The 144,179-nt window shown below is 43.1% G+C and overlaps 2 protein-coding genes and 1 long non-coding RNA gene across 5 annotated transcripts; 1 reads left to right on the top strand and 2 right to left on the bottom strand.

Moving 5' to 3' along the window:
• Positions 1 to 42,773: 42,773 nt before the first annotated feature.
• On the top strand, positions 42,774 to 87,322 carry STMN2 (stathmin 2). Of its 2 annotated transcripts, none has more exons than XM_019725595.2 (5): positions 42,774 to 43,091; positions 63,700 to 63,795; positions 66,211 to 66,383; positions 77,470 to 77,661; positions 86,277 to 87,322. In XM_019725595.2, the coding sequence occupies exons 1-5, from the start codon at positions 43,073 to 43,075 to the stop codon at positions 86,334 to 86,336; spliced, it is 540 nt and encodes a 179-aa protein (XP_019581154.1). In that variant the 5' UTR covers positions 42,774 to 43,072; the 3' UTR covers positions 86,337 to 87,322. The 2 variants fall into 2 exon arrangements, with proteins under 2 accessions (XP_019581154.1, XP_074174687.1); XM_074318586.1 differs by lacking the exon at positions 42,774 to 43,091 and adding an exon at positions 43,184 to 43,307.
• Positions 83,687 to 125,130, bottom strand: LOC141568477 (uncharacterized). The gene is made up of 7 exons (XR_012491622.1): positions 124,369 to 125,130; positions 123,410 to 123,514; positions 114,380 to 114,515; positions 106,623 to 106,730; positions 101,922 to 102,127; positions 101,302 to 101,349; positions 83,687 to 83,757 (listed from the first exon to the last, which is right to left on the bottom strand). It is a non-coding gene; the product is annotated as an uncharacterized LOC141568477 (long non-coding RNA).
• A 2,406-nt stretch (positions 125,131 to 127,536) lies between these two features.
• Positions 127,537 to 131,598, bottom strand: HEY1 (hes related family bHLH transcription factor with YRPW motif 1). Of its 2 annotated transcripts, none has more exons than XM_019725523.2 (5): positions 131,096 to 131,598; positions 130,753 to 130,828; positions 130,546 to 130,629; positions 130,190 to 130,271; positions 127,537 to 129,282 (listed from the first exon to the last, which is right to left on the bottom strand). In XM_019725523.2, the coding sequence occupies exons 1-5, from the start codon at positions 131,182 to 131,184 to the stop codon at positions 128,696 to 128,698; spliced, it is 918 nt and encodes a 305-aa protein (XP_019581082.1). In that variant the 5' UTR covers positions 131,185 to 131,598; the 3' UTR covers positions 127,537 to 128,695. The 2 variants fall into 2 exon arrangements, with proteins under 2 accessions (XP_019581082.1, XP_074175364.1); XM_074319263.1 differs by having other exon boundaries at positions 130,534 to 130,629; positions 131,096 to 131,316.
• Positions 131,599 to 144,179: the final 12,581 nt, after the last annotated feature.

Raw genomic sequence — 144,179 nt, 5'->3', positions numbered from 1 at the left:
GCCAGTGTGGCTGTGAGCTGCTGGATGCTGCTGAATAATGGACGCGTACAGGGGCACTGCACCTTTCTCTCCACATCATGTGTTTAAAATTACCCATCCTGTACTGCTATCACTCCGAGAAATGGGATGGAGGCTCCTCGAAAAATTAATAATAGAATCACCATATGGTCCAGCAATCCCACTTCTAGATGTTTATCCCAAAGAACTGAAATCAGGGCCTTGAAGAGATACCTGCAGCCACACGTTCATGCAGCCTTCTTCACAACAGCCAAGATGTGGAAACAACCAGAGTGTCCACCAATGGATGAATGGATAAAGAAAATGTGGTACATACATACAATAGACATGTATTATTCAACCTTAAAAAAAGAAGGAAATCCTGCCCTGTGTGACAACATGGATGAACCCGGAAGGCATTATGGTAAGTGAAATAAGCCAGTCACAGAAGGACAAATACTGCTGATTCCACTACACAAAGAATCTAACACAGACAAAGTCAGAGAAACACAGAGCAGAACGGTGATTACCAGGGGCGGGGCAGGGGCCTGACTGGGGAGCAGCTGCTCTGTTACGCAAATGAATGAATGCGTTATAGAGATCTGTTGGGCCTGTCGTGAACGATACTGCTTTGTGCACTTAACATGAGATTCACCCTCTTAAAATTTTAAGTGTTCAAACCACAATTTTTTTTTTACAAGAGGCAAATTATTCATAATAAAACAATTTTTAAAGTACATACAAATCCTGGATCCACCATTTATTTGCTAAGCAAATAAGTCACTTCCACATTTTGAGCCCCCATTTTCTCCTATGTAAAAGGCATCTAACAATAAGTTTCATAGATTAGCTTGCCATCTCTACTTTTGGACCTTGATAATGGTTAACTGAAAAGAGAAAGGTGTTTTGAAATCAGAGGAGACCCCCTTTAAAACTCTGCAATTATTTGATGACACTAGGCAAGTCCTTAACTTTTCTGAGCCTCACTTCCTTCCATGTAAAATGGGGATCACCCCAGCACCACGCCATTGTCATGACAACGGCCAAACCCGCACTGTATAAACACTGCTTTCTCTCCTCTGTGAAGACATTTTGATTCCCAGCTGGAAATAATTACTCACTGTCCTGACCTATTTACTTTGATTATTTTTGCACCAATAATCTTCCTTGAATTATTATTTAACATGTATTTATGACAAGTCTCTGGGCCCCCTGAAAACAGAGACCACTCCTATCCTCCACCTCATAGAAGGCATACTGCTCACAGAGGAAGATCAACACATTCTGATGAACTGAAAAATCCCTTAAACAGATTAGATGTTACCTCCACAAACTGTTTAATCTCCTGAAACCACTGACACTGAATGTGGTTGCCATATATTACTTTCATTATTTTTAAAATGCACATAGGATTTCTGGGAAAATTTCACACTGTTTCCTGGACAAATCCTAAATGTGTTAGATAAAAAGCAGAGTAAGATATGCAGTGCAGTGACCTGGGTGACTTGTTGACATGCGACAAGCTACAGGATAACTGTTAGCTCCAGGCTCGTCAGTTCCTACATGCAATACAAGTATGTCCCAGATTCTTCAGGAGAAAATTGTTTCTAGCATAAAGTTTCAGCTTCATTCTCAAAATTGTGCAGCTGTGAAGAACCATCCAGCACGTGTCCAAGCCCCAATGACGAGCAGTGACAGTGGAGTGATGGGGTGTTATACAGGTGCCATTCACCTTAAATCAGGAAAAATGAATGCAGTCCCCAGAAGACAATGACTCCAGAAGACCCGATTTGAGGGGACAAACCCACCTTACATGTAGTGAGATGTTCCCCCTTGAGAGTAAAACTCAATTCCAGCATTCTAACAACGTGGTGACAGCATAGTTTTTACTTCTGAGAATTGTAAAGCCTTTTTCTCATAAAACCTGAAGAAAGTCAAAAGAAGTTCAAGGAAAGCGTCTGAATGTGCTCACCTGGTATCACAGCTCAGTGGGACAGCCGGCTGGGAACTGTGAAGTTGAGCTGTGCACTCTTCCCAGAATATTCGCTGAACCTTCCGGGAAGCTGGGGGTTGCACAGGTCTCTGTGGTGAAACTCACTCCCCAGTGGTCTCCCCTATGTCAACAAGCAAACACTAGAGTGCAGTGCAGAGTAAAGGGAGGGTTTCCCTCTCATTAAAAAGAAGCTCATGGTCTCTAATTTCCAAGTCCATCAAACAGTCTTTTAAAAATACATGAGCTATGCAGGCACTTATAGGATCTGTATCCCACCCCACCCCCAAAAAAGAAGATGAAAGCAAGCTCAGTTTATACCTCACAAAGTAAGAAATCTGAAAGGAGGTCATCGCAGTATCATTAGTTCACCATCAAGTGAGCGTTCATAGTTTACAAGAAAAGCACTGCACCAAAATCCTTCAACTCTCTACCCAGTTGGGTAGGTCAAAACATTTGACGCCAAAACTCACAGTTCTACTGACATTCTAGGTTTACATCAAATATTTTATGTATTGTGCTATGGGGATTTTATTGCACTTCCTAGAAAATTTCATGCTTAAAAGGGGATATGGAACAATTTTAATATAGCCCATAGAGTCTTCTTCAATTTACACTATTAGGTTCTGAAGTTAAGTTAAAATAGGCTGAGGCTTTGCGTCACTGAAACTTCATTTCTATTATTTCCATGGCTTGAGATGGGGAGGGAAGTGGAGAATAAACCTGTCAGAGGACAAGGGATAAGTCCGTTGAGGTGACAATGCGGCCATAATCAGAAAAACTGATGTAAGAGAGAATCTGAACATATGGAGGCAAACGTTTAAAAGAGGCTGCATGGATTACAAGTAGTTGATTTCTCCTTAAAAAAAAAAAAAAATCTGTTAAAAGTCAAGATAAAGTTCTTTACCCATGAAACTGAAATCACAATTCCTACCATTCTCACCACAGAAAATTTCTGTGACATTAAAAAAAACGAACATATGGAGGAGGGGAGAGACTTCGTCAAAAGCGAAGGAACATGAAACTGTAAGAGACACCATACTGGTCCCTCCATACACCACAGGCCAACGCGGGGATGCTTCCAGGGGCCAAGCATTTATAATCCAACCAGAATCCAGAAGCGAGTGCGATCACAGCAAGCGGGCCTACGAGCTAACCGGGCGTGCTGCGTGCGAGACACTGACCGCTGCACTGACCCCTGACCACAGCCACACTGGTGTTTGGAGTCACCGGCAATTCAGAAGCAGTGTTCGGTGCTGCCCAAAGGTCTGCATATTTTTCCCTCTCGCACAGTCATTCGAGCAAATGTATTCAGTCTTGAAGATAGAGTCACAGTTTATACCTACGGCAATGCTGCAGGGTTCTTCCTCAAGAGAACATTCCCTACAGTCAAGAAGCTCTGGGTCTCTGAACAGGTTTAGGTCCAGAAACCTATGAAAGCACACGACCCTCCGTAAGCATTTCCTTGCCAGTCCTGGAGGGTTTTCCGTTGTTCCTCAGTGTTCCTATAGACTTCCCAGCTACTTCATTCCTGGGAACACCAGGATCGAGCCCCTTGATTTGTCAGCCATGAAATTTCTCTTGTTGTTAAGAGAGTCACTTGGCCACTTTCAGAAATTCATATAATTAGAATCATACAACATAACTATGATATGACGAGAAAATATATTTGTGTTTCTGTACATTTGAAGCTTTCTGAACAAATTTTGCTGCAACTTGGTACCTGGGATAAGAGTAAGTCATTTAGTAGTCAGTAATACTGTAATAACTATGCATGGTATAGCTGGGTAGTACACTTAGCAGGGGAATCACTTGGTGAGCTATACAAATATCTAACCACTATGCTACACACCTGAAACTAATATAATGTTAAATGCCAACTATAATTGAAAAAAATAAAATTTTAATTAAAAAAAGTTAACTCCTTTAGTAAGACTAAGAGTTAGTCACTCTACAGTAATTTGTACCTGTATAGCTAGAAATATTGGCCCTACTCCAGAGCTATGGGTCTACGTTTCAAAAGGGATGAAACGCAGATCTATGGAGTCTCTGGGTTCTGTTATTTTTCTTCAAAAGAATAATGGTCGGTTGGCTCCCTGGTTGGTTGGTTGGTTGGTCTGTTTTAGAAGACAGCTTAGCTGGACTAAAGCTCCCCAAGTCGGTCTTCCCTTTTATGGGTGGAAGCTCAAATTCTTAGCTGGGTTGCTTGGCGTCCACCCAGACATCCGTAGTTCAGAGGTAAGCCAGAGACTCGAGACGAGTTTATATGCTAAATGTTAGTCCTCAGCTCCCTGGCTCTCCTTTTTCTGAGACTGAAATCCCCTTTACTTTCTGCTTTACTTTCTTTCTGTGTCTGCTGTGGTCAATCCAAACCCTACCTTCTGGCTGTGCAAACCAGTAAGACCACATTTCTACCCGAGTTTCAGCCATCCTGCACGACGGTCACAGGCGTCTGCACTGAAGCGCTGCACTAGCGACATTTCCTTCTTCAGTTGTTTTACATAATCAGACAATTAAGTTCACGAACTCATCCTTGAGAAAGTGCTACATACGTCATGGCTAAATATCACTACGATCACCTTCGAAGTACTCCCCTTGGGAAGCTATGCACTGACGCCAGCGCCTAGTCCACCTTCAAAGCAATTTTGGAACCCTTTTTCTGGAATGGCCATCAGAGCTGTCGACGTAATATCCTTGATGTCCTGAACGTCATCAAAATGTCTTCCTTTCAATATTTCCTTTATCTTTGGGTAAAGAAAGAAGTCACTGGGGGCCAGATCAGGTGAGTAGGGAGGGTGTTCCAATACAGTTATTTGTTTACTGGCTAAAAACTCCCTCACAGACAGTGCCCTGTGAGCTGGTGCATTGTCGTGATGCAAGAGCCATAATTGTCAGAACTTGTATACTTGTAAGTGTTTATAACTATTATCTGTAGGACGATGGGCCCAGTAGGAACCACTCTGCTATTCCTGGATATGAAACTTTCTTCTCCAAGCTGAGTTTTCACAAGGCTCAGAAAAAAAACAGCATATGTCAAATCTATTTTTCATTATCACTTATGTGGCAGATTGTGTTTTCCTAAATGACTGCAACAATATCTCCCCCATCCGTCTTGTTTTTTCCAAAGTGACTTTAGTACTCCTTCCACCAAGAACTGTCATCTGTGCCCCCATCCCCTTGAATCTGAGTAGGGGCTTGTGCCCTCTCTGACCAACAGAGTCCAGTGCAAGCGATGCTACGTAACTTCAAGGCTAGGTCTTTACAAGGACACACATCCACGTGCCTTCCTCCTCTTGGGATGCGAGTGCTGTGGGAGTGAGCCAGCCAAGAACCAGCACCCAGCACCAAACAAGTGAATGATGAGCCTTGGGAGGATCCAGATCCCAGCCTGACGACTTCAGCTGAGCCCTGACATCACACAACAGAGACGAGCTGCTCTCATTGCGCCCTCTCCAAATCACTGACCCATAGAATTCAGGGTTGATTTGGCCACTAGGTTTTGGGGTGACTTTTTACACAGAAATAAATGACCACAACAACTGAGATGTTAGGATTACCCAGCTATGACACCAATGGTTCCCAGTTTTATCTGGATTGGTATGGAAGCTTAAAGAGATGCCCCCTTTCTCTCTTAAAATTCTGTCCTAAAGTTGCAAGTTAAGAAAATCAAGTTTCCCAAATAGAAGAGGACTGCTCTTGAGTGAAATGTGTGCTTTCATTAGGACGGATCTCCTACCCCTTAGAAAATTTAAAAGACTACTCAATGATTTGGGTCTAAATTCTTTGTCTCCAAGAATCATTAATTTAACTTTTGGTGTCTTTTGGAGTTAATTATATAGCTTCCTGGAACCTCCTACATGCAAGGTCAACCTTTCTCTACACAAGCCAGCAATACTTTAATTTTAAATAGGAAACTAATGTTCTTAATACAAATCCAATAAAGAAATCCTACCCACCTTTGTCAACTAATAAAGTGTGTATTAGGTAAATCACTGCAAATAATAATAATAAAGGATAATTGCAGAGCTCCATACCCAGCGGGATAAAACATCTAAGTTACAGTGATAAATGTGTTTTATGGAGGAAACAATTTAAGAATGGATTCAGCATCAAGGGGAATTATGTAGAATCTATTATATAATGTAGCTTGATGTTTTGAAAGATAAAACTTTCATGCTACATTGTTCGTGAGTTGTCTGTATTTTGTTCAAAAATCATTGATATACATGAGCTTTTCAAAGGCAAACATGGTTTAACAACCTATCATATATAATTACAAAAGAAAACGAGAGATGTAGTCAAGATAATGGGATGTCAGCAGCACTACGGTTATGGTCAAACGCATTCCTCACTAATGACACCACAAATTGGGACAATCCTTTTGGAGAGCCATTTGGCAATGCCTATCAAGAGGAATAAAAGTGCTCAGATCTGATGACTCACTGATTCCACTGCTGGGAATATTTCCTACAAAACTGCATTAAAAGCATTAAAAAAGCTATAAGTGTGAAGGCTTTTATTTCATAAATACTTTAGACTCACAAAAAAATGGCAACAATCTAAATGATGAACAATTAGGGAGTGGATTTTAAAATCCAATGGACTTTGATACAGTTATTAAAAATAATAACTTTAAAGGCCATGTAGCACCATGGAAAATATGCTCATTTTGTGATGTAACATTGTGAAAAAAGAATAATGCAAATAGAAAATGCTACTGTACATAGTAAAAATACAGACACACACACACACACACATACACAAGTACTGGAGGGGAAAACATAAAAATGTGTTGATTTTTAGGAGTTGTGAACATCTCCAGTTAATTTTAACTTTTCAAATTTTGATGCCCTTTAATTTGGAAATAATACTGAGTGTACAATAAGTGATAATAGACCCATAGTCCTTAAAATATTGCTGCTATTTATTTAGAGCTCCGTTATCTCTGAGAGCACCAATAAAAATTATGCTAGCCATTCTGACAGGTGAGGGGTGGTGTCTCACTGAGGTTATGATTGGCATTTCCCTGATGGTTAGTGATGCTGAGCCCCTTTTCATGTACCTGTTGTATGCCTATTTGTATGTCTTCTTTGGAAAAAATGTCTCTTCATTTCTTCTGCCCACTTTTTTAATCAGGTTGTTTGTTTTGTTAATGATTTGTATGCGGTTCCTTATATATTTTGGCTATTAACCCTTTATTAGTTAAGTGATTTGCAAATATGTTATCCCTTTTCATAAACTGCCTGTTCATTTTGTTGATTGTTTCTTTTGCTCTGTAGAAGACTTCTAGTGTGATACAGTATATGTTTGAATGGCTATTATCAAAAAGACAAGAGTTAAGTGTTGGCGAGGATGTGGAGAAAAGGGAACCCTTGTGCACTGTTGGTGGGAATGTAAATTGGTACAACCATTATGGAAAACAGTATGAGGTTCCTCCAAAAATTAAAAATAGAACTACCTAATGACCCAGCCACCCCTGCTGAATATATATCCAAAGGAAATGAAAACAGGATATTGAAAAGATACCTGCACTCCCGTGTTTTTCCACATTATTCACAATAACCGAGGTATGGAAACCTCAGTGTCTGTCAGTGGATGAATGGATAAAGAAGGTGTGGTACAGACATACAGTGGGATGTTATTCAGCCATGAGAAAGGAGGACAACCTGCCGTTTATGACACCAATAGGATATCAGGCTGAACGAAGCAAGTCAGACAGAGAAAGACAAGCACGGCATCAGGTCACAGATATGTGGAAACTAAAGAGCCAACCTCATAAAAACAGAGAGCAGAATGGTGGTGACCAGGGCCTGGGGGTGAGGGAACTGGGGAGATGTTGGCCAAAGGGTACCATCTTCCAGTCAGAAGATGAGTAAGTTCTGGGGATCCGAGGTACAATGTAGTGATTATAATTAAGAGTGTTGTACTATATACCTGAAAATTGCCAAGACAGAAGATCTTAAATGTTCTCACCACAAGAAAGAAATGGTAATTATATGACGTGATGGAGGTATTAGCTGCAATGGCAAGCATATTGCAATATATAAGTGGATCAAATCAACACACTGCGTATCTTAAACTTACACAATGTTATGTATCAATTTTAACTCAATAAACTTGAAAAAAAATTAAAAATTATGCTGGAACTCATACACAGCTGCGTAGGGAGTTAACTGTTTAGTGATCAAGAAACGACCTGAAGCTAAATGTTTTCAGGAAAGTTTCCTGAAACCTTCTCTTCCCACTCAATAGATAATGCATATGTATACACAGCATTCTCTGCCCTCATTTAAGCCCGAGGATTTGGGTAGACTATCCTAGTGAATGAAAAATATTGTACCACAGACTTCACTCTGTGGCACATTTTCCAAGTTTTCTACATGTTTCAGATTCTGTATTTTGGTTGAACATAGCACTGACTAATAGTGCCCTTTTTTGAGAGCAGATTTATAAGAAGAGGTAAAGACAGATGAGGCTTGGAGTTAAGAGTATGGGACCCACCAAGTTGAGCAAATATTTAATAAGACGATGACTAAGTCTCACCTGCTTGATAATTTTGTTTGCCATGGGCCTCCTGATGGTCCCTGTAGTACACAGTTGTTAAACCGCAGTACATTTAAGAATAGCTTCAGGTCTGGGGTTTTTCAATAAATGTGTACACCCAGGCCACACGCCCAAGGACAATACTTGAACTTGTCTAGCCAGTGGGCACAGGAATCTGTACTGTAACAAGGTTCCAAAGTGATTCTGATGCTGGTGGTCCCAAGACCACAGCTGGGAAGTTTTGGTACAGAATTTAACTGGATGTGTCTGGTTCTCCCTGATGGTCCTCATCGGACCAAAAAAGAATGATATGCCTTTTTGTTTAATTTCATTCCTTTGTGTCAAATGGAGGAGAACACAGAAAAACAAACACCATTTTAGGAGAGCAGGATGTGCAATGGAACATCACGAATTGCAAAATGTTCTATGTAACGGACGCCTTCAGCACACTCCAAAATTATCTAGAGAATACAACGGGAATGTCCCTGGCAAGCTTCCGGAGGGATTTTGCTGCTGTCCAGAACTTCTCACCGCCCTTGGTTCTCAGGATTCCCAGCTGGGCTCAGCAGCATCTCCGCAGCTCTTAGCTCCCTCTCAACTCCTCTGAGCATGCATTTCCTTTCAAGAGTGACTGGCGTGCTGATAACTCAGACTTTATGTGTATCAAAAATAGGGTTTCCAGCTGAAGAAAAACTGGGGCTAACAGTTTTGATTAAGGGAAAAAATCTGAGTTAAAGAAATCTATTTTTAAAATTCCATAATTACCAAGCAAAACCAACCAAACTAATGTCTTTCCTGCTTCCTCATCCTCCATGGGTCTTTCATGTTGGGAATTCTGAACCATCTCACTCCTAAAGAAAATTTTTAAAAAACTCAAAAATACATGATGGATTTAGCATTTCCACATTTTGGCCTTTCTGTACCTGGAGCCATTGGAAGCTTAGCACAGGCAAAGTTTCTAAAATAGAAAAACAAGAAAAACACTCAAGAAATTTGAATGACTGGAGGCAAAAGAACTGCTGAGGATGTGATGTGTCCCAGATTAAGAGAGACGCCTACAGATGTGAGGTTGCGTGGGCACCAAAACCACAGGGGGAAAAATCAAGAAGAGTTAAGAGGAGAAATAACAGTGGAAAGGAAAGGGAAGAGAGTCAAGAACAGCAGCGATGAAAAGGGAAAGATTGGGAACAATGAGGTCTGCGGCCAATACAAAAAGCAATACGGCAAAATAAAATAGGCGTGTTTTAAAAGAGAGAAAACTACCACCTAAACATGACAGTCTGGGAACATGCAGGGAAGAGCATGTGGTATGAACTCACCTCAACAGCCCGTGAGGGCTGGTCTATTCAACGCGCAGTAAGGAACACTACGTAAGAAACCTAGCACTCGTCCCAGCCCCGGAGAACGCTGTGTTAAAAGGCTGTTCTAAGCTTTCTGTAGAGAAAGCACAGAAGAAACACAAAAAGGTTGGCGTCACCCCATCAAACGATGGAGATCTACATGCACCTTGAAAAAACTTAAGATAGGAAAACTTAGATCAGTAGCAAACTGATTCAAACATTTTGCATGACACTGAGCATCATGAAAGAGACATGGTGACATGTTTTGCCGATTCTGAGTCAAATAGTTCATTGGTCTGGCCCTATCAAGAAGTTAAACTAGTTCAGAACATTCTTTGTTTGATCTTAGTAGAAACTCACCAAAGTGCTAAATACATGCTCCTGCTGATATTTATAATGATGGTGGACTGTAGCGCACATCTGGAGTAAAACCAAACAATTCTGACAATTATTACCGTCTATTGTACTTTCCTAAAGTGTCACTTTGAGAATCAAAGAAATGGATCTAGGATCAGGAAGTATATAGAATTCAAGAGAAGCCCCTTTATAGAATAATTACTTTCGCTGACTCTCAGAAACTTATTTTCAGGGACTAATCTCTGTGTCTTGGATTTTGTTTTCAAAATACTTGGAAAGGTAAGAAACAGCATGAAAATGGAGTCACTGGCAAATCACTTCCCATCCATAATTCCTCTTAAATATGTATAGAATTCGTGTGACTTTCTAACATGCCACTGGAGCATATCACAGATTCTAGTCAAGAAAAAGATTTGAAAAGGTAAATGAACTTTTAACATCATGGTTTTATCAAGTTGCCTCATTTGTGTTTAATTGCCAGAGGCTGAGTGCCATGCCGGTGTCTGTGATAAGCAAAATTCCAGAACATTCTAAAAGCCAACAGTAGGCTGAGTTATCGGTTATTAATTGGGTGGCTTTGTACAAGAGATCTATCTTTCAGAGCCTTCATTATGTCAAACGTAAAATGAAAATAATACAGAAATTACAGGGTCAGTTTGACATTTTTAAGAATTTTAACACATTATACAAGTGTAAAATATTATCCAAGCAGAATCATCTTTTTTCCTCCCACCTAAAAAGTGACTTCACTTGGCAGCTCCAAAAATTTGAACAACTTGGTCTATAGTGCCCACAGATGGCTCCTTAAATTAATTAAATTAAATAAAAATTTTAGTTCTTCAGCACATGGCTAGGGGCTGCCATCTTGGACTTGAGAAGAGTTCGTTCACTGCAAAGAGGTCTATTGCACAGCGCTGGTGAGGGTCACACCTGACCCTCAGCAAATCAACCAGCTGTCTAGAAGTTCGTGGGAGTCATTTAGGTTTTAGTTCAGCAAATTAACAGGGTCCTTCTAGTGAGAGTCTCAGATAATGTTTTTCCCGCTTCACTTGCTAATTATACTAAAGGATCCTCCTGTCACTTACCACGGCCCAAATACATGAAGTGCTAACTGAACATGATGGGTCAGCTGTGCACCCCAATTGTCTCTAAGCTGAACACCGACGGCTTACGTCTAAAACAGCTCCTCACCTACACAGCGCTTCCCGTCAACGTGCTATCCCTCGTTCTTCATTAGGAAAAAGTTCATGACATTCGATGTGAGCCCAGAGGATTTACACCCCCGCTAGTTCTCTTAATGCTCAAACGTATACAACTGATGGTGGCCAGAGCGGGGGGGGGGCTGTGGATGAAAAGGTGAAGGGAACAAGCACGACAAACGTCCACTTACAAAATAAATCAGCCATGGAGATCAGCACAGTGAATACAGTCACTAAAATCGTAATAACTTTGCATGATGACAGATGGTTACCAGACTTAGACTTATCGTGATGATCGTAAGTGTGTGTGTGTGTGTGTGTGTGTGCGCGCGCGCGCGCGCAGACAGAGGGTGCCAAAAAAAAATGTATACACATTTTAAGAAAGGAAAAACCTGTATTAAAATTACACTGATGGGAACCACTTTGAGCACCTCTTAAAATTGCAGAACTCAAATGTGACTTGTATTCATCTTTTGTTATCGGTATACACCGAGTATTAGAATTTTAATACAGGTTTTTTCCTTTCTTAAAATGTGTATACAATTTTTTTGGCACCCTCTGTATATATTTTTTCCTAATGAAGAATAAGGATATATATGTATACATATATCACCCACATCAACGAGAGGTGACCAGTGTGCACAGCCGACTGTGAACAGTGACTGGCCGTGGCAGGCACTTGTCCCCGACCCCAACTCCGAGGTTATGCTGCTAGCCCCGCAGCTGCAAACTGGGGAAAGGGTATATGCCCAAGTGGCAGGGCCACCCAGGGAAAAGGCTCCAAGCCTAGGAAGACCTCAGAGCAAACCAGGCTACTTCTCAGAAGTTGGTAAAGGTACCTATTCATGACCATGAAAAACAGCTCCGCTGGATGCTGCCCATGGCTGCTCTTTTGCCCTCACCTGTGGGTCCCTTCAGATGCAACAGTTCTTTTACTGGAGAAAAAACAATGTATTTACCTCCTAAGACAAGCAGTGGAGGTGTATGTACACTAGTACCCAGGCCATACCATCTGGGGGTACAATGGACAAACCTGTGTTTGAGGCAGAGAGGCCCCCAGCCATTACCTCAAAAACCGGCAAGGAGCCAATCCATTAGTTCAGGGCCCTCCAGAGTCCAAGAACTGCCCTGTGCTGAAAAACCTAAAGCTCATGTGACCGCTGTGGCCCCAGTTTCTGAAAAGAAGAGACCCTGCAGGAGTGGTTCTTTACTAAAGAACCTCAGGGCGGCCGGATGGCTCCGGTGTTTAGAGCACGAGCTCTGAACAACAGGGTTGCCAGTTCGATTCCCACATGGGCCAGTGAGCTGCACCCTCCACAACTAGATTGAAGACAACAAGCTGCTGCTGAGCTTCAGGAGGGGCAGCCGGATGGCTCAGTCGGTTAGAGCTTGGACTCCTAACAAGGTTGCCGGTTCAATTCCCACATGGAATGGTGGGCTGTGCCCCCTGCAACTAAAGATTGAAAATGGCATCTAAGACCATAGGGAACAGCAGCACCGAGGCCACAGGAGGCCAGCAGAGTGTGGCAAGGGGCGCAGATCGCGGGTACCATGATCTCTGAGACCAAGGAGATGGTAACCTTCGAAGCTCACCACAGGTAGCCAGGGCATGGGGACCACGCTATTTCCAGCTTAGCTTCCTTTGTTTCCAATAAGTAAAACCACACAGTCTCAGGATGAAATGTTATCTTTTTCTTTGAAATGCTACCTTCTTTTAAGTGCATATTCCATAGCACAGCAGTGACCTCACAGTGGATTCTGTGACATCAGCAGAGCTGCGGCCTGCACCCAGTGTCCAGCAGAGCAGAGCCCCGCCTCACACCGTGCTCCACAGAACCGGTGGAGTGCTCCACCTGGAGGAACAAGGTGAGTCATCTGAGGGCTGGGGAGCACCGCCACCTCCCCCTCCTGTTCCTCTTCTTCTCTCTGAAGGTCCCTGGTCATACATGTTAAATCCAGGCCACTGATTAAGCAGGAACAGGACTCATGACCCCTCTGGATATTCCAGGAAGGATGGAAGGGCCCAGCAGTTAAAATAGAAAAGGCTGCCATCTAGACTCAGCAATTCCACTTTTAGGTACATACCCTGGAGGAACTCTGACACGTATGTGGGAGGCAACTATGAGAATGTTTGTAGCAAAATAATTTCTAAGAGGAAACCACTAGAAATAGCCCCAGTTGTCCATCAGCTGGAAAATGGATTAAAGTATACAATGGAATAGCATTCAACAATGGCAGCTCTACACATGAACACTAACGAGTCTCCCTGTTGAGTATTTAAAGCAAATCACATAAGAATATATGTGCTATAGTTCTATTTAGAGAGCAGTTCAAAGACAAAGCCAAATTATTTAGGGTACATACTTGGCAAAATGAGAGGAACATAATTATCTCTAGGATAGAAAGGCGGGAGACATCATCAGAATTGAATACACAGAGTTTCAATAGCATTGTGATTGTTCTGCCTCATTAACAAAGGGGTGGTACTCAAGTATTTTTGAATATTTTCACATTTTGACATTTCTGAAATCATGAGGCTCTTAAACAATACAGTTGTCACTGTCATAGATCTTAACCAGTTTCTTCTAGTAACATATTTTACTTTTTCTATACTCACAGTGTGTCAAAAAATCAAAGTCTGAAGAATATTTTTAGTAAGTACAAAATGAAAATTCAAAGTGACAAGCAAATATGTGCCCATGGGTCATGGTCTTAGATTTCCATTTCCACTGAAACATCTACACTGATTCTACGGAACATGACACATCTCACATCAAAGGGCCCACCAAGTCCTTTGTGGCCTGGGAGAGAGGCTTAAAGGTAATGTTCTAAGACATTTTTGAGTATTCTTTTGGCGTAAGTAGATAAGTATGGGAAATATTGCTCATAGTACTGTCAGACTTACTAAAAATCTACACTTACTAAAAAAATCTGAGCCTAGTGTGCAAGTATTTATGAGAAAAATGAAAACCCAGGGACATCCCGCTGAAGGTCACTTTTTCAGAGCTACACACATGGCCTGCCAGGGGTGGTTGGATATGTGCCTCTTAGAACCTCCGTTCTCTTGGCCAGTAGGCCCGTATTACAATAGAGTCCTACTACAAATGTGAATAAAACAACTTCAGCTCCAACAGTCGTTCTGTGCACCAGAGTGCCAAGTATGGAAGGGACAGTGCAGGGTGACCGAGAAGAGATCACGTTAGTCAGGCAGACTGGGGTGGAAATTTCAGCTGTGACTTTTCCCAGCTGTAGATTTTGGACAGGTTGCTTAATGTCTCTTAATTGCAGTATCTTTTCTAAAAACAAATATAATATTAGATCTACTGCAGGAATCCCCAGCACCTGTTTTTTTTAAAAACGCACCTGCTTAGATGAACACACAGACTTGGCACTTGCCATTACCCTGGGACATCACATTCATCCAAAATTCTTCAATTATACTTCGTAATAAGGAAAAAATCCCATAGTTCTTGACTAAGTCCAAAGAGATAATAGGGAAATGTCTCAGCAAAACACCAAAACCCTTCTTTTCTTTGGACAATGTTCACTTCTTTGCTGTCTACAAAGTGTGATCAAACAATATGGTGAATGTTTATATATAAAAATAACTTATTACAGTAAAAGACACATTACCATTAATCCCCCTCAAAATACCTCCCCTTGCTTCGAACACACTCATCCCATCCTTCTTGCCACTTTCTGAAGCAGTTCTGGAAGTCCTCTTTCGTGTCTTTAGTTGCGCTGTCAAGGCTGCCTCAATGTCCTGAATCATTTTGACTTTGGGAAAGAGCCAGAAGTCACACAATGCAAGACACGGTGAATAAGGTGGATGGGGTCACACTGTAATGTTTTTATTTTACAGAAATTGCCGTACTGATGTGTGACGTGGAGCATTGTCATGATGGAGGATGATTTACGGCACACTTTAAAACACACCTTCTCTCAACAGTAGCTCACACCTGACTGACTGCACCAACAAGTTGAAACTTGTCACACACTGTCACTAAGGTTCGATGTACTGCTTCCCGTATTGAAGATCCCTGCCTTTCCATTGGATGGCACTCAGTAGCAGCATTCACCCTATTTTGTGATCACAACAGAAAGGCTCCATGTCACACATCACTTCTGATATGCCAATTTCCGTCCAATAAAAATAGTACAGGGGTGGACGGGTGATTCAGTTGGTTAGGCACGAGCTCTGAACAACAGGGTTGTTGGCTCTATTCCCACATGGGCGGGTGAGCTGCACCCTCCACAACTAGATTGAAGACAACGAGCTGCTGCTGAGCTTCCAGAGGGGTGGCCGGATGGCTCAGTCGGTTAGAGCACAAGCTCTCAAAAACAAGGTTGCCAGTTCAATTCCTGCATGGGATGGTGGGCTGCGCCCCCTGCAACTAAAGATTGAAAACGGCAACTGGACTTGGAGCTGAGCTGCACCCTCCACAACTAGATTGAAGGACAACAACTTGGAGCTGATGGGCCCTGGAGAAATACACTGTCCCCCAATATTCCCCAATAAAATTTTTAAAAAGTAATAAAAAATAATAATTTAAAAAAAACATTACAGTGTGTCCTCTTCCACCTTATCCATCGGCTCTGACTCCAAGCGACTTCTGGCTCTTTCCCAAAGTCAAAATGATTCAGGACATCGAGGCAGCCACAACAGCACAGCTAAGGACACTCATGAAAGATGACTTCCAGGATTGCTTCAGAAAGCAGCAAGAATGATGGGATAAGTGTGTTCGAAGCAAGAGGGAATATTTTGAGGGGAATTGATGGCAATGTGCCTTTCACTGTAATAATTTTTTTTAGCATTCACCATATTGTTTGATCACACCTCAAATATCCTAGGCCCACTGAGGTCCACTCAGTGAGTGTCACAGCCAGTCCCAGCCCTCTGTGCAACATGAAGTCCATCCAGGGCTGACTCCACCCCGCTCTGTTTGCTCACCAACCATGGCAGGATCGTTCAGAACAAACGCTTGAGAGCTAGAGTCATAAATATTTAGAAGCTATTCGGAGTGTGTGGCAGAAAAGGCAATTCTAAATATTCCATTTCCTCCTCTACATCCTCTGGCCCTTTTATAGTTGGGTTAATACATGTTCTTGTTCCAGAGAATCAAATGTGAAGAGAAGTGATATGCATCTCTTCTGGGCTGAGTAGTAAAGAGTTCATGTGCGTTCCTCTCCTGGGTGACTGGCAATAATCCACTAGGAATAAATCTGTGCTGGGCTAAACCATAGCAATTTCAGGCGTAATTTGTGACTGAAGAATAATGTGGCTTCTACTGACTAATACAGAGTGGCTCTCAGTACTGTAGGAAGTTATTAAACTGATCCAAATAAAGATGCTCTTTGAATTCCAGGAGGCAGAGACTGTAAATCTTTTTGTCAGCTCCCTTCGGAGCACTGGCCTCAGCTCCCTTTGGAGCTGCTGCAGTTCCGAGGGCTACAGAGGCTCAACCACAGGTGACAATGCAGCAATGCCAGGAGGAGGACAGAAGACAGTGTGTCACAGCTTCCACACACCGTCAAGTTTAATAACACACAGAATACTCTTTGTTATGTCAAGTTCAATTTTAGCCAAAATAATGGCCCATTACTTAGGTTACTTTTGTGTTCAGCAGTCCCCTAACAGCTAATACGTATAGAGTACTCACAGTTCTTCCAAGCACTTTCCATATAATAACTCATTTAAAGCTCACAATAACCCTGTCAGGTTGACATACTACTGTCCCCATTTTCAAGATCAAGAAGCTGAGGCCCGGTGATCCCTCATCGTTGGGAGGACAGAAATTGTTTCCTGGTGAAATCAGAAGCTAATTATTTAGCATCTGGTCCACAAACAGAGTCATCCACTTCCTAACGTGGTCAAGATGATGAAATGCATCACATACGAATGTCGATTACTTGGTAAAGAACTTTATCCACAGTACACACCCACCTAAACGTTTGCTACAATCATGCTGTTGTTGGTGACGGTGGGTGAGCATGAGGCCAGTCATTCTGGAGTTTCCCAGAGAGAAATTTGTGTTATGTTGCCACTTGGGCACTACGATGAACACATAGAATTTCAAAGGCAAGAAGGAAACCTGCAGTGGAGTTGAAAGAAAAGGCACCCCAGTAAGACTCAATGTGCCCATGACTTCCATGCTATGTGCCACTGAGGCAGTTGTTGGTTAATGCCCTTCCCATGTTCCTGTCAGTTACATAAATAATTTGTGCTGATAATTACTATAACGACATCGTCTTTATCTAAAATGACAGATACCCATATGGATCCAAGAAATGTTTTCTGTGTGGGACTGCTGGTGTCCCGAGCAATGCAGGCTTTGACATCCATTCAAAAGTGATGACACATAAAGTTAGGTTTCAACTACCGTGTTTCCCCAAAAATAAGACCTAGCCGGATAATAGCTCTAACATGTCCTTTGGAGCAAAAATTAATATAAGACCCGGTCTTTATATTATATTAAATAAGACCCAGTCTTATATTATAGCAAAATAAGACCGGGTCTTATATTAATTTTTGCTCCAAAAGACGCATTAGAGCTGATTGTCCGGCTAGGTCTTATTTTCAGGGAAATGGTATTTCCCTCAGGAACTTGAACATGCAATTTGTCGATCTTAGAGAACATAAATCCCCATCAATAAACAAAATTGAAGAGACTGCTAGGCAATACACAGGCTAATTAGTGTGATTTTAATAACTTAGATGTATATCCCACACAGTATTAAAAACAGCATCAAATAAATCTGAAATTCAGTTTTCAATGTGGGAATAATTTAAGGGCTCAGGTTTTGCTATTCACAGATGGTGTGTGATATGTTAGAAGCATTTCCTAGACAATGATTTCTGACAGCTTCCACTGACACAGGTAGTGTGTTTTCAGCCCCAAGTGCCAACCCCAGAAACTAGTCAAAGAGCCGGGAGAGTAACCAATGAGGCTTGTGCAGCTGTCTGTCAACCATTCGGCTATAATTTCTAAAGGGTCCGACTGACTTTAAGGTTTTCCCAGGCTTCGTATTATGTCTCATGCCATCTTAAGTAAGAAGGGAGATGTTAACAAGTTTTCAAATATAAAGATAGAGCCTTAGTTTTGCATATCAACTGGGAAAGGGAGTAAAGGCAGGTCACTGTGGCATGTATTTTAATGCACTGTATTTTTCAATTGTGTCTTAAGCGTTCTTTCATCTTAGTTTATGTCTCTTCATTTCTTCACTGTTATTATTCAAGGACCCTTAAGAACTGGTGAGTTAGACCAGAGTTGACCAAATGGCCTAGTTGTTCTATAAAAATGTCCATCAACAGATACATAAGTACACTAAGAATTATGCCAATAAAAGGTTTGAATACACATTTTACCAAAGAAGATATAAGATGACAAATCAGCATATGAAAGTATGCATAACGTTATTTATCATTAGGGAAATACAGATTTAACCATAATGAGATGCTGCTAACTGAGCTATTAGAAGAGCTAAAATAAATTTTAAAACGACCATATCAAGTGCTATCATTTCTACTCAAGCATAACTTCTTGATGAAAAGATAATTTAGTAGGTCGTACCTTGGGTCTTCCCATTTAATTTACATGATGGATTTCACTGGTGAGAACACAGAGCAACTGGAACTCTCACAGCGTTCTGGAGGGAATGCAGAATGGCACTGCTGCTTTAGAAAACAGTTTGGCGTTTCTCAAACATACAGGGCGGACCTGTTCCAGCTTTCTCTCCTGGCTTCTGCTGGATTCTTCGCTTGTGGCCATATCACTTCAGCGTTTACATGGTGTTCTCTTTGTGTGTGTGTGTCTATGTTGAAACGGTCCCTGTTTCTAAGAACAGCAGTGACATTGGATTAGGGGCCCATCTTCACTGATTCCATCTGTAACAATCCTACTTCCAAATAAATTCGCATTCTGAGGTACTGGGGGTTAGGACTTCAGGGGAAACAACTCAATCCACAACAGCACCTATTACAATGGCCACAACTCTTTGTTCTCCTGGAGATCTGTTTATTTTTCAATTAACAAGGAGTAAAAGGCCTTTTCTCACATTTTTCCGTGGGGGACTGAATTTAAAGGTATGCCATTTACGTTTGGTACATTTAATTAAATGTTTGGAATGAGCTGATAAGGAACTTCTATATATTTTAGTCAGTTCAGATTGCAGTGGATCATTAAAAAATCCATTAGAGATTATTGTTGACATAATGATTTTTGAAAAAGTATATCTAACAGGATAAAGCCTGTTACCAAACGTTCAATCCTTCTTTGATATATTTATTTGGTGACTATTTTAATCCCATGGCCTCTTAGTGGTTTCCTGATTTTATAGTTTCTGACTCAAATAATGCTATTTAATCAGTGGATCAGACTTATAAATTCAAGCTCATTCTCACTAACAACAACATAAGAAAACAAAAAAGAAAAAGAATGGCCAAAAAATAAAAAAAGACTGACCATACCAAGTGCTGGAGAACACGTGGCAAAACAACTGAAACTCTCATACTCCCATAAATCACGGGTAGGAATGTAAATGGTACAACCACTTTCAAAAACCATTTGGAAGTTTCTTAAAATGTTATATCTATTCCTGCTATATGACCCGTCTATTCCACCATTAGGTATTTACTCAAAAGAAAGTACAACCTATGCCCTTGTAAAGATTATACAAAAACATTCATAGTAGCTTCAGTCATCCTTTCCCAAAACTGGAAGCAACTCATGTCCATCCATAGGTGAGTAGATGCACAGACTGTGGAAAACACACACATGGAATACTGCTCACAACAGGAGAATGTACTACGGCTACAGACCTCTGCTCTCTCCTCCTTTGCCTACTTTGCATAGCGTGGCGCCGTAGAAAGAGTACGATGCCTGTTCCTGAAGAAGGTAAGAGCAAGATTTAGCAGAAATGTCAGGTGCCAGATAAAAATGAGTGAGGGATCTGTGAAATGGAGCTGGGTCGCTCATGGCCAAGCCCAGGATATGAGAGTGGATTAGGAGTGGAGGTCGCGGGCAGCCTGGAAGACACTGAGGAACTTGATTCAGCAGCGCATACTCAGTATGGATACTGGAGCTGCTGATTGTTTAGCGGGAGATAAAAAGAACATGAAGAGAGTAGTGAGCAGGACCATGGGCACACGGCACGTGAAGCAATGACAGGAACGGGAACGCAAAAGGTGCTGAAATGCAGACAGCAGCCTGCGCCTTTCTGAGCACACAAACATCACAAAAGATGGCAACAGTCTGCTTGTCTGTCTGTCTATCTATCCATCCATCCATGCATGCATCCGTATCTATATATCTATACCTACAGTGTTATTTGAAGAAACCATGTTTCCGTTGAAGGAGGAAAGAAAGTCTGAAAATGTAGGCAAGTTTCCCGCAGTGAACTAAAGGTTACGTAAGAAACCACAGGGCAGGTTAGTTAAGGGGAGCCCATGAATAGAATTAATGGATAAGCTGAACTGGACTCGGTTTTGAGGTGGGGAGGCAGCAGGAAAGAGAAGGACAGAACTGGATGCTGTCAGAGCTTGGGAAGGACAGAGGGAGAAAGGCGTATTTGTGTAGTATTTTAATTCCAAAGTAAGTCGACCAACACAAGAGTAGAGTTGGGCCGAGACTCCCGTGAAATGTCACAGAAGGTGTGTTTTCTGACCTTAATGAGTCTCTGTGGTCATGTACTTTGTATTGTTCAGCAACATCAAGGATTTTCCCCGCCTGTTTTGTTTTAAATAATATCTCGAATTAGAAGCAAGGTATGCGCTTACCAGAAACATGGGATACATCAAGCTCTAGTCCATGAATCTTTTATAGGCAGAGAAGAATTAAAGGACCAGATTAAATTCAGAGCAATAACTGAAACCCTGCTCAGAATTAATGTGCCTCATTACTTAAGTGAAGGTTTCAAGAGTAAACACTGCTCATTTCACAGTCAGAGCACTGAGCTGGTGACATGTTTCTAGCTTACCCAGGCAATCCATATTTTAATATTATGTTTCATAATTATGATAAAATATTCTAAGATGGAAATTATGTTTGGGCATTTATGCAAACTTTCATTTTGTGCAAATTAATACAATTCATGACCTGGTGTGCCTTCGGGCTTAAATATTTAAATGATGTTTAATATAATCTTTCCCAGTGGATAAAACCATCTTGGAAAAAAGCAAGATTTGGATATAGCAACATGTGATATTTGAAAACTGTTTACTTAAATTTGTATTTGCTTGATGCTTAAAATAAATACTTCAGTTCATTTGATAATCTCCTCTGTTCCTCTGTGCTATTTTTTATTCATAGGATAATTGTCATTTGAAGTTTCCTTGTTTTAAATAAACACGTATCAATTTTTACTACCTGTGGTAGGTTGTTTGCAAACAGGAACTAAATAATCTCACTTATTCCTATATACATGAACCCTTGCAATTGACTTTTGCTTCTCCTCCCATCAAGAGGTTAGTGAGGTTCTTTTCTCCACGCTTTCAATCTGGGCGTGGCTATTTGACTTGCTCTGGCCAATAGGGTATTAGCAGGCATGAGATGAGCAAAGACTTAAAAAGTACTTGCACATGGGGACTTGCTCTTTTTGGACTCCAATTGCAACCTTAAGACAGCAACTGCGAATAAGCCTGAACTAGCCTACTGGACAGACCATTAGGGTTGGAGCAGAGCGCTCCAGCTTGACAGCCTGCTAACCACCCCACTTGTGCGTGAGGCCATCTTAGGCAATCCAGTCCCAGGTACGCCACCAGAAGGTGACAGCCAAGTGAGTGGCCTAGGAAAGCCCATCAGAAGACTGCCCAGCTGAGCTCTAGAAATGCCCAAATTGATGACTCACAGAATCAAAGCAAATAAAATTGTTGTTTTAAGCCAATATTTTTTTTCCCCAAGTCAGGTTGTTGTCCTTTCAGTCTTAGTTGTGGAGGGTGCAGCTCAGCTTAAGGTCCAGTTGCCATTGCTAGTTGCAGGGGGCAGAGCCCACCATCCCTTGCGGGACTCGAGGAATTGAACTGGCAGCCTTGTGGTTGAGAGCCCACTGGCCCATGTGGGAATGAACCGGCAGCCTTCGGAGTTAGGAGCATGGAGCTCCAACCGCCTGAGCCACCGGGCCGGCCCCCACCAATATTTTTTTTTATAATTTGTTACATAGCATTAGATAATCGATACACCAATACACTATTACTCTCTGAAATAAATAGCATTCATTCATTTAAAGGGGGGTGGTACAAGAGTGGTAAACAAAGCAATGCTTTAATTGGGGTAAACAAAGGAAATAAAAACAGTGTTATATTATCAATCTCATCCAACTGCAATTTATAGCACCCTGACCCTGTCTAGCAAATCCTTAAGTCTCCTAAATTAGCTCAGTGTTCTAAAAACTGTAGAAACATGTAACTTGCAAATGCTTTCAATTCCAGCTAGCCTACTGTCCTAGAAAGCCATAGAGTAAATCCCATTTCCTAACTTGTTAATAGTGGGAGGCTGGTAAGCAGCCTCAGTATTGGATGTGTTCGATGCTGCAGGCCTGAGTTGATCACGAGATCTGTTCCACTGTCACTCAATTTACATCATGTACAGGAAAGGCTGCTATGGTACCTGCTTCCACCAGGAGTTAAACTAAGGTTAAGCCAAAGTCGCCACTAAGCCCTGTGCCAGAAGTAGAGGCAAAAATTAATTACTGACCAGGGTCGGTGTTAATGCTTTTTAACCAGGGACGGATATAAAAATCACCAGTGGACTTTTTAAAACTACCAATCTTTCCCCGTCTAATGGATGGGGTGGTAGCATCTGCTTTGTTCCAACATCAAAGGTAACTGCCACGTGCACGACTAAATAAGAACAACCATTAACAGCAAAGGACTTCAACACCGTGATATGATTTCAGAGTTAACAAGAGGATCTTTCAATAACACAATCTCCCGCTGGCCTACTATAGTGCCTGAAATGACATTGTCTCTTCTTTGGCTGATGGTATAGTATTCATGGCCAGGGCAGTTACAGCATTGGGGAAAGATCTAGAATAGACCTGGGTTATCTCCTAATCACTTACCTAACCTTGGTGAAGTCATTTAACCTCTCAGTTTCTTCCTCTCCAATATATGGAAAGAAATATCTGCTTGCTAGTTTACGGTGAATGACAAATGATGCATAAAAAAGGGCTTTGCAAACTCCAAACTCCCATCTAAAATGAGGAATGAGTAGCCTGCTGTGGGGAAAAGCCATTAACTTCTCAAAACAAACTTATGTACTTGAATTGCTAGTCTATTCCCTACTAAAATGATGAGGAAATGAGAGCAGGCACAGGTAACCCTGAACTGGGAGGGAAGAAACCTCTGAAGTGGGAGCTTATCTAGAGATGAGGGACCAAGTGTTCCACCTCAGTGGGGGCTCCTCCCCAAATGGCATGTGGACAGTACAGAAAAAGGGGCTCATGAAGAACGCCAGATGCCAGATAGTCAACTGCCCAGGTTAGCCTTGATCAGCTCAACAAATGGCCCCAAATCAAAGGAGAAAAAGAATAAAATGAGATATGCCTTGGAATAATAGACTTGATTATAGATACATCTGATTTTTGTAGGCAGCTCTTCTTTCTCTCATTTTCCATTTGGAAATCAGGTGATTTCCATTTTTCATATTTGGAAGTATAGAGCTATAATAGCAGAGGCAGAGGAAGGATTTTTGCAGATACAGTACAAATGAATTGCTCTCCTAATTGCCTTGCAGACTTAGCTTATATGAATAATCATTCACAATCTTTTTTGGTTCTGTAGTATAATAGGGTTTTATTTTTCTTTTCATGGCAACGAAACAGGTTCATTTATTGAGGTTATGATAGAAATGAAAACTTGAAAATGATGGGCGCATGCACTAGAGGAAAAAGAGTTTGAATATTTAAAATATTAAACAGTAAAAGTTTTTGTCACTTCAAGCTTTCAAAACTGTTATGTGAAGGTGAATCCTGTAGACTTTATTTTTTTTATTTTAGCTAACAGGATATATCCAAACTATTATTTCAATATGCAATCAATATAAAAAGCAGTAATCAGATATTTTACATTCTTTTCATACTAAGCCTTTGAAACTCAGTGTGCACCACACTTGCAGTGTACCCCAAAATGGACAGCCCCATTTCAGGTGCCCAGGAGTCACAATTCTTCTAGGCTTCAGAGTGAAGGAGGGGTGGGGTATGGGAAATAAGAGTGGGCTCTAAGGAGGTAAGGTACCACACTGCCCAGCTGAATAGAAAAATCAACGGCAGAAGAACAGGAGGAAATGAGAAAGTACCAGGGGTCTCTGGGTCCTTTTCACAGGATTCAAGGAAAAACTAAAGGTCTTGTTATTTTAAAATATTACATTTGCCTGGACTTCATTCGACATTGGCGACCTGAGCAGGGAGAGAGATGGCAATGGACATGCAGAATATGAACACAAAAGGAAGGAAAGTGAACTGAAGATTAAAGTATGGGAGATGGAAATAGCAGTGTCAGGAAGAAATACAGCTGTAACGAGAAGAAATCTAGTTCAAGAATAATGGGATTTTACCAAAGAAAGTTTTGCATTGGAAAGATCTGAAGTAGAAAAAAAGAAAGCTAATTTGTACATCAATAGAGTGAGAGATCTGTGTGAAGCAGACTTCTAAAGATTCAGAGATGAGGGAAAAAATGACAACTGGGGGAAAAAATGTCCTTTATCTGAAGACTTTTAATTTTTTTTATAAAGTGGAAATTTTCTCCAGGCCTTCAGAGCTCTAAACATGATGGTTTTATTTAAAAACCAAGTTAGGTATATTTCAATATTCATTAAATAAATGGCCTTTTGATCTAACTCTATACATGACTTTAAGCACTACTTACATTTTTATTTTTCCTAAATAACTACTTATCAAGTACCTCCCCTATGCTAGGTCCTGAGCTTCCTAAACCTTGCCTCAACTATCCTTACAGTCCTGAAAAGTAATTGCTAATACCCATATTTCAGAGGTAAGGAACCGGAGACGCTACAGTGCATGGGTGCCTCCCAGAACTGTGCCGCCTGGTCACGTATGGTAACTTGCCCAAGTCTACCATCTAACTACCCAGCTAACAAGAAGCAGCCCTGGGTCTCTGGCCGGGAGGCCTTCCCTCTCTTTGCATTGCACCAAAAAGTAAATTTCCATGGCTTCAGAATTTCAGGAAATGTTCCATTTCTGCTTTGAGCCGCAGTTGCATGAAGTTACACAGTTACTAGGTAATCATTGAGCCCTCACTATGGGCCAAGCGCAGTATTTGGTGTTCCACATGTTATTTCATCTTCACAGCTTTCCCATGTTGATATGATCCAACCTCCCCTTTCACATACAAGGAAACTGAGATGGTGGGTAAGCAAATGTGCCCGTGATACTCACGCAGGAATCGGTGGATTCAAGATGGAACCCAGGCATCCCCGACTGATCGAGCAAAGCTAACCTGAGGAATTATGGGGGATACCGCACGCTCCTGGGCCTGGCTTCCTCACAAGAGTTCATCTGAAAGTACCCTCACGTTTATCTCTTTCCAATTCAAACTGTCATGCTACTTTGCAATGATTTATCATCACACGCCAGATTCTATAGTCACCACCACACAAATCTGTGGTTGATTAATCAACTAAAATTGGAAGACATGTTGACGATGAAAAATGCTAAGCATTCCTATGAATAATAATTAGTGTGCTACTCCAACTAAATTACACATCCGTACTGGAGCTCAATCAGCGGACAGAAGGTCAGAGCTCAGACGACCAGAACCAGATAAGATGGATTCATCAGGGCAACAAAGGTAACTAGAGCAGATATTTGCAGGAAAACAACAACAACAACAACGTATTGAACACCTACTATGTGCCAGGCACCACTCAGGACCCTGGAGACACGTGCTGAACAAGACAGAAACGGCGCCTGCCCTCGTGTGTCTTCCAGTCCGAGACAGAGCGGACAGCAGAGCTGGGCTCCGAGGAAGCCCTGCAGTCGACAAGCAGACGGGTAGAAAGCAGGGGCAAGGCTATGGTGGCAGTGATTTGGGGCCTGCACGCGGCCCCTGAGAAGGTTGCGATGGGGCAAGGCTGCACTGCAGTATTAAACGAGAAGCAGCACCGACGGGGCTATGCCAGGCATTCAGCTCCAGAAGTGAGGCGCTTACGCGCCAACAGGAAGTGAGCAAGAGCTTGGTTACTGGAAACGGATCAGGGCCTGACCATCGGGATGGTTAAAATACGGTCGGACTTGAGGCCTAGGATTTCTTAAAGCCCCTCCACCCCCACCCCGCAGCCCACTAGAAGCAGAAGTGAGCCCAGAGGCGGAGGCACCCGAGCACCCTGTTCGATGCAGCAGCTGTGGGAGCGGGAGAGCCGCCAAGGACGGGGCCAGACCAGCCCACTTCCCAGGCCGCGTGTTCTAAGAGGCGCGCAACGTTTGTGTAGCTATGAGAGGTCAAGCCACCAAGGCAGGTCCCAAACCAGACGTTACCCGAAGGACAGTGTCTCATGGGACTCTCCCCTGCCCTCCCAAAGGGAGGTGTTTTCTGAGCATGCAGTAGACAGGTAACTCAGGAGCTATCTCGTCCAGTCATTCCACTTAGGAGCCACTGCTGCCTTCTTTCCTGGAAACTGGACTCCCAGGCTTTGGGCTAAGTGATGAACTCACTTAAAAAGGGTAAGCAATGTGACCGCGGGGTGCACCTGGTTGGGTGCTGTCTCGGGTGGAGGGACCTCCATGACCTACTCAGTTCTCTGACTCGCATTCTTCTGGGCCAGAGACTCAGTTCCTTCAAGAGTCCCGTTTCTCTCCCTTCTAATTTTATGACTGTCCCCTTTTACGCTGCAGAAGGCCATGGCCTCTCTTGTCTTACACTGGTTAGTTTCTCAGGTGTCATCTGAGGGGCGTTATCTTTCTTCAGATGCTACCTACACCTTTGCCTGCAAGCTACAATCCCTGATGGTGAAAGGCACAAATTGCATTTACCTGTATTTGATCAAAAATATGAAAACAACTCTCTTTTGCAGCAAGACGCAATATTTTTCCAAAGGGTAAGATTTTAAAACAGGTTGTTTTGGATGTCATTTACCCCATTTTCTTTAAAGACATTTCTTCTCAAGAGAGTAATTGCAAACTAAATTAATTTGCAACTAAGCTTGGATCTACGCATTGTTAGAACTGTCAAATATTGTACAATAAGTATTTGTAAATATTTCCACTTAAGACATGCTTCAAAAAGTTAAGTGACTGTTCTGTGAGCATATGGCAACTAATCAAGAGTCAAACAGTCTATACAACTCCTGACAACTTAACCAGTAACTTACAAAGTTTTTTTATATATTTAGTTATTTTATCCTTGAAACAGAGCAGAGTTATGAGGGCCACGTGACAGTGACAGGCTCACGTTTACACACGTGGACTCTAAGGGCCAGAACTCCAAGCCTGACTCCTTTCTGAAGTTTACCATGCGCACAGTCTGTTAACCTGTTTTCAACTTGTTTATCAAGTTTTTAACTTGTTTCTATCCTATAAGGAAACTATGTTATTTTCTGAATCTTTAAAAATCTTTTTCTATAGAATGTGGATTTTAAAAAAAAAAAAGCTGACTTCTAAGTGGCAGCTCAGTTATCACTTTTAATGACATGTTTACTGCAAAGACACAGCTTAGAGTGTGTTTGGGCTGCTCTAACAGACCACGACTGGGTGGTTAATAAACAACAGGAATGTATTTCTCACTGTGCCAGGGGCTCGGAAGCCCAAGATGAAGGCCAGCGTGGTCGTGTTCTCGTGAGAGCTCTCCTCCGGTTCACACACGGAGGCTTCACACCGTGTCCTCACGTGGTGCAGAGGGAGAGGAATCCCTCTGGAGTCTCGTCTATAAGAGCAATGATTCGTGCACAAAGGCCGAGTCATGACACAGTCCCTTCCCAAAGGCCCCACCTCCTCATCCCACCACCTCTCGGGATTAGGATTCCACATCTGAATTTGGGGGGACACATTCAGTGTCTAGCACAGTCCTCTGCATCTCCTTGCTAAGCTTCTTCACATTTTCAAATGTGGGCCTCCTTCTGGAAATGGAAAAGATTATGGTAGTGAGATAAATTACTGGTACCCTTAGAGTGGCTGAGAAACTGGAAGTTATCTCTGGACAAAACTGGTCCTGAAAATACTGGGTTCTTTTTCAAGAATGCTCAGTTGGTCACCTCTTTCCTTAAGCTGGACATTTTTATATCAAAATAGATACCCTTGGGGTCACCTAAAGGTAGGCAAAAGTCTTGGTTGTTCTCCCTCACCCACGTAGTCTTCCTGAGGTCATGCCAATTGGGGAGACCCATGAACGAGAGCTCCTTGCTACAGAAGGCGACCAGAAGAACGCGAAGCTGTCCAGACCTCCTCACCCGGAGGCCGTGGTGAAGAATCAGAGGGGCGAGGGGTATATCATGGGAGAGACAACCACCCATTTCACTCCTCCCTATTTTATACTGTGAGGATACGGAAGGCAAGTGATCTGTTGAACGATAACAATAGCTGAGTAAATACTGAGTAATTACGACATGCCAGGTACGACTGCCCCTGTAATTCTACTCTGAATGATCCCATTGCACGCTCACAGCATCCCTTGAGGTAGGTGCTACTATCCCCGTTCTATGGATGAGTAAACTGGACACACAGTAGTTAAGAAAGATGCTCAGAATCACGTAGTTAGTAAGTGACGGTGCCTGGATTTGAACCAGGGCAGGAGAGCTCCAGAACCTCTCAGCCATCCTGCTCAGTACACACACACATACACACAATGTGCCAATCGCCACAACAGGAATGTTTACATATTATTTTGCTGTGTGTGTCACCATTATTAGCGAAGCATAATTTCATGATTTTCTTGTTGTATTTCTGTGTCTAAACTTCCTAAATTTCAGAAATACAAGCTTCAGATGCATTAAAACTCCCACTTTGCTAACAGACGATATGGGTTACATAAGTGGGTAAATAATTAGGCATTTTAAAAGTGAAATTGCCCAAAGAAATGAAAAATGAGAATACAGACCTCACAATGAAGAACTTTTGTACATCTAAAGTCAGCAGCTGATGAAAGTAATTCCAGCTGCTGGAAAGATGGGGCTAGGCAGGCAGTTTCTAACAGGAGCTTCAGGAATAGGTGGACAACACTGCAAAAGGCTTTGCCACAAAATTCAGAGAAAATAAATCTATAAACAGTTTCATTTTTCATGATCTAAAGTATAACTATTCAAAAGCAGATTGCTTAATTTCTATTAAAAATCTGATACAAAAGAGCTCAGAGGATGAGTGATTATAAATGGAAGCCTCAGCCTTGCAATTCTGAACAGTGATTGTAAAAAAAATATGTATCATTATTCTTTCTCTCTCTCTCTCTCACACACACACACACACACACACACATACTCACACACAAAATTCAGTTTGCATTTTTAGTCTAATTGCCAATCTTCATACGTTGATCACTAATCAAATGCCTCTCCCACCACCTCTTCTGCTTTCATTCTATTCCCTTCTTTATTCACATCATGTCAGCACGGGGCCTTACAACCGTGAAAATCAAATGAGTTCTCAACTTTAATATGTTTCAACTGAAATATGTAAAAATTTTTCTTTTAAGAGATGCCAATATGCCACACTCACCATACAAACAAAAAGCAGACAATGAGAAATACTACTGTGTGAGAGCTACTTCTACCGTGTTTCCCCAAAAATAAGACCTAGCTGGACAATCAGCTCTGATGCATCTTTTATAGCAAAAAGTAATATAAGATCTGGTCTTATTTTACTATAAGAGCGGGTGTCATATCATGCCATGTCATGTCATATCATATAATACTGGGTCTTATATTAATATTTGCTCCAAAAGACACATTAGAGCTGATTGTCTGGCTAGGTCTTATTTTCAGGGAAACAAGGTATGTGCTGGGTGGGCCCTCTTATAAGAAACATGAGCTCTAACGCTACATGTAACATACATATTTCTGCATTTTAACTTGAGGAAGCCACAACTCGAAGAAGTTAAAAATCCAGAAGGACTTTTATTACTGGGAGAAGGGTAGTTCTAATTTTCCACTAAGAAGGTCAATTCAAGATCAATTTTAGTCTTTCCTGCTTGGTTTCTGAGCAATTGGAAGAATTCTTCATCTGTCAGATGCTGAGGAAACTAACTTGGAGGATAGATTCCCAGGAAATAGGCATCTGAGCTGTTTCCTGGCCCGAGCAGCTGTTTAGGAAGAGCTGCAGGTAATGTATTTATCCTTCAGAACAAAAGTCAGGTCCACACCAGCACTGTACATTGAGATGCCGCCCTGGGGACAAGGGCCAAAGAAAGAAATGTTGAAGCGATGCCTTGGCTAATGGCTGGAGGTAACAAACAGCACACGTGGAGTTTCTCAATCAACGTCCTTTCCAGCTCCTGCAAGGAGATGATGTACAAAGTGTGGTCATGTGACAATTCACACATCGTTCTGACCCTCATCTGCTGCTGAGGTTTGGTAAGGTGGGTTTAGAAATTTCATTTTTTTTTAAAAAAAGAGCACATTCAGCTGCTCCTTTGGACTCTGGAGTGTTCACATGACCTCGCAGGTTGAGAGTGTATTTGTGTTCGTGGAATTTCTGTGTTTGCTTCCTTAAAGCCTGGGAGAGAGGAGTAGTTATGGGGCAGGATAAAACCGTAAGAATTAGAGACGGAAAGGAAAAACAGGACTGTGGACTTTCACTTTCCAATATAGTCTCACCAGAAGAGGACACAGAAGTCTACTGTCTCGTGAGTGCTACTGGAAAAATACTACAGAAAACAGCACATAATGAAACGGGAAAATCCCAATTTTTTCCAAAAACATCATAAGGTTTTTTCACTGAGTATAAAATATGTTCTAAACAAACATATTGGTGTACCTTTGTCTTTTCCAGAGACTATTAATAAATTGATTATAAATTTCCTGAGTTTAAGGGGAGCTCCTATGTTGATTGGCTTATAAAGACTAATAAGTCCTTATTTAAACTAGACTAGGAAAATAGAAACTCCATGAAAGGGAAGTGAAAATGCTGTTAATATACAGCCCTTTAAGAACCTGAAAGAGCTGAAATTCATAAGCAAGAAAGAGAGAAAAAGAACAAGTTTAATTTTGAATCATATCAACGGATTTGGTTGCTAAGCTACAAGATAAAAAGCAAATGCCACTTTAGACCAGGCCAGCAAATAGCCTTTTTTTTTTAAGTAGAACTTTAGTTCTTCTAATTAAAATTTGAAGGGCTTTTAATATTAGACACATAAACAGAAAAAAATTTCGTAAGTTTGGATTATATTCCTAAACGAAGTGAATCTTGATAAAGGGCTGGTGTAGGATCGTTTTCAGTTGCCGTCTTCCTAGTTTTCATGTAACTGTGAATGACTAAACGTTGCTTTTCTTTTTTCCTTAAGTTGAAGCTGCTAGAAATGGTATGGTCGTTGCAAAGAGCTACTGTCATGTCAAATGGTGGATGTGTCTCATCTGTGTACTGAGGGAATCGATGCAATTTTATCGGCATGGCAAATTCAGCAAGGATATCAACCTACCTTGACATGCTGATAAGGCTAATGTTTTTACAATGTTTAACACCGAAGTCATTTTATGTGTGTGCTTAAGTGCATACACATAAAGTTATTTTAATGAGTAAACAAAGAAAGTTTATAAACCATAGTTCATAATAAGGTTGACCTTTACGCATGATTTTTGTGCTTTTGTTATGCTTTTAAACCATTTTTAAAATTTTCATTTCAATTGTGGTAAAATACATATAATTTAAATCATTTTTAATGAAAGGACCTTCTTTCTTGCTATTGTGTTTATTTTAAATATTTTGCCTCTTCTAAACCAAGTAATAATGTCATAACTTTAGGCATTTGGACATATGCTAACATACTGATGTAAATGACCAGTTTCTTCTGACAAATCTTTTTGATACTGTCTTCCCAAGTATGTACAGGCCCCAGATTCAGGATAATAAAACTCTTAAGGATACCCTTTTCATGCAAATAATCTTTGGTGCTTCTCAATGGGCCACTGGGTTTACTTACCTATAAAGAATGGATGCTGGATAGAAGTAAAATATGATAGTCTTAATATATTAATTACCTCAACCACCATGAAAGCTAATGAAAATTAATGACCCAGAGACCCTCTCTTGGGATCTAGAATCCTAAAAGTCCTTTTCCTTTCTTAAGCAGACATTACAACTCCTGAATTCAGGCACCCCAACTATATAAAACCCTTCTCGTTATAGAAAAAGGAAAAGGCTGTGCTTTATGGGCCTTATGTCCCAAACTGGGACCTTGTCATAAGCACGTTGCTTTCCTTGGCACTTTCCCTGCTGCTGTTTACATGTGGGAGCGGCTTCATTAATTGGAGGCTCCACCGATAGGTTCTGGGTTCACCTCTGGTACTATGACTCCCTAACAGAATATGGGTCTGTTTACTGCAAAACAAGACCCCCATTTCTCAGCTATTCTTACTACCACCTATGAAATTCTCCATTGTCTGATTCCCATATAATGGTCAAATGCTGCCCCACTCTAAATCTGGCTACTTTACTTCCCCTTCCTGGTAAAGATGAATTTCATGACTATTTAACAGTTGTCCAATACCATATTTCTTACTTGCAAGTTGCTGAGAGAGTAGATCTTAAATATTCTCACAACAAAAAACAAATGGTAATTATGTGGCATGATAAAGGTATCAGCTAACACTATGGTGATAATCTTTGCAATATACAAATGTCTCAGCGCTGTACACCTTCAACTTGCACAATGTTATACGTCAATTATATCTCAATAAAGCTAGAAAAAAGACATTACAATTAACAGTTGTCCATAATGCCCTACCCTGAGTTGACAAACATTCTCCTAGAAACCCCAACAGATGATTTGGTGATGACGCGGATCTTAAAAATAATCAATGTATATTTCGTGCTGGGCATTCTTTTTACAGAAGCTGCCTTATTTCAAGTTTTCAGTTAACATCACTGCTGATGACAGATATGCCTTAGAAGTTGTTTATGACTGCAGCTTCACTGTTTTCCCAGAAGCAGCATCTAAGGCCGAGCTTAGTTTGTGTGGTGCATTTCTTAGGGTGTACACTGGGGTTCAGTGCTCTGAAAAGGCAGGGGAAGGAAGCAGGATTGGGTAGAGGACACGGCCGGGCTCTGACGCAGTCCCAACCAAGACCTAAGGTGACACTGTGGACGCTCTAAGGCTGGGGTGGCCTTTCGGAATTATTCTCCATTACAGCAAGAATCCTGGGCATTTGTACTCTGAACCAATGAGTCCCTGGGTGTAGGTGGCCCCTCAGAAGAGAGCATGACCTTGGATTAAACAGCTGCAGAGGACAATTTCCAGGAAGAGCTGACAGCCGAGGGACGGGTCCTTTAGTCCTGAAGGGGGACCCAGGCATGATGTCACAGTTTCCGCGACAGGCAAGGAATGAAAACAAAGCGGTTTTCTAACTTCCTGAGACCCCAACATGAAAAAGAAACAAATGAGCTTTTTCAGTCTGTCTAACATACAAAGGAAACCTTAGTTCTGAATTAAAGCCCACACTTCTGAACTAAAGGGGTTACTCCATCCATACACTATCAAGCACAAAACCACCCTTTATTGATTTTTGTCATTCTTGGTATTTAAAGAAAATTTCCCTCTGATCACGAATCCATAGTTGAATAGAAGTATTTGCTCACTCTAACAATCTGTGCCCACAGGAAGGAGAAGCTAGCGCGGTCCTGTCTCGTACACAGCAATGGGTTTGGCCGTTCCCAAGACATTTACTCTACGCCGCCAAGCCAGTGTCCAGCGCTTCAGCCACATGCTACATAGAGCACCCAGGATGGCAAAGGCCGATGGGGCCAAACTCAGGACGTGTCCCCTGAGACACTTAACAGGGGACCGAATATTGCCTTTTCTGTCATTATCATAACCCAGGAAAAACTATAAATAAGAAGCCATGGGTTCTCACCCATTCCTGTTATATTTGTGCTGACGGTTAGACTGTCCCAGATTTGGCCATCGAGATCCCTTCTAGCTGGCTCCTGTGTCCTTTTCACAATGTCCATTATTTTTTAGAACTTCCCTACTTTTTGGCACAAAAGCGAGTTTCAGACTGATCTTGAATTTTCTCTGTCCAGAGTCAACCACATCTCTAAGCTACTCGGAAACTACGGCAAGGTTTAAATCTACCTCGACTGCTTGTTCTCTACACTTATGTCAATAAATGTATGCCCCACCAATACGCACTTTAGAACCTTTTCCCATGGAATCAGAGGTCCTCCCATCCTGACTACACAAAGACGTGACCTATACTTTGACAAGAACACCCTGCCCTAGTTCCTTTCAATGGAAAATGGTATTTCCAAATCAAACTCTGGCTGCGAGCTGTGCTCACTGTACCAGGGTCTAATTGCTTCTATTCAGTGGACACAACCAAGAAATACAGACTTTTATTATAAATGTGGCATATTTTACATCATGAATCGGGAATGGGTATGTTTATTGTATATTATACTATGAATTCTTATACCTCTAACTCCAATCTAATAGCACTATGTTCTTTCCTGCCCTTTCCCGTTCCATTTCTAAACCTCCCTTCTCCCACAGAGACAAGCCGGCCTCCCAACAAAAGATTAATTTACCCAGTTTCTCGATCCTATTGTATCTATAAAATGGTTCCATAATTTCCACACCCGTGCTACACCAATAAGAAACAATTACAAAGTGTTCAAGGTTTTGTTTGGGGGTGGGGGGCAGTGGGGGAGGTTGTGTTATTTTGTTTTTAGTTTTGTTGTCTTTAAACTAAGGGTATACAATCAAAGCACTGTGTTTGAAAGTGACATACTAATGGTATTTAAAACCAGAATAGTTAATATTTACAGAAGAATTCAATTCTCTTGATATTAAATTTCTACTGTAGCCTTAATTATGATGCCATCTATATCATAAAATCCGAATAAACCCTCACTTTTTGCTCACCAGCCTTACCCTTATTACATTCTGATCTTGTCAGGTGTTTTCAAAGCCTCATATCCTATAGGGTCATACTCAACAGGTAAAAAGTTCATTTCCTAAAGAGATACCAGTGAACACACCCCTACGTAATACATAACCAGTCGTCTGATTATATAGGGAAAGACACCAACGAAGGTCAGTCTTAGAATGACACTGAAAAAGACCACTTTCAGTGTTTCTAATCACTAATGCTGATCTTAAACTCCAGAACATACAATCCATGGATTTTTACTCCCCAATGCAAATGTACTAAGGATCTTACAATCTGCATATCCATTCTCATTGGACATCCAATCCTGGACTCCCTAAAAGGTGTCTAGAAGCAAGAAATTTACAGAAATAAGCAAACAATTGCAACAGACAACTGCCAACATTGCCAACTGTGGAATTTCTTACCTGGCCCAGATCTTCTAAAAAAGTATTAACCCAAACACATCTAAGGCACATGCCTCAACTGAACTCCAGGCCTCCCACAAGTACAGTTACATTTCCAGAGTCTCAAATCATCCATGGAATATCAAGGATAGAAAAGAACAGGTAACTAATAACGCACGTTATGATTCAACCATTGTGTCATAAATCAATTCAGAACCATCACATGATTTGTTAAATCTACTGAGAATGTTTGTTCTTCTCAATTAGGCCAATTACAGGCAGGCGGCAACTGGTACCAACTGATTATCAGTATGTCCTGTCAACAGACACTCAAGGGACAATTTTTCCTTTATAATTAGATGGGCTAATGGCATGCTAATGACATCAAAATATGACCTACACTTTGGCAAGATCATACTGCCTTTCTAAGGATTTAAAACAAATACCTCTGCATCTTCTATTTTTGGTGGAGAGCCTGACGCGGTACCTTATCAGAAAAGATCCAAGACTCCAGACATCTTCCTCAAACTGAAATGTGTGATCCACAATTTAGAATTGACTGTAACCAAATGACAAATAAAAGAACTTAAGCTTTAGAAGTCCACCCAAGCCACAAAAATGTGTTGCCTGCGATAGCCCCAGCTAATAAAATTGTCCCTGACTATTTACAGGCAACCAAGTACTGAGCCAGTACTATGACTAATGCTTGGGTAAAACTTCAAGAAAAGCGGACTAGTTATTTTGAAGGGAAAAAAAAAGGCACATAGTTTTTAAGGTTGGCCCAACTGATGAATGGGTCAGTCAAACTTATATTCCTGTGGTGCTAGGCCAATTAAAAAAACAGATGCAGAGTGGGGTTCCAAATATTTCTTGTGATATTTATGACTGTCCTCAGACTCCTTGCCTTTTCCACTGAATGACATGCAGGTGCTTATAAATGACTACACTGCCACGATGCCAGGCTGACAGACAGCTGAGGCTATTGCATCAAAAAGACTGGAGCCCTTAGGGCTCATTCAGCTGACTTTGACCTAAAGGAGAGCAAAGTCATTACAATAGAGAAATGGTGTAGTCTCAGCTTATCTAAGGAGGTGAGTTCAGCAGCTGTCCAGCCAAGAGTTCAGCAACAGCCATACGCAGAAATAAAACACATCACTTTCAGGCACAGGATTTCTCAGAAAACTCATAAATAACTAAAGTTGCCTTCCCCGATGATGGCCAGTCCCTGATAAATGCCAGTTTCCTTCAAGAAAAATGTTCATCCTGGTAAGTTTTAACTAATAGCTTGCCCACAGACAAAAAAAAAAAAAAAAAAGAGTGTATTTCACTGTTCCTCCGACTGCTGTGGCTTTTGCTTTTATGAATCCTTCCTTGCCTTGGTTTCTAAATTGATTTGCATCAGCTGTGCTTTTAATTAAACTGAATACATATGAGTGTTATTCTTTGAGATGATCCTGAATCTAATCAAGAAAGTTGACTTCCATTTACAGGAAACACAGAAACAAGTGACCACATGGAAGCAAACAGTCACCTCAGAATACAAGAAAGTCATAGGACAATTGACCTAGTTTTTGCAATAACTCAATGACAGGAATTTTAAAATAAGAAAGGAGGTTTGTTCCAGGTTAAAAAAAATTTGAGGACCATAGAACTGAATACAATATATGGACCATATGTGGGTCCCATGCAAACAAAAAAACTGTAAAAAGGCATTTTTGAGACAATTATAAATATGTGATTATGGACCAGGTATTAGATGATACCAATGAATTATTAAAATTAAGTGTAATAAAGGAATTGTATTTATGTAGGAAAAGGTTTATATTTTTTAGAGATACCTACTTAAGTATATGAGGATTTAAATGATGTCTGAGATTTTCTTTTAAAGATTTCAGCAAAGATAGAAAAAAGAAAAACCAATAAAAAATCAATGCAAAGAAATCTTGATAATTTTTTAACTTGATTGGTACAAGTTCACTATTTGCTTTTCCTGCATCCGTCTGAAATAGTTTATCACAAAAAAATTAAGTGTAATACTCTTATATTTTGATGTGAATATTTAATATAATATGTATGCACTAGTTTTTGGAATCTTCTTTGCAAAAGAGGGCATTTCCTGCACATTCTAAATAAACACAAACAGCAAATCTATGGACAATTTCTTTTCTGCCACAATAGGCAGCACTTGCCAGTTAATCCGCACATTGCTCCTTTGCTGCTTAACTGAATTCTTGAAAAGTTAGGTGCAATTACTCAGCCTATGATTCAGGAAGCAATTATTAAAAAAAAAAAAAAAAGAATCCATCAAGATAAGAAAAAGTAGAAGGAGCATCTATTGTCTATAGTTGAACTCAAGGCTAATGTTACTGTCAAATTGAATTTTTGATGAAATCGCTCTTTTAAAATAGTACCTACATCTATTAATTCATTTCCATTTGATAATAAAGCAGGATAGGTTGGGGGAAGTTCAGAGGGTCAGAGAATGAGTTAATAAATGATTAATGGGAAAATAACCTGGGAAGGCAGTATAATCAAAATGCTTTTGTTTTTCTCCTCCCTAACTCCCCCTCCTCCTCCTTCTAGCTGTGGTTTAAAATAAACTAAGTTCTTAGACAACTAATGGTAACCGCATGTATAGTGTGATGCTCACAGAGGGGCTTCTGTTTAAAAAATAGAATAAAACAGGGACTGTGGGATAAATAGAGTGAGTCACACTTCTCCTAGATTTCTCTTCCAGACACTGCACTATTGTGTCACTCCAGTGTTGTGAGATAAAATGCTGAGCGAAATCCCAAGGGGAATCAACTTCCCAGAGTCACTGGGGTCCAATTAATGTTCTTCTTGGACTCAAGCTGTAAATCAACTCACGGAGAGAAGGGAAAAGTTACGGTGGTTGCTGCCAAGACAGCAAACAGTGTTTCAACATTACCAATTTAATGTAAAGATGCAAAATATTACATTGATACCAAATCCTTCTTATGATTAGAGCAAGTTCATTTCCAGAAAAGTTCAATTATGAAACCATTACTAGGACTTGCTCATTTCAATAAGTCATTTTGCTTCCGGGTAAATTATACTAATTACTAATATGCTAAAGCCCCATTCGGAAATAAAGAAAACCCTAGCTACAAAAAAAAAAAAAAAAAAAGGACATAATAATTAACTCATCATCTTTCATTTTAAATAACAGATCTAAGAGGAAAATAATACGATATTAATATCTTCATTCACCATTACAGAAACAACTCTAACACATTGGGAAATTCCTGAACAATACAGATTTCATCGTTAAGAGGGAACACTAACTCTCCCTCTTTGGAATGGAATGACTTTTCTTTTAAATAAACCATATGGGATGGTTCTATAAAGATACATCCAATCCTTTTCATTTTTCATTAATCTATAAGGGCAAAATTATCAAAATGTGTCATTTAACTATTTTTTCATGTGTTGCTATTTTAGCTGTATCTCTCAATATCCTCAGCTATAACTGCATTCCTAACCACCAAAACAAATTCTACTTTTTCTTTTTTCCACAAAGTTCCTTTGTCATCCACTGAGGTCAGATCAAAATAATTAATTCAACTCAAACAGCAGTTTTCATATCTCACTAACTTTTAGTAATTATTTTAGGATCTGTTTCCAGACACTTGATTCTTATTAGCAGAAAATCATATGACTCCATTAGATGACACTGACTAATCCTCTGAAGCGATTGCTCCTCTCCAATTTGGAAAGAAACCAACACCTCAGGCCTCCTCGCAGAGATAATACACAATACACTGCAACCCACAGTAATTAAAATCTGTGAGCAAGTCTCTGATTCCCACAACCTCTTCTTACTGCTGTGAAAGATAGGGAAAAAAATTAACAAGGGTCTTCTACTGACATGAGCTCCACCCACCCATGTGCTTTTGTGAATGGGGCAGGATATAAAGAAAGAAACAGCCTAGTACCCACACCCAACATGAGCAAAGCAGAGAAGGGTGGATGGGGCATTGCTGGTGCAGCACTGGGTTCAATCACCTTCGTTATTTTCAACTGTGTTTTCTTAGGGTTGTTATTTCACAAGCATTTACTGACCATCTACCATATAAATCATCAAGCCAAGCACTAAAAAGGATGTAAATGTGTACAGTACTCAGTCCCTACCCTACAAAGTTTAAATGGATTAGAAGCCATGAAAGTAATAGCTACAGTGTATTAAATATCCATCGTAAATTAGGCAGGTTATATATGGTAACCCTTCACTCTACCCAAACCCTGCAAGAGAGGTATCATTGCCCTTATTTTACATGGTACAGATCTAGTACCTTATCCACTTGTCCCCACGCAAATCAGTGCTTCACGGAAAGCTCTCAGCTCCAGACCTCTGCAGCCCACTCCACCTTTTCAGTTAAAGGAGGCAGTTTGGGTTTATTTGTTTGTTTGTTCTATTCTTTGCAACCCAAAGGGCTCTCATACACAGGATAATATTCATCCTCCAAAAATAATAACAACATTTTCTTACAGAGGTGGGGCTTACATTTTTCTTCATTTTGTTAGACATCAAGGAGACGCTTAGTTGATTTCTTAACATAACAGTCTGAAATTTCATTAAATGAACCTTTGTTGGATGAATGAATTAGCTGAACAAATGGGTGACTAATGAATAAATGACTGAATGTGAGGTACTCTCTCTGGCTCAGATGCATGACTGACAATGAGAAGAAGAGAAAAAACAATAACTGATCACCACTCAGGTCTCTGAGCTTAGCTTTTTCATAGCTGGCTGATCTCAGCCTGCTATCTCTATATTCTACAGTAAGTCACAATAACCTACCGCCCTGCTTGACGGTATCTGAAAATCATGCATAACTGAGTTCCGGCGCCTGGCATCCAGACAGTGAGGAACAGAAGAGTCACACATCTGACACTTGCCCCTGTGTGTACACTTCCTTCTCACGTTCCCATCCATCAGGAAGTCGTGTCCACCAGAGAATGAGCGATTAGAGAGTAGAGTGTGTGTTTCGTTTTGTTTTCCTTGTACTGATCAAAAGGGCAATAGATCTTGTTCAACTGCCAATGATAGATGTTGAAGACATTAATGCTATGAGTTAGGGACCTTTTTCTCCAAGGAAACCAAGGAGCACGGAGAGATGACACCCTGCCTGTGGAGAAGGCTGTGGTGGGGGAAAGAGGAGGTACTTTAAAGCTGTTATGGAGACAAGCTGAAGGTTCCTCATCTCATGACTGGCACCTACTCCCCTGAAAGGGAGTCAGCTCTCACATTTAGAGTCGGGAATTACTATAGAGGGAGAAAACGGTGATTTACTTCCAGACGCTGCCAACTTCCATACTGTTCTCTTGCTGTGTCATAGTCATGCTCCTATACAATGACAGGAAGAACAATTTCTAATCTTCCTGTTCACAAAATAATTCTATTGGTCTCCTCTTTATCCTTTATTTTTCCTATGACTCAGCTGGTCAGAACTGATTCAGTTCCAGCAGCTTTCTATCATTCAGCAAGATTTCCATGGGATTAAAACATTTTACAAGTTAACAGGAGGTGAAGACATTTATTTCAGCACCAAGGAGAGAGCCCTGCTATTTTCAAACGGTTTTATGTGTTCAAAACTGCCTATCATTCATGAGGCTAGAAAGAAATTTTGAAATGTCACTTGGTAGAAAACTGCTAAGAACTTATTTCATTCGTGAGGAAAATTCTAATCATTTCTATTAAATAAGAACTTGCCAGGGTTTCGTACACGTTCGTGATGTCAACAACAGGCTATTCTTTCAGCTCAAATGCAATGGAATTAGCGAATCTTTGCCTGTCTTTAACGTCAACACCACAGTCGCTAAGTAGATATGGCCTGGAGGAAAGCTCAGTCAAGTCACAGAAGGGTGGCACTGAGTGATTAAGAGCTCCATGGGAACAAGTCCAGAAGCCTTTCTCACTGCTGTATCCTCAGAGCTCGGCACGTGGTAAGAGCTCAGCGACTATTTATGAGTGAAGTGAGAACCAACGAACTAACGAATGACATTAACTGAGTAAGAACTAACACGTGCGTCCTTCGTAATGAAAAGTCATTTTTGCGACTGGTCTCAGAGACCCTCACATGCCACATTGCTCACTGGAAACTTGAACACGTCGTTCCTTGGCCTGTATCAATGGAGGCTCTGGATCACACAAAACTCATGTCCCAGATCATGTCTTTTATCTTCACTAAGCGGTCAGTGTAAAGGGTTCTCCTTACAGACCCGGAAACGGCCCTCAGGTTTCAGCCCATGGAATCCTCCATTCCCAGGGCAGCATGGATTCGCCCACCTGTGGCTCCTCCACTGCTCAGGGCGACCAGTCCGCCTGGTGCTGCCCTGTTAGCAGGTGGACAGGACACGGGACCAGGCCGCTAACTCTCATCCTCTTCCATGAGGTCCCCACGTGGACCAGAACTACTGGTCCCTATTGCCAAGCAGCCCAGGCAAGCCCTTCCTTCTGCGCCACGAGTTTTCTTAGAAAACATCAGGCCTTGCTCTGCTGAGGGATCCTCCACAGGGCTGCGACATCTGAGCCCGGCCGCGCTGGGAGACAAGGAGGCAGGGCTGCTTGGAGCTGCCACCGCAGATGACATGGGGTCACCCTGGGAGGCCAGAATCTACCAATGACAGGGCCAAAGGCGAAAGAGGAAAGAACAAGTAAAAACAGTGTTTAGACAGCTGTTTCCACCAGTCAGCGTGTTGTGAAGAGTCTTCAGGCCCCTGAAATCCCTTTCCCTTTTCTGTGACTATCTGTGCAGGGAAACGTGTGAGAGAAGTCCAGGCTCCCGGCTCCCAGGTGGGCAGGGCGGGCTCTTAGCTCCACAGAGGCGGCTTCTGGGCTAAGCCTCCACTCGACTTGGACTGTACTACCAGGCCCCCAGAACGGGGGGAGCTGCCAGGGAAGGGCTGATTTCCATTTCAAACCGCATTCTGGTCCTCTGTACTCCAGCACCACTGGCCAATCAATATTTAATGCTCGGAGATTCTGACTCTGCGGGAGTCATGTCAGGGGACCCTGGGAGCCAATCTGCTTGAGCTTCGGAGCGATAATTATTCATGGGCTCCTGCCTCTTGCTCTTTCTCTCGCACAGTCCCACTCTGCAGACTCAGTGCCTTATTCAGTCTTCTCGCGCTGTCTGCGCTGCTGTAGCTGGACCCTTCGCGCCTCACCACCTCTCAGCGCCTGCACCTCCCCGCAATGGCTAAAACAGCAATGGGTAAGGCGGCGCCCCGCTCTCCCTCGGCTTCGCCTGGAGCCCATCCCCACCTCCTCGTAGGGCTGGCAAGGCGTTCGGAGATATTTCATAGAGAAAAAGACGCTGATGGTAACAGGGATCAGGAAAAACGGTGCAGCTTTAGGGATCTGGGGGGCGCAGAGAAGGGGAATGCTTGGAAATGTAAAGCTAAGAATTTCTTTTTAAAAGTAGAAGCAGGTAAGTTGCCTTCCCGAGGGTAGGGAATTTATGATGTTTCCGTATTTAAAATTAAGGTTCAATCGTAGAGGGAGGGGGCTACCTTTGCCGTTTGCCTTAAATGGGGTTAAGGGAAATTTTGGAAAGTGCTTTGTAATTTTTTTTCTTCTCCAGTTTAAAAAAGAAAAGAAAAGAAAATGGAGAAGTGGGGTAAGAGAAATGGGGAGAAATGCAAAGTCAAAGCGGTCCCATCTAGGCTTGAAAGATGGGTGGAGACCAGGGGCGGGTGGAGAACAGGGCAGATTTTACGGTATTGTCTCGCCGGAGAAACCGCTAGTCCTGGGGCGCGGTGCGGAGAGGTTAAGGGCGGGGGGTGGGGGCTACGCTCCTTTGTTTTAAGGGAAGGGAGGGGAAGGCGAGAGGAAGTCGGGGAGGGCACGGAGGGCTCGGGTGGGCAGCTGCAGGGGCGGGGACCAGCGCCTGGGAGGGAGGGATGGAGGGACAGCAGTTGCGCTGGCGCCGGGGTGGGGTTTCTTTGTGTGAGGACGCATGGTCCTGGGGGAGGCACCTGCCACGCTGGGTGTACAATGCAGGCAGCCCCACCCTGTGCAGCGCCGCGCCAGCGCCCCACCCCCAGCGGACTGCAGCCTCTTCAGGCTGAAAGGGGGCCGGGTGGGGAGTGCCTGCAAGACCCCCAGGAGCCCAGCCAGAAGGGAGGGGGGAACCCAGCGCTACGCCCGCACTTAGCACTTAGGATCCACTCACAGCCTTGGTTTCAGAGTGCGACCTGACGATTGCCGCACCCCAGTCCCCCTCATTGTTCCGTTTTACTGGAGTGAGGGGGACGGAAAAGTGAGCTAGCTTTTTTCTTTTCAAAACTATATTGCATAGGGTGATTAGACATAAGCGCAGATAAAGGCTTGTTTGAACTCATTTGATCGGTTTGAGGAAAAGCTGGAACCTAGATATGTGTGTATATAACAATACAGACCCAAAAGAGGTCAAGGTCTTTAATTGAGCCACGTGAAATAGCCATTTTGTAGGTCAGACAGGGCCAAATATCGGCAATTTTTATAGGCTAAGCCTAGAGCACAGATCTCGGCAGACAGTGGAAACAGAGCCTGAACTAGATTCCGCATCCAGGGCCTCCGTCTCCAACCTGCCTTGTGCCACAAGTGCCCCCTGTTCCGGCGCTTGGTGGCCCAAGGCTGGACAGGCAGGGAGGGGCCCGAGGTCCGGTAGTGGCTGGAAGCAGCCCTCTCCCAGACCCAGTGAGGGTGAGGAGAAGGGAGAGAGCCTCGGTTTGCTCTGGACAGCTCCACCCTTGCCCCACCCTCCGTGCACTCGGAGCTGGGAAGATCTTGGGTTCCGAGACTTGGTGAGGAAAGGGGGTTGACTGCAGTCCTAGAGCCCCTTTTCCAGCCCTGCAGTCCGGAACCTCCCGGGCCCCCCTCGATGTGCGAAGCCACCCTGTGTGACTCTACATCCCAGCCAGCTAAGTGGGTGGCTCTGCAGAAAGGCCGGCAGGAGCCCCGCCTGGCCACACAAAGGCGCAGCCCCACCCCAGCCGGCTGCGAGGCCACAGAGGTGACCTGTGCCCGGGAGTTCGGGGAGGGTTTTTTTTTTTCTCCTCACGCTCCCAACAGCCCGTGGAGCTCGAACCTACATTCCCGCAGCCCAACCCACGGCCCACCCTCAGTTCTCGGGATGGAGACCCTTTGGGCAATCTCCCCAGGAGGCACCCTCGCTCTTCTAGCGGGATGTAGCCCAGCCCCACCCTTCCCAACCGGGTCCCGACCACGAAACGCTGGTTGGCTGGGGGCGCACGTGGCGAGCGGGCTATGGAGCGCCGCCAACCCTGCAGAGCCCACGCCGCGCCCTGCGCCCTGCGCCCTGCTCCGGGTCCTGCGCCCTGCGCTCCCCGCCGGGGAGCTGGGCGCCCGCCCCCGCGGGTGCAGCCCAGGAGACAGGTTTCTGCGCAGTGTCCTAAGCTGCCCGCCGCTTCCCACAATTCACGGTTCACCCGCAATTCCAGAAATGTTCTGAGAATGGGGGATGGGGGAGATCTGGCTCTGCGCTCTGCTCCCGCACCGAGAGGTTTCTGCTGCAGCCGCGCAGCTACAAACTCACCACCATCGTCATGATCACTGTTGCTGGTATTTCAAATCACTATCATCATTACTAGTCCATGGACTCAGTGACCTTATTTGTTCAAAAGGCTTGAATGATTGCGTCTGGTTAAGGATTAACCCTCGTTTCACTCTTCTTTCTCCCACCCTTCCTCCCCCCCAAAGAATTCTGTCTCCGTTGCTCATTTTACGTGATAAAGCAAATATATTTTCGGTTTTGTCCAGCTTATGCATGTTCACAGGGGTTGGATATATGTGCAGGTGCCTGATGGGGCAGGGCTTGTGTGCTCAAGATTGCTGGAAAATTCTCCGCAGGGAATATGTGGGTCCAATGGGTGAAAATGTACACATGTACTTGAGATATGATCTTCTGCGTGTGTTTCGTACGGTTATATCCATAAATACATAAAAATAGGTTATTTACAATATTTTAACCTTTTTGCCCCGAAACCTCTGCTTCCAACTGCTGATTCGTGATATGGTCTCAATTCTACACAGAAACACAGCTCGTTAAATGGTAGCCACCCAAAATCCCACCCCAACTACGACAAATGCAAGGGTCCTTTCTGCCACAAAAATAAGCTGCATTTGCAAATCATGAAAAGAAGCACAACCTCAGCAATAGGAAAGTAATGGATTTTGAAATCATTCCAGTTGCAGAGCATAATCAATTAATGACCAGGGCGGGTACTTTTTCCTGATTCATTGAACAATTACTGCATTCAGCATGGTTGCACTAGGTGCATAGAATATCTCCCATTACCTTCACTAAGGAAGTGGGCACCTTCTAAATGGATAAACAAAAGTGAGAAGATCAGGATTTGGTCAGGATTTCAGGAGAAAACTGACACAGCTGTAGCTTACCAATTAATCACATATGTATGTATTTTTTTCATGCCAAGTGAGTAAGCTGAACCTGCGATAAGCATTATGTGGCCCAGTGTAGCCCCAAGCAGATGGCTAGTGTGATGGTATAAATTAATACACTGGTGGATCTTGATTATGCGTGTTAAAATAAGTAAGACTGGATGGGTTGTAATACTGAAATCTATAATTTTGTTTAGTCAAAATTCACCACGGTTGTGTGATGTGATTTACAGATATGCAGTGAGTTATTCTCGTCTAAAGGGGACATTTTTATTGTTAGAACAACTGCTTCATCCCTTAGTAACATTCTCATCAGGGTTTTATCTGTTGCATTAAAAACAATTTCAGTTAATCTGGAGGTTTTTTTTAATTACTAATGGATAGGCTGGGAATAAGCATTTGATCATTTGGCGCAACATGTCTCCCATCAAATAGCTTGTCCTCGGTGATGAAAACGCTGGAGGATGCTGCATTTCACTCGGATTCAAGAAATGCCCATAAATTCGGGTCACACAATAAAATAGTTTTCCTCCCTAGGAGGAAAATAGTTCCTGAAGTCTGTGCACATCTAGAAGTTGCCATCAATAAGAGTTTTAAGTTAAATCTGTATTATTAAAAATTAAATGGAAGATGAATCGATTCCATATTTAATGGACGGAATTATTTCTCATTGATGAACCCAAACCATATTTTTAAAAATTCCTGATTCATCAATCACCATTGTTTCTCACTCCAACGGCACAGGATTACTCCATCCCAGCAGCTCCGTGCCTACACAAGGCAGGACGCAGCTGCCTCCGCGCAGGTGGCTACCTGCTTTGGGCGTGGCCACCCAGCCCCACCCCCAACCCCAAGCTGCTGATACCTAACTGCAGCTCGCACCAATTTCCTCTTTGGTCTTGGGAAGACACGTTATTCTATGGTCACGGATCTGTGACCTTATAGGAAAAATGCAAGAAATCTGCCAGACAAGGGGAAAATAACAAATGAGCCGATGACCCAGATGTTTCCAGAAGGGAGGCTGGTTCCCTCCCTTTCCTGGTTATCTCCGTCGGAAACCTTGGAGTCTGTGTTAACTTTTTCCCCCACTAGAGGGCAATCAAATTTTCTAAAGAGGTAGATGATTAATTTAAACCCAGCTTCAAATACTACTCTAGTTTTTAGTGAATTTTTTTAAAAATCTGCTTATTCAGTTGCTTATTTGTTAAGTCAATGCCATGCTTTACGCTAGTGGACAAAAAGGGTTGTGCATCTAGTTAACTATATATTCTTTCAATTTTACTTTCTAGTTTCATTACATTGTTATTGTAATATCATTTATGGGGTTGTTTTTTCTTTTTTAGTTTTTTAGTGGATGAATAGTAGAAAATAGTCTGTAGTAATAGCACAATTACTTAGGAACAGAATATTTGAATGATTAAATAAAAGACTAAATGAAACAGAAACATTGCTTACTTATTCGTTTACAACATGTTTGATGTTGGACACACCTAAATGTCAGTGTCCACGCTCAGGGAGCTTGTGGGCTAGTAGGTAAGACAGGTGGATACACGTGATACTGAGTGAGGGGTACCAGAAACAGGATTAACTAATTTTTAGGATCATCGAAAGTAGACTCTTTTCATGTTTGGATTGGTAGGGAATTCTTTTCCTCTTATATTTCGTGTAACCATGATGCATCTGTAAAGTATGTAATCGTTTCATATAACTGTGTTCCACAGACTTTAACGTGCGTATGAATTACCTGTGATTTTCATTAAAATGTAAATTCTCATAGATAGGGCGAGTTGTGGCCAGACATTCTGCGCTCCTAACAGCCTCCCAGATGGTGCTGATTCCAAACACCAAACCTGTCAGTTTTAGAAATATAGAACTGTGATATACATGTTCCTCCCATGACAAGCTCTGGTATTATGTGCTAACATTTTCGAGTCCATGGCAAACCTTACAAAATATTTCCCTTCCACTAGCATACACTTATGGATTTTATTCCTTTGGAGTTACGTGTTTTGTGCCATCACTCTTTCTCAGTTGGATTTTTAAAAACAGATTCGTATTGCAGGACATAGGACACAGCAAAAGACCTTCAAGAGAAATGCTGAAAATGAGAATTTGGCTGAGTTTGTGTGCAGGTGTACGTGTGTGTCCAAGAGAACAGGAATGTGGCTTGTGGCACAATTGAGGATTGATAAATCGTATTGCCAGCTTACTGTGATTTACAAAACAATGCGCAGAACAAAGTGTCAGACTTAGAACTTTTTAGTTGTGGGATACTATGCAAGTCTGTAATCTCAGTTACCACACAGCTAATTCACTGCAAATACTCCACATACTGAAGAAATTAAAACAGAGGACTGAACAGCACTAAAGTTGCCTTTTAATATATCCCAGACTCATTACTTACCAAATTTTTGTGAGGGAATTTCCTCCTAGATACCACATGAGGAGATTAATAATAATTTATTGAGTACAACTATATACCTGAAAACAGATTACGTGTGTGAGTTTTCTGCTTACTTAAGCCAGTAAAGGAATTCCATTTTTTGATACTTTCTAAGAAGTCAACTCAAAAGGAAAAAGTGGGTCTGGGAGGGATGTCTGCCAGGATATCTTATGTTAGTCCTCCCATGCTGTGGGCGGGTGACCGTGCACACATTACCACATTTCTGTAAATGCTGTCCTGCAAAAATGATGCTACATATGAAATACCTCCAATTAGAAATACACCATTGCCCAAATCGGGCACTGAAATCAGACCATTTCCCCGAAAATAAGACCTAGCCAGACCATCAGCTCTAATGCGTCTTCTGGAGCAAAAATTAATATAAGACCCGGTTTTATTTTAATATAAGACCAGGTATAATATATAATACCGGGTCTTATATGAATTTTTGCTCCAAAAGACGCATTAGAGCTGATGGTCTGGCTAGGTCGTATTTTCGGGAACCACGGTGGTCCCAGGTTATACTGGCCACGGAGTTGGGAGGATGTGCTGTTATTCAACATGAAGCTGGATTACGCCTCAGTCTCCATTCCTCGGCTGTTGCTGTCGACTTCATTTCAGGGCCTCTCAAAAGCTAGGAAACTTTTAATTGTGTAACTCCTGGTACCTTTTTTAAAAAGACGACGACATGCTAAGACAGCATTACAAAAGTAACATGTGTTTTAGATGTTTAATGCTAGCAGTCGGTTGTGGTTCTATGTGTACCTGGTTTGGAGATAACAAAAATCCAATCGTAAGGACCTTGGAGACTGAGCCAAAAAAATTTCTTGACTGGTCATTTAATCAACAATCTTCCTGTGACACTGCTTTCTTTCAAGAATACTTTTTCTGGCATAGGCAAAAATTTCAGAATGTCTGTACAAAGGGACGTTCATTGACTGATTTAACCCTTACATAACATGCTAGGCACTAAGCACTTAACACACACGTATTAGCTATGTTAATTATCCAATAAGCTTAAAACGTAGGTACTGTTACAAATGAGGAAACTGGCACAGAGGTCAAATGACTTGCCCAAGGTCACACAGTCAGATCCAGATTTTGAGCCCAGGCCATCGGGCTCCAGAATCTGCATCTTTAACCGGTTCCAGATACTCTTATATCTGTCCGTTACAGGTGCAGGTGTTCCCACAGTGGAGGTCAAATGTGTGATGCAGCCATTTTGTTTAACAGACCTGAGATGGTCTTATCCTTTCTGAGCACAGAGTCACCTTGCAGAGGAAATACCTTCAAATTGCTGACTAGTTTTAATAGCTAACCTGGGACTTATTAAAAGAATTCTCATGACTTAGGCTTTGGGGAAAGAGGGCTACAAGACCTTGGGGGTTATAATGTATGGAGCACATGGCTCTCCAAAGGCTCAGCTGAAAGAGTAGCAGGGGCTTCCAATGTGGACAAACTATGACGACCAGTTCCAGGAAAAAATAAACAAATAAATAAATAAATAAATAAATAAATACACACACACACACACACACACATACATACACACAACACACATACATACATACATACACACACACACACACACACACACACACACACAAAACCTGGGGTGCCAAAAAAAATGTATACACGTTTTAAGAGATGTTAACACTTTGGTCCAAGTTGCTCACGCAGTAGTTTGCCGTAATCAGAAGTGTCTAGACGCTGATGGTAACCACTTTGAGCATCTCTTGTCATTACAGAAGTCAAATGTGACTTGTATTCATCTTTTGTTATCAGTATATATTAATACAGTTTTTTCCTTTCTTAAAATGTGTATACATTTTTTGGCACCATGTGTGTGTTTGTGTGCGCGCACATATGTGTATAGACTTACTCTAATTAGTTTCATCACGGTTAACACATTTCAGAATGGGTCCTTAACTCCTTCCAAAGACCCCAGATATTTAATTTTAATATTTTGTTTCATGAAATAAATCTAGAACTAAAAGAAATACACGGCTCAGGCATCCGCATTTCATATAATCGTTAAATACTACTTCAAGACTTCATCTTACGGCCTCAAAAGCAGGCAGGCAGGAGCGATCTGTGGGAAGGCTCTGACTCCCTTGTGAAACATTTTTAATTATCTTTTAATAAAGGAATCATGGCCTGTCATTTGTCAAAGAGACATTCGCAGTAGTAAAACCTGTGTTTATAGAACCCATTTTTATTAGCCATGATTAAAGATAACGTTTTGTGTACAGTCATTCTCACAAAACAGTTTTATGTGAATGTAAAGGTTAATTAATGCACTTCAGCCATCACTCTCCTAGTCATCTGGAAACACAGCTCTCTAGGAATTGTACTTAAGAAGACACACATTAGACCCTGAAACCATAACAAAAATTTTAAGATTGTTCTCATTTATAATTTTGTTGATTGCCAGATTAAAATATTTAATTCTGTGAAAAATTACAAGATCCCCAAAATTTGTTTTTGTGGTCAGAATAATTACAATTCTATCATAGTCTGAAAAACATATATATTTTTTCTGGAACTGACTTTTTAACCAAAATCATTGTAAGAGCAATACTTGTAAGAGTGCTTATTTAATCTTCTGGAACAACTGCACTTTTAGATGTCAGAGTTTGTGCACTATTCATTAGTACAAGTACTTAATATAACAACAGATTATTAGTAATTGCATCTGTCAATCTTAGTGGTATGCCTTTATAGCAGCATTAAAATAAATAGATGAAATTCATCTAAACCTAGTCCCACAAATACTTGTACAAGAGAACACTTAAAAGTTTAAATTTTAATCAGCCTTCTACGCCCTCTTTTGGAAGATTTTTTTCCCTATGAACTGCAGCTATAAAGTGTAATTTCCATTCAGCAAAACTGCTCATAGTAAACCTAACGACTAATCGCTCGACTTGGGCTTCCTAGTGGATAGAAACCTATAATAACTCCCATGATAAAACTCAACTTATACTGGCTGTTGCCAAACTGAGACCAGAGAATCTCAGGACTCTGGGGGGCGGGGGGGGGGGCGGGGGGGGGGGGCGGCGCACCAACCATCTCAGGCAGTGGAACAGAGGCTGGAGTTACTGCAGCCTCTTGGAACCATGCTTCAGAATATAATTGTCTTTACTATTGCATAGTGCTTTTTTTATTCCCAACACTAATATCTGTTCTTGTTATTTAAGTCTTATAGCTTTGTCTGAGAAGTGCCATTTGTCTCATTATCATTATTCAAACACACAAAACATTGCCAGGGCGAGTCTAGTCTTTTGATGCACAGATTACATGATCCAAGACTCCTGTCACTTTAAAAATCATCTTTTCATTTTACTTCTCACTTAATTTTTCTTTTATAATTAAAAAAAGAACAGACAAACATTCAACAGGAAAACACCCAAAAGAAAAATTAGCATGATCTATACTGGACCTTGCAGTCCTTAGAAAACATTCACCTGTGCCATCCTTTTGAGTCTTCACAGAATCCCTAGGAGATGGGCATATACGTGTTACTCCGTTTAAAAATGAAACAGTGTGAAAGTGATTTGCATCTGTTAAGCGCTATAAATACAAAGGGTTGCATTTTTAATTGTCGTTAGAGTGACTGAGTATTTTACTCATGAAAACACCACGGCACATGCATTTACTTAGAATAAGTAACAAACGGAGCAAGGAGCACAGTCAGAAACTGAGTTATTTGCTTTTTGAAAAATATTTCCTAAACAATAAACACTGAAATAAAATTTGAATAAAATTGCTCAGACAACAAACAGCATTTGATACTTTAAAGGGCTTGTGCTTAGGTCCAACTTAAGGTTCTTCTTTCAAATTCTTTGCATGAAATGAACATTGGCTAAGAAGCAGCAACTAACTCACCCAACGTTTTGTTATAGGTAGTCCCCACCAACGTTTCCCCAACCCAACCTTTAAGGGAAGGTGGTGCGTGGCGGCCCAGGATGACAGCCACCAGGCTGAGAGAATTGCTGGGCAAAGGAGGGTCCTTAGCAGAGAGACACAGGAAATGTGAGCAGGTAGACAAGCCAGAGGTAAAACTCAGTACAGATTTTTCTTCTGGTTCCATGGGTGCCCTGGCCAGTACCTCCTTGACATTCTCTGCCCTCTAAGCCGGCCGCCAAGCAGCTGTACTAGGCCTACCGTAGGCAAAGCAAGCCAGGACCACATGGTCAAGTGTGCTGCAACCTTGGGATAAAGCTGCCTCCAAATTCACAAACAAAAAGGAAAGCCTCTGTGTAATAAGAAAAAACAACTTGTTGTGGAGCTCGAAGAATGCAAAATCCTATGAAACTTAAAAGCAGTACTACAAATTCCTCAAAAAATGCTCAGGTCGGGAAAGGTTAGTTACAGGTAAGAGAGAGCTACCCTGCTTCCCTGTTCACCGTCTGATAATCCCTGAGCAAATTATCATTTCTATACCACAATTTTCTCAGTTATGTAAAGGGAGAAAATACCACCTAAATCGCAGTTGCTAAGAGGATTAAGTAATCAACTGAACGTTAAGCACTTCGTAATCAAAAATATGAATCCCCTTTCCAGACACCTTAGATGAATGATGAAAATACTAAATAAAATATCAATTTAAAGCAAACATCTAAATCATTTTTATTAAGATATAACTGACATATGTTAGTCTCAGCCATGCAACATCCTGATTTGATATTTGTGTATGTTGTAATGAATTCTTATATTTTGTGAATTTCTACATGTTAACAATTAATCTCCTAGAAATGACCTGATATTAGGAAATGATCACTACTCAGTGATTCTTTGTGGTAGAAGGAGAACTGATAATAATTTACACACAACTGCCGATACAGTGTATCTGCAAGACAAATTCTAGGTAATGCAAGAATTAAAGGTACATTTCTCTTGCATTTATTTCCCATCTTTTGTTTCTCTGTCATATTCCATATCTCACTCTACTTAAAATACATATATAACTTCAATAAAACTAACCTTTCTTGCCTACCCAGTAAGGCTCATCAACAAGGCATGTCACATTCAGTAGAAATAAAAGAGATTCCAGAAGCATTTGAAAGTAGAAGTCTAAGATGATGTCTCTCGAAGAGCAGGAAAAGGGGAATTGTATCACATATGCACACACATGCACACACACACACACACACACACACACACAGAGCCTCTCGGTCTAATAATACAATCTCATTAAACCATCAGCTTCATCCAAAGCCCACACCACGTGGCTATTACACAGCCTGTCTCCCATCTCCTTCCTCCCTGCCTGACACTCCCCTGCTCACCTCCTTCCATTTTCAACACCCTTCCTTCGGCTAGATTTTGTCTTTCATGGTATAACTCCAGGTGCTCAGTTTAGCCTTCCTCCCCTCCACCCATTAGAGGATAAGCACCAGGAAAGTACTGGAGTCCGACAGTCCAAACAGAATGTTCCTTGGGTGATTAGTATATAGTGGGAAAGGGTGTGGGCACTTAGAATCTAGCATTATTGCCCCCGTCGTTCATGAAAGTGACACCTTTTCAATCAATAGTGTCCCAGGTACCAATCAAAAACATCTGTAAGATGCTAGCAGAATCTAATTATTGGAATAAGAAAGATATCCTGAGAAATCAAATAAGCATTCTTCATTCATCTGGCACCTGACTTTACAAAGACTTAAGGGAGGAGACCTGACTACCAGTATAAAAGAGTATTTTAACTCTGCTTTGTCTCCAAAATATCAATTCATATACATGTCTGCTACATAAACTAGAAATTATACTTATGACCTAACTGCAGACACGTTAATAGAAGTATGTGCTAATTTATAAGTCGAGTCCTTTTTCAAATTAGATGCTGCTGGTTACAACCTACATATAAAAATACTCTGGAACTTTTCACATTTATCGGCTATAAAATACAGATGATAAAATATACTCCTACTTTCTCAAACGTGGAATAATGACAAGAGGAGCTTTATCTGAAAGCATTAATACGGTTTAAATCTTCATGAGGTCACAATGTATTGCACTGCGTAGAATTCAGCTTTAAAGAAAATGTATACATGTCCTCAGTTTAAAAAAATAACAAGGTTCAGAAAAGCCTAGCCAACACACAAAGGCAGAGAGAAAAGAAATGCATCTCTTCTACAACCAAAAACCTGGTTAAAAAAAAAAAAAAAAAAGTTTAGTAGTAGAGCAAATAAAAGAAAATGAAATTCAGTCTTTAGGATAAATATTTTTTTCTGAGTTCAGGACTAACACGGAAGAAATATTGAATTAAGCAGCTTTGAACGAACTGGGTTCTGTTTGTTGAAATTTTTCTTAAAAGGAAATTTAAAAAACAGTGCAGTTGCAGTCTGTATTGGTTGTGCATTGCGGCGAGCTATATTACAATCTACGAAAGAGAAGAAAAGCAGGAAAACGTAACCTGGGAGAGAACACTGGGCTTTCTGCCCTACTTGCTCAGCTGAAAGAAAAAAAGCCCCAACTAACCGGGAGGGAGGATGTTGCTCTCTACAGTAACAAATAGCAAAACTTGCCAGTGATGTAAACATACCTATATTGATGAACTTAAAGTAACTCTTTTTGAGAAACAGTGCTCACCAGTCTAAGTCAACCAGGTTTCATAAAAGTAGAATAATGCAATAACCAAAACAAACTAAAAATCCTTTCTATTTCCTTGAAGTATGAAATTAACATTCTCCTGATCTCTCAGATATTATTTGTATCTTATAGGTTCAGTGTTTTGTGAAACCAATAGAGAACAGTTAAGTTACTTTTTTAAATCTTTCTGAGGTTTCTGTGGTATGTAATTACTTACTTCAAGTAAATCAAAACACTGTTTTCAATCTCTTTATCTTCTCTGTTTGCTTTATTACAAGACAAGAGGCAAAATGATACTTTGGCATGGAAAAAATAAAACTACCTGTGTCATAGCATGAGCATGCAAAACTTTCATGCTACCAAACATTACTATTTCTTAGAGCTTTGATTTCCAAATATCCAGAAGAAACAGAAAGTATGTGAAAGAAAGGAAATTCAGAAAACTTATCCTGGACTAAATTGTCTTTGATATTTTAATCCTGTTTGTAACAGTGATGACAGAAAATTGACTGGGATTCAGAGGCTTCAGACACATGACTCACGCGCTCTATCTACTGCTTTGCGTTCCTTGCAGAAAATTACACTAATTAAAAGATTCTAGGATCTGATCGGATGAATCGATTTCAGAAAATGAGTCTTTACATAGCAAAGCTTGAGGAAGTAGCACTCGTGTTCCAAAACCAAAAAAGCAATTGTCACGGCATATCGAGTTAACCTGAAGGATCTCTTTCGCTCCATTCAGCTGCCTCGACAGTGGATGCTGAGGAAAATCGCAGTGGAAGCTTTACCATGAGATGACACTCATGTCAAAGTCTCCGTTACTCTCACAGGCTCCCAGGGGTACTCAGAAATAATAGCATTGCAATCACTTGGTTTTCTTTAATATCGAGTGGTTCTAAACCTTGACAATATGCATATATTTTATTCTTTAAAATAGGTACCTGTCCATTCTATTCTCCCTGACCTAAAGTGGCTGTACTTCCCCTTGACTGGCCAAGTCCCCAGATTTGTTTTCACTCAAGGAAAAAAATTACCTGACTGTTCAGTTTTTGTTCACCACACCAGTTACATAAGCATTTACCGCACAGTTTTTGAATGGATGGCTAAAATAGAACTCTCATGAATGTGATCTGAAAACCCAACTTTCAGAGCACTGTTGAATAAATGTTACACACTGCATTTTACAAAGTTTCATCGAATGAGACTCTAGAATTTGCCTTAGATTTTTGGAAACAAGCAAAATGCTGGCTCCTACACAAGGCTTTTGTGGCCTTTGTATAACATAGTTATCATCTATTCATTATTTACATATCATTTATTTCCTAAGAAAGCATTTGGGCAACTGCTGTAAGTCTCATTTGAGAGACCTACTCAGATCAGGATTCTATTCAACAGAATGGAATGGAGCCTTAATAAGTATTATTGGGCATAAACACCAAATGAAAATACTTTTTATTCCTTTTATTCATTTGATGCTAGAAACTATTATAAGTCATATGGATTTTGAAAGACACTCTCAGAACTAATATGGAGCTCTTCAAATGTATAGAAACTTTATGCCATTCCAAGGAAATAGAAGTTTATATATATATAAACTCTTCAAGAAATATGCTTTGAACTTTTAGTAAATTTTCAGATTGGCAGAGGAATTAGGATATAACTGATAAGTCAGAACTTATCACACAAATTGTTTTAGAGTTCCCTCTTAACCCCAATGTTTTTTTCTCAATACTCTGTATAGCTTAGCATATTCCATTATCTGAAGACAGGCAACCCCATCTCACGATGAAACACAGCATTCCCTTTGAATTCACTGCCTGTATCCTCAATGTCTAAACCACCGGTCGATTCAAGGGAAAAGTCAACAGGCCCATTAACTGAGCTAAAGTCATCTGAATCTTGTATTACAGTTCTTTACTTTGCACTTGTAACAAATGTCTTGCATTTTCCTTCCTGAAGGCTCCTGCTTTCACTGAGAACATAATAGGTAATTCACCATATATATGGTCTTACACCGCCTATCCCGTACAAAGACATGAGTCAGTCAGACTTAACTGTAAAATTCATGTGAAGTAGAAGCTGGAGGTTATTTTCTGCAGAAAGGCCACACCTTACAATGAAGTGAACAAGGAAACCAACATCCTATCACTGATGACCAACACACTTCTGATTCAAGAAATTGACCTCACAAATGCAATAATTAGGCTGCAGAGGAAGTATGCGTTTTGCTAAATTAAGAATGGATGCAAAGTGTTTTCCTATTCTTCAGCCAAAAAATTAAAAAATAATACGGAGAGATTTAAATCACTTGGGTCCCACATTCAGCCATTTTGGAGACACAACTCAGAGAATGCCATGGCAGCCTCAAACGGCCGTTACACCCAGCTCAGGAGACAGCAGGGACAGGAGGGAAGAGTCATTCTTGCTTGAAAACTGCACTCAGCAGGGGCACAGACTCTGCTTTTTCACCCTAGCTTTGTCTCATTTAAATCCCAAGTTAGCTTTCATCTTAGGCTCACTACTACCTGCCAGTACTGGGGACTTAAGAAGAAATGCTCACTCAGTAACCAGAATTAGGCTTGGTGATGAAACCCTGAAACCTACACAGAATAAAGTGCTTCCATGACCCCTGCAAAATGCAGTGCAGTTTGGTGTCTGTGGAAGACTATTAAGAATTTCTTTCATCGGGGGAAAGAAAAAAGGACAAAACCCTGCATGACGTAGTGGAATTCTCATTAGGCGCAGCAGGAGCTTTAACTGGCATCAAGAGTAAGCTGAGGGCCAGGTTGGTACAATTTACTGTTCTTATTACAATTTTCATCACAAGAACTGACTGATTTCATTCAATTTATTTTCCTTGTCACAACTGCTTTGCCAAGAATCAGTCTCATTGAAATTTAGGAGACTCCTGAGCTTCTGTAAAATCCAGTGATGTGTTGTCCAGCTCTGACCTTCTTAAAGGTCCCTCTATTTGACGTGATATCTATTCCTGCAGAAAAAGTATGCTGCTTCATCTGATCGAATACTAATCTTTCAAAACCTGTCTGGTCATTATAGCTTAGGAGACCATAATTCTTGGTAGGGAGAGGTAAGGAGAATGAATGCAAACTGAATCTATATTTATACTAAACTAATCAGCATGACATCATCATAGCAGAAATATCTAGAACATTACCTCATACCAGTGGTCTGCTGGGATGTTAAAACATCTTTAAAAATCTGAGATTTTGCATCCAATGTTGAATCCTCAATTACATATTCACCAACCAACGTTTTTGTAACGCCCAAATTTAAGCCAATATAGTATGCAAGGGCTTTAAATAAAATCATTTGAGTTGATTTCATCTTTCAAGAAGAAAAATCACAGTGATGGAGCTCCCAAAAATACTTCAAAACAGGATGACACATTTGACTTTTAGAAAATAATGCAACCTTAGACTCTAGGACCCCTAAGCATCAAACTACCAAACATGCCACACACACACACACACCCATAACACAGTATGCTCAAAATCAAGTTAAAATGAGCATCAGGAGCTTAATTTATGACATGTAAAAAGAAGGCTAAGAGGTCGCTGATTCCCATCTATGTAAAGACTCAGATAATGGGAGGAAAAGAGAGTGGAGGATACAATTAGGAGATAAAATGTGGTGGTAAAACGTGGGTTCGCTGTTTAATAATCGGGGTGTAAGTCTCAGGTCTTTAGAACCAATCAGCAGAGTAGCCTGTTTCTCCCACTGTGCTGTTTTTTAAGTCCTGGCACCGGCAATGAAGACTGCCAACCAGGTCCATGGCTATCACCCGCAGTCTGCCAGGTCCTAAAGACACCTCTACCTGGAAATGACAGACCTTTTTTACTTAAGAGGTGCCTTTAGTCATGTTTATATAAATTAGTATGCTTCAAATCAAGAAAAATTTTCAATGAAATCGCTCAGAAACCAATGCAGATCTAATTGCTGTAAAGCCAAGCATAAGGCATCAAAATCCTGCATTCTACATAGCATCTGATTTTATCCTGTACTTTCTGCCTAGACGTTCAAAAGAAGAAAATTAGGTTGAATCCAAATTGAGTATTGAAGCCAAGAAAACCTCCCTGCTAGACTAATATGACCACAGGGAAAACATAACAAAGGAAAGGAGAAAAGGGAACGTGCTAACAGACTCAGGGCGCTCTTTGGCGGAGCCACCCAGAACCCAAGTCCACGGTCAGCTGCCCAGTCCTCTGAGTGGCCGTGTCCTTATGGTCATACATGGATGAGTAGTCCATACAGAGATGATGAAATGTTTCCTCCCAGAATAGCATACTCATGACATTTTTAGAGCATTCCTTACTGTCTTTCACATGTTAACAGGAAGTCTAATACATATTACCATATTACCACCTTACACACAGCATTAGCCAAAACTGAGTCAAAGTATTCCCCAGAATGCATAAACGGAAGGTATTTTAGGATACTACTGATTCCAAATCAGGTAACAACAAAATGGTAAGTGTGAGAACTTATTTGGTCATTCTCACACAAGCCAAATGAAGTAGAAAATTGAAAACTTTTAAACCGCTTATTTTTATTTGGCCTTTAGAAAATGATGGGTTATACTCTCATGCACAACATACATTATTTTGTCAAAGCACAGTATGTATAAATTTAAGGCATACTTGAAAGTTTGAGCAAAGGGCCTAGAGTTTATGATACATATATATGCGTGTCTGTTTCATATTTTACCAAGTAAACAAAATCTCTCTGCTGTTTTCATCTAGCCCAAGATCTAATCTGATTATTAAATGTCTAGTACAGATTATATTGTTCTCCGTAAGCACTCTTTGTTCCTCAAAAAAAAAAAGGAAAAATTCAGGTAATTGCCTGCCAAAATACATCGTTCTTAAAATATCCAAATAACGGATACAAAAGTTTCCTTTTCCTAAAATACCTAGATAATTATCTATTTATCTCATTAGCTGCAATATAAATGTGTAAGTATCTATTTACTCATATAATAAGAACATATATACTCAGAATTCCTTCTGAGAAACTCCTGAGTGTTCTAGCCATTTGCACCAAGTAAAAGCCATAAGTAAAAAAAAATAAAAAGTTTCTTTCTATAAACCTCTATATTTACCCAAAGCCACGTAGTCAATAACTAAAGTGCACATTCATTAGCAACAAATGCCAAAGAAAAATGGGAAAAGTCTTGGAATCTATTTTAAAAATCAGTAATAATATACATTATTTTCTCGTTTGAAATAATGTGTAGACAGTGAAGGTGTGACTAACACATCTGAGCAAATTGTTGGAGGTGGTCAACTGCATTAAGAGGCACAAAGAGTCAGGCGGACCTATGTTCAAACTTAACTGCACACTTTATGACCCATCGCATGTTGGGCAAGTTACACTTATGTGAGTCTTGATTTTATCTGTAAATCTGGATTAATTATAGTACCTTGTTGAGGTTATTAAATGAGATAATGCGTGCAAGAAGCTGAGTACCATGCCTGAGACATCGTGCTCAACAAACAGCAGCTGTTACCATTATTCATAGTTCACTGTAGGTAGCCATTGGAAGAGGGGAAAAGCTATTAGTGTTCATACACCATTAGGCTAAGTGGATATTGCTATAGAATCATTATACATCATGTGGGTTGAATTTCAAATGAATACACTGGAGAAACACGCTTACTTGCAGATATTCATAGTTTAATAGCAAATGCAACCAACTATGAAAAAGATTATGTGGAATTACCTGTCACCTCCCACATCCTTACAAACATGCATGCGACTCTGCGTGATGTTGGGGTATTGTGAAAAGATTAATATATGCTGATTTCAAAAGAAAAAAATAAAGAAAATGATTGTCAACTCAATGCATGAAATGTCAGTAGTGAAATATTATTAGCATGTTTTTAATAGCCTTTTGCATTTGCTTGGGTTTTGTTTTTTTTACTGTTAATAAAAAAGTTTATCCAAATTACATATATTTCAGTACCTCAACCCATACCCTGTTTTCTGCAAGGCCAAGTCATCCTACTGGACTCAGTTTTAGCCATACTTTCTCTGGAAAGCTTCCCTTGACCACCCATCCACAAGGATCTCTCTCCCTTCGCTCTGCCCTGGGCCCCACATTCAGTTATTAATTCCTAGTAATGCTTCTTTCATAAAGTCTCTTGCATTTCGCTTTCTTTTTCCTTTGCACAACCATTTTCAAAAGCCATACCACATTACCAGCTAAACTTGACTCAGCTGTCTCTTAAGTGTGTCTCCTAGTTACAGGCCTTCCTGCATAAATTGGCCAAATAAATCTAAGAACAGGCTTTTATCAAGTAACCCCGCCCCCCTTTCAGAATGTTCAGTGGCTCCGTATTGCTGGGATGACTGTAATGGCCAAACTTCTGACAGCGCAAGGGAATGTTATTAATGTGCTTAACCCAGAACCATGTGGACAAACGAAGACTTACAGCTAACCAGCCCACTGCCATCTTTGACCTCAAACTCACAGAAATAGTCCTAAGGGTTGACTCAAAACTAAACTCTCTTCTTTTTAAGTTTACATGTTTAAAATTCATGATACTCTGACATTCTTGAATGAAATATATCCATGTTTGTTTTCATATAAATATAATATTGTAAGTCACAACCCTTGTACATGAGCAAAATTTCCAAACATCTTACCGAAAATCGTGGAGCAGAATGGACCCACAGGAAGACACACTCCAGGACACAACTCCGGAAAACCCCACGGGAGGATGGTGTGCATCAGGGCCGTCCCCTGGAGCACAGACAATGCCATTCATAAAGACCAGGAAGTAAATAACAAGCCCTGGAGTGACTGATTTTAAGTGAACTCAGACCCAGAGAAGTCTTCCGTGTGGTCTCTTTAGAACCCATTTCCAGGTCTTTGCTTTCCTCAACACTGCTCAGTCTTTACGACCCAGGTCCACTTGCTCCGGTTGCCATATAAAGTACAAGACATCCAGTTAAATTGAATTTGAGGAGAGCAAAGAATGTTTTTCCTATGTCCCATGAAATATAAAACTTCACTAGGTGTCCTGTATTTTTATGTGCTAAACTTGGCAATCAGGACGGTAAAGCCGTGCCTGACCACCCTCCCCACTCTTATCTAACCAGGCATGTCCGGTCCTCTGGACACAGTGACCCTCATCCTGAAAGTAGAGCTAGAAGAAGGCCTGTTGGCGGCCTTGATTTGCTGCAGTTTAGCCAGAGACCCCAGCTTTGTCACCAGCTACATACGAGTATGACTTTGCCCTTTGTGGGCCAGTTTCATTTGCAAAATTGGTGGGCGTTTGGCTAAATGATCTCTTAGGACCTTCCCAATCTAACATTCTGTAGCTGTAAAGCATCTGAATATTGAATCTGTTTCTTGCCGGCCAAACAAAAGATGTACCTATCAATAACGCCCAAACTAACCTGAGAGTTTCCATCTTCCCAAGGTATTCACTTTCTCTTGGACTACGGTAATGATCAGAAGACCCTACCAATAAACAAATGTTACCTGTGCGGTTCAGTGTTATTCCATCACCATGTTTATACTTTCTCATCATTTTTCTTCCATTTTTCTTAATTTATAAATCTCACTAATTAAAGAATCCATAAAGTGAGAGGATCGCATCTCCTTATCTCCATTTGGTCATCACTTGTCCTGGTGACAACCAACAGTAGTAAAATGCCCTCCAAGGTCACCTAGGCAGGACACCTCTTGAAGGAAAAGGAAATGAAATGGGGAGGGGATGAAGAGGGAAGGAGGTCCCTATCCGAGCTCCTGCAGGTCCTCGGCAAGGTGGGCACCCAAACTGGGTTATGCAGACAGGACAGTTATCAGATCTCAGATCCAGCTTTTGGTGTGTGTGGAAAGAAGGAGATAGAAGAACGTGAACTTGGGAAAGCAGCAATATGGGTCCCTGGAGGATGTCCGCTTAGTAACTATCCTGATGAGTGCTCTGCCTATCCCCAAATGAATGTGTGGCCATTCAGGCTGAACCAGCAAAGGACCCCTCCTGAATGTCACTTATATACAGCACACCTGCTGGACAGGCACTAGAATGGACCTATGTCTCCGCACTTTCGCGTCTGCTTCCTCCAGCTCCCTCCTGTCCTGCTGGATCTCAAGTCCTTCTACCTTCCTTTCTTCCTCTAACGCCCTTTCTCCCACTTCTTACCTTACCCGCTCTAATGGGATTTATGTCCTCTGTAATAAGGAACAGGCGTGTGGGAGCTGTTTCCATCTTGCATCCATTTATATTTTGAGGAAGAGTAGAGTGATATCCCTGGCCACACTCACTCTGCAGGAGGCTAGGAGTCCCATCCCAATTAAAAGAAGCACTGAGAGGAATCTCAGAAAATGCAAGATTCTAACCTCGAGCCTCTGTTCCAGCCTACAAGGAAAAGATGAAGGAGCTGTCCATGCTGTCGCTCATCTGCTCCTGCTTCTACCCGGAACCTCGCAACATCAACACCTACACTTACGACGGTGAGTCTGACAACAGCGCCCCTGCCGGCGAGATCCTTTGGGAAAGTGTGGGTCCTTCCATTTCTCTCTCCCGGCTGCTAAGATAATCAAATCAGTATTTGGTAGATCTCACTATTGACTTGCTGTGTCTACCCATTCGGTCTTATTGCTAGCCTACTGCTCGAAGCAGTGTGAGTCTGGTGCTAGTAACAGCACATTAAGATCTCGTAAGAAATGCGGTTGAATTATTAGTGCAGCCACGTCTAAAAAACATGTCAACATCCAGAATGTGGCCAAGTCGTTTCTTTACAACATGACACGATAAGATCTAATCAGAGCAGATCATAATTTGCAAGAAAATGCTTTATACTGAGAAAACCCAGGAGAGAAAATTGATAGCATCACAGTTTTTGCATTAGCATAGTCTTTATAAAGTTCCCGTATTTGGTGTACGCACGTCAACAACCTAACAAGTTCCAATAATAAAACTGACTTACGACTGAGGCTCTAGATCAAGACGATTTAAAAAGAAAAGCCTAGAGGACTAGCCTGGCTGTGAGCTTCTTTGCATTGTAACCCTTTCGGTTTGACTTCTCCTGACTCATTCTACTTTGTTTCCTTCCTGGCTCTGCCACAATCCACATGACCCCTGGCAAGTCACTTAGATTCTCTGAGCCTTATTTAACTCTAGTGTTCCCCTCCAGGGGTGCTGTGGGGCATAAGTGGTTTAATGCAAATCGAACTCTTCCTTGTAAGCACCCCAAAATGGCAGTTATCATTGTCAACAATACCGTCCTCACTTAATTCAGTCAATACAATCAAAACTGGTTGACACAGTAATGTGTGTAGCAGATATAGCTGAAGCACGTTTCTCTGTTTGGCTCATCATTATTTTTCTTCTCTACATGTGTAAAGAAATACATTAAGAGAAGGTAAAGGGGTCTGTGGCCGTTAACCCCTTCTGTGCCTTTAAAGCGCATTCCAGGACTGAAAGGCGTTTTCCTGCCAAAATGACTCTGTCATGGCACAAGCATCATACATGCCAATTAACTTTCAAAAGGAAACAGCCTTCGTGCAAAGGGTTTCGGTTTCCAACAACAATTCTCATTAGAATGCAGGCCCAGTGCCTACTTTGTACAAATTCATTCAGCCAACAAATAAACTAGATCCTTAATGTGCTAGATGCAGCTCTGCCTAAATCCAGCTGTTTCTTCTGAGGTTCCAAAACGTCACTCTGTGTTGTCACTAAGGCTCCAAAGACGGACACAGCATGGCCCCCCCTTCAAGGAACTCAGGGCCTAGAAGAGCACCCCACCAAACAAGTCAGTAAGGAGGTCACAACGTGGTTACCTGCCGAGACAGGGGGTACACAGGTGCCTTGGTGGGACAGGGGACAGAGTGCCGGTTTCTGCCCGCTGAGAGACTGAGGGGGAAAGAAGAAAGTCAGAAGTTCTGCATAAGCTCAGTCTTAGAAGTTGAACAGACAATTCAGCATCGCTTGCGCACTGCTGAGGGTCTGATAACCTGCTTACCTTTCTCACATAAGCTGCTGGTGAGAAAAACGTGGCTAGCCATTTTCCAGTTCTTAACCATTTCTTAGACAGACACAGTGTACAGCTTAGAGAAGTGAATGTCACCCTCCCCCTCCACTACGGCCTCTTTCCGGGCTCCTCTCTGCATCCTAAGGGGGACGTTCTAAGCAGACAGAAAGTCGGATTAAAGCTATCACAGTGGGACCTTGTCTTGCTGTCCCCATTAGACAGTAAGCACCCTGAAGGCAGGACCGCATCACATGTCCTCCCCAGAGTGGACACTACACACGCTTGACGACTCAGGTCAACACACACACACAGCAGAGCAGACCATAATCCGGCAGGATGCTGTGCACATGCGCACTGCGGGAGCCGAGTCTTTCCAGCCGCTCAGGGAGCTATGTTGGTTCTAACAACAGCTCCTGTGATTTCCCACCACAGGATTATATATGAGAACTGGACAACTTTGTTATTTTCCTCATTGTTTAGCCTGAAAATGCCTCCAGCTATGGTGATTTCCACCAATCAATCAGTCAATCAATCAATCAGTAAAAATCTAAATCTGTGCTACTTGATTTTCATGTGAAGCTCATATTTATTCAAAAGGAAAATAAAGTTTAGTTTAAATCAATTCAGGCTGTTTTTTCCTAAGTATACCTACATTATTCCACTCCCTGTGGACATTTTTTAATTCCGCAATGTTATAAATATATCCATAATATGTTAAAATATATCCATAATTATACTAAAGAATGAGAAATCATAGTAGAGCAAATGATCACGGGTGGCATTTTATTCCTCTTTGAACAGCAATGTTATTTTCAAGTGTGGGAATTCAGATTATTAAAATACAACCATGCTTCATGCTCTGCATGCTTAACATTTGCAAATATTCATTCCTCAGATATGGAAGTGAAGCAAATCAACAAACGTGCCTCTGGCCAGGCTTTTGAGCTGATCTTAAAGCCACCATCTCCCATCTCAGAAGCCCCACGAACTTTAGCTTCTCCAAAGAAGAAAGACCTGTCTTTGGAGGAGATCCAGAAAAAGCTGGAGGCCGCAGAGGAAAGAAGAAAGGTACATTTTCCAATGGTTGATCCAATTTTTAATTATAGTTAAATACATTACAAGAGTTTCAGGTGTACAGGATAGTGATTAGACATTTATATACCTTACGATGTGATCACCACAATAAGTCTAGTATCCATCTGTCCCCGTACATGGTTTTTAACTCTTCTCCCTCCGTCCTTGCCCTCCCCTTCTCTTTCTCTCTCTCACACACTCACACACACACACACACTCACTCACACTCTCACTCTCACACTCACTCACACAGTCTCTCACACACACACACTCTCACACACGTATGCACACTCACACTTTCAGCAGAGGTTCCCGAGGACAGCGACACCTAAATACATGTGGCTCTTCCACAGACACAGGTGCAGCCTGTGAACACTGCTGAAGCCCAACATCTCAGACACAAAGAGCATCAGTGCCCTGACGCCCTCCCCTAGCTGGGATCCCTCAGTGTATGATAAAGTCTCCCTGCCCTAGTCCTTCATCATAAAGGAGAAAGCACAGCCTTAGGTAATTTCACTCCAGGGCGGGGGTGGGACGGCTGCAGGATGGTGACGCTTCCCTCTCGGGGTCTGCATCCCGCCCCCAGTGTGCTGCATGGTTTTCCTTGGAACTAGAAACTTCCAGGTCCTCCCTCTGAGGTACTTCCTGCCCAGATGCTCTGCACACCAGGGTAAAGGCCAGGAGCTTGCACCTGTCCTCCTCAAGGCCTGGCTACCTGCCTTGAAGTTGCGCTTCCCAAGAGCAGGACCCTTTCTGGGATCTGAGTATCTTCCAGTGCCCACTTCCAAGCCTTGATGGTATGTTTCTCTCTTTGTTCCATTGGTCTCTGTTTGTATGAGAGAGCTTTTCTTTGGCCAGATCTTTAATTTCCACAGTCAGATGACTAAGAAAAGCCAAGGGTATTAAAAATGAGGGCACTCAGAAATCCCAAAGATATATCTAGCGACAGAAGTTATGTCTGGACACATCTGTACCAACTATGTGATTATGGGAGCCCAGCCCATCAAGATACTCTTGATCCACCCAAATGAAATTTTAGGTAATTCACTCCTGCATTGTACTTTCCACTGACTTTATCATGATGTAGTTTCAGAATCATGTAGTCACTAATATGCTGCATGTACGATCTTACAATTTGAATGGAAACTCTGCATTTATAATAGTTTATTTTATTAAGATGTTGCTTATAAAAAGTTAGCCAGCATATTAAACACTTCTACGCTGGATAGTTAGAAAGAGAATGAAGATAGTCCTTCGCCTAAAGACTCAATTATCTGACAGGGTGTACAGGAGAAACCCAAATGTGTGTGTGTGTGTGTGTGTGTGTGTGTGTGTGTGTGATACATACATAGTATCAGATAACAAGGTTCAAAGATTACATGTCCTCAGGTAAAGTCTTCTGAACCAGAATATACTTTTTGTTGTAATCTTTGTGGTTGAAAAATCGTACTGTCATGTAACATACTGGTTCACAATCTCAGTTTTCTCTAGAGTGAGGTTCTCCAAGTGTCTGTGTATTTCTCTACATATGTATTTATTGTATTTGATCAATCAGTGTTGTTATAGATAAGGATTTTAAAAGAAGGAAAGTGAACTATTAATCCAAGTATATGTACAGGAAGTTGCTTTAAAAATATTTATTCGCTTTTTTTGTTATGTACAGCTTTCTTCTCGTAGTAAAGCTAAATGAACTTTTCAGAGTCACGGTCCATCGAGACTTTGCTGCCAGCAGATATACATGACTCACAATAGGAGACAGCATGTTGCACTCGAGGCTGTTTAAGTCCTCACCCAAGCAGTGGCGTTTGTCATGGGTTGACAGATAAAGATGCTGTGACTTGATTATAATACAAACTGAGTGACTGAGCTAAAATTGAAACTCAGAGATAAAAATTCAACATGGTTCAGGATATTGCTGGTGTTTCTAGGTAATGGGTTTAATTCATAGGAAACTGTTAAAAGACAACGAAGAACAACACAGAGATGATCAAAATGAACTGGGTGTTCTCATAAAACTCCCTGAGTGACCTACTTACTGGTTTTGGTAAAATCCCTGCCCCGACAGCAGGAAATTCTCAACTATTATGCATTTACACAATTAAACTAGAAATTGGCCACATGACTAAAAGACATCTACAAATGTAATCATCCAGCATTATGACTCCCAGGAAAAAGGATTTTTTGGACCCCTTTAAAATCAGTATTCTTTCACATTTCTGGTATTATTTGTTAAAATTTTCAAGGCAAAAATCATTATATAGATGGTGTCCTGGTAGTGGGGTTTTCATTAGAAGAAAATGTAACTAATGAACAGAAAGTGCCAACTTAAAAAATCATTAATTGATTTTATTGTATTGGGCTGTACTGACTTAATTAGCTCTCATTTGAAGAACTGCTAATTCTCTTAAACAGCCTTCAGCAAGTGCATATATCTCAGTAATTATCTTAGTGAGGACATGCATGGAACCAAAACTCAATTAGCTAAAACAAAAGAGGGTAGAGACTCAAATCCTGGGACTGGCTGCAGATTCAAAAACAGCTGGATTCAGGAGATCAAACAGCATCATCAGAAAACTTTCTTTTTATATCTATTATCTCTTCCTGTAGCTCATGGATTTTGATACTAAGAAAGTTCAGTTTTAGTCATCCCAAATTGTTTCCTCACAAATCAGCAACTCCAGCAGAAAGACAGCTTCTCTTTCCTAATAACTCTAAAAAGCCCTGGAATTGAGTCTCAACGGCCTGGCCTGGGTCACATGCCCAACCCAGAGCCAATCACTGCAGCCGAGGGAAGGCAGCACTGTGATTGGCTAGCCTGGATCACATGTGCACCACTAACCTGCAGAGGAGGTAAGCTATCTGGGGTAAGGAGACTAGAGGAGTAATGCCCCCAAAGAAAATTGCGGTATTCTTACCTGAAGAACAGAAATGAATCAGACAAGCAAAATTACAGGCATCCACAGTTTTGGGTTGTGTTTTTGTTTTGTTTTGTTTGTTTTTTTAAAGATTTTTATTGGAGAAGGGGAACAGGACTTTATTGGGGAACAGTGTGTACTTCCAGGAATTTTTTTCCAAGTCAAGTTGTTGTCCTTTCAATCTTAGTTGTGGAAGGTGCCGTTCATCTTCAAGTTGTCCTTTCAGTCTTAGTTGTGGAGGGAGCAGCTCAGCTCCAGATCCAGTTGCCGTTGCAAGTTGCAGGGGGCGCAGCCCACCATCCCCCATGGGACTAGAAGAATTGAACTGGCAACCTTGTGGTTGAGAGGACATGCTCCAACCAACTGAGCCATCCGGGAGCTCAGCGGCAGCTCAGCTCAAGGTGCTGTGTTCAATCTTAGTTGCAGGGAGCACTGCACACCATCCCTTGCGGAACTCGAGGAATTGAACTGGCAACCTTGTGGTTGAGAGCCCACTGGCCCATGTGGGAATCGAACCGGCAGCCTTCGGAGTTAGGAGCACGGAGCTCTAACCGCCTGAGCCACTGGGCCAGCCCAGCATCCAGTTTTTATCTGTAAATGTTTAGTGTTACTATAACCATTAGAATAATTATTTAGCTCATACACTATGAATTTGTAATTCTCTCCTTTATCCCTGCTGACATCCTTTGTGGTTATTTTCATATAAGTAGAATGAAAACAGCCATCTATGCAGCTATCCAGACTAGGACTGTCCAATAGAAATATAATGTGAGCCACAAATGTATTTAAAATTTTTCTAGCAGTCACGTTTTTAAAAAGAAATATGAAAATAGCCATATGCAGCTACAGCTATTTATTGAGCACCTACTATTTGACAGGCACTGTGCTAAGCACTACGGATTCCTCATAAACTTTACATTTCAATGGGGGGAAAACAGCTAATAAATAAGTATATGTCAGGTGATACTGAATATAAGCAGGGCAAAGGGAATTAGCAGTGCTGGAGTGAATGGTGCTATTCAGATGGGATGGTCACAAAAGGCCTCTTGAATATGAGAACATTTGAAAAAGAAGCATGAAGGCAAGGAGTCACGTGACTTTGCTCTGGGGTTAGAAGAACATTTGAAGAGAACAGCAAGTGCAAAGGCCCTGAGGTAGGAGTATGCTAGGACAGCTTGAGCAGTAACAAAGAGGACAGAGTGGCTGAAGTAGAAGGGGAGACTGGTAGAAATTGTGGTCAGAGGGATTTAAGGACTTCAAGTGAAATAGGAGGTCATTAAGGAAAAGAAAACCATTTCACCACTTGATGTGAAGTGTGGCATATTTTCAGAGAAACAACTGTTTCAAAAAGCTGGGTGACTAGAAAAACAAATAGTGTCAGATAAACCGAGAAGACATGAAAGTGTTCCGGACTGAGAGAGCGGTCCCAGAACTAAGTATGCCCCGAGTGAGAATACCGCAAGTGTGTTTCACAGTAGTGGGCAGACCAGTAGCTTGAACTAGTGGATCTGGGTGGGGAGCGGACAGGTAGTGAGGTGACACTGTAGAGCGCCTCGAGTGCCAGGTTGGAGGCTCAAATTCCATTATGTGAATAACGAGGCGTCACTAAAGGCTCTCAAAAATATGCAAAAGTATAACCTAGCCCAGTGGTCAGCCACATTTTCACTGCCCTGGATCCATTTCTTTTCCCATAGTTACAAGTTTTTAAAGATTCTGTGTACCAAACATATTACATGTAAGTAAGTATTAATTCCTCGTTGTTATAATCAAAGGAATCTGTAACTCAATCATTATTTCTGATTATCATAAAATAACAGCATTTTCTCACTAGATTGGCATAATTCTAACTCACAGTAAATATAAAGATAGACGTAGACATAGAGGTAAAATATGATTTCTGATAGGGCTTTTAAAACATAAAAACGCATATGAAACCCCATCCCCCTTGAATGGCCTGCTTCTGGGAATACCGGGGCCACATCTGGGAACCAATGACCTCACTGTGTGACAGGGCCTTCTGGATTTACAGCTGGAAGGAAGGCTGCCATGGGGGCGCCTCCATGTGGCCCTGAATTCACTGTGCTAAGTGTTCTGGCAGTTTTCTATATTCCTCATTCCATGTGACCATCTGGTTCCTAAGTGGGATGACCCTCCCTCAGGCTCCTCTGAACCAGAATTAATGCTCCACTGATTAGCTAGTGGAACTTTTTTATTTTAAAAAATAAGACCTTTCCCTGCTTATTCTCCCCTCTTTGATAATCTCTGGGAATCAGGGTTCATCTCCATGAGACCAGATTCTCTCATGACGTTTGCTTGAAGTTCCTATCTTGAAATCAAAGTTTCCATATTGCAACTGACCCACATGGGTGAAATGATATGAGCACTTTAGTCGTCCATGCATCCATTTATTCACTCAACAAACATTTATTCATTAGCGAGAGGCAGAAGTGTTAAGCTACGCACACACCCCAGTTAGCCCAGGACAACTCCAGCTTACTCCTGCTGTTTTAATACCATTCTTCCTATTATTATTATTATTACTATTATTTTAATATTATTAGTGTCCCAGTTTGGACGACAAATTATGCAGGCATCCTAAACTGAGTAGTGTTTAAGTGTTTTTTAAAGCACAGTGGTTAAGAACATGTGGTTAAGAGAATGACTATTATTAAAGTCTAATTCTAACACTTAATGCTGTGTGACCTTGAGTAAGTCACTAACCTCTCTATGCCTTATTTTACCCACCTGTAAAATGAGACTGATAGCAGCATTGACATCATGGCATTATTGTGAGAATTAGAACAGTTACTAACGCTACATAAAGGTACATAAGCACCATGAAAGCACTGTTAGCTGTCTCTGCATAAAAACTCATCCAGTTCCTGACCTCACAGATATGGTGATCTAGCAAACTCATAATTTTATAGAGAAGTTTCTCATTAATGCCAATGTTAAAATGTTCCAATACAATGTTTCATAAATATTTTTAAATATTAGGAATACTATTTATCAAAGTACAAAGAAATGTCATTTGATAGGTAACAGATAAATAAATAGGTCAACCCAACTAAAAGTGGCTTGAAAAAAATTAGTATTATGAAAAAAACAATGAAAACTTACGCATTTAAATGACAGTGATAAAAATCTCACACTAAAATACATTAAATTAAAAAGAATTCTACACGAAGTAGTCCCATGAGATATAATTGGTATAGTGACAATATTGGCACAATCAACTCCAAAGTCACTGAACTTCTGAAAGATGTGTTGCTTATTTTTGATAAAATAGCATAAAGCTGATCATTAGTCACCAAACGTGACAGACTTACCTTTTCCATTTGTCGGCATCTCATCCTGCAGATAGCAATTCAAGTCGAATCCCAGAAAAGAGGGGGTGGTTTGTATAGCAGTGGATTCTGAACTGGATTATTAAGTGCTGGATTATTCAACATTCAGGAAGCATTCTACTCCTTAGAGAAGGTGACACATGAGCCACAGATTCCCCATGTGTGTCACCCCCTGCTTCTGTGTTGAGTGAATCGCAGTAAACGCATTATAGGCTTTAGCAGAAGGGCTCATTCTAAAGGTCTTTGAATTGTAATCATTTTAAACATCTCATTCTGCAATGGATCCTTCGACACAAATAAATATTGTACCCTTTGGTTTTACACAAGTATATTCAGTTGTCATATTTTAATAAGACATTATTTGTGACTAATTGGGCTAATGTTTTTTCATTAGCCAATAATTAGAGACATCATCTAACCTACTTGCATAAAAGCATGTAGGTGCTAGGAGATCTAGTATCTGATAAATGGTTCTGGATGGCAAGTAATACATCCAAGTGATCAGAATGGACAAGAAAACAAAGGGATAGAAAAATGTGTTTGCTTCAGAAACAAATGGAAAACTAGCACTGTCTAAAATGTAGTCTTAAATCTCATATGCGTACCTAACGTAAAATGAGTTTTATAAACCACTTAGCTCAAATTTATCTTCCATTTCATTTGTACGGTAATTAAACTCTTAGTAATATAAGAAATGGTAATGAACCTCTACGGAAAACGTTCAAGTGCTCCTAAACGTATAGTAACTCTTCTCCCCATCTCATTATTTTTCCCTTCACGTGCCTCACGTACTTATTTCAGTGCAAGGAGGTTTACGCCTAGAAAAGGTGTTCAGCAGTAATGTGCTTCTGTTATTACAACAGCAAGATGGAGAAGGTTCTTTCATCTCCCAGAACACCGTGTTGGACGTTTTGGCTCTATAAATACTTTGCCTTGACATGTGCATTATTATACCAGCTGATCATTAGCATGCCCTCATTTTCTATTTCAGTTTCTCAGTGACCTTCTAGTTAGGTACATGCTATTCCAAAATGTTCCTCCATGGCCAGAGCCTCTTCCCTTGAACAATTTATTTTTAACAACTTTCAGCAAATCCCACCTCTCCAAACTCCCTGTGAGGCCATGCAACCAAGATTGCTTTCTGCTAACCTACCCGAGTAAGGAATAAAGTCAGAGTATTTATTCGATCATGTAATAGTACTACTACTAAAAGGAAGGCAAATGCTTCCACTTTGCCACATTTCACATTTTTATTCTGCATCCTCATACTCATTTCATGTCATCTTTTTGTAGTTTTCTGGACTAAATGCTTCTTTGCGCATTGATAGAAATATTGGAACCAGAACCAGTTTTCTTCCTATGACTGCGAGCTTAAGCTACATTCGCGAGAGAATCAATTTCTCCCAGGAATAAAATTAGAGAAGTTAGAGTCAGCGGTAGCTGGACGCTAGGCTGTCAAAGAGGAAAGAAGTCTGACTGCAGCAATGGAGTGACAGCGGCCTTAGGAACCGAGGGAAGGCCCTCATGACCCAGAGCTCTGCAGAAGAATCTGTGTAAGAGCTGAGCACAGATGAGGAAGGACCCAAAGAGGGAGCCATATATATTCTCTCGGTGAGGAATACATTTCCTAATTGACTTCTCGTCGTCTAGTTTTTTCATGGACTTGAGCTTTAAACATGTGAAATGCAAATAGTTATTAGGCCCTACCAATGCAGGAATTACGACAATGGTGGCTGCCAACAGTCCCTTCCAAGTGTGCAAGCAAAGGCACCACAGAAGTGAGGAGCCCTGAGTGTGGCACATCTTGGGCATGTAGCAGTGGCTTCACGCATATACTGCCTTCTGTTTCCGTTTCACCCCGTCACTGTGCTAACAAAATACCAGGGGCTGCAACAGCAAACGCAGCTCAAGTAAATGCAACAGGCCTCTCTCCATGACTGACAGTGGGGCCCGTGGGAGTTTGTTCACACAGACAAGGCGTGTCCCATCAAGGCAAGAAGTTGGAACAGGTATGCTGTGCTATATTAGCCTTACTTCCCTCCTCAGGCCTGTTTCCCTGCTATCTTTGGCTCTCACATAAGAAAGTTAAGAATGCAAATATAAACATTAAGTTGCAACACAATGTAACGAAGTGCCAAAGTTAATTCAAGCATCTGAAAATTAAAAATTATGCATCTGGAAATTAAAAATTATGCAGTTGCCTCTTGATAACTATCTGTGGTAACTCTCCGCAAGAAATGGCCATAAAAAATCCAGGTAGCTTCTATCTAGGGCCACGCTGGACGCACTGAGGAGAAAGGAAGGGAAGGCCCTGCTACCACACTGAGCAAAGTTTCACGTGTCTACCTGCCTTTAGCAGCTCTGGCTGATGGACACATACTGTACAGAGGAAAACCACCGGAAAGCACTGCTATAGAGAATTTTGAAAAGTTAAGTTTTGTTTTGCTTTATTTTGATCTGTTTGGTTCTGTTTCCTGAAGTTGCCCCACAGTTTCCTGTCCATGAAGAGAGAAACCTAGGTTCCAATCTTTAGTTCTTTGACACATGGCACCCGCATTTTGTGATAACCCAGACTTCTCTCCCTCTAAAAAGTTCTCTGGAGTGGTGGTTATGTAGATTGAATTGAACTTTCTAAGATGAAGGCTCAGTTGTTTCCTGCTCGTTCTTTGAGGTGCTCACTTCCCTATGAAATTTCCTATCAGTACAACCCACTACGTGGACAAGTGTAGGTACAGGGGAGGGAGCGAGGAAAGGAAGGAAACATGAGGACCCCTGAATCCACTTACAGTTGATAATCAAAGGAGTCTGAACAAATATCCTGCACACAGGAGGTAGGCAGAATTTTACACTTGAGTTTAGTTGTACCAGCAGGTTCGATGGCCATCAGGTCCAGTCACAGGGTTTTGAGTTTTACTTGCAATAATAATGGCTACCATTTTCTCTGTACTAACTTACCCTTGATTAGACACTGTGCTGAATAGCTTGCAAACATTATTTCATTTTGTGATTACAAACAAACCGACGAGATACGTAATGTTTTTACCCATATGCCAAAAATATAACCATTATCATAATTCCACAAAGACTTTTTTCAGAGAGACTTGAAAGACACACGCACAACTTTTCCGTCAGTCTGCCTCTTTGAAACCATTCAATAGTCCTGGTCGTCGCAGAACAAAAACAAAACTAACGTCGGACGCTTTACCCATAATCCCACCTAGAGGGAGGAGGATCAACCAGCTAAAACATATTTGTCCATGTTTCTTCCAGAAGGGTTCCATTTGATTCTGAACTTACTTTGTGTTAACATTTCCTCATTATTTTTCATATTGGTTCCATGGCTAGCTACAACAAAGCCAGAACGTGCTGGGTCCATTAAAGATGTCCGCGAAACCATGTCGGGGTTAAAATTAGAAGTGGGGCTGGGTCCCAGAATTTTCTGTCTAATCTGCAGTGAGTTACTAAACACCTTCCTGATAAACTTTGGAACTGTGTTGAACACATCAACACAGATTCTTAAGGCTGTCTGATTTTACCATTCCAGTGGAATTTTCTCGGAAGAGACGTTTCTTCCCCTGTCAGACTGCATATTGTTTATACAGCAAGATTTCTCCAGTAAGACCCCACAAGCACGACCACCAGCTGAAATGTTTTCCTATTAGTGATTTTAATGGTAATCAATACTTCATAGGCCGTGCTTAGGTACTCACATTTGCTCCTGTGAAGGCTCATCTCAGCAGACCAGCCGGTCCCAAGGAATTACCCAGAAACAATGAAAAGAGTGGGCAGTAATTTAGTTTTAAACCTGGATAGCTCAGGATTGGCTAAGACTTGTCTTAGCTGTGTTATTGTGGGGGAGAAAATGAACATGGAAAGAAGTTAACACTTCCTGAGTCACCAACACAGCTAAGATTTCCACACAGGCCTGCCACCAAAGCCCATGCCAATGCATTTTTCAAGTCGTAGACTGGGAATTGCCTGCATTATAAGCACTAGGGAAGCTTATCAAAAGCATAGATTCCTGGCTCCAGAGCCAGAATCTCTGGAAGTAGATACCAGGCCTCCACATGGCTCTCAAGGGTGCGGTGATGGTGAACACTCACTACGAAACCACACCACCTCCTGCTGGGCAGAGACTGACAGTGCACAGAGTGTGGGGGTACGCGAGGCACTGATCTTTCCGTTCTAACCACTGGGCAGCACAGGGCTTCAAAGCTGACCCAGGTAACCTCAGAATAGTCAAGAAAGGCCAGAACAAGGACTTTCCAGTGGTCTGTGGCCACGTGGACATTAAGTCTGCCTGCAGACAAGTCTCCAAAGGGAATCTGGCACACGGTAAAAGGTGGGGGGGGGGGAGCATGGAACAAAACAAGAAAGTGAGTTTGGCAATATGATAGGTGCAAGCTGAAAAGTCCATTGCAGGATCCATACTACAGCTGGTCAGGAAACACTGAGGCAGGGACAAGACTGGAATCTACCCCAGTCCTCACCTGTTTTCCTCAGGCTTCACCAGATGCTGCTGTCCTGTGATTCACTACAGCACTGCATAAATGCTTGACGGCAACATATTAAAAACAAACCAAAAACTCCTCAATGAGGGTTAAGTGTTTCTTCTAAAACGGCCTGTCCAGAAAAATCCACAGCTGAAAACCCAGCTCACCGCAATTCCCAACTCACCACATCCTACAGAACACTCTAAAGTACCGAAGAGAGAGCAGGGCTCAAGGCTAGACGTACTGTTCATTCGCAAAGAACGCTTTCTGGAGTCGGGGCCCTTATTCCACCAGATTATAAAACAGACGTGTTTTTCTTACCCAGTCTCAGGAGGCCCAGGTGCTGAAACAGTTGGCGGAGAAGCGGGAGCACGAGCGAGAAGTCCTGCAGAAGGCTTTGGAGGAAAACAACAACTTCAGCAAAATGGCGGAGGAAAAGCTGATCCTGAAAATGGAACAAATTAAGGAAAACCGTGAGGCCAATCTAGCTGCTATTATCGAACGTCTGCAGGAAAAGGTAAGGACAGAGCCCCGAGCAGAGGTTGCTTTCACACACAACACAGCTGGGTGGACTCCCAAATCCGGGCACCAGCAACTTAGGCCAAAACCTGCACACACCGAGGAGAGCTCACCGGTGGGCCGGGTCTCTCAGGGCCGCACTGACCGTGGGAGAGCAACAGATGCGGACCCAACATTTTGTCCAACTTTCCAGGGCTGAATGGATTCAGGGAGGCTGCTCTGTGCTTCCCAAATGTATATGACTGCTGGGCAAACCTTCAGAACCAACCGATGGGGAACACTCAACTAGAAACATTAAATACTTCACACATATATAAGATATAGTAACGTTTCATTTTACTTTAACCTTTAATTAATACATACGAAATATATCGATATTAAGTTGGGAAAATGTATTTGTCAGGAAAGGACAGAATGTTTATGAATGGTGGGAAGCCCATTCTCTCCCTGGAGGCACTCGGCTATAATAACAGCACATGGTACCAAAGGGAAGGGGAGCGAATAGGAGGCATTCATTGTCTCACGTTCTGGTTTCCTGGTGCCCTTCTCCTCACCTCCCTGAACGTAAAGCACTGACATCAGTCGGGATGAGCAGCGCTGGAGATCCTCCAGAAAACATTCTTTCTTGCCTTTTTGTGGGTCCGATGCTATCTAGCCACCGCCATCACCACCACCCCTCAAAAATCTTTCCTTTAAAAATGGACATATTGCTGTGAGTAGTCTAGCTCTGTCCATTTTCAGACATCAGATTAGGCACGGAGAAAGATTTTTGAGAAAGAATATCTCCATCCTTTTCTGAGCAGTTACCCTCCCCTCCAGTACTGGCCGGTATTACGTGTTAGGCCCTGGAGATACAGGGAGTTATGGGACTGTTCCTGTTATCAGAGCACTGAGAGTCTAAAACGAACAGCCTCCTGTTTCTGTATGTTTCTTAGGAAGCTTTATGTCACCTGTTAGAATTGGCCCAGCTCATCTGAGGACCAGGCAGCCTGATCCTGATATCCTGGTGGTTCTTTGTTTTGACTCCCATTCTCTAACTACAAATATCAGGCCAGAACCACAGGAAATCAGACAGAAGACCTAAATGCATCTATACATTTCATTTCCTGGAGATTTTCATGGGCACCTGCCCTCTTAAGGAACTTCTGAAAGCTTTGCTGGGCGTGGGCATGTGGGCTCTGACGCGGCAGCAGACAGAGAGGTTCTCGGAGGCGAGGGGAGAAGTACTGGTGCCCTGGGCAGAACAGCCACTGAATGGCTCGGTCAAAACTTCAAAGTTGAGACTCAGTTTACTTATATACGCTAGTGCTTCCATACTCAGAACTGTGTCACTGTGGGTCGGGCCAGCACTTGAGGAGGCACCAGAATTCAGCTCTGCAGGTTACATATGGCGGTACCACAGCAAGTGCTGGGCTGAGATGCAGGAGAGCACAGTTCCACTGACTGAAATGTATGCCCATGACCTTGACCAGTCTTCCTCCATTTGCCCCACATGGCATTTTTCCACACAGCTGAGGAGATGCCTGCTGAGGGGTGCTGGTACCATGGACAGCAGAGAGCCACTGAGCGTTCTATACAGGATAATTGTGGCTTGACCTTTATCTCAGCCATAAAAAAAAAAAAAAAAAAAAAAATCACGTGGCATTGCTAGGAATGGGACACGTTGATATCAATGCAGGATTCTCAGACCTTTAGTGTCCAGTGTATGATCTTTATCACTGGCAATTTCAAAAGCGTTAATATTTTTGAAATTACACACATACACAATTGCTTTCAATTATAAAATAGTTTATAAAATTTGCATATTTTAACTAGCATTTCCAGTGTTAGATTTTAATAGGCAACTTATTTTTCTCTGTGTATTTATCTTTACCTACCTGCTGCCCAGCTCCGTTTTGCGCTCTCCCGCAATCTCACGAAGACTTAGTCTCCTCCCCCAACACGTACATATATGCATGCATACATACATACATACATACATACATACAATTTGTCCTGGAAATAATCCACCTATAGCATGTTCGATATTCCTGAAATCAAGCTGCAGAGTCTCCAGGGGTGGAACCCAGTCATCCGTATTTTTCTTAAACTCTCCAGATCTTCCAGTATTCAGCCAGGTTTAAGAACTAGTGGTTTATAGCTTATGCTGACCTAAGTCCTCAGAAGATAGTATTCTATCCCATGCTAAACACGCAGCCCAGATCATTTTAGGACCCTAGTTTCCCTGGCATTCCATAGCTAAAGAGATGCCTTTCAAATCTAGTAGGATCTTTGACCAGTGTCAGCCAAGATCTACTATCTTCTCAGTAAAGGGGAGGTACTCCTCAGGGAACACCAAATTTTCTTCCAGTTGATGTATTTTAAATACGTTGTAGATTTGGTACAATTTTTTGTTTACATATTGGTGTATGAGTGTGTACTAAAACTACTTACTTTGCTTTTCTCTAAAATAAGACAAAGTTTTTTATTATGACCAATATCTAGCCTTTTCATTGAATGAAGTTACTGCAATGAAATTAGAAATGAAAAAGAGGATCAATAGTAATAGCAAGGCTGAAAATGCATGAAACTCCCAAGGTAACAGAAGCTATTCTGAAATCTGCCATAGGAAAAGACGATTACTACTGAAATCACACCTGTTAATGAATTAATCATTTAATGAATATTTATTCAGTCCCATAATGTACTTAGAAACACAGAAAAGGGATATAATATCAAAAAGTATTTGGGGCGGCCGGTTAGCTCAGTTGGTTAGAGAGCGGTGCTCTTAACAACAAGGCTGTCGGTTCGATCCCCACATGGGCCACTGTGAGCTGCACCCTCTACAACTAGATTGAAGCAACTACTTGACTTGGAATTGATGAGTCCTGGAAAAACACACTCAAATGAATAAAATTTTTTTTTAATTACCAATATTAAAAATAAAAAAAAATTATTTAACAACCGTCTCTTTCTCCATGCAGACAATATAAAATCCAGCAATAAATAACCTAGCACCAAACACCAGAGAATAAGACAGCACGTGATGTGGCCAATACAGACAGCGAATACTGTAACAATAAATCCACATCAGGGCTAACACACTCTGTGCCCACCACGGGGACAGCCCTCGCAGTCCTGTCAGTCAGCCAAGAGAGGTCACAAAATTCCTCGTGAGCTTCTGCAACAATCTGCCTGCCGTCCAGCCCTCAGTCCAGGGCCTCAATTCACAATTGAGCATTTGAGCGGAGCATATCCTCACGCAGAACTCATGATGGGGTTTTCGATGTCATTCACTGATCAATTCCAGAAAACTCCTGGACTCCAAGCCATGTTAGCACGAAGCCTAGAGCTAAAACTGCAAGCCTAAACCAAAAGCAATCCCATTTGCACTTAATCTACAGGAGAGCTCTTTACGAGATTCTGAGTTAATTGTCTGTTGTGGGACCCAGTGATCAGCATTACTTTTAAAGTTTACCAGTAGGTGCTAATAATAAGCCGGAGTTGAGAACACTGAGATAAAGGCTTTTTAAATATGCTATGCTATGTTGTCATAAATTACATTTAAATATTTTTTATCTTTGTTCCATGAAAGTGCTCTTTCTTCTTTCAAAGAATGTTACACTCTTTTTTTTCTATTTTAATTCCTGTTTTCCATAGTACCGTATCTCAATATTCCAGCTTATTATATAGAAAATAATCAAGTATGGAGAGTGCGTGGGAGAAGGCATGCCTGTGCCACAAAGCCCTGCATTAGGCTGATCTAGTTATGTCATTCACATTGAGTGTCACTCACATTGTGTGACATGAATCGTCATACCCAGGACTCAAAATCGTAGTCTGTCAATTATGACTGATACACTGGTGAAGTTAAAAATGCTCTTATTCTTGGAATAGTACAAGAAACAGAAATAAGAGAGATGCAGTGGGAACGATTAAAGACACGTTCTTCCTCCCCTGAAGCACCAGATAGTAAGTATCCTGCAGGAAAGTCACCACCTGACCCATCAGGAACCCTGAGTAGTAGCAGCTATCTTACCAGACCCGACCAACCGGGAACTGTAATGAGTAGTTAATTTTGAAAAATCAGTTAAAGCAGGTATAATCATCTTAACCATAACACACACATTCATTACACATAAACTTTTAACAGTAAACATTTAAGCATACATTCAATTTCAATCTTTTGTTGTAGGCCAGGACGTTTTTGAGAAGTGAATCAATAAATTGGGGTTCCGTGTCTTTTTTTTTTTCTTGCATGATCCACACCTATATCACATCAGCTATGATTTACAGTTTCAATTTCTTTAAAGTGGAGTGAGGACTAAAGACATCTGCAAAATAATTTGATGTACAATTTTTACAACTTTCCCCTAACTTTTATAGTTGATCCACCCAATAGCTAGTAATACTTCACTTTCTCAAGTGTTTCCAAAGCATTCTCTCTCTCCTCACAGTTTTTCATACTGTAATATTATTCAATGAAATAAATTTTCAAATGAAGCTAGCTGAACAGCTTTGGAAATCTCATTGGCTGTGATCAAGCATATGGTTCAACCAGAGAAGGGACAAATACCGGGGGTACCAAAAATATGTATACAAGTGGACACTTTGGTCAACGTTGCTCAAGCAGTAGTTCGCCATAATCAGAAGTGTCTGGATGCTGATGGTAACCACTTTGAGCACCTCTTGTAATTGCAGAAGTCAAACGTGACTTGTAGTCATCTTTCGTTATCGGTATATATTATTACAATTTTAATAGTCATATCCTTTCTTAAAATGTGTATACATTTTTTGGCATCCTCTGTATGTGGAAATACTAGATAAAAGACTGCTAGCCTCAAGCAAGTCAACATTTAGGAGCTCAGACAGAAAGGTGGATGGAGGGAATGGGAATGTTAATTAACCTAGCAGGTCATTTAAGAGGACTTCTACTGAACCTTGCTGAATTGTCCATTTCCTCCTGATTGAGTCACATCTTGCTTTTATAACTCTCCTGCATCACCTACTCACCAATGCCAAGACTGCCCAGCCCATAATATTGTAACAAATAGCAGAGGCACTTTCAGAGGAAGAAAAGCAGAAAACAGACAGCCTTCACAACTCCTTAGCCCTTCCGCCCACGAAGTACTGTACTTAGGAAATGAGAAACTATTTCCGTGAAATTGATCATGTCACCTCTAACAATGTAGGAAAGGTCAGGTGAAAACCTTAAAGCCATTATTTTAAGATAATAGTATCACATAATATGTACCTTCAAATTATTAAAAAAGAAAAAAAATCTTTTTTTCTTAAGGGAATAAGATTCTGTGATTCTTAACTTAGAAGATGACTTTGATGATACATAACTCTTCAGACATAGATTTCAACCATTATCAGTTTCCATCTATTGTAGCCTTTCTTTTTTTTCTCATCTGACTTTTGTTTTCTTGTTATTCCGATTCACAAATGCCATTTATGTAACTATTTACTATTGAACGTGTCTGATCAGTGAATAATGAAAGGAAAATGGCATTCCACCCAGCCTGGACTGATAGCTCATTACAGGCCAGCCACTTGGCACGTACCATCATCGCATTTACCCAAAGAACAACCCTGAAAGGAGATGCTGTCATTATCCCCATTTCACATCTAATGAACCTGTTCAAATGCAAGATGGGAATGACCCCCTAAGTCATCTATTAATAGTTCACACTCTTGCTTACGTTGGATACTTAGGCTAAGGGTCAAGAAAACAAAAAGACCGCCCATTTCTTGGCACCCTGTACAGAAATCCTAATCACATTTTTTTAGAGAATCAGAATTTTTCCTAAAACCATGTTTTATGCATTTGTGCATGCCAAAGGAATAGTGGCATGAATGCTAAAACAGTATTTATTACACTTCCATTCTGCTGATGGGAGGAAAAGGGTCAACTGCAGAGAGCATTGCAAATTTAGATCCGTGGGGGTCTGTCTAGTCCAGAAGGCCTGACAGTGCCTGGCAAATATTAGAAACTCAGTAATGAAATGAATATTATCAGAAAAGAGCCTTACCTTCTTGATGAACTTAGAGTATTGCAGCTGCTTCAGTAAATCTCTGCACTCAAGGTCTTCTGATAATTGTAGACGGTTTGCTGATAAGAAAAACAGACTATGTTGAAAATCACATGTCTCCTGCATGTCTGCCTTCGATTGTCCCACATTTTTATATAAAGTGACGTTATAATTTCATGAGTATATATTTGATTAATTGAATGTAAAGTTTTCAAATAGATTGACTAAAATACCTGAAAACAAACAACACTTTTCCTAGAAACTAAGAATTTATTTAAATTTCCTTTTTTTCATGTTATCTCAAGCTCACAGATTATATTTGCTCTTTCCTATGGCAAAATCCATTTCTTTACGGCTAATTTTTAGTTTAATAAGAAGAGTACTCCAAGGAGCCTAATAGCACTAATGATGTTTCCTATTATATTATAAAATTCAGTTTACATGAATCTTTAGACTTGAGGCTCTGGCTTTTTCTAGCATAGTGATGGTCTGGGCTTTTTCTCAATTTTCCTCAGAGCTCAGCTCTCACTAATTTTCTTTCTGCATGAGAAGAAGATTTTGCTACATCTTTTTCCTCATAATAGCAGAACAAAAGGAAGGGAGCGTGACCTGCATCCATGCCAACCTCCCTGTGACAGTTCCAAACAGGACGTGATCCCTATACATGCCTATTTCCCCTTCTCGTCATGGCTTTTGAATATACACAAAAAGCTCACTGAAACCAATTATATAAAACTGCTTTTAAACTCCTTCTCTCGTCAACTTCCTGCTTACTCTAATCTGTATCTTTGAAGGAAGTTCAGTGTGGCATATGCCTTTTTCTTCCAGAACCTATATTTGAAGAGACACACCTTTTCACACGACGGTAAAACTGCCTCTTCACACTAAGGTTGAGGTTGTGTCATAGCTCAGAGCATGAGCTGTTGAGCCAGGCTCCCTGGGTCTGAATCCCAGCTCTGCCACTTCTTAGTTAGGTGCTCCTGGGTTGATTCCTTAACCTTTCTGTGCCTCAGTTTCTTCATCTGTAAAATGGGAACTATACTAGAGCCCCTACTTAAAATTATTTGTGAGAATCAAGGGAATTAATACAGATAAAATCCATATTCATGCAGACCTGGTACACAGTAAGTGCTTAATAAAGAATGCTGTAAGCAGAGACGCCTAGAGAGTAATAGAATTTATCAAGATTTACTTTATAGCTGGTCAAGGTCATTGCCCCTGAACAAAAGGAATCTGTAGAGCCACAAGAAATTTCTAGAGCTACTGGGGGTAAAAATAACAATATGAACAATATCCTACGCAGAAAAATAAGACTAATAATAATTACCATTTTAAAGGTTTAATTTAACAAGCATTTATTTAGCACCTGTGATATGCAAGGCAAATAATGTGCTTATAATCATCCAGTGCAAACAGGGCATGAAAAAATACTGGCTCCTCAGGAAGTTCGGTTCCCAAACCTGCTTTAGAGCTTGGTTCCCACGTACATAAGTACCCCCTGTCACATGCCATTTGCAAAACACTCTGGGGTGCCCTCTACGTAGATCAACGAGAAAATAGTCCTGGCCCGGGGTAAGCTCAAATATAAGCATCTGCTAACCGAGCAGAAGAGACAGAACAGAAATGCCCACACTACAAGTTAGAACAAAATCACTCCCACACAAAAGGAAAGAGCTCCTCAGGTGAGCAAATGGACAGTGAGATTCCTCTTAGCTTGCAGTCTTATGAAAATCATCATGGAGAAAGGGACCGCTGCCACCAGGGCCTAAAGAGTGAGTTTGCAATCCTGACCAAATGGAGGCAGAAGACTAGGAATCTTAAGCATTGACAACTACAGGAAAAGACCATTCCGCTAAACTGAAGCATCAAGTATGTGTAGCAGAAGGTGGTGGTGAAGACTGGGAAGGTCATTTGGACTCAAGCTTTGAAAGGCTTGAATTCACAGGTGAAGAGTTTGGGAAGCATACAGTGGGTACTAGGCTTTTCAGGGGGACCACTTGGTAAGGTATATAAGTGTCTAACCCCTCTGCTGTACACCCGAATCTAACATAATATTGAATGTCAACTGTAATGGAAAAACAAAATAAAAAATCACATAATTTTTAAGTAAAATATATAAAGAAAAATAAATTTAAAAAAAATTTTTTAATTAAAAAGTTTAGGAAGCATACAAAAAATCTTCATCCTGCCTCTAATGCTCCCAGAGTGTTCACTGACAGTTATAAAACCCTTAAGATCTTAAGGGAAAGGACAACCACCAATGAGAGGGAAAACAAGATGACCTTTTGTTGTTATCCTCTGGATTTAGACAGTGGTCGTAATCATTCAAAATTCTCTTATTCATATGACCTTTTGGTCACAGTTTCAGTCAAATACAGTGTTTGTTTCTTAAAGATCTTGTAAGATGCTCTGTAATGTGACATGTACTGGGCCCATGTTTTCCTTTCTTGGGAAATGAGAGAATTTCCTAAAGGTAGGTATCAAACTGGGTTACTTCCAATCAAGCACACAGAATGCAGAGGTGTGAGCAGGCCCTGCTGGTTCCCTGGGGACCCATTGGCAAGGATCTGACATCTCTTGGCCCCTTGGTGTTTTTCAGGAGAGGCACGCCGCGGAGGTCCGCAGGAACAAGGAACTCCAGGTGGAACTGTCTGGCTAAAGCGATGGCGGGTACGGCGCGCCCCACCTCTAGTAAATCCCCCTGCCTATATTATCATGGATCACGCGGTATCAGTATGGGAAATGTATGACATGGTTTAAAAAGAACTCACTATAAAACACACACACACACAAAACAGAAATAAAAATAAAAATAAAAAAAAATCAATGCGGTCTCTTTGCAGAATGTTTTGCTTGATGTTTAAAAAATACCTTGGATCTTATTTTGTAAATACTTACATTTTTGTTAAAAAATACAAGTATTGCATTATGCAAGTTATTTCATAATCTTACATGTCCTGTAACAGGCTTTTGATGTTGTGTCTTTCCACTCAAATGAATTGGCTAGGTCTGCTCTTTTCGAAGCTCCCCACGTCTGATGACCTTCCCTGCCGTTTTCATTCCAACAGAAAAACGAGGTCCGTAGACAGTCTATGGTGCTAGAAATCCACCATTGCCTAATGACCTAGACAGCTGTCATCGCTGAACTTGACCAAGACCATCCCTAGATCACAGGCGTTAGGACTCCATACCAACCTCCACATTTGTTCGCTCATAACCTACTTACTACCTAGAAACAACAAAACCGGGCTAAGAAAATCCACCAATCATAGCACTGCCTTCTGCTCCCAAGGGATTATGTGCCACAAATGTGCTTTGGCTTTAGAAAGGGACGAGTGACAGGACAGACCTGAGATCAATCTGGGTAGAAGCAAAAAACCAAACCTTTTAAAAGTGCTACCTTTTAAACAATTCAAGCAGCCATGAAATCACTCTTCATGAAGTGGGCTTAATTCTCTAGTTTAAGTTCTTTTGATGGAATGAATTAATGTGTCAGGTGGCTTATTTGTGGGTGCCATGATTGATGATGTTCATTTTAAGCTCTTACCTATAGTACAAGTACATGATGCTACTGAATACTTTTTCACTTGGAAACTGTGAGCTGGTTGTTGCATTAAAACACACACACACACACATACACACACACAATCAAAAACACTGCGGACTTTCCCTCAAGCTGGTCTTTCTTCCCCAGTGTGAGGCAATCCTGCCTTTTGAAAAGAAAACAATCACTCCATCTGTGAGGGCTGACACAGTTAAGGGGGGTAGGCAGGGCATTTGTACCAACTAAGAATCACCAGATACCCACCGTAAGTACCAATCACAGTTTTGAAGTTGTTTCTCCCCCAACTCCCAACTCCTGAAGGTTGCTGCCTGCATATTTACTCTTCATTAGTGCTAATTTCCTGTATGTCATTGTGAGCAAGCTGTGATTAATAAAGAATTGGAGTTCTGTGAACTAACAAAGGTTTGGTCTGTTCTCTCGCCCCTTCACGTGTCTGGCCCCGGAGTTCAGGTTTTGAAATGGCCAGTGGATTCCCAATCTCAGAAGCAAAGAGGCACTAGAACATTTGAGATCTTGCTCCCCAGCATATGCTGTCAGTTTGGCTCAAATAAACCCTTATTAAAAAACAAAAAAAGAAACACAAATTCTCATAAATACAGTTCAACTTTTTAAAAAACTAAGCACAGAGACAATAATCAGCGTTTGAAGGAAACCAGGTCGCTGCTGATTCACTTCCCTTCTGGAACAGCAGGCAGCCTCTTTCCTCTCTCCCCCTCTGTCAGGCCAACACAGCAGGAGTCCTCAATCTGTTGCCCTCAAAAGCATTCAGGACTGAAGGAGATACCACAGGCTCAGACTGAGCATCCTGAGGAAGCAGAGAGGCCCTTTCACAGCACTGGGGAGGTTCTGGCCCCACCTCACGCTCTCCCCTCCCCAGCCTGTTAAAATGTGCACCCCCCTGCCCCCCCACGCCCCCCCCCCATCCTCCTGAATTTGGCACTGTCAGCAGACCCTGCTCACGTGGACACAGCAGGGTCTCACCATGAGCCAGATGGGGCCTCCAGGGCCAAAGGAAGCACGGCCAGTCTTAGCAGAGAATCACAGATAACTGAAACCGCACTGACTTGCGAATAAATACGCTGGGCTACTGGCCAGAGGCGCTGCCACGCCAAGCCCAAGGCTGAGGCCACCTGGTCTCTATCGTGAATACCCTTTGTGGGAATCCAACACTTGCTGTAACAGTAGATAACGCGCTTAGAAACACAAGCTCCTGATCTTCCTCTGCAAAGTCCATCAGAGCTTCTGGCACAAAGTAAACTGCATTTTCACGCTGCTTTTTACGTGACTTAGTTTGGAAAACATTACTTGAAGAGCTCCCACGGAGCCAGACCCTGCTGATGAAGCCCTGGAAACATGACAATGAATGCTCGAGCAGCTCACAGTCGAGTTGCTTATTCTGGCCCAGAACTAAAAAACTGGGTGTTCTGGCCAGTCCTTGCAGCCTATTGGGGGAAACCTGCCATCTCCATGAAGCTTTCTGAAATGTTAGAAACAGCTGACAACTGCTTCTCACGACATTGTGGGTCCCTACCTTGGCACTGCAGCCAGTCCGACTGCCAAGTGTCAAAGGCCCAGAGGGGCGTGAGTGACTTTGCTCCAGGTCACAGCACCCCCTTCTCGTGATTTCTCTCCTTGTTAGCAGCTCATCAGCAGACCATCCCCAAATCTCAGCACCCTGATAGGGATGGGTTACGTCCAGTGGTCCCCAAATGTTAGCGTGCTTCAGTCACCTAGAGGACTCGTTAAAAACAGACTGAGGAACACCGCCCCCCACCAGACTTTCTGATCCCTGCGGTCTCTGTGGAAGCCTGAACGTGTGCATTTCTTGTCTGCAGCCTCACGCAAGAAGCCCCACTTCAAACTGAAATCATCCAGGTGTATGGATTCCTGGTGACGGCGACAGGTGCACTGCATTGGTGGCAGTCATGAAAAGAAACTCATTCCGTCTTACTCAAAACAGTGGGAGTGGAACACAAAGGAATCCACCAAGACAAAAATGAAGAAGTACACTTTGCAGGAAAATAAGAGTCAAAAGAAAGCACCTGGAATGTTTCGAACTTTCAGGTGGTTACATATTTTCAATAAATTTGAGCTCTAAATGCCAAAGAAACCACTGAAAGCCATGATATTGGGAGGGACGCCAGATCTAACCAACTGAACTATTTATCTCAGATACTACAAGGCAAAAGGAATTTCTTCATTGACTTACTTCGATGGTAACTGTAGTCACAGGCATATTTTTTGAAGGGTAAGATACCAAAAAACTAAACAAAAGCTTCTCGGGCATGCTTTTGTCAACAACTTCTAGACGTTTACATCTAAATCCAACAACAAGGCCATTCTACTACCCTTCAGGTTAGTATGAAGCACTCAGGTCTTGGAAGGGGAAAAAAAAGCTATCGTTTGTCATATTCCAATCCCATTGTCCTATTTTTTCCCATCTATTTCAGTCAAGCTTCTAGAAGTTGTTTCTCATCCTTCACCTCCTATGCACCATTAACCTACCACTATCTGCTTCCTGCTCTCACCTCTCTGGTGGAACTACTCCCACCAGCACCAACGGCCGCTTTGCTGCTAAACCAAACAGAAGCTCTCAGTCCGGTCAATACTGCTGAGGTGCTCCCTTCGCCAAGAGCCTCCCTGAACTCTTCCCACCCCCCGTGGCTGGTAAGCCACCTCTCGCATGTGCTCCCAGAGCAGCCTGCATAAAACAGTGTAGTGGCCAAGGGCCTGGGCTCTGCAGGGTAGAGAGTTCTCAGCTCTCTGAGCCTGGGCGTGTCGCTTCTCTTCCTTAAATGTCCTCACCTGCAAGTTGGGGGTGACATAATAGTAAACGTCTATGGTTTATTGAATCAGTGTTCTCCCCTGTTCACTGTCCCCCTGCATCCTTACCCTTTGCCATGTGACTCTGCAGTACCTCCCAGGAGAGGAGGCAGAGTGTATTTCCCTGCCCCACTGAGGCTGGACCTGGCCATGCGTCATACTTGAACCAATGGAATGACAATGGATGTGACATAAGGGAAGGCTTTAAATGTGCAGAGACTTGCCAGCCTTCACTCCTATACTCTCCCATGAGAACGTGTCACACAGAAGCTGCTGTAACAAGGGAAAAGTGGAGACACATGAGCTGACCTGACCCCAGTGAAAAGCCTGGAGCTGAGCCCCGCTGCCTGACAGCCTGGAACAGAACAGAAGACATGCAAGAAATGGGAACATGTGTTGTCATGAGCCAACCGCGGCTTGAAATGGTTTGCAACACAACGTTGTTATGAGATGATTAATATAATGTCTGAGAAGATTAAATGAGCTTATATAAAAGATCCTCACACAGCACCTGGTGCGTAGCAAAGATTCAATAATTATTAACATATATCACACTGTATAATCACTTAACCATAAGGCCCTCTAAGGTAGCCTCTCACTTATTGTTGAATCCCCAGGATTTAGGAAGTGTTCCACACACACACATACACAAACACGTCCCAGCTGATCACACCACCTGGGCTGCTAATTCCGCTTGCAAGCCTGCCTCCCACTGTGCCACATGGAGTCTAGCTGAACTAAACCAACTTCAGAAAGGAGCAAGTATGGCACCAGCAGTTCTTTGGGTTGGTAACAAATAAATTAGCATTTCCCTCCTGAATATGGTGTGTGCACTGTCCCCTTAATTCCCTCTGGGTCTTTCCCAGTGGGAACCCCTCTCTCCCCAGTGGACACTGCTTGCCCTGCAAGCTTCTCAAGGAGATGTGCTAAGTAGCTACCTTGCTCTTGCTGGCCACTTCCAGATCAGTCTACCTCTTCCCTGAAACACTCACTCTTGGGTCTCATTCAACCTCTTCTCTCCATTGTTGGTGTTTACTGCCAGCCCTGAGGTCACCAGTCACTGTTACTCTCGTCAGCTCTATTTCTGCCCTAATGATTGGCCACTTTAACATCCACATAGATGACGCATTCGTCATCTTATCGAGTCCCCTGACCTTGCCTCCTCTAGTGCCCTTGCTCCTCCACTTTCTCTCCATCACTCATTCTCATGGTTATTCCCTGGATCTCACCATTACCCATAATCACAATCCCTCCACTATCTCCATGCCATGCATCCCACTCGAGGACCACCAGCTCCTGTCCTTCCAGCCGAACCCCTTTCCTACCTGGACCCCTATCCTTCAACCACAGTGGGACTCCAGGGAATCTCTGGACAGTGCCTTTTCATGTCCTGTCCCTCCTGAATCCTCACTTCCCCCCTTACCAGCTTATTGTCCATGGGCAATACTACAAGTTCTCTCTCCGTATCCCTGCAACTCCCTCTTTAATGGGTTGCTCTCAGTTGGCCAAACAGATAACCCCAGCTAAACAAACACCACGTCTAGTCCATGCCTGTACCCATGCAGATGAACACAGCTGTAGAAATCACACAGCTATTCTGAAGGGTCTTCCGTTAAAATCATGAATATGAACGTCAAGTGAGCCCTTACTATTTCCCGGCAATCACACCTTATTTCTCTAGTTTCAGTCTCATACTCTCTTAAACCTCCTCAAATGTCTAACATCCCCTCCCCTATCCTCACACTCAGCTGATGACTCTCCTTCCTCCTTCACTAAGCAATGAAGTCATTCGAATCTAATATCCACAGACTCCCACCAGCACACACATCCACCTACCACCCTGACGCGTACGTTCTCCCTTCCTGTCTATTGCTACAGAGGAGTTATCCAAAGCCGGTCCTTCCATTTCTGCTCTAGATGCCATCTTCTCTCAGCAACTCATATATTGCTCCAGGAATTCTCTCCTCTCCCTCCTCCTTCAACATTTTTCCTACAATGTCATCATAAAAACATGCTATTATTTCTTCTATCTTAAAAACCATTCTAGCTACTGACATATTTCTCCACTTCGCAGCAAAGCTCCTAGAGCATTGTCTCCACTCGCTATCATAACTCTCCTCCTCTTTTCTCATGAACCCTCTGCAGTAAGGCTTTTACCCCCATTCTCCTGGGCCTACATGAGTCTTGCCAGGTTACCAGAGATCTCCACGGTGCCAGATCCACTGGTTAAGTCTCAGGCCTCATCTTATTTGACCCATTATTTGACATAACTGATGACTTTCTCCTCCGTGATATCTTTCTTCACTTGGCTTCCACTGCCCCAAACTTAAACATCATCCATATGCTGACAGTTCCCAAACTTTTCTCTCTAGATTTGTCACCTAAACTTCAGTCTCATAGAGCCAACTGACTACTCACCATCTCCATTTGTACATTTGTATAACAGGCACCTCAACTTAACATGCCCACAACAAAATTCCCAGTATTCTCTCCCAATCCTGCTCCCCAGTCCTTGCATTTTCATCCTTCAAACTGCTCAGCCAAAAACCGTAATCAACTTTATTTCCCCTCTTTCTCTATAGCCAAACATTAGAAAATGTTATTGACTCTGTTCTCAAAACCAATCTATCTACCTGCATGTAGACCCTTTAATGCCCTGAAGAAACCCACGTACATATGGCCAATTAATTTACAACAAAGGAACCAAGACTATAAAATGGGGAAAGCAGTGTCTTCAAAATTGTGCTGGGAAAACTGAACGGCACATGCAAAAGAATTACATCATAATACACAAAAGCAACCCCAATAAAGACTTCAACTTAAGACCTGAAACCAAAAAACTCCTAGAAGAAAACACAGGGGGTAAGCTCCCTGACATCGGTCTTGGCAATGTTTATTTGAGATCTTTCTTTTTTCTTCATGTAGACCCTTCTTCCTGTAAACTTGCCTCTAAGATATATTCCTGCTATATTCCATACGTTTTGTTATGTTGTTTCCACTTGCATTTGTTTCAAGATTGTTTTTTCTTTTTTTTGTTTCTATGTCCTTCAGGATGACACTCACTGCTTTAGTTTCAATACAATAGCTGCTTGCTGCCTAATACTCACCAAAACCTAGAAAGGGGAAAGGCGTCAACTGGCCTACATGCCCTGTTAGAGCAAAGGGATAGATAAGACAAAGGTGTCCAAAAATTCCTGTCTCAAGTGGTAGCAAATGCCTAGCACATAGTAGGTGCTCAATAAATGTTTCCTTGACCATCAAACTGGATGAGTAAGCCTATTATGGAATTCTAACAGTGTATATGGCAGATGTGATGGTATAAATAACATTGTGGAATACGAAAGACAGGAGGGAAAGAAGTTGTGTGCGTGTATGGAAAAATAGAGGGAGGGGAGGGGAGAGGGGAGAAGAGTGAGGTGAGGAAAAGAGAGGAGGGGAGGAAGGAGAGAGAGGAAAGAGAAAGAATGGACGAGGGGGGAGAAAGGGAGGGAAGGAGGGGAGGGGAGAGGAGGGAGTGGAGAGGGGAAAGGAGGGGAAAGGAAAGGGGAGGGGAGAAGAGACAGGGGAGAAGAGAAGAGACAGGGGAGAGAGAGAAGAGGTGAGGGAGGGGTGGGAGGGGGGAGAAGGGGAGAGGGAGGGGAGCAAGGGGAGGGAGAGAGGAGAGGAAAGAGAGACTGTGAGATTATTCTGAACCACCAGAGGGCAGTGTGTGGTCACATGTGAAGACTACTCTTGACCAAGGCAATCATTCTGCCCAGGAGGCACCCGTCTGATACATCTGTTAAAAAACAGAGAAACTGGACATCAAATGCTATTCACTCCTTTTACGTAACTAATAAAATATACAATCCTTGATGATGACAAATACTGTAATTGGATTAAAATGTGTTAAAACGGTAGAAGGTGTTTCATATTCATAACTCTATAATTGTCTTTTTCTAACGGAACAAATCTCCACTTCCTAATCATTTATAATTTTCATCACTCAGCTATAGGTCACAGCAGGTACTAATATCAGGTGAGAAGGAATCTTCCGGCTTCTACTCAGCATTAATGCTGTTCAAGCACTTCCAACCGCTGCTTCCTTCATACAGAACAGTCCTGTTTCACCTCATCATAACTCATTGAGACAGATGAGAGGCAATTATCATTTTTTGCTTGGCAGATAAGGAAACACAGAGGAGCTTTCTGCTGGTTGGGGAAGAACTGAAAATGGCCACCCAAGTTTGACAGGCTGCCCAGAATTCACTCCACTCTGCCAGCCAAATGAACAGGGCTTGGAGCGCTGCCATTTCCTGGCAAAAGTCAATGACCAGGTGCTTTCACAAGTATGTTATCTGAGACACCTAGAGTTGTTATTCCTGGCAGAGCACATCAGGACCTGTATAAAGAGCTTAGAGCCTGTGCTTGGCCCAAAGGAGGTGGTTCCCAGGAGCCTCAGCAACATCTTCACTAGGAACCATTAATGGGAGAGCACAGATACTGTTCTACAAATAAAAAGTCATAAAAGTTGGAAGGAAATAACCTAGGCTTTGCTACCTGATTGTTCAGTCAGTGGGCTTTCATTAAACGGCACTGCGGGAGTCACTGTGGGGAGAGCAGTGTATAAAATACAGTCCTTACCCTAAAGGAACTTAAATCTAATTATGAGAGCATGGCACACATTCATAAAACATTTGTTAATAATAATATAAAACACACTCTACTTCTGTGTGGCAGAGTTCAACAGAGTGTCAATAAATATTTGTCAAACACTTGCTAAGTTCTAAATATGAATGAGATGCAAGAGTGGCTATAAAAGTCACTGTGCTTGCCCTTGCAGACTTTACACTGTAGTTGTAGAGAGTATAATTTATATTCTGTTAATTTATTCCGTGAAGATTAATGGACTATCTATAACATACCGGTGGAATATCCTGGTAAACAAAAATGATACTGAATAACCCACAATCCCACTCAGGAGGAACTCAGTCTGGTAGGGAATGCAGACCTGTAAAAAAAATCACTTACGTTCAATGTATTTTGAGATTATTATATATATAATCTCAAAAAAATGTACACACATTCTAAGAACGGAGTAAACTATATTAAAATTATGCTGATGGTAACCACTTTAAGCACCTCTTATAATTGCAGAAGTCAAACATGACTTTGATTCATCTTTTGTTATTGGTATATATTAAGTATTAAAATTTTAATAGTTTTTGCCTTTCTTAAAATGTGTACACACATTTTTGGCACTGTGTGTGTGTGTGTGTGTGTGTGTGTGTGTGTGTATTTACTTTGAAGATTAAACGATAGATATAGAGAGAGAGGGAGACAATGCTCAAGATGAGCATGAGAACTGGAAGAAATATCACCAAACGGTGACATCTGAGGAGAGTCTTAAAGGTGTTTTCCAAGGTCAAAGGGTCTTCTAGGTAGAAGGAACTGAGTGTGCAAAAGCACAGAGTCAGGAAATGGCATGGTGGTTCATTAATGGCTAAAGCTCAAAGTAAAAGTTGAGCGATGGTAGGAGTTGAGAATAGCAGCAGGGCAGAGTCTAGATGGCAAAGGGAAGGGGAAGCTTTACACAATAAAAAGCCTTTAAAATATCAAGAGAAAACTACGACAATTTCATTTGTGTATTGGTAAGATTATTGTAATTGCTGTACGGAGGATGGTTTGGAATAGAACAAGATTAGAGGCAAGTAATGAAGACAAAAGCTAATGAGAGAGATGAAATAAGGAATTATTTAGGATATAGAATCAAGATAACATGGTAGCCAATTGATTTTAGAGATAGGGACGAGAAGTGTCAATGTATTTCTATATTGAGTATTCTTAATTGCTATTGGGTCATGTCTTCAACTCACCCCTGGCCGCAGCAAGAGGAAAGGAACTATAAGAAAATGAATGGGAGTGAGGGATAAAGAGCTCAAGACTAAATATATTGAGTTCAAGGTACATGTGAAACATCTAATGGAGACGACCTACAAAGAATTGAAAGCCAAGGTAGTCATAGCATACTTTCTGAAAACATTTGCATTAATCTAGGTCTAGAAGAATGGAGTGGAGGTGGAGGGGAGGGAAAGAGTTGGGAATGGGGGACATTCCAAGTAAGGGAACATCCTTAATGACGGCAAAGAGAAAGGAAAGGGATAGATGAGACCAACCTGAACAAAGCAGAGGAAAGAAAAAGGATGACATTCTACAGACAGAATAAATCCAAGGTTGTGGCGAAAGTGGGCTCTGACGAAGAATATTCTGGTGATAAGATGCAATATATGGCTTAGAGACTAGAAAATCTAGATCGGAGTGGCAAATGGGAGGTTAGTAAATTTTTCAAGGCATAAAAAAATAAGACGATGCCATTTATTTCCCTTAACAAAGTAAAAAGCAGAACCTCCAAAATTTAGTACTGAAAAGTAGAGTTTTCTGGCGAAAAGGAAAGGTTGATACAATATTTATTATAAGGTAAGCACTGTTTTAGGCAGTTTACATATATTAATATATTTAATCTTCCTAGCATGTTGAATGGATATCATTATTATTGGTATCTCATGGAGACACCGAGACACAGAAGTGTCCAGTAACTTGATAAAGATTATATGGCTAGCAAGTGGTGCAATAGGAAGGAGTCTGCCTATGCAGACACATCTTCAGTCGCTTCACTACCTTGCCTCCCAAGCTCCATAGCTGCTCTGACTGGATACCTTCCCTGTGAGCCCATCCACCACCACCACCAACCACCATGCTGATTCCAGGGCAGGTCTGCTCTGTCCTCTTGCAGCACTGACACAAGCCAACACTTGTAAAAGTCTTTACTAAGTCATAAAGGAGAATAAAGTGGAAACACAGGAAGAGTGCTCAGAAACCTAATCTGACTAATAAAACACAAGTCTCTGATATTTTTACAGTTAGCTTGCACTGTTCTTTATGACTTCCTCTGAACCCAACACTCACCCCAACAGCTGATATCCCTCCACTCCTGACACCCTCACCTTCCAGCCTGTTCCATGTGGTAAGACCACCTTTAACACAGGTGAGACGGAGCAACTGCCTGCACATGTCCCTGAAAGAACATTCCCATCGGCGGAACTCCTTCCTCATTGCACAGCGTTCCGTGCAGGCCCACCTGCTCTCCACCAGCTGCTTAAAACACTTTGTAAGTGGGCATTTCCCTGCCAAATCGCGTCGTAAGGTGGGGCTTTTTTGACATTTTCTCACCAAAATTAGACTTTCCGTAAAATATTCATATCTTTCGATCTATTTGATATTTTTCTATGAAACTTTCAGTGTTTTAGTTTAAAAAGAGGTGCAAAATATGTGTTATTCTCGTCTCCCGCGCTTTGGTATAAAAAGCGATATGATGAGTTTACTCGTTTCCCGCAAAAAATGTGTTAACATCACGGGTGACTTCGATCGACCAGGGAGATTTCCTGTTCAGGACCCCCATGCCCACAACCTTCACCGAGAAGTGTGCCTTCACTCTGCCAAGCGCGAGGGCGTCCCCTAATACAGACCCAAATGTAGTGTCCACACAGGAGGCATCACACACCTGTAAAATGGAAGCATTTCCTCATAAAATCACAGGCATTAGACCCGGGAGGGAGCATTGGCGTCGAAAGGAAAGGACTGGCCTTGACTAAAGGTGAGTAAGTGCCTTGATATAAGAACCGAAGGGGAACTTAAAATTTCAAGTCCAGGGAGGTCCAAGATGGCGGTCACGTAGGAGGACGACGACCTCATGCCCGCCCGTGAGCAAAATCAAAGCTACACGTGAGCAGGCAGCGATGACTCCTGCGAGGCAACTCAGCACTGAACGGACGGCGTCTGACAACAAGAGAAAGAGCCGGAACAGAGAAGGCTGCGGGAGCCGGGGAACTGTCCTGGCCGGAGGGGCTGCGGGCGCCATTATTTAGGCGCCTGTCCACCTGATGGGGCGGCGGGAACGCTCACGGCAGCTTCGGCCTACCTGCAAGCTCCCCGCGGCGCCTGTCACAGCCACATCGCCTGAAGCCCTCCGCCCGGAACGCAAGGAAGCCGGAACCGGAAGCCGCCAGCGCCGCCACGGCCTCCCCGCTGAGAGCGGCTCCTCCCGGCAGGCAGTGCGCCTCCTCCCGGCAGGCAGTGCGCCTCCTCCCGGCAGGCAGTGCGCCGGGCGCCTTCAGCGCATGCTCAGCTCCAGGCCGCTCCCCTCAGCCGTGGGCACTTAGAGCCTGTACAGGGGTCTCTTCTACGTGGGACCACGTTCCGTACAACAAACCAGAGAGAGTACAGCGAAGGCTGGGAGCTGGGAGCTCTCCGGGGGCTGCGGGAGTTCTCCAGAGTCAGAGGGGCTGGTGAGCATCATGGCTTCCGTCCCCCAAAACTTCCAGAGGCCAGGGAGGGCTCTACCCAGGTGCTCTGGCCTGCCTGCAAGGTTGCTGCGGTGTGCTCCCTGACACATCACCCAAGCCCGTTTCCGCACAGACAGAGGGAGCAGGCAGAATCAACAGGGCGTCACTACACACAGCTGGCCTCCCTACCTGGATGCCACTTGGCTCCCATTGGCCTGCCAAAACCACCTGCACACACAGCCTACACTGAGGCCACATCTACATAAGGCCGCTTCTCCAAGACTGGGAGAAATAGCTGTTTTGTCTAATGCATATAAACGAACTTAGAAAGTCAAACGAAATGAAGAGAGAAAAATAACTCAAATGAAGGAACAAGAAAAATCCCCAGAAAGAGAACCCTAAAGGAAAAGGAAATAATTTGCCTGATAAAGAATTGAAAGAAACGGTCATAAGGATGCTTACACCAAACTTAAGAGTGGCATAGAGGAACTTAGGAAACTTCAACAAAGAGTTATGAAGCATAAGAAAGAACCAAGCAGACCTAAAGAATACAATAACTGAAATGAAAAACACCTTAACAAGGAATCAAGCAGATCAGCTAACACAGAAGAGCGGATCAGAGACCTGGGAGAGAAACTAATGGAAATCAAACAATCAGAACAGCAGAAAGAAAAAAGAATTTAAGAAAATAAGGATAGTTTAAGGGATCTCTGGGATAACATCAAGCACTCAAGCATTCACATTATAGGAATCTTAGAAGGAGAAGGAAGAGAGAAAGAAACAGAAACTGTATTTAAAGAAATGGCTTAAATCTTTTCTAACCTGGGACAGGAAACAGACATCCAGGTCCAGGAAGCCCAGAAAGTTCCAAACAAGATGCACCCAAAGAGACCCACACCGAGACATATTGTAGTTAAAATGGCAAAAGTTAAAAAGTTAAACAGACCATCTTGAAGGAAGCAAGAGAAAGGAGTTACATACAAAGGAAACCCTATAAGGCCAACAGTTGATTTTTCATCAGCAACTTTCAGGTCAGAGGGAGTGGAGGATATCTCTAAAGTGCTGCAAGAAAGGACCCTACAATCTAGAATAGTTTACCCAGCAAGGTGATCATTCCGAGTTGAAGGAGAGATAAGCAAAAACTAAAGGACTTCATCACCATTAAACCAGCTTTATAAGAAAAATGATTAGGGGTCTTAATGGCAAAAGGAAAGAGATCCCAGTGTGTGTTTAGCAGCTGGTAAATTGTCTCCAAAACAATTGTCACCAGTGGTCTTCTCAAAGGATTCCTTATTTTGGATCACTTGGCAGCTCTCTGCTTCCACTTCTGTCCCCTCTGTGTTAATTAATTCCTGTTACTATCAACTCTATGTCTTTAGCCATCTAGGAATCTCATAAGTTTGTTCATTCACTCATTTTACAGAAATTTCAGTTCAACTATCTATGAAAATGTAGGACAAATACCACCTTAGATTCATTTCTCTTTATCTCCAGAAGCGAATACCACAATATTTCTAACCATAAATCAATCCCCAGTTCCATCTGTGTAGACACCTCATGAGCTCCTTATGAGAACTAACTTAAGCATAAATATAAAGTGACTAGAGTGGTGCCCAGTGCATTGAAAGACTTCTATCTACATTGGCTATTATTAACCATTATTATTCATGCGCATTTCTCTTTTCATTCCACTCATGTGAGCCTCTTTTGAGGATGGGGCGCTGAGTCTGAAGACTGGACGTAGCATTCTAACTGCACTGGCACCTACCTACAAGATTCTTTTTTTTTTTTTTTTTTAGATTCTGTGTGCTTGCTTGCAGTAAATTTGACTTTATTTTTTTCTGTGTAAATTCTTTTTTTTTTTTTTTCACTTTTTTTTGTTAGTGGTCTAGTGGTTAGGATTCGGTGCTCTCTCTCCCTACAAGATTCTTAGAGAAGAACGAGCCCTCCCTCCTCCATGAGGCATTCCATCCAAAATAGCCCTGCTCTGTCCCACCAGGAGACCAAGTGGCACACATGGGCCTCACTGGCTTCCCATGATCACCATGACTACTTTGACATTCCTGTCCTTGTCATTGCTCCTAGAGTTTAACATATACTTTGAATTATTTTTCTTCAAATTAAAAAAAAAAATCTTCACAGTTTTTTTTATATTGGTTCAAGTCCTTCACTACTATTTACTCTTCCTTCAATTTAAAATTACCTACAAGATGTGATGCACTGATTATGCTTATTTTTTAAGTTAAACAGGTGCTGATTGGGGTAAATACACAGGAAGACATATGCAGACATATTTAGTTAAGACAGTTGATTATACACTGAGTGCACAGCACTGTTTTTGGAAAACATGACTGATACTTAAATATTGATTGATTCCTACCGTGTGCAATTACTATGGCAGGTTTCTCATGTGGAAAAAAAAAAAGCCATTTATGGGAAAAGCTGGTTTTTAACTAAAATACAAATATGCATAAAATGTCTAAGATGGTAACAGATACCTGCTATAAGGAATCACCTGAGGTAGCTCACCATTAATCACTTACAAAGGGCAATGATCTGGCATCCCCATCCTGAGCTCACGGCAGAGATCAGTGATTGATGTGGGTCAGCCAAGATGCATCCTGGGATACTCAACACAGCTCCTCAGGCAATGGACATCAATCTAGAATTCATCTAGTCATTCATTTATTCAACAGTATTTATTGAACACCTACTATGTGCCAGGCATTGTAATCGGTGTTGGGCGACAACAGCACACAGTGCAGAATATAGTCCCTGCCCTCCCGCAGGGTTAATGCAATAAGAGGCTGGCATTTAATACAGAAGGTATTTCCATAGGCTGTCCACGTGCTGTTGCATCTTCTCCCTTAGAAAACATAAGATGAGAAAAGGGAACCAGACACAATTATTCTTACCATCTGTTAATTCAGGGTCTCCAGGACTTGAACTTCTGGGTAAATAGACTGGTAAAAGAAGAATATTCTAGATTATGCACTAGAAAAGAGGCCTATTAATCAAGATCTCTTTGGCTGTAAGTTAACAAAATCTAATATTTTAAATGGTAAAGAAGTTTACTTCCTCACTGTGTCAGAGACTGAATTGTCCCTCTATATCCCATAGTCATATAACCCCATTATCACCTGATGGCATCTACTGTCCCAGCCTCCCTCCCACAAAGTTTTAGCCAACAACTTGACGGATGCAGGTTTTAGTGTATCCGACACCGTCTAAGACTCTTCCTCAAGAGACAGATGGTACATACACTTGGCCTTCTTCTGGTACATACACCATTCCTCCTTCTAGCTGCCTGGCAAACAGATGCCATTACCTTGGGCCTTCAGGGTAAGGGCCATATCCTAGAGAGAGTGGAATGATAATCTTGAAGAAACTTGGGGCTCTGAGAACTTCACAGAATGTGGTCACCACACCAGCCCTGACCTGCATTCTTACAGGCTTTTACATGAAAAATAATTGAGCATTTAATACTTTTAATTCCACGTAAATCACTGTTACTTTAGGGTCTGCCATGACTCACAGCAAAAGGTGACCGTAGTGATGTAGCCACACGACAGGAAGTCCTGCAGTAGGGTGGGCTTCAGGGGCGGTGTTACCTGGTGACTCTGGCTACACCCTTCTGTGACACTCTTGCCTTCTGCTCTTCTCCATCACAGAGACTCATTTCGGACTGGTAATGATAGAGGTGTAGTGCTTCTGGACCTTACTTCTGCACATGACAAAAACCTAAAGGGAGAGAGGAAAAGTCACTTCCTGAAATTTTCTCAGAAGAACATACCGGTTAAAAAGAACAGTATACAGTACAAGATCTCCAGGAAATATTGTTGATTTAAAAAAGCAAGTGGCCGAACAAAACACATCATATGATCTTCCTTTTTGTGAAGCAAACACACATACATACACACAGAGCAATGTCCCGTAACCCCTACAAGTGAATATGTATGTAAACACGTAGGAAATGTTCTACATGGATCCTCAATGCACTGATAATAAGTGACCTCTAAGAATGAGTTAAGCTTAGGAAGAGTGGTCAAGGGAAACTCAGACTCATCGTATCATTCCATTTGTACAAGGAGAATATATTCATGTATTACCATGTAATTAAAAATTAATTTTGAGATGAGATCACAGAGCTGTCTTTGTAAACAAACTAGTCCCACTTTCCAATCTTGCTCTCAAGGTGACATTGACCAAACACCCCGATCTGTCTCCACTCAACCAAATCAGAGATGGAGACCAGACAGGACTAAGCCAAGGCCTTCTGCCTCCCAATAAACCAGGGCGACTGAAGCTACTAATCTGATTAAACATGTGACATGGAGGATCTTTCAGAAGTACCTTTCAGTCCACACAGGATTGTCTTTGTAATAACTACTCAGATTCAGCCGTTGCTGGGCAACCCGGCAGGAAGGATTTTCATTGCAGCAAAAGCTTTATGGCTTTGAGAAAAGGCGTGTGTGACCACTCCACCAAAGTAATAAAGAACAGAAAACCCAAGTGTGCTTTTCTTTCCTCATATGTTTTAAGTTCTCACTCTAGTATCATGGAACTGGAAGTGTATTCTGCTAGGAATTGTTCATGACGAAGGAGGTCTTCCATTGGGATTCGCACCAAGGGATATAGCAGCAAAAATAGCAAGGTAACACTTAATTTTCTGTGCACAACCACCATTAACTCATGCAATTCTTTTTACAAATGCCCGTAACCAACCCAAGAAAACTTGTTGAAGTCACACACAAGAAACTGCCTAGAAGCCAAACCTTCTTGTTAAATTGAATTAAGTGTTTTATGTGTCACTTTATGAAAAGTAAACTGCATGACACATTTACCAGACCAGAAACTGCAGAAATACTTAAGGCTTTACCCTTCCACAATTAAGACTAGTACACGTCTTGATTCCATAGCTGTAGGTTTTCCACCGAGGGAGGAATTACAGAATGGAATACTTAAGGTAACCCTGGGTTATTATAAAATGGGTCAACTCCTGCTACCTGGGCAGTTTCTCTGGATAACCAAGGCAGCGTGGTTATATCCCACAAGCTGGTTACTTTGCAAATTCAGTTCTCTGAGGTGACTCAGCATGTCATTCATTGCTCTTAGAATTACTAGCATTGTCATTTCTTCTCCTTTCTCCTCTGCACATTACTTAGAACAGAACAGTACCAAATAAACTTTTAAACAAAAAGGCATTTTGTGTTTTCCCTTTCAAATGCCCTTAGTCCATCATCAGTATGGGTTTTATGAATAAATATCAATCTTCCCAATACCCATGAAATACAATACAATACCTGCAAACACATTTTACCAGGTGGTACATAGGAATCATAGAAGGCAACAATGGAAATTCAAATATTTAGGGTTTGGGTTCAGAGGCTCTTAAGTTCAAAACATCTGGAGAAGGTTGGGGGGAATCCCTTTTGGTTTATCAATGCCAAGTCACAACACGAGATGCTACTATGATCCCTTAGATGCTGTGGCTATTTAACAAATAATATATAGAGGTAGCCAATCAGAAAATACTTACTAGGCTTCTTCTATGTCCAACACACATTGGAGAATACAGAAAAGAATGAATCCAGAACCCATTACTATCCAAGCAGGGTAAAGTGGGTTGGGTAATTCTCACAGATGTTTCCAACATCTTGGCTGTTGTGGTCACCACTTATAGTTCTGCCTCAATCTTCTTCCAACAGGTTTCTAACACATAGGTTGCCATGCTTTTTACCAGGTGACCCCACCTAACCACAGCTCTGAGAATCGGTCACCTGGTGGTAGAGCTCGGCCCGGAAGAGGCACATCTACAGAATGAGGTCTGGCCAGCCCAGTGAGTTATTCTACATTGGGAATCTTAACATGACCCACATACCAAGGGCATATGCAGACCAAAAAGGGGTGGAATTCTAGGAGGAAAAGCAAGGATGTAAAATTTGTTGACTGGCCTAAAAGGAATTGTTCATACACCTTTTTCTTAAGTGGGTTTTTGGATTAGATTCCATTAGATTCATTAAAATGAGTGATACACAAGTTTTATTTTTGTGTCAATATTTATAAAATACTAGTAACAAAATCCTTGACAACTATTTAAAATTATGATTAAAAATATTAGACATTTAATTTTAAATCTTCAAAATTCAGTTAGGGGATACGCAAGCAAACTCTTAAAGACCGGTGCTCCAACTGGAAAGTTATGATCCAAAAGCCACAAACGGAACTTGCTGTACTATAGAGAAACTGGTCAGCAGAACATCCATCAACAGTGCACCACCAACAGAAATCAAAGTGACCTTTATTCAGTGCAAGAAGGTCACATTTAGCAAAGTTTCGAGAGGTAAGGAAGGGCAGAAAGGCAACACGGAACCTTCCAATACATGACAGTTTTGGTCACTGCAGGATTTCCAGGTTCCCATCAGCTTGCATCCTTCACCCATATTTCTCCATTAATGATTGTCCACATGAAAGGATTCCCTTTCATGATTAGCCTATCACCTCAATAAGTTTTTCCCTGTGTGCTGCCACCAGGATGATGATTTACTTACTACTGTCTCAAAAAATCAACTCAGTTTTTAAAGTTTAGATTTACACTAAGGAATTATATCCCCAAAATAACAGATTTGATGTGCTCACTATATTTTTTCCTGATATGTAATAAAATAATAAAACTTTAAAAATAAAAAGTCCCCCATATGTGCCAATTAAACACAGTTTGTGTGCCCATTGGTAACACTACCAAAGAAGCACCATTTTGACTGAAACTGCCAGCGGGCTAAGGCTTTGATCTTCCCAAAACTGGTGGTCATAACTATCTTATTATTACTCAGGAAGGCGTTGGGGCTGTTTCATCAACCTGAAGGAGTAAAGTTTGTCTCAGGCTCAGAGAATGTGTTTGCTTAAAGGAAATGCCCAACAGAGACCAAGATGGTCACTTTTTTCTCTCTCAACAAAGACAGAAAACCATACGGATCACCAGCTTCTCATAGCAGGCTTCATTTGCTACTTGTCCTGGGCAAATGTTCTGTTATGAGCAGCCGGACCTCTTCTAACCCAAGTCAGCTGAACGTCAATGGCACCAGCATAAAGAACGGAAAAAGCTCCCAAACGTTTCTTTAGCAATATTTGAGTCAATCAATTCAAAAAATAATAATTTGCATGTAGTCAAACATCTGGCAGTAGGCTTAGCCTTTTACAACTCAAAAAGGGGAGCGGGGCAGTGGGGGATACGCAAGTAAAGAAATGGGAAAGAAGTAAAGAAGAAATGGGAAAAGGGGCATACGCTAGATTGTACGACTCTCTGGAGAACCAATAGCAAGTATTGGGTCTAGATAGTTATTTACATAGGTATTTCCTTCCCATTTGCCATTACATCCCCTAAATATCTTTCAAAAAATCTTTTAGACAGTTTAATATACATATAATATATATTGGTATATATCATATATACAAATACAAATAAGTAAATATATCTTGGGAAAGGGGACATAAGGGCAGTGAAAACAAAAGAAAGAAAATGTAATTCAATCCACTTCACACATCGCCTCAGACTCTACACTCACTAGAAATGGGCTATGAATCTGGTTTTGGCCACCCAGCAGCCAATACAAAAGAAACCTGATCCCAAAAGCCTTATCAATGCCACAAAGTATGCTGCAATTAGAGACACCTGCATTTGAATGCCAGCTGTCACCAGTTCTGTGGCCTTGAGAGCAAATCACTGAATCTTTAAGCCTCAGTTTCCTCCTCTATAAAATGGGAATGAAGATACCTGCCTTTTAGAGATATGACCTACATAAGCCAAGTATCTAGTAGGACACTTGGTATTCAGCAAATGTCTAATACAAGTCATCAGTTAAACAGTTCTTATGATCCACAGAATAAAAAATAAAACCAGTTACTCAGGACCAGCCGGCAAGTAGCTAAACCTCCAATACCAAAAGAACGTCCATGGAACTCAAATAAAGAGAGGCTAAAGGTCCAACCCCATTTCTTTAGCGACATTTGAGTTTGGAATCAATCATTGTAAAAAGTAAAATAATTTACATATGGCCAGAACTTTGGTGGTGGTTTCAGGCTTCAAGATAAGTCCGTTGGGTTTGGGTGCATGTGTGTGTGTGTGCACGCACGTGTGTGCATGTGTGTGTGTTAAGCTCTTGCTTTAATTTAGTAGTCCCTTGGCTAAAAGTAATCCATCCCTTCACAGATGTGCACAGGTGGCTTCCACACTAACCTTCCTTGTTCTATTTCTTCGGGAATGAACTGGACTTCCTGGCTCTGCTTTCCTCTTCCGGCATCACTGGAGACTGTGGGCTTTCTGTGGCTGAGAAGGCAGGTGAGTCTGGTGGAACAGATTAACATCGTTTTAATGGACCAACCAGTGACGAGTGCCTCACTAACTAGGTGGCAGACTGCCCCACCCAGTCTTCCGGGACGACTCCGCACCTCTTTCAGCGCCAGACCTTCTGGGATTCAGTCAGCAGTGCTTGTGTCTCATTCCACCTCTGAAATCCCCCACTGCTGAGCTGTGATGATTTTTCCACACCTCACCCATGTGTGTCAGCACACAAAGTATTTCAGATCTTTTGAGCTCACGAAAATAGCTATGCATCTGGGGTCTGCTAACTCTGCTCTCCAGTATCTACTATCCTGGCTCCCCGCACCCCGCTGTCCCCCAAAACTCACAACCCCAGTAGATCCCATTAATGAAGACATGCCTAGCTGTCCCTGGTTGTCTGGAAACAATAATCTCACATGTAATTCCCACTTGTGCCTGGTTTTATCTTCAGTGGAGGAATAACCCAGGCTGCCTCCCACGTTAGCATCCCTCTGAGGCCATAAAAGACGTGACTCAAAGCCAAAGTCACACTTTCCCACAGGGGCCAAAATTGCCATATTTCTCAGAAAGCTGGATATCTTTATCCAGCACTGATTTGAAATGCTCCAAAACAGAAAAAATTTAAAGTATGATCAGAAAAGTAGAAATAAAAACACGCCGTGTCCTTTCCTTGGTAACTTAGTACTTCTTGGGAAAGATACATTTGGTGGGGAAAATATCTCTGGGCCTCAGGAGACAGCAGCATGAAAGGAATACATTTTTATTATCAGAGATTTTAGAAACAATGGGTGACAACAGTGAAATACAGCAGGACGGCCAAGCCCTGCCCGTGACTACACAGCAAAACAGCATCAAGGCTAGGGAGCCTGAGTTTGAGAATCAAGTCGATTTGGGGATCATGTTCTTAGAATGGGTTGTTAACCTGGCTCCCCGACATACTAACTGCATGACTTGGGGTGAATAACTTAATGACACCTCAGTTTCTCCCTTGGTATATGGGGCTAATTCTCTCTCTTCCAGAGGGCCGCAGTGAATTCAAAGGACAGCTTCGTATTGTATGGAGAACTCGTGTACAAGTGCCTATTATGGGAGGGGATGGACGGTTGTATAAGAAATGGGGACCCCCTCAATGTGCACGCAACCTAGTGGAGAGAAATGCAAACGTCTAATTATAATAAAATGCACTATGCACCCTAACTGAGGTGGACGGACCGTCTGGCAGTACAGAGCAAGGGCCATCTCGGGGTGGGGGAGGGATGCAGACGTGGGACCTGAGCCCGGGCCTCCGCTCTCCATCACACATCCTGCAGGGGGTGATCCTTGAGCAAGGACACGACGTGATGATCAGATGGGCTCCCAACTCTGCACACGATGTGACAAGATGCCAAATACAGTTGGTCACTCGCCGTGACCCATTGGGCCCCCTGAAACCTGTGAGATCAGTGTCCTTTTCACAATTTGGAAGTCTGTCATGAAACAGATCCTTCTTCAAAGGACTTTGGCCACTTCATTTTTTCTTCTTGAGGACGTCTGAGTCCACCCCACATCACCTCGTCATTCAACAGGACAGGCTTCCATCAGGACCTTCCCATGAGGATGGAAATGCCCAACTCGATTTCCTGGAGAAGAAACAAAAATGGCTTCTTCCCCCCCCCCACCTAAAATTGCCTCGATAACACAATTTCTGAGGGTAGAAACAAGTCCTGAGAGCTCAGATGGAAGGCTCATTTAAAGGGTTGTTTTCATCTGCACCAGGGAGCGCCTAGAGAAGAAACTCCACTGGGCCCGGGAGGACAGACTTTATACACTGGAATTCTTCCTCATTTCTAACAGTCACAATTCTTTTGCAAAGTGATGGTTGTATCTCAAGTCTAGTGGGTTGGCAAGGTGCTTTACACAGAAAACTGAGCAAGCTGGCATCTCAGACAGAGGCTGGCATGACATCTGCAGACAGCTCGGCGATGAGTGAGGTATGGCTCGGTGCCAAAGCCACTTGGAGAGGCCCAGAGCCCTGTTAAGCTGTCTGGAGCTTCAATCTAAAAAGAATCCTAAAATTTGACTGGAACACATCTGGAAATACGGCTTATTGTAACTCAGATCACCGCCCCCCAGGTCTCCGTAGAGAACAGGTCGAATGTAAACTGGTTCCTTTGCCACAAAAAGAGACAAGGTTCTGAAGAGAATTAAAAACAGGTCCCCCAACCACCACTAAAGTGTTGAACAGAAGTCAGACTGTCTGCTTGAAGGGAGGCCAAATTTCTATCCTGCCCCTGGTCCTCACCTCCACCCCAGCCAGCTGACCCAGGAAGTACAGATAACTATCACCAAGTCTCGGGTTAGAGAGGCTGACGGCACCATCAGTCTGATAACCAGCAATGATCACGACAGTGGGCGGGGCCCAGGGACCGGAAACCAGGGTCCAGGGCAGCCTGAGCCTGGCAGCCAGCAGGCTGCACATGGGAGGGTGGTCAGGGCTTGAATTTAGGGACCCAGTAAGGCTGGCCTCAGTCAGAAGGGGTGATGGCAGTGGCAGCTCCAGAATTTCCATTTAGGGAGGGCTTAGAGGCAGCAATTTGTTAGAAAGAGGACAAAAAAAGCTGAATGTGTGATGCACCCTACATAGAATTGAGAGAATGTCAGGTATCCCACTCAAAAACTGTAAATGCTATGGAGATTTGGGAGGGTAGCTAAAGCCTCTGCAAAACACGCTGCCAGCCCCCCACCACACGACACTGCAGAATCGGGAAGTTTCCTGCATTCCAAATTCTCTAAGGTCACTGATCTAAGGTTCCAGCATAATGGTGGGTTTAGAAACCAGGAACCACAGTGGGGACAGGTTCAGGCTTCAAGCCAGCCACCAATGTCCTGTCCCAGCAGACAGGAGGCAGAGGACACGGAGGGCTTGCTGCAATCCCCATACCAGGTGGCCGCCCCGCGGTCACCAGAGGGACATGCATCCTTGGTTAGAAAGGTGAGGACAGACGTCTGCACGTGTATGTCTGACCCATGGGGAGGGAGTCCTGGGGTCTGCTTAATTGTTTCCTGCCTCAGCCCAGATTGGGATGGAAGGAGGCAGGGCTGAGCTGCAGGTGAGAGATGTGTGTGGCCAGCTGTGACAGAGCTGAGAGGCTGAGTCCAGGGGAAATGTGATGGGAGGTGGGGTGGGAGTGGGGAGGCTTTGCCAAAACAAATTCTCCAATGTTCTAGGGAAGGAGACGGGTCACTCGACGTGGGGAAGGCACTTCCTCCCCTCTTTCCTTCTTCTCGTTCCTCTCTCTTCCCTCAGAGGCAACAGCTAAGGGCAGGATGAGCTGTCTCAAGGAAGAAGAAACAAAAACAGCTTTTAAATTACTGGAGGTCATGTCCTGTTTGAAACAACAACAAGAAAATAGAGCAAAGTGCTACCTCCCCTGCAGAGACCACGAAGCCATGACCTCTAGCCAAAGGGATTACGTAAGCACATTACTAGAGTATGTGAGCACGTTAGTCGATGACGAGAGCATGTTCCATCGAGAGCATGTTCGTATGGTCTTCGCAGCCTGGGGCGGAGGCACGAACCCACAAATCTCTGTTCCTCGCTCTTTTAAAGAAACTGCTAACCTGCCATGTCAGCCCCTAAAGCACACATTCCTTTTACTGCAGACGGTTCCTGCCCCAGAGCCAAGCACCAATGCAATAATCCCCGAGGCGGTGTCTGGGGTTCATTTGTCCTCGGCCCATGTTCCTACACGCTGGCCTGGAGCACAAAGAAGGGACCCCAATGACAATAAAACGGAGTGAGTGATGGTATCTCAGCTCCCCTTCTCCAACTCAAGTCATTTACAATTGCCTACTAACCTGATTGCCTACTAACCTAAGACATAGTCACCGCTTTTTCATTTTCTGACTGGAGCCCAAGGCATGAAACGTGCAGTTGCTCTAATTCACCAGGCCCCTCTGGTGCTGCTCGGGACCCTCCTGGAGGCCTGCACAGTAAGAGTGCACCAGCTGGGGGTCCAGAGTGCCCGTCTAGTCCCCTCGGCAGTCCTGGTTCTTATAAACTGACTTGGCTACTTAATTCACAAACCATCTTGGTTCCTGTAAGTCTGCCCCTGAAAGGCTGGGTCTGCTGACAAATGCAGTGCCTGTGGTAAACTCAGTCAACACGAACTGAGTGAACAAAGGACTCACATTAGGCTTCTGCACCTGCAAGAAGGAAGGTTTGACCTGGAGCCGTGGGAAACCCCTGTGGGCAAGGGCTCTCGGTGAGCAGCCGGAGAGCTCGCCTGCCCCTCTTTTCCATCATCCCCCCATCATCGTGGCTCCCTGGTCAAACACACAACTCACATATTTGTAACTCAGACCGACACCAGTAAAGCCAGCTCTTCAACCAGGGGGAAACGTGCGTGCTTCAGAAAATAATATAAAGCAACGAATAACTGCTCAAGTGCGCGGTTCATGGGCAGGACTGAAGGAATGGCTGAGAAGGGCCTCGTGGAAGAGATGAGCTGAGTTGGCTTTGTAGATTGACACGGATGGAGACTCGGTCCACGGCAGCTGGATAGGGATGCAAATGTGTGGGACCCAGAAGGAAGTGGGACCGCTTAGAACAGAAGGGTTAGGTTTGAAAGTGCTAGATGCGAAGTTGGGGACGAAAGGACTAACCAGACCTTGCAGTGTCTTAAACACCAGGCTGCTGCAGGTTCATGAAGCAGAAACAGGCCGAAGAATACTGGCCTGGTGACAGTGCAGAGGCTGGCTCCCAGAGGACAGGGACCAAAAGTGAGAGAACAATTACTGTGTCAGCACAGGAGCCTGGTGAGAAGGGCTGCTGAGTCTATTTTCAGTACCTTGTTCCTCCCTTCAACTCTCCATGTTCTCTCCTGTGTTCTACTCGGTCATCTCTGCCCACTCTTTTTGACTGGCTTCTGCTGTACACACATGACCTCACTGAACTATCCCAGCAAATGTGAGGTGCATGCTCTTGTCCCCAATTGTTAGGTGAAGAACAAAGCGTCCACTTGCGAGTTAAGTGACTTGCCCAAGGTCATGCAGCTGATTAGAGGCTCGCCCTGAATTCCGACTCAGGCCTGCCTAAGCTGAAGCCCAACAACCCTTTATGTGTGTGTGTGTGTGTGTGTGTGTGTGTGTGTGTGTGTGTGAACAGTTTTCCTGTTATATGGGGAAATTAGGAAATATGGTTTCTTAGCAGAACCTTTAAAAGTCAAGTTCTATTTTTAGCACCTAGGTTTTTTTGTGTGTTTTTTTTAAATGCTTTTATATCAACCTCACATTTATTCCAGGAAGAATTTACTCTCAGCCAGCATTAATTACGCATTAGGTAAGTACAATTCTCAAATATAGTCCATGCTCAATCATATGAACAGGGTCAGCGTTAATTAACAGAGCAAATCAAATGGGATTAGTGGCTTAAAACCACATAAAAGTCTATTGTTCCCTTGCAGGAATGCAGTCCAGGAATAAGCAGCGTATGGTGGTGATGGTGGCATCACAGGATCAAGACCCCACCCTTTTATCTTTCACCTCCACCGTTCTAAGCACAGGAACTTCCATCTTCAAGGTCACCTCAAGGTCCAATATGGTGCTGAAGCTCTAGCCACCAAGTCCAGGACCCAGGCAGGCATCTGAGGAAGTGAGGATGGACAAGGAAAAATGCCCTGTCATGAGGTGCATTTTCCAGAGGTTCCTCCCCACAAATTCCATTTGGAACTAACTGGCCATTCTCAGCCACAAGGGGAGCTGAGGCTGTGGGTTATTCTAGGCAGCAATGAGCTATGCTAAAAATCCATCACGTGGGAAGAAAGCGAGAAGAGATACTGAGTAGGCAACTAACAGTCTATGCCACTCAGATAACCTGAATTGGCAAGGAATCCAACAATTAATTTAAATGCAGACAGTATGCTAGGATCCATTTGCATGTGAATAATGGAAATTGGAGCCTCTTACAGCACTTTTCTGCAGGCCACAGAAGGAAAAGAGTTGAAAACCTACTTGAAGGGCTTCAGGAGTTTGTTTTTAAATTCTTTTTTTTTTTTTTTAATGATCCTTTGGTATTTGAATGACAGAATTTGCTCCTGTCCAGTAAGCTTAATTTCCTGAGACCTGTCAACATTTTCTCTTATTCTATTTCCAATGTAAGTGCTTAGACTAATGAGGGTGGGACATATGAAGTGTGAGAAATACAGCTGGAGGGGTTGGGAAGGTTGATGCTGCGTTTAAGGAGTTAAACAGTGAAAAGATGCCACTATGACACAAACACTCCCCAACCTGAAGCTCTGCCCTGAGACCTCAGCCTAAGCACAGAACTAAGTTTTATCTTGAGATTTTCAAGGTGAAAATCGTATAATATTTTTAAAGCCAACCCCAAAGAGGATTATCTTGCTTCCTTAGCGCCACCAGAAATGGCCTCTTCTTGGTTAAGTGGCCTCCTCTGTACCCTTTGTTTTATTCCTCAATGGCCCAGTGTGGTTTAGGATTAAGGCAGCCCCAGAAACTTCAAGAAGATCAGCGTTTAGCCATCCTGCAAGCAATTCCGATTTAGAGAACTCATGAGAAAAGGACCAGCTACCTCCATGATTTCCCAGACTTGGCCAATGTCAATTTAAAGTAAATACCTGAAAACAGTCTCTCAACAGTGATTCCAAATGTTCTGATTATGCCAGAAGGAAAACACTGCAGAATTTCAAAGGCCTACCATTTTTGATACTTCCATAATAAAGTAAGACCATTTTTCCAACTTACACTAACTCCAGACAACCATTGTCAGGCAGTGCTGAGTTTAGGTAAACAGTTCCAGCTCCCTTCTAAGTAAAATAGTGGCCTATTTTTAGAGCCCAGGGGTTTCAGTGTTTCACCATTATGGGAACAAACATCATTATCATTCCTTCTATTTCAATGAGCACAGCTGTCTGGGTGGGGATGTAAACATCCCCCAGAGTGTTGTGAATCTAAATACAACAATGTCAGACTGCTGTGTGAGAACCAGGAAACCGAGCTGAAGACAAATCGCCGCAGAACTGATCTAGTCTGATGATCTAATCTAAATGGAGTAAAACCTAGGTATGCTATACACTTGGCCTCTTAGAAATGAGCCCTGATGTCAATCCATGCTTCTCATAGAAATGCACATCTCCTGGTGGAAGTCTATCAACCTTATTTTTTATTCTCTATAATTTTATGATGTTTTGACATCTTGGGGGTGAGGGGGCTAGCTGGCCAGGGCTAGCTAACTCCTAAGATAATAACTTACTTGTGGACACACCTTTCATATTCAAACCAACCAATCCTTAGTCCATACCCCTCAACCACCTCCTTTCTCTAACTTTCACACATCAAGTCAGTATTTTCCCTGCTTAAGCCAACCCGGGGCCATGTACCAGACAACTAGGGGCAGCCCCTATGCCCCAAAGCCCGCGAGGATCATTCAATCCAGCCAATTCTAGGCTGTTTCCCTGTCCTGCCTTGTGTTTCCTGCAGAAAACACAATAAAGGCTCTGGCCTATGTTTTCCTATCACTCCTTTCTTTCTCCTGACCAACACTGGTGCTTCCCCAGGTGGCCCTGCATGGCACACGGTGTGACCCTTATCTTAGGAAATCTAAGGAATAAAAATCTTTCAATGGCATCAGCCTCCCTGAGCTGTCACTCACTCACCTCTATAAGAAAATCCGCAGGTACCATCATTGCTTCAGAAATTGTACTAAATGTAGATGGGCAAAGTCCCAGTTCTTTCTATGTCCATCGCCTAGTCTGCTGGCCCCGTCTGTGTGCAGTTGAGTACATATGACACCTGCCAAGAGAAAAACATTTTCTCAGCTGTGTAAGAGTGCCAGAAAAACTCATCTCACAAGGATCCAATACAGTTGTGCCCCGACTTTTCTCCTCTGCTAAGAACAGAGGGGGGCATCCTAAGCAGGATAAAGGGTGCAGACTCAGACCCCCTTAACCCTCTGCCTGGACCACTGTGGCCTGCCAGTAACCATCTGTGGCGGGTGGGCCAAGTCTGGTTAACAGATGTGTCTTATTTGGCCATCACATTATGTTTAACTACATTTGAGCCAACATTCTAAAATCATGAAATTTCACACAAAAATCCAGATTTCCAGCTTCTTTTAAAACTTGAAAACTTCGGTGGTGCCAGCCTATTTTCCCACATGGCAGCCACCAACTAGAGCTAAGGAGGAGGGTGCCCCTTAGCTGGGCATGTGCTCTCCAGCCTGCCACAGGTTCCCCCATACCCGTCTGGTTCAGGACTGAGGCCAAGTGGCCTGTCAACCTTGTGCTTGCTCAGTTGGCTGTCTTACACTAGAGGTGCTTTCTGCACACACACACACACACACACACACACACACGGTGAAGAGCAAGGGGCTCACACTTTTGTCACAGGTTTGACCTCCAGCAGTTTTGCTCATCAACCTGCATCTTGGCAACCTCATCATTAAAAAGAGGGATAATAATGGTACCTACCTTGTGGGGTGGTTGTGAGGATCAAAGATTTAAAAGCACTTAGAATAGTGTCTAAGGAGCAGAAAGTAAGAGTTCAATTAATGCTAGCTTTAAAAAGCCCCACATTTATTCTAAATTAAGTTGGAGGAGGGCTGAGAGGACCACGTGTTCAGAAAAGAACTGAGAAAATGTTTCTTTGTAGAATGAAGAAAACTCACTCCCACCAGCCAGCTTCGTTCGTTAACTGCCTATGTGGGCACCAGCGGCGGTGCCGTATACTGGAGCCCAGCTCCAGGCTTTCTCGTCCCTGGTCCAACATGAGAACTCTCCCCAGAGTAATCTTCCTAGAGCAAATCTCTACTCATTTCCCTCAAAAGCTTAAACAGGGCCCGCCTCCCTCGCCTGACATCAAGGTCCACTACGATTTTTTTTTTAAATCATAAAAAAGTAAATATAATAACTACCTTTTAAAGTTTTTTAAAATACAATATACAATGACATGAGATCCCATATTGCCCATTAAAATAACGGGCTAGACCTTTTAACCATCAATTATACTTATAGCTAACATTTATTCAACACAGTGTGCTGAATAATATGCTGATTGATCTTCACCTCAATTTGTCCTCATGTGTTTCCATTTACATTTGAGACACTGAGTTCAGCAAAATTAAGTTACTTGCTTCAAGCCCCACAGATAAGAAATGGTAGCGGTCAGGCCCATCCAGACCCCTCCGATTCCACAGGCTCAACCGGGATTAGCAGATATGTGGTCTCCTCACCACCCTCCCGCAGAGGACGCTAGGAAAAACCGACACGTGTTGCCCGTGGAAGAGTAAAAGGTACAATCTTGCTAGAAAGCAATTGTGCAATGCCTATCAAGGGCTTTAAAAATGGTCACATTCTTTGCAAGGACTATCTCTACGAATATATGCTGAGGCAGTAAGTTAAGACTTATCCCAAAATTTATGAACAGGATGTTCACAGCATCATTACATTTTATAGAGAGAAGGTGGAAACAGCCTCACATCAAAGAAGGGAACTGGTTACGTAAATTATAGTGTTTCGGTTTAAAATGTTTTTCAGTGACTTCAATGACACAGCAAAATATTAAATTTAAAAAGCATAATATGAAAGTATGTTTCGTTATTAAGTGAAAGCATATTTCACATAATTCTGTTTTGCAAATGTAAAAAAAAATTATTGACATACAAATGCATAGAGAAAGGTCTGGGAGGGAAATCACACAGTTGTTACTTATGGTGAGAATATAGGCCTTTTAAAAAATGTTTCTGCTTTCCATATTTATTAGGATGAATATATTACTTAGTCACAAAAACAAATTTTCTTACACGAGATTCATTCTTCAAAAGCCTGGTTTCTACTCAATTTTCTGGAATGCACCTACTGCCTCAAAAACACCTTTATTGAAAAGGGATATTCTCATATTTTTAGAATATATAGAATATATAAGTCGCTGTTAAGCAATATTAATGTAAATAATGTAATACAGTAAATTTAACTCGCATGGAGCCCCCCCAAATTAAAATGTGATCATTATTAGAACTAAAACTGGAAATCGTTGTATGTGCAGCAAACGTCTGTTTATCTTGAGTCCAACCTACTGGAAAACTAAGATAAACATAATTATTCCGTGCTGTACAATCGAAGGGTAATTACTGCTCATAATGATGACTCGAAGGCATTGCAAGACCCTGAAATGCCTTCCAAGCCACCAAAGAAAGATTGCATTACATTCAGAATAGTTTCGTTGTTAAGACCGCTTGATTGTGCTGAATTCTGAAAATTGGCTAACCTACATTTGGCAGGTACAGTTACTTTCAGTAAGCTAAAACTGTCTATTAATCAGAATCCCTATTCCCTGATGCTTTGGAATAAACTGGAGAGCATGAAAAACTCATCGGAATTTGTTGAGAAAGTGGCAGTATGAAATGCCTCTGGGCTTTTTACTCTAATTTACCCTCTTGACGTGGGGGGCTGGGAGTTACAAAAACAGAGAATTGACGGGACTGGTAAAAAGAGCAAGAAATCCTGCAGGCGGCTGGAGAGAACCCGGGAATGGCGCTGTTTAAAGATAATGTGATGATGTAGGGACTGTCAAGTTCTATTAGCAAAGGCATGTGAACGGACGCTTCAGCACAACTGCTAAAAAGAGGTCAGAAGGCAGAAGAATTTTGGCAAGCGTGGAGCTGTTTCCGGCTGTGGGAACCGCATGGTGCTCTGGGCAAGGGATCATGGGGGCAGGAACTATTCTTTTCAGTGTTCCCTGGGGGAAATGCCATGCGCTCCATCCTGAGAAATGACAACAGGGCCACAGGGCTTCAGGATTGGGGTCAGCTCCCTGAGCATGTTGTCCGTCTGAGACGCTTCTCTAGGTTTCCTGAAATCACATGGTTGCTGCTAAGGAACAGACGGGGAGTAAAGGACACAGAGAAGCTGCAGGTCGGTGAGCAGCGCTGGGCGGAGGTGGTTACCACGGCCAAGGGTCCAACAGCCACAGAGAGAATGGCAGGATGGCCAGCACCGCAGCTGCCTTGTGGATTTCTGTATCTACCCTTGGGCACACCTGGAGTGGTTAGGGCAGTGCTTGTCGCCAGAAATCATTACTGTTGTCCCAGGAAATCCCTAAATGCAATGGGTCCGTCTAGAGCTGGACTGTCCAATATGGCGGCCACCAGCCACATGTGGCTATTTAAAGTAATTAAAATAAGGTACAATGAAGTTCAGTTCCTCGGTCATCCAAGCCACATTTCAAGTGCTCAAGAGCCACCTGTGGCCAATGGCTACTGTACCAGCCTGTGCAAATACAGAACATTTCCATCAGCACAGAAGGTTCTGTTGGACTTACACTGAAGCCAGCACTGATACACATACATGGAGCAGAGTACACGTGTCTTACAGATTTGTTAGACAAGATACAAGAACTCAAAGCATGTGTGTGCCTGCACCTGGCTGCTTTGAGCCGAGCCCCTGGGCCTCCAGGAGTACCTGTGCGTCCTCCTCTGGCTGGGAGCACTGGCAGTGGTCAGCATCTACAACATAGCATCAGGTATCCCTTACACACTGCCCAACAGTTTCATGAACCAGACAAGACATGAGATTTGGAGGTAAGACTGTTCTCTTGGGGCCCATCCTGCTTCCAAGCATCTCCTTGTCCATAGGTAATAATTAGCACTTCCCAGAGACAAAAGTCAGTTTGACATTTTTTTCCCACCCTAGGTCTTCAAGACCAGGTTATCCCCCACCCGCCCAACCCCCATCTTTTGGCTGAACAAAGCCCCTGCTGGAGAATCCCAGGCAGCCGACCCAGTCCATTCTGCTTAAGGGCAGGTCAGCTCTGCTCAGAAAGGGGCAAATGTTTGTGACTCAAGGTTTCTTTCCCGAGTAATTTTAGCATTTATTAGTCATTGTGCATTCTAGAATACTCAGTGTCTCTAAGGACCTCTTGTTTCCTGTGGCCATCATTCACCCCCCACCCCACCTTGGTGAGGTTCATGCAGCTCGAGAAGAATGCTCTCTAACCCAACAATTGACTATATCTGAAGCACAATAAGTCAATCTTTAAAAAAAAAAAAATGGGGCTGAAAGTCAAACCTTGTAAAATAATTCAGACATTTTAGTGTTGTTCTGATTACATACAATTCCCACAAGAAGGGAAGTACCTTTAAAATAAGGACTATTCAATACTAGTACAGGATTTCCTCTTGTTGTTGATAATTTCCTCCTCACAGAAGACACAACGCGATCCAAACCAGATTCAAAGGAGGTGGCCAGAGACAACGCGGCATCTACGTTCTGCGGGGAGCATTGTTCAATCTAATTGATGTTTTCCTTGCAAGGCAATAGAATGAGTGGAACTATTTTTATCCAGAACAGAATAAGCTCCCCTCAACTTAGGACTCCCTTACCCCCCTACTAGTTTTATATATAGTCAGAATCACAACATGTACCTTCCCAAAGTCCACATTTCCACAGCAGAAGTTTATCAACAATAGGCAAATGTAAATGCCAAACTATGTTCTTACTTGACAGGCAAAACTTTACCAGCCATACAGTTTTGAATTGTGGAAATTCTGGTCCCACTATTACATGTTCCACGACTCTCTCTTCTCAGCAGGTGTGGTGTCTAGAAAAGGGTCCTCAACCTTCACAGAATGAAATGCCTTCCTCTTTGCTAATGACAACTACACATATCTACTAGTCACTTTAAGTTACCTGTAGAGGCTGATGCCTTCCGTGACATATGGCGGAGTTTCTACACAGACCGTAAACCTTGTGTATACAATGGCAATAAATCACTAAGCACATTTTGGCAGAACATTTTTCCAATTTCCTCCCTTCAGTCAGAGAGGCACAATTCAACCTTCACAATTTGGCCTGACTTTCTTCTAGAAATAAACTAAGGTTAACCTTTTGTCCAATGACATAAATGCACCTAATGAAGAAGGTGGTTGCAACTTTAGGTTGAATTAGCTAAGAGCTATGATCATGAAAAACAGCACTGCGTAGGATAAGGAAAAGGTAATGAAGTAGTAACGGGGAACCTACAAGAGCTCATCAGTACATGGATATTTTTAGAATTTTAACGTGAGAACTTCATAAAGTCAGGTTGTCCTTGGTTTTCCTCAGTTCCTTCTTCCCTTGAGTTCTTCTAGGAAGTCAGCTGAGTAATTCCCACCACAGCTACCTTCCCCCAGAACAGCACAGACCTGACTGCAGCCTCGGGCAGAGCCAGCCAATGGACCCCCACCATACCCTGCAGCAGAAGTGAAGAACAATTCTTCAAGCCTTAAATTATTTGGCCAAAATATCATAAAATACTACGTGATAATTACTAAACTAGCCCAGACCCTCCCAGGCTGTCGAGGGTTGTAGCAAGTGGAAGATTCCATCCATCAACATCACTACACTTTTCCAGGAGATGGCGACCCAAACTCACCAGGGCTCCCCAAGTTACAGCTCTCCCATCTTCTGATTCCCCCCAACATGCTCTTGTCCAGGGTAGCTGTGTCAGGGCACCCCGCCCCCCTCCACTCTCCCTGTGCTTATGTCATTATTATCCGGGCACCCTGATTGCTCCAGGGATTTCTTTTCAGTAAGACAGGACTTCCAATGGAGAGCCCACTCAGGGAAAAACCAGGTTTTGTAGGGCCTGGAGTTTATACAACTTGGGGGCCACTTACAGTGCACAAAAATAATTTATTTTTACAGAAACACATGACCAGGTTGACACATTGCCACCGCCTTTCCAGGTTTCCCAAGGAGCTCACACAAGTGTGTGTGTGTGTGGGGGGGGGGGCTCCTGAGCCTCACGGTGCATCCACCTGACTTTCCCTGTGGTTCTTGCTGCCTCCTGCGCTGTGTGTTGCAGACGCACGGCCACCGCAGTGCAAACACAAACAGAAATGCTCGGGTTACGGTTGTAACTACAGCAGCCACGTAAGTACCGCGAGAAAAGCGCCCCTTGCTGACCACGCTCACACCCAAAGGTAAATTTCTGCATCGTTTTCCCTTGATTTGGCCCAATGTTCCTAAGACTCTGGTAGTCTGGGGCTTTTGTGTTTGTTTGTTTGTGAGTTATGAATTCCGTTTCTCTGCTGTCCCATGTGCCGAAACAGTCTTTTTTATCTTGTGGCACTGGACATCCCTGGCGGTCCCTTCTCCCCCCCCCACCCCAACCCCAAGAGGGGAGGAACGGAGTATTGTTTGGCTTGGTTTGGTTCCTAAACGCTACAAATAATAGAAGAAATGATATTGTTTGTCGTGGGTGCACCTGCTTCCCTCAGCCAGGGCGAGGTGTTTTGTTTCTTTATTCCTCTCCACCCCCACTCTCCTTTTATCTTGGCTGTGCGGGCTTTGTTGTTTGGTGGGAATTTAAGTGGCTCCTGCTTTCTTAGGGAACTTCCTCTCCCAGGGAATTCAGATTCTCCCCAGGGGCCCCCAGAGACTGTATTGTTTTATTGCCCCCACCCCTCCCCACCCCTGTTCCACGTAAACCACATAAACACGCACCCAAACACACAAGATGTTTTTAAAGGAGCAAAGGAAATGCAACCCTGAGAGGGATTCCAGCAGATGTGGGCACTAGTGTGTGTGTGTGTGTGTGTGTGTGTGTGTGTATGATACTGAATGTGTTTTACATGTACGTGTGCATGTTACAAAGAGAGAAAGTGGAAGTCTGCATGGTTTTCTATGTGCATTCTCTTTAGTCTTGAATACAATAAAAGTAAATACGATAATTTCTTCTCTAGCTTCCTTTGTTTTTCTCCAACTTATAAGAAGCCCCAGATGATCAGCAACTTGATGCCCGCCCCCCCCCCCCAACACACACACTATATAGACACACACACTGTCCCATGCCCTTCTTTCCCCAGGGTTACCTTCAGCCCTTGGGGTCACTGGATAGCACCCACCACAAAGCCCACCCAAGATGGCTGGGTGCACAATGCTGGGAGGGAGGGAGGCCCATCTATTCCACTGTGCAAGCCTCTGGGTCGCCAGACACGCCAGGCTTCGTCTTTGTGCCACAGCTCCTGGCAAAGGGCCTCCCACATAGGACATGCCCAGTACATGTCTGTAGCATGAAGGTTGCATGAAGTGACCTGGGGCCGGTCACTACACCGCTCTACCGCTGAGTCTCTTCCTGATAAATAAGACCATGGATTCCTTGAGTTTTTTTCTAACGCTATTATGATGTTCTTTGTCTAAAATGGATTGGATTTGCCTCAGAAGAAGCTGCACTCAGAATCCTGCCACAGACCTGTTGCTGCTTGATGGCCAGAATCAAGGTCAAGAAGGGAGGTCCCCTCTCCATCCCAAGCCCACGTTGTCTCTGCTCTGTGTCAGAATGTAGGTCTGAGAACCTGGCCTCCACTGTCAGAAGACCCTCTCTTTACATACTCAGAACAACAATTTACCTGTTAGTCACTATTAGCCTCCCACTTACCCCAGACTGTGATATTGTAGTTCCTTTAACCTTGGCACGTTTAGTCTAAACATTTTATCTGTGCTGTCCCCCTGGGATTCCTGGGCAGATGTAGTCTGTTCCCATAATAGAACTTCTGTTCTCTCCATCCCTACGAATGTAGATGCTAAGCTCCCCCACCCCGCCCCAAAAGACAGGACTAAATTATGGCAAGATCAAAACCACTGAGACCCCTTAACCAGAGAGAAGGTGGAAGAGGTGAAGATGAATTAAGAATTGAATGTTGGGAGAAGATATTTGCCAATGATACATCCAATAAGGGGTTAATATCCAAAATATGTAAGGAACAAATAGAACTTAATGCGCGCACGCACACACACACACACACACACACACACACACACACACACACAAAACCAATCTGATTTAAAAATGGGCAGAGGACCTGGATAGACATTTCTCTGAAGGGGATATACAGATGCAAATAGACATATGAAAAGATGCTCAACATCACCAATCACCAGAGAAATACAAATTAAAACCACAGTGAAGTATCACCTCACACCTGTCAGAATGGCCATCATCAATAACTCAACAAACAAGGATGTGGAGAATAGCGAACCCTCGTACAATGTTGGTGGGAATGTAAATTAGTGCAGCCACAATGGAAAACAGTATGGAGGTGACTCAGAAATTAAAAATAGAACTACCCTGTGATCGATCCAGCAATTCCACTTCTGGATGTTTATCTGAAGCAATCCGAAACACTAATACGAAAAGACATATGCACCCCAATGCTCACTGCAGCACTATTCACGGAGGCCAAGACATGGAAGTAACCTGGGTGTGTACATCAATAGACGAATGGATAAAAAAGATCCATATATACAATAGAATATTATTCAGCCATAAAAAATAATGCAATATTGCCATCTGCAACAACATGGATGGACCTAGAGGTTATTATGCTGAGAGAAATAAGTCAGACCGAGAAAGACAAATACCATATGATTTCACCTGTATGTGGAATCTAAAAACACGAATGTCTTCAGGGAGAGTAGGGTCTTTAATGGGGAATATAAAACAGGTGACCAGTGTCCCTCCATCCCCAGTAAACACTGATAAAAAAGGAAATCGACTTGAAGAATCATATTTGAGTTAGGTTGTTCTTTTTTTTTTAAGCTCGATTGTATAATAGTGACGAGAAAATACTTAAGTAAAACATGAAATTAACTTTCCAGGTAGTTTCTAAAATAAAAGATTGGGGGTGGGGTAGGGGGATAGAGACATACCAGTTTGGATGTGTTTTGCTCTGCTGCTTCGCCGTGGTAACGGTTGGATTGGATTCACGAATTCATTCAACAAGCATTTACCGGGTGCCTCCTACCCGTCAGGCACTGTTTACATGACAGAAATATAGAAGTGAATGAACCAGGCAAAACAGACAATAAACAGATCATCAATGAAGAACATATTCTGTCCGATAATGCTAAGTATTACAGAGAAAAACAAAGGGGGGAAGGGAAGGAGGGAGGGGCAGGAGGCCTGTTGGGGTGGGAGTAGTGGAGTGTTTTAAATAAGGTTGGAAGGGAAGACCACAGGGGGAGCTTTGAACAGAGCCCCAAGTAGTCACAGATTACAGTAGATTAGCAGTTAGCTGGGGGAAGAACATTCCAGGCGGGCGGGGAAACCCCATTGCAAGGCCTGACAGTGAGAAGGCACTTGGCATGCTCCGGCAACAGAGAGCGTATGTGTGGGTGATGGAGGGGCGAGTGGCAGGAAATGAGGTCGAAGAGGGTGCTTAAAGGCTCAGACATGTCATTCTTTAATTTTATGATTCAATTCCGCATTTATGGAACATTCCTATACACCAGAAACAAAACTATGCCCCAAGGGAGATATTAAAAAAAAAAAATTAGGAATAACTACAGAAAATTGTCAGTAATCAACTCTTTCAGGGGGAACAGCCAGTCTCTTTCTGCCTAATATGTTGTTTTCAAGTCTCTTCTGGTACATCAAGCGATAGACCAACTGCCCAGGAATCATTTAGGTTTTTGAACGTGGACGTGGCCTTGAGTACATGTCAAAACCCAACACAAAGCACTTAATGACACCTACTAACACAAGAGTAAATACGGAGGGGAAATTGTACCCCACAATTGAAGAAGCATGGTATCACAGCCGATCAACACAAAACCTGAAGACTGCCCATAGGCTCCAGCCCCAGCTGTCCAGACAGGACAGCGTTTACCTCCTTTCCCTGGGACTCGGGGGCCTGGGGAAACAGCTGTGCTGCAGGCTTGTCAGGACGGACCGACTGCGCCAAGAGGAAGGCCCGGGGTCGTTTCCTTCCTTCTTTCTCCCCCCTCCCTGCCCCCACACCGTAGCAGAACACTGAGGCAGCACAGAGAAGCCAGCCCCGCAGCCCGTCCAGATCAAGGCCAGCGTTATATTTCAAGTTGAGGTTCAAACAGCTTGCTCTTGGCTGGGACTTCTTACTTCCTGAAATCAGACGGCGCCGTGTGGGACGTCAGTGTGCTGAGTCACCAGCTAGCTGCACACTTGCTCTTTCAATGAAGACCACCAGGCTGAGCCCCCAACTTCCTCCAGGGTGAAGGGCACACGAGGACCTTGCCGAGAGCCCCTTTGGAAGAGGTTCCTGTGACATGCCCAGGCTTAGAACAAAAAGAATGATTTAAGTGTCTCTCTCCTTGAGGTGATTTGGCGGCTTAGAAGTAATTACAAAAACCCCTGCCCGTTATCTTTACAGGGTACTCTGCTCCATACCACCTCCAGCTGCCTAATTACTGAGTGGTTTATTTTAAGTTAGGTGAGTGTTTATCCATTGTGCATATTCACAGGCCATGCATGACAAGGATGTTAGAAACTTCTAGCCCTCGGGGAGCCTTTGGGATTGCAGCCCTAAGAGCTGAGACATGGCTGCTGCCCAAGGCCCAGGCTTACTGGCAGTCAGGTTTTGGTCAAGTAGTTACCAACCTAAACAAATTGGACAGTCTTGCATACACATCTAAAATTGGAGATGCTCTTGAGAACTTGAAAGATCTGGCAACACTGGACCAAAATTCCTACGTAGAAACAACTGGCCTTCAGACAGAAGGTGCTGGAACGCGTGCTCCCTGGGTGGGCACCCACTGGCCCGTCCCATCCCAGTGCATCCTTCCCCGTTGGTGCCCGCTCCCATGAGGATGCACCCAGACCCCCATCTAGTCCAACCCGCTTCCCATGAGGAAAGCGGGTCTAGAGAATTATCAATGACTCGCCCAAGGTCACTCAATTAGGTAAAAGCTGAGCAGGCACCAGAATCCGGGTCCTCTTCTCAATACACCCCCGTTCCCCCCGGAGCTCCAGTTGTGAAAGAAATGAGGCCACATTTGAAGCAGTGTCTCAGACGACGTTGGCTCTGAAGTCCTTTTAATTATAAGTCATCACCGGAAACTAATGAAAGGCATCAAAGCTGTGATACCGATACAGAAGGGCTAGGGAAACGAAGAACTCGGAGATACATTTCCTGAGGGGTTTTAAATGTAAGTCATCTATATTTAAAATGTCATGATTTTAGTGAGTAACAGAGTGGGGCAAAGCCATCTTGTATCAAAATCGCATGCTAATTTCACTATACTGAATAAATTAGACGTGGTATTTCTTGGATTTTTCTTTTAGAGGTGTTTTTAAATGCAATAATTCTGCCCGTCTACCTTTCATTAAGTCATGGTAACGCATGTAATGAAAATGAGCGGCTAATTATTGAGGCCTTCAGTTACTTATGACCAGTGATGCATACGGTAAATTTATAAATTTATCTGAAAAATGTTGGTAGAAGTATTACAAACCTAGGTATAATTTTAAAGCACGCCAGCACTGATGACGCCGACAATTTTTTTCTTACCGCATCATCACTTCATAATAGAAATGAGAGTTTTCTTACATTCATTTTTCCTACATGCCACTGGCTTATCGTCATAATGCCATCCTGTTTTCCTGGGAGGTCCAATCCCACCTGCACCATCTCCACAAACCTGTCACCTCACAAGGCCTTAAAAAGAAACCAAAGTACTTCTTGGTAAAACTACTATGTAACCTTGAAAATGACCTTGCACACACCCTCCAAAAAAAACCCAAAAAAACAAAAACGTACTGACTAGATCAGGATATAGAGATCATTGATGTGACGAGTGAAACATGCCACATGCTTCACTCCTTCCTCACCACCTGAGCAGCCATCGAAACCTGGGTACCAGTAAGAGAATCTAAGAGCGTAAGACAATGCTGCTCGTAGCGCTGTAATGGCATCTAAAATCGCAGTTGCTAAAATTGAACTGGCACTTGGCAGAAATTGTCATAACACTTTGCATCACAGCACTATGACAGACAGAAAGCGTCTGCGTGGCACAGGACGTGCGCAGAACAGAGCTGTGCCTTACAAGAGGGACCCACATCTGAGGCCACACAGAAAACGGTTGAGTGGGAGCCTCCGAAACCCACAGTCACAAAAACGCTGCAGTCTCCATTCCCTTCAAAGGGACCCAGAAGTCACCACTCCAGGTCCAAGCTCAAACTTCTCTTCACCTTCCTGTCTTCGTTTTCTAAACAGAGGGGGAAGGAGGAGCTCAGTGGTTGGGCAAAGAAAAGTAAGGCTCTACTTTGTCACCTGCCAGAGTGGGTTTCCTCCCTCTCTTCCCTGCCACTCTCAGGATCAAGGCAAACTCCTTCCGAGTGAGCGAGGACGGGACACTCCTTAATTGCAGGATGACTTTTAAGGCAACAGGAAGGCACTCCTCTCCCTGGGGCCCAGATGACTGCCTCTGTTCTGGCAGCATTTTGTTCTAACCCGAAACATACCTCAGCCTCCTCACTACACAGCTCAGGAGTCTAACGCTATTAAAGGGTTAAACAAATTCCTTGGGAACAAGACAAGGCTCCTGGAGCTGTGCAGGTGGGGAATTACAGCCTGCCACTGCTCATCATGCCACAGATTCCGAGGTCTCAGAGAGAGCAACTCTTGGCTCTTCTTGTTTTGCCATTGAAAAAGAAAGACATTTTCTGTTCTCTCAGTACAGAACTGAGTACACAGAAGATGCTCTCCGCAAATATTTGTCGAACGGGTCAACAGTTCTGTAAGATTTCATCGGAGTTCTTTTGCACCCTGCCCCTCCAGCCTGATGTTGAGATGTTTAGGGCCAGATCATCTGACATAACATGTCCCCTCAGGCTGAAGCTCTGCCCTGCGATGAAGACCCTTTATTCAATAGCACAGATTCGCACAGGTTAGAATTCCACCAATAATGAAATTGTTACACAGAAGAAAACTGATGATCGAGCAAAATGAAAATGAGAGAAAATCGATCTTTTCTTAGCCAAGAGAGAAAAAGGCCAACGTATGTAAGACGTAAGCAGAATAGTCGGTTCCTTCTTTTTTATTTAGTCACAACACATCGGTACAACGGTGGTCAAACCCAGTTCAGTGGAGGTCGTTTAAGCTACACCTGCTAAAAGAATAAACCTGTAAAGTGATGCTTTCATAGGCCGAATCAAATGGAATAAACGAAAAAGAGGCAGCAAAGCCCTTCGAAAATATCTCAACAGTCACATTTCCACGCACCGAAAAGGAAAACGCAACATAAAAATTTCCAGTGAAAAGAAAAATATGGCAGAGGGAAGAATTAGGTCGTATTTTTAAGAGGTTCTACTGGACCAGCCAACTGACCACTTGCCCACCCTTACCCGTGTTAACATTTGTGAACTTGAGATCTGTGAGAGTAAAGATGCGCTGCATTGCTTGGGGCTGGTAAGTGCAGGCATATTCTACAATCTCTTCAGTCTCCTCCCAGCCACCTGGGGACCTAAGGTACAAGTAAGTGCTCTCTCCAAACTCAGCCAGAACTGGGAGTCCTGGCAGATGACAGCAGTGGGCCACAGGGACGCAGGCCCCTGACAATTTGTCCATTCACCCCACTGCTGTAGGAGGCAGAGAGTTAACTAGTCTTCTTTCTTGGATAAAGCTAATCATCTGATTTGTCAACGCTTTGTTCAGGAATATAAAATTCAAATATAGCCCCCCCCCCAAAGAATATTATTTGTACAACACCTTAATTGTCAAAATATTAACAAATAGCGTCATGTTAACATTGAACATAGTGTTTTGGAAAATTAATTCTAAAAACAGACTGTAACTATACAAGGAGAAAAATAGCCCCCAAATACTAAATGTTAGAATTCCCAAAACTGAGGCAAAAATGGTATCATTCTCAGACAGATAGGTTTACACAGTAAATTAGGCACAGTACAAACCTATCACCAAATGTTGTTTTATACTATTTCAGTTTAATGTTTGGAACAAAATTTAACAACTAGTTATTAAAAACTGCTAATACATGACATAAAAAAAATTAAAAAAAGAAAAAGTAAACCAAAAAACCTTTAGTCTTTCAACAAAATGTATCTAAAATTGTACCTTTTTCCTTTTTATATTACTGACGACTTTAAGGTGATGTTGGCAACAGCCCAGCTCAGCTGGGATTTTAAGCTTTCCCCTCCCCTCATTCTACGGCATCGGTTCTTTAAAAAGCTCCAATCTCTGTCCCCCACGGTCTATAGGGCTTGCCAAGGTTTGCGGCCTGCGTGGGTGCCGAAGGGCTCAGTGCATTGGGAGAGAGTAAGTGGAAGGAGCCGAAAGAGAAGGGGAAGGCCGACAGGGAGGCCACCGAGGAGAGCAGGGGCGGCGACAGTTTGGAAGCGGAGGTGACCACGGGGAGCACCGGTCCAAGGCCGCCGCTAGGGGGCGCTCGCAGGGCGGGAGCCTCGGGATGTGCGGTGGCCAACCTGCCCTGGTGGTGCGGGTCCGTGGGCGAGGCCGCCGAGCTAGTGTTCCCGTGGGCGTTCTGGGGCAGCAGTAGCGGGTGCGCGACGTGCGGATGATGTCCGAAGGCGCTCCCCCAGGGAATGTGTCCGAGGCCCGCGGCATGCGCGCCGCTCGCCGCTTCCCGCTGGGAGGCGTAGTTGTTAAGATGGGACACCAGGCGAACTCGAAGGGGGTCGGAGGCATCTAGTCCCTCAATGATGCTCAGGTAACGGGCGACTTCCGCCAGGCATTCCCGGAACCCCAAACTCCGATAGTCCATGGCCAGAGCGTGCGCGTCAAAGTAGCCTGAGGCAAAGAACAAAAGAAAAACCTCTGACCTCTGCTCACTGCCCACATTTCTTCAACCCCAAAGGCTGCCCTTCCTGGCAAATACCTACATCCTTAAAAAATGGCATTCACGGGCTCTTCTGAAAGTCCAAATATTTTGGAGTTGACCAAAATCTTTGCATTAATCAACAGAAGTATGTGTTCACTAATGCAAGTTCAAAGCCCAATTAGAAGCCGCGGAGCAGAAACTGGAATTATATCCTACCAGCAGATGAAACTATGTTCGTCCTTTTAATGTTTTCCCTCAACAACAACAAAAAATACATCAAGGGCAGAGAAACCACAGAGCAGTGAAATTCATTAGACACACAGATGTAAGTTATCGTCATGGAGTTTTTAGGCACTTGGTCCTGAGGACAGCATTTTCCGGCTGGAGACAGACACACAGACCTTGGTCCCCCAACTTGTTGGGTTTTCTCTGCTTAACCACAACAGGTTTCCTTTCTCAAGTCATGTGGCAGCTCTTTTTTTTTTTTTTTAATAATCCTGTATATGAAATTAAGACCATATACTTTTTGTAAAAAAAAGCTTTATTCTCAAAATGGCAATACGCAAATGTGGTGAGAGCTCCCTGATTTTAATCAGGGCTGTCACAACTTTAGGGCATCTCCCACAGAGCAGGTATTTTCCAAAAGAAGGTGCATTAGCTCAGTTTGCAGAGGGTTGGGGGTGATGAAGTCACCGGAGAAAAACCTATGTGCACTTGAAAATGCACTGACAGGCTACGGCACACACCACCAACACAGGTCTCTCCCCACCCCCAAAGCACAGAGTAAAAATAAGGCAGCGACTGCACCAATCCTGGCCTGCGGAGGCTCACTGCGCCCCAACACTCAGGGCGCCCCACAAGGGACCAGTGATGTACCTTTCCCTCCCGCGGTGTGCAGCATTTTCAGGTGATCCACCGTCATCTGTAGGATCTCGGCTTTTTCTAGCTTAGCAGATCCCTGGAGAGGGGAACGGCAAAAGATTGATTTGGCTCCAACTGCCCTTGGGGAACAACTGAAAATCTATATGCACATTTGTACGTTGTGCATCATAACAGCACAAACTAAAACAAAACGAGGTTTCTTCGCAGAACGTGTTGACATCTGTGCATGAATGCATCTCCGCACAAGCAGCACAGTTATTTTCCAAGACACAGATGGGGTTCAGATGAATGAGGGGAAGGATTCTGGTGTGGACAGCTACACTGGGAGTTCTACCTACTTGCTCCATTACCTGCTTCTCAAAAGCACTGGGTACCAGCCTCCTCAGCTCAGACAAACTGTTATTGATTCGGTCTCGCCGACGCTTCTCAATGATCTGCAGAAAGCAGGCAAAACAAAGGAGAAAATTTCCATGACGCCTCTAAATCCCAAAGTGAAGAAAGGTGGTTCTTTCCATTAATTTTAAAAAGGACAAAAAACCTAGTATAAAAAGACTCACGCCTCTCCGTCTTTTCCTGGCCAAGATCTGGGAAGATGTCGTTGGGGACATGGAACCTAGAGCCGAACTCAAGTTTCTGAATGAAGGGGGGAAGACAAAACAAAACAGAAATCGCCGTTAAGGAGGGGGGGACGGTATGAGGGGTCACCCCCAAGGTCCTCCCGCACTCAGATTGTTTTGGCAACTCGGGCTGGAAAGCGCCTCGGGGGGTCCCTCACCCCGGCGGCGGGCGGCCCGCAGAGGTCAGCGCAGGGCACCGGCGCGTCCGGGCCTCGGCCGCTGTCACCGCGGACCGCCCGCGCCCGCCTCCCGCTCCGGCTCCGCTCCGCCGCCGCCGACTCACCCATTCTCGTCCGCACTCTCCTTCTCCACCTCGATGGTCTCGTCCAGCTCGCTATCCGAGGAGCTGTACTCGGGGTGGGCTCGCTTCATGTCGGCTGCGCGAGGGCTCCGGGGAGGGTCGACGCGGCGGGCAGGGAGGAGTTAACAGCAGCGGCGACACTCCGCGCTTGGCTGCTCGCGTTCCGCACACACTGATCCGGCTCACGCTCTGCCTCCGGTTAAAACTCAACCATCCCTTTCCCACGCTGCGCCCCTTCCCAGGGCCCTGGGGAGGGCGGGGGAGTGGAGGGGCGGGCGAGGGGGCGGGGGGGGCGGGGCGGTGGCTCCCGGGCAACAGCGTCCCATCGGCCAATCCGGCTTCTCGCTCCGCTGATTGGCAGCCGCTCAGGGGAGGGCGCGGGCGAGGCCGAGGGCCAAGGCGAACCCCGCGCCTGCCCCTGCCCGGCGGCGGTGCGTCGGCTCCGCCGGGGCTCAGCCGGCCGCCACTGAGGGGAAGGAGGCGGCGCGGGCGGCGGCGGGCCGGCGGGGGAGGCCAGGCGGGGACACCAGCGCGCCGGCGGCCGCGGCCCCGCCCGCCCGCGCGCCCGATTGGCCTGGCCGCGCGCCAGGGCCGCGCCTGCAGCGCCGCCGGTGAGCCGCACGCGCCGCGGGCCGTGGAAAGTGCCGGCGCCGCGGCCGCCAGCCAATCGGGCGGCTGGCGGCGGCGACGGCGGCCGCGCTGGCGGCTGGCGGCGGCGCTGGGCGTCCGCATGAATGGAAAAGAATGGGCGGCCGCTGCCGGGCCCCCCGTGTGAACCTGTAATCGGAGCCCGGGCGCCGGGCGGCCCCGGAAGCCGCCGCCCTGCGCCGCGGTAAAGCCCGGCGGCGGGAGGCGCGCGGGCTGGCCGGGCGGGGCCCGATACGCCGGTCGCGCCGCCGAGGGTGCCGGACGCCACCCGCCGCGGCCACCTGCCCTGGGGCCGGGGGCACGGAGGGCCGACGGAGCGTCGGGGGATGCTCTTTTCGGTTTCTGGGGCCATGTCCCCACTTGCCGCCGGTCTCGCTTCCGCAGGGGCTTCCCAGCCTCCAGAATGGAAAGAACTGCCCTGTGCATCTGATTTCCCGGGAAGTGGAGCGCTTGTTTTCTCGGCTGACCAGGGGAAAGAAGGCCCCTGGGGACATGCATTATGTTGTTTTGTTTTATTTTTTCAGGCGTCGGCGGCCAGATCCTCGGCGGGCGACAGGGTGGCGGGGCTGGGCGTTGCGTCTGAGGCCTCCCTCGCTGTGGGAATGCACGTCTCTGACCCGGAGATAACACACGCGTCTCCCAGCTCTGGCCTCGGTGGTGGTGTGCTGTGCATTGGGTGCTAGGTGAAGTCCCTAAGAAGACAGATTAAAAAAAAAAAAAAAGTTGTCGATGTCAGCCTGAGTCCTGATCCAAGGATTTGTAGCAGCAGCCGGAAAGGTGGTTTTAAATTTGAAAACTCAAGCTTCTCCATCCTTCACAGAGGAGCAGAGCGATTCGCAGTCCTCTGAGGGCCCCAGTTGTGGCTGCTGACCTTGCAGTCTGGCAGGGAGGGAACACTTGATAAATGTTCTTGAGGGTGACACGAATTTTCTCATGCAAATAGCTTCTCCGTTTCTGTCCCTCGATTGTTGGTCTCAGTGCCATCTTCACACGTTTTGGATGCGGCACACTGAGTGGCCTGAGCTTACTATGTATGTTCGATTCCGAGCCCCTCTGCACGTGTCATGACAGGTCCTGGCTCCCAAAGAAGGTCTTGGCAGGTCACATTCACCTCCAGCCCCTCAGCCCTCGCTCTGGCCTCCTCTGCTCCCCTGTCTCAGCTGGGTGGGGGCGTTGGAGGGGGGTTATACTGACAAAGCTAGAAGTCAACACTCCTCAGTCAATACATCACTGTCACCTGCCTCTTCCCTCCCAGAACCTGATGGTCCAGGCATAGGCAACCGCCACTCACTCCACTCTACCTCCCAGAACTGACTAACAGTTTCCTCTTCCACGTGACAGGCCACCCTGCCCCAGAAATCAGTATGTCCACTGCCCCTCTGTGATTTGGTCAATTTTCCCAGATTCTCTGTGATGAATCAGCCTTTTCTGCTCTGGCCCATTTCTGCTGCCCTGCAGAAGCAGGGACAAGCACGGATAGGTGGACAAGAGGAAGGACAAAGCGGCTGAGGATTCCTGGCTCCACACTGGCACCTAAACAAAATGTTTCTCCCACGGTCAATACTGTTCTGTCAAAGACTAGGTCTGCATGAAACTTTTACACTTCTCAACTCTGACTCTTACCCATCCATCCAACAAATCATTTTCAAATGTCACAGATTACATAAGATCGATTACTAAATCATTTTACACGGTACTTGGCTATTAGAAACACTTAATATGCAGCAGCTGTCATTATTAACTATTAATGTACCTGACTGACCAATGAGTGAGTAAACGGTAGTAGGTCACTGCTCAGTTTTCTTCTGATACCCTGTCACACATCCAATGAGGCTCAAAGGAGGGTTACATAATTATCTAGTAATTGGACATATTCAGAACAGTGTCTCTAGAAAGTAATACCCCTTTAAGATGATGAGACAGGACCAGTGCTTCTTAAAAGCACTAGATAATTCTAAGAGAGCTAAAACATGCATCTGCTATTCATTATTAATGAAGGTTGTGCTTTTTGAGTCTTTTATGTAGGAAACCCCCAGAGCAGGCTGTGCTGTAAATATGTGTCTAAATAAGTAACTTACTTTCAGAGTTCAGAGAGGGCACTTTCATGGGAACACACCAAGTCAGAAACCACGAGGTAGAGTCGCCCAAAACACCAGCATTCTGACTAAGTGCCAGTTTCCCTCCGTTCCTCATGCTTGCTGCTTTCCCTACATACTGTCTCTGACACCAGATTGCCTCGTGGCCTGTCATGCCATGCCATGCCAAAGTGCATTTCCCCACCATGCTCCTAACTGAGGTCAGGTGTAAGATGCCTGGGTTCATCCCGAAGGGTTGTTTAATTGGAAACCCAGAGGGCCACAGTATGGAATAGCAGAAGATGCAAAGTCCCCTGCTTGGGTTTGTCACCCTTTCCTAGCTGTGTCACCTGGAGCCTCGGACCTCTCTTTTCTGGGCCTCAGCTTCTCCCTCTGTAAAATAAGAAGAACCCTGCAGCATTTGTGTTGTTTTTTTGAAAGGCAGCGTGAGACAAAGCATTTTGTGAAATACTATACAAATGTTATACCTGATGCTTATGAGTTAATGATGATGATGATGATGATGGTAGTAACACGGGCTGCTTCATCCTGAGCTCAGCCAGGCCACCTGAGAGGATGCTTCTGTAGGTTTTCTTGATCCGTCCAGTGAATTTCTTCACGAGGGACCAAAAGATATGTAAAATGCCAAAGTGCATTTCACAGAACATTAATCTCTCAAGATTCTCTCTAGACAAAAGGATCTGCTTCCAAATACACTTGGGAAACGGAGAGCTCAGGGCGCATGAGACAAGACCGGCTCTGAGAAGTAGCATGCACGCAGAGTTGGGTCTTTCTGCAGCTCCCACTCCACCCCTGCATGCATACTGACCACCAAAGGTGCCCTGAGGGTACAGGGAAAGGCACCAGGGGGCGGTGGGGGGTAGGGCAAGGAGCCCTCTTGAGGAGGGCAAGGCGGTGATGACCTTGGCCCAGAAGGTCAGTGAGGCACTGTCTAGGAGTGGCTGAGAACCTGGAGAGGGGCCAAGGTCCCACAGGCAGGAAGGGCTCAGAGTCTGTAATTTGAGTATGAATGTGACCCTGTTTGTACTTAGGCTAGGGGCGCCAGGCAACATTCCAGGTACAAGAGGAAGAAAGAAGTGAATGGTGTTTGGATATCATTCCTGCTATGGACTGAATTGTGTTCCCTCAAAATTCATCTGTTGAAGCCCCAACCTCTAGTGTGATGGTATTTGGGGATGGGGCCTTCAGGTTTAGGTAAGGGTGGGGCTCTCATGAGGAGATTGGTGCCCTTACAAGAAGAGACACCAGAGAGAGTAGTCTGTCTCTCTGCTGAGTGAGGCAGCCAGAAAGAGAGCTCTCACCAGAACCTGACCCTGCTGGCACCCACCTCAGATTTTGGCCTCCAGAACTGTGAGAAAATACATGTGTGTGGTTTAAGTCACCCAGCCTATGGTATTTTGTTATGGCAGCCGCAGTTGACTAAGACAATTCCTATTTCAAAACTTATAGAGTGTTAGTAAATCTTTGTACGTAGGCATTTCCGTTATAGATGTGTTCTATTTCATAGCTTTTAAAATACATTTTACTTGTCAGGAATTGAAAGAGCTAAACTAAAGATTTTTACAAACTTTTCCCACTTAAAAGGTGCCATTTATACAGCCGCAAAGATATGTTTCTATCTTTCAATAACTTTTCTTGTTCAAATCCCTTATCAATTATACATTAATGAAACAGGACAAGCTGCTCTCCAAATCAATGGCAGAGGGCTTGGTATTTCTGCGTAGCATCACCATGTACCAGGAACGTGGGGTTGCAGGCTGGAGTCTTCCTTCCTGCCCCCTCCTTTCTGACCTACTCATCAAATGACAATGAAATGAAAAGATGGTTGGTCTCTGCTACACATTTTCACCGTAGAGAACTGGCACATGACACAGGCAAACCTAGGATCCCTCTCTTTAGGCCTCTACTGTGTGTACCCATGACACCCAATACCCAGCATTCAGCTTTCCTCGTGCCAGCCTTGTAACTGTGAAGAACCTCCCAAGTGCCAGGCAGATCACCCACCCTCCCTGAAGGTACACTTGGGAACACAACACCCTTGTTCAGATCTTAACAGAATACATTTAAAAAGAGCAGTTGCATTAACAAGTCTTCGGATTTTGTCATTAGATCCCCTTAAAACGCGCACGCACGCACACATACAGACTTTGCTTTGCAGGTAAGCATTAAGAGTTTTCTACACAAGGCACCTATTATGGACTATAAATATTCTCCCTTCTTGATTTGGATACTCTTAGGCCCACAGCACTGAACCGTGTGGATGCACCAAAAAGCTTAGAGAAGACTAAATAAGAGTATGTCACAATGTCACCTTTGTCAGCATTTTTTCTCTGATTTTCCTTTGTAATAAGACCAACAGGTAAGGAATCCACAAGACCATCCATGCTGTTCTCTAGGAAGAATTCTCATATTGCTCCTTCCATGTGCTTACTCAGGGAGCCTGGTCTCTAGGACCCACATTTTTCTAAGTGTAAGCCAGAGAGTAAGAGAATTATGACAGGTGGTGAGTGAAGACAGAACTGCGCCGTATCAGCACTTCAATGCATTGTGTCAAGAGCAACTCGCTGCCTTTATTCATTCTACCTGTATTTGTGGCATTCATGGAGTTGGGAGAGGGAACAGGAGAGCGTGTGGTGGGTGAGCCATGGCGGGGAGAAGAGGGCCTGGAGGATAAGGAAACGGTGGGAGAGGGATGATCCAGTGAAAAAGGATTACGCGCCCATGAGGAAAAAGCAAGTGAAACAGGATTAGACGACCTCGTTGGGTTCAGCACAGAAGGGGAAGACTGCAACGCCTCATCACACGTAGTTGAGGGGATACAAAAACAATGGACACTAGGAGAAAAGTCCTAGAGTTCGCGGGGAATCTGCTATGAATGTACGTGGATTATGGCTACAGTTTCAGGGAGGGAAAGACAAACGGAAAGAACATTGAGCAACCCTTGTCATGCCATTAGATGGAGATAATACTGTCTGGCCAGGTAGTGCGTTCTCAGATTGCTTGCTCTAAAACCGTGGTTCTCAGCTTTTAGCATGCCTCAGAGTAACCTCAGGACCAGGTGATGCTTCTGCTGCTCCAAGGATCACACTCTGAGGAGCTCTGTTCTAGAAGGCCACATGTCTTTGCCAGTAGAGAACCTCGGCTCTAACAGACGACAGTTGAGGAGAAAACGGCGCTTGGCTTCAAGTGTGTCAGAAGGCCATGAGGATACACACAATACTCAGTTATGTATCTTCGACGTAAGCCAGAATCTTTCAATGCTAAGGACTTCACACCTATGTAATTAATTCAGGATACATGTCAAATTCTGTAACGGAGCTATGTGAGTTTGGGGATGGTTTTGTTGGTGGTGATAATGGTTTGACGTTTGTTTTAAGAAAGTCACTGCCTGCTTGAAAAGCATGGACTCGCAAAATAAGTTTCCCATGGGAAGGGCTCCACGGAGAAGAAAGGAAGCCATTGTTTCCTCCATGTCAAATGAAATGTTCAGGCCTCTGAAACCCAAATAAATTGAGCAAATAAAAGATAAAAGCATAAAGGAGACCATCCTTTCAATCTACAAAGACAAAATAATTAAAAACTAGGTGAACATTACATTGGTCATAACAGAACTTAATAATACATATTAATTACATAAACCAAGAAACGGTTCCTCCCGGGCCTACCCCATGGTTTTGTACTGAACTAGGATTCACCTTCTATGTATTCAAACATCAGACCCTAGAACTATGCTGTTTAGACCAGTGGCACTCAAACTTTCACGGGCGTCAGGATGACATGCAGACTTAAGAAAATACAGGTACTTGGGCTCCCCTGCCCCGCCCCACCCACCCCACAGCGTCTGATCAGTGAATCTAGAGTGGGCTCAAGAATTTGCATTTCAAGCAGATTCCCAGGAAATGCTGGTATCTGTTCAGGACCAAACTTTAGCAATTGCTGGTTTAGATCTATAGTTCACAACTTGGCCACATATTAGAATAATCTGAGGCGCTTTCTCTTAAAAATCCCAATTCTTAGACCACACCTCAAAACAATTACAGTCAGAATCTCTGGGAATGGAACTCAGGAATTGGGATATTTTGGAAGTTCTCAGCCAGTCCAACGTGTAGCCAAAGTGAAGAACTTCTAGTTAGATCAGAGTTGTCAAATGTGAGCCCACATCAGAATCTCCCAGAGGACTTGTTAGAACACACTGCTGGCCCCTCTTTGGATTCAGGAAATCTGGGCTGGGCCCAAGCACATGCATTCCAATCAAGTTTCCAGGTGACGATGCTGCTGGTTCTGCAACCACACTTTGAGAACCATGGGCTAGACCAACCTGAACCCTGGCTGAACTTGGAATCTATTGGGGGATCAGCAAAAGATACTGAAGTTAGCCACTGCCTCCACCCCAACTACCAACAAAAACCGGGCATTGGGATCTAAATCATTGTGGGAGGTGTGTGGTGTTAAGTATGCTTTTCAAACTCCCCAGGAGATTGTAACATGCAGCCAGGACTGAGCAAAGGTGGGGATGCTGTGAATGCATCTCATGTTTGCTGCTCACCTGGTTGAACGTGAATTCCTCCAACTACAACATATTCCTGCTTTAATCATTATATGCAATATATGTCTTTGCTTAAGAAAAATACTACATTGAAATAAACGGAAGGTTATGGCAGTCCTTTCTGAATTTGAGAAATAACTAGTTAAACCAGGAGGGGATTCTCCCCACTTTCGTTGCTATAAATACAACTTACTGTCTGAACTTTTTTTTTAATGTAACATGGTAACCCACCCCTTTGGTGATCTGCAGCTAGTCATGTAAACAGAAACATTATAACTATTATTATAAAAGCAGTTTCCTATAAATGAGAATTTATGCTTATATCTAAATAAACTTGAAACCTGATCAAACACCCTGGCTCCAGGAAAATAACTTTGGGTTTGGACAACAGAAACCAGGGTAACGTTTTACTGCCAGTTGAAGTTTTTGAATATACAGGGTCATTTTTAATCACATAGTATGAGAATAACTTGTCTGCTACAGACAGTGGAAGCTGAGATTTGGGGATGGGGTGGGGTGGGCCTGGGGGAAAGTAGCAGACAGAGTCAGCTCCTAACTGGAGCTTTCTTGGCCAGCTGCATGATTTCAGCCAGATACATGTTTGTCGATAATTACTTTCTACCGTAGTTTTCTCTGAAAACAGTGACACTATTGTGTTTTGGCAGCTAATTTCGTGAGCTTCCATTCATGACCCTTCTGGAATATATAATATGCAAAGTCCAGTTCGTACACCCAGAAAGCCTTTAGAAATTTAGCCCTGGAAAAGCTGAGATCCCACTTCACACCCACGACAGTGGCCATGACAAAGACAAACCATAGCAAGTATCAGCAGGGATCTGCAGAAAGGGAGACCCCCGTGCATGCTGGTTGGGAACTTACTGCCCATTTCGAAGCAGTTGGTCAGTTTCCTTCAAAATTGAGCATAAACTGACCACACAAGCGAGCGATTCTGCTCCTAGGTATTTCCCCAAGAGAAACGAAAACATGTTCACACAAAATCTTGCATGTGAATGTTGATAGCAGCATTATATACAATGCCAAAAAGTGGAAATGTCCATCAAATGTCCATCAACTGATGAAGAAACAAAATGTGTTTACAGACAACGCAATGGAATATTATTTAGCAATAAAAGGAGAGTACTGATATGCCACGGATGAACCTTGAAAACATGCTGATTGAAAGAAAGCAGTCACAAAAGATGACAGTATATGATTCCATTTAGGTGAAATGTTTAGAATACGCAAGTTTATAAGAGGTAGTACATTAGTGATTGCTTAGAGCTGGGCAGTGGGGTGGAGGGACAGATGCAGGGGAAGTGAAAGCTAAGGGGTACAGGGTTTTTTGTTGTTTTGAAAGGAGGAAAACGTTCTCAAATTGACTCTGGTGATAATGCCATTTATCTGTGCATATACGAAAAACTATGGAACATCCGCTTTAAACGGGGAGTTGCATGGTAGTGAATTACAGCTCAGTAAATCTATTATATATGGAATGAATGTAGCAGACTGGGAAATGTCAGATGCAAATTTCCATCGGCCTATTTCTGACATCACCTTGGACAAGACTCTGAGCGCATGCGCAGGGAGCTCCCCACAGCTCGAGAGCGCGCGGGGCCAGCTCCTCGCTGTGTCTCCCCTGCTGTGTGTGCCCTTGGCTGTCCCCTGCAGTAGCCCCTTGCAGCCACCGGCGGAAAGCGCGGCGACGACTTGTCCCACATAGAACACGACCGAGCGCGGTCCCTGGGCGCCCCGGCCTCTCACTGCAGATGTCCCCGTAGCGGGCGGGGCGGGTGCTCCCGTGGGGGCGGGTCCTTAAGCTGTCGCCAGGAGGATATCTGATGACTGTCTTTCTTCCCTCTCTTCCCCAACAAAGGGTAACCGACCTGCTGCGTGACCTGGCAAGAGCTGAGGTTCCCTAACCACGTTTCCCCCCATTGTGTGAGGACGCTCACAGAGGGCAGAGAATCGCCGGTCTCACTAGAGGGACCGGGACAGGGAGGCCTGGGCGCCCCGGACCGCCGGCCCCTCCCTGGCGGGCGGGGTGCGGGTGGGGGAGGGGAGCTGTCACGCAGCGCAGCCCCGGTTCCCACGCTCCTGTTGTTGGCGACTTAGTTTCCAATTCCCATCACGTGTGCTAATTAGTTAGAGATGCTGGCTGACTGGGAGGCGTGTGGCCAGCCCAGCAGCAGAAAGATCACTTCCTGTAGGGAGCAGGGCAGGCTGAATGCTCCTGGGGCTTCTTTCTTTCTCCTACCCAGTGCCTCCTCCGCCTCCCAGGAGGGTGGGAGTGGGAAGGGACGGGGAAGAAATGCTGACTGTGGAGTAAATGCCACCGAATTGCAATGGCGACCAAAAAGCTGGGGAGGGGGGTAAGTGGAAGGGGATGAGTCAGAGCGGGAAGAAAACAGGATTCAAGGAGAAATTTCTGCTAGAAATGTAATGTAATGTAAGAAATGCTTTACAAAATTCGTTCAGTGAGTCTTTTCCAGGAAAGGTATTAGAGTGTGTTCGTAAACTAAAACAAAAATGTTTTCACTCAGAATAAAACAAGCACATGCAACAAGCAAGAAGTCAAATGTAGTAAGTGGTGACTTTTGAGTTAGCGACTTGTTGGGGGACTCGAGCGTCTGAGTTTTATGCACTTTGGTGCTAAGCTGTAAGGAGGGGTGCTGGGAGGTGTGACACCACTGACAGAGGACAGACAATAGGGGGCTTGACAAGACACAAGGTCCAATGAAAAGCAAACGTGCTTTCTATGTGTCTTGGCTTTTCGTTGGGTTACAGATTTAGTAACGCTTCGATTCTCACAATGGAAGTCCCCACTTGGAAGATAAAATAGTATCCCTACTCCACTATAAATAAGAAGGAAGCTGGCTTTTTTAAAGGACCTGTTGGATAACCTTGTCTGCTCTAGCAACAGAGAAGTTCCTGCCCTTTCCTTGATAAGTGACAGAGCAGTGGAGAAAGAAGATCCAGGGTCACTGCCTCCAACAAGGATGTCCTGAGCATCTCCCACAGCCAGGCATTTGCCCAGGGCTGGCGATGGGGAGATGAGACGGCCAGAACCTGTCTTTAACAGCTTACAACTCCAGTTGAGGAGACAGGTAAACGTGTAAGCCAATAATTAAGGATGACTCAATAGCGGAGGTCTGTTCTGGGGACTGAAGGCCAGATGAGGGGCATCAGATCCAGGCAGAAGGATTCGGGAAGGCTTCCTGGACAAGGGATGGTTCGTCTGACACGTGAGTGACACGTAACAAATGGCCAAGAGAAGAAGGGAGAAAGGACCTCTGTAAAGAGGTACCAGGCTGTCCAAGTGGCCCATGGGCCTGGACGGAGTGTGGGGTGGGCACAGTTACAGCACAGGGATAGAAGGTGGGGGTCATGGAAAGTCTTGTTGAGGACTTTGGACTTTAACCTAAACGCCATGAAAGATTGTAAGCAAAGGACTAAGCTCATCAGATTTGTCCTTTAGAAAGATAACTTGGGCGGTGACGGATTGAAGGGACACAAGCTAGAGGCAGGGAGAGGAGGTTGGGGACGAACCCCACGAGAGACTGAAATGAGGAGTGGGATAGAGAAGATGGGCCAGGTTCAAGAGGTATTTAGCAGGTGGAACTGACAGAACATGGGGACCCACCGTACTTTGCAACAAGCACCGAGGAGGAGTCTGGGACAACTCCGGGTTCCTGTCTTGTAGACCTGGACGAATGACGGTGGCATTCACTGGGGCAGGCAACTCGGATGACAAAGAACAGGCTTGAAATGGAGTGAGACGATGAGTTGAGTTTGGGCCACGTTGTATCAGAAGTGATGGTGGGGCATCAAAGCAGATGGATATATGAATGTGGGACATAAGTGGGACAGGATGGGTGAGACAGGGCTGGGAGAGGAAGCAGAGACAGAAAGGCAGCGTGCTTTGCCTCTGACCCACAGAGGTCACTCACTCTGTGTGGCGTCCCTCTGCAAGCAGTTCCTCCTGAGTCCAAAAGGGACTCAGGAGAGAGGGCTGTATGATCTACGTGACGTATCGAAAAGTAGTCACGTTCATAGAAACAGTGGATGATGGTTGCCAGAGATCGAGGGGAGGCAAAAAAGGGAGGTTGTGTTCTAATGGGTACAGTTTCAGAGTTGCAAGATGAAAGAGTTCTAGAGACCCGTTTCACAGCAATGTGAATATACTTACCACTACTGACCACTTAAAAATGGCTAAGATGGTAAATTTCATTATTATTTTTTAAATCAAATTAATAAAAGGCTGGGGGCACGGGGGGAACTTGGGAGGGAAGGCAATAACTCTACCAGCTTCCTCTGGCCTGAACGGGGATGAGTTCTTTGTCTTCTGCTAATGCATTTTCACCCAACCTTGGGGGGAAGGTTAAGCTGGAACTGATGGGTTAGACAGCACGGATCAGGAGCCTTAAAAAATGTTTATGCCCTTGGATCTACGCATTCCACTGCCTAAAACCAATCCTAAACAAGAAACCAAAAACACTGGGGGAAAAGATGATTGAAAATATTAGATATAATTTTTACATTAAGTGTTCAGGAATAGAAAAACAAATACTTAAACGTAGTCAAATACCATATAACTGTTATACATTTTTACAAAGAATTTACAGCAACATGGGAAATACTTATAAAGTTAAGCGAAACAAAATCCCGGACACAAAATTGTATTTATATTTTGACCACAACTATGTCAAACCCAATCTCTACAGAGAATAAAAGCCCGGAGGAAAATACACTAAAATGTTTATAGTATATATTTCTGGTAGAGGCCATAGGTGATTCTTTTCCCATTTACTTTTCTGTATTTTCCAAATTCCACATTAAGCATATATTATTTTATAATGGGAAAAATAACCTATACAAATTCTTTCTCCTTAATTTTTCTACAAAATTTTCCATCACTCCTTTGACTTCAGAAGAGGTGGCCGGCATTCAGCACAAAGCTGCAGCCGATTATTACATAAGAGATTTATAAATGTGTCAAAAGCCAAAGGGAAGGAGAAGGTCTCTGTCAGTAAACTCTTAGAAAGCCTTTGAAAATTCCTCCAATATTCAAATATATCGGTTTCTCTTTACTGCCCTTGTGTGGGAAAGATGAAGCAGGAAATCTTAGCATCAGGAAGTCATGGCGAACATTTTAGCTGATTATAAGTGCTACAAAGGCAAATTAAGACCTTCCCTTTAATTGGATGTAATCAGTCAAATGCGATAGTGGGCCACCTGTGGCCGGGAGGGAGCTGGGGAGCCCCGCCCCCCACGGTCCTGGCCCCCCCTCCACTCCCCCCCACGCCCCACCCCCGACCTCGCCCCCCTCCGCTCCCCCTCCCTGCCCCCCCAGACCACAGCTTTGGTATAGAGCATTTCTCAGGTCAGCTGGGATGGGCTTTTTGATTCCATATCAAGTTACACAGGCTGTGTCACAAAGACATATTCAATCGAAAGCTGAGTGTATGATTTGGTTTCCAATGTCTTGATAAAGGGAAGAAAGTATAGAATTTTTAAAATAATTTAAAAATCATCAACAACTAAGCCAGTAAAGAGCACTTCCTATGTGCCAGGGCACTCGCTAAGCACTTCACGTATAATTAACTTGCCAACAGGCCTGCGAAGTAGAGTCTATTAATATCAGCATAATCATCCCCACTTTGCAGATGAGGAAACTGAGGCACAGAGTGAGACTGACTCAAGGTCACACAGCTTCTAATGGTAGAGCTGGGACCTGAACGCTGACAGTTCGACTCCATCTCTCGCTCAGGTTATGCTT

Source organism: Rhinolophus sinicus, linkage group LG14, assembly GCF_036562045.2.
Source record: "Rhinolophus sinicus isolate RSC01 linkage group LG14, ASM3656204v1, whole genome shotgun sequence".
NCBI lineage: Eukaryota > Metazoa > Chordata > Mammalia > Chiroptera > Rhinolophidae > Rhinolophus > Rhinolophus sinicus.
Note: the sequence above shows the minus strand (reverse complement) of the source record. Positions and strands in the feature narration are given on the sequence as shown.

What these genes read in the sequence shown, in the direction of transcription:
- STMN2 (XM_019725595.2), top strand. An exon ending in CAACACCTACACTTACGACG is followed by an intron (nt 63,796 to 66,210) that starts GTGAGTCTGACA and finishes TTCATTCCTCAG; the next exon opens with ATATGGAAGTGAAGCAAATC. An exon ending in CCGCAGAGGAAAGAAGAAAG is followed by an intron (nt 66,384 to 77,469) that starts GTACATTTTCCA and finishes TTTCTTACCCAG; the next exon opens with TCTCAGGAGGCCCAGGTGCT.
- HEY1 (XM_074319263.1), bottom strand. Translation starts at nt 131,184, where the DNA reads ATGAAGCGAGCCCACCCCGAGTACAGCTCCTCGGATAGCGAGCTGGAC. An exon ending in AGAAGCAGGTAATGGAGCAA is followed by an intron (nt 130,272 to 130,533) that starts GTAGGTAGAACT and finishes TCCCCTCTCCAG; the next exon opens with GGATCTGCTAAGCTAGAAAA. An exon ending in GCACACCGCGGGAGGGAAAG is followed by an intron (nt 129,283 to 130,189) that starts GTACATCACTGG and finishes TCTTTGCCTCAG; the next exon opens with GCTACTTTGACGCGCACGCT.